The 144,179-nt window shown below is 47.9% G+C and overlaps 1 protein-coding gene across 1 annotated transcript; it reads right to left on the bottom strand.

Annotated features, from left to right (window-relative positions):
* Positions 1-31,143: 31,143 nt before the first annotated feature.
* Positions 31,144-86,091, bottom strand: SHE (Src homology 2 domain containing E). Its single transcript, XM_088467685.1, has 6 exons — positions 85,187-86,091; positions 83,409-83,535; positions 47,173-47,472; positions 38,058-38,208; positions 32,406-32,525; positions 31,144-32,159 (listed from the first exon to the last, which is right to left on the bottom strand). Exons 1-6 carry the CDS (start codon positions 85,607-85,609, stop codon positions 31,976-31,978), a joined length of 1,305 nt encoding a protein of 434 aa, XP_088323811.1. The 5' UTR covers positions 85,610-86,091; the 3' UTR covers positions 31,144-31,975.
* Between the last annotated feature and the right edge of the window lie 58,088 nt (positions 86,092-144,179).

Here is a 144,179-nt window from a genome sequence, read left to right on the forward strand (position 1 = left end):
CCAGCCATACATTGCCTTGCACACATGCGCTCTTATCTTGTAGATAGCAGCGCCAATAATGACAGGGGCGCATAGAGTCCCAGTCATTTAACACCAGACCCCTCAATAATACATGAGGGAAAAGCAGTATAAGCGCACATAACGTGCGCTGATACCACTTCTTCCCCATATCGCCCCTTCATACATCTCCCCCTGTACACTGCATGGCATGCTAAGCAATGTGCTTTTATTAAAGATGTAACTGAAGGTGCACATATTTCTTCTATGGGTGTATAAACCAATCCGCCAGGGACGAAGCCAGAATTTCATGGGCCCTATAGCAGCATTTTGAAGAGGCCTCCACCCTAATACGTCTAGTGAGACACCTCTCTCAGCTGCCGTTGTTGATGTTATGATCCATAGTTCACGATATGCCACACTGTAGTGCTGCCAGTACAATTATGCCACAGAGTGCCCCTATTCACATTATGCCATACAGTGTCCCTAGAACATGATACATTTTAGTGCCCCCAGTTCATATTATGCCACACTGTAGTGCCCCCAGTTCATATTATGCCACACTGTAGTGCCCCCAGTTCATATTATGCCACACTGTAGTGCTCACAAAATCAGTATGAATGACCACCGGCTGTAAGGTTCAAATCCCGACGTCGGAAGACCGGCAGCAGTGGAAATCCCGACAAGGGATTTCAGTAAGTATTACTAACCCTACGCCCCCCCCCCCTAACCCTCTCTTAGGGGTGCCTAACCCTAACCCCCACCTAAGTGCCTAAACCTAACCCACCCTTCCCCGCAGCCTAAACCTAAGTCTCCTGGGGGGGTGCCTAACCCCACCCCCCGTGGCTGTCATCCGGCTTACCTTCGATTGGTATGCCGGGCGTCGGGCTCCCGGCGTAGGTATAATGAGAGGCGGATTTCGACGCCTGTCATTAGTACCCTACCGGGATTTGACAGTCGGCATTTCGACCGTCGGCTTCCTGACTGCATCCCGTGCTCACACTTTATATTGTGTAACATTACAGTGCCTTCAGTTCATTAAAATGCCCAGGTTAGATTATGCCACATTACTGTGCACCCTTACCATTATAACATCCACTACACCAGAGGTTCCCAAACTCTGTCCTCAAGGCACCCTAACAGTCCAGGTTTTATCCATGCTTGACCACAGGTGACTTACGTAGTACCTCAATCAATTTGTTTTGACCACCTGTGCTCAACCATGGATTTCTGTAAAACCTGAACTGTTGGGAGTGCCTTGAGGACCGCATTTGGGAACCTCTGCACTACACACAAAACGGAATGGCACCCTATTCAAACCCCCGAACAGGCCTCACCCAATTGGTACCCTACCGGGATTTGACAGTCGGCATTTCGACCGTCGGCTTCCTGACTGCATCCCGTGCTCACACTTTATATTGTATAACATTACAGTGCCTTCAGTTCATTAAAATGCCCAGGTTAGATTATGCCACATTACTGTGCACCCTTACCATTATAACATCCACTACACCAGAGGTTCCCAAACTCTGTCCTCAAGGCACCCTAACAGTCCAGGTTTTATCCATGCTTGACCACAGGTGACTTACGTAGTACCTCAATCAATTTGTTTTGACCACCTGTGCTCAACCATGGATATCTGTAAAACCTGAACTGTTGGGAGTGCCTTGAGGACCGCATTTGGGAACCTCTGCACTACACACAAAACGGAATGGCACCCTATTCAAACCCCCGAACAGGCCTCACCCAATTGCTTAGCAGGCACTTCTGGGAACTTGATAGACAACTATATGCCCTGGTCAGGGGGGCCCTCTAAAACAATGGCACCGCCTGCACCTACTATAGCTACACCCATGCTCCCCCCATTCCATCAGTAGAACATCAGGCTGGCGGGGGTGAGAGAGGGTTCTGTGTATTCAGAAAACACCACTGTTAGAATGTGGCATAAAGAGAACTGGAATACTGCTATAGGGAATAAAATGTACTACCACTGCGGGTCTGTCTTAAAGCACTGGGGGCTCCTTGAAAATGTTGCCATGGGCCCGGAAAGTTCTTAAGTTATGTCCCTGGTGATTAGTTCCTTACACCATACTGCTGTATATGCTGCTAATACGGGATAGAGATTGGCTAGAACTGTGTTCCCCTCCCCTTGAGAATGTAAGCTCTCGCGAGCAGGGCCCTCTACCCTCTTGTGCTTCTCCTTACTTTATGTTCATCTACTTCTTACTCACCACTAGGACACCCAACACTTGGTGCCTATGCTTTGTTGCTTAATTGGGTGTTAGGGCCACCTATGTATCAATGTATATTATCCATGTCCTTGTCTTTAATTGTATTGAATTTTACTGGGGATACAATCAGGAAGCTGGCTGCCGGAATCCCGACAGCAGGCTTCCCGACTGCTTTTTCCCGGCGTGGGATAAATGACCGGCGTCTATATCTAGACGCCTGTCATTTTCCCGACGCCGGGAGACCGGCGCCCGGCATAACGATCGAAGGGATGCTGGGCGCCACGAGCGGACAGCCTCGGGGGGGGGAGGGTTAGGTTTAGGGCACCCGGGGGGGACTTAGGGTTAGGTACCCCCCTGGGAGGGTTAGGCTAGGGGGAGGGAGGGTTAGGCACCCCCGGGGGTGGGACTTGGGTTAGGCACCCCCCTGGGGGACTTAGGTTTAGGCTGCGGGGAAGGGGAGGGTTAGGCACTTAAGAGGGGGGGTTAGGATTAGGCACTTGGGGGGGGGGTTAGGGTTAGGCACCCTAAGAAGGGTTAGGGGGTTAGGTTAGAGAATACTTACCTTAGGGACGATCGGGATTTCCAGCGCTGTCGGGCTTCCGCTGCCGGGCTCTGCTCTTTTGTCGGGCTGCCGCTGCTGGGAATTAAACTCCCGGCCATGCGGAAGCCGGGATTTCATACCGATTCCATTTTACTGTAAGTCACTTTTTGGTTATGTACCTTGTAAGGCGCTGCGGAACACAATAATAATAATTTTGTAGCAGTGGCAATGTCAACAAAGTTCTCCAGAATCTCACAATAGTGCCACTGAATAAGGTCAGTTCTGCTTCTTGGAGCCAGAAGCAGAAGTTACAGAAGGGGAACAAACATGTAAATGTATATTTATGGACAGGACAAAACGCTCCTACAGATGTGCTGACAATGCATAGGGTGTGGCGTGTACCAGAGTAATGGACCCAAGTACCCCCCTCGCCCACAGACGCTCTTCTGATGTTTGTTCACACAATGTAATGTTATCTGCAGAACACTACTTCCGTTTCTGCACAGGTTGCAATGTAATAGAATAAATGTTACACTGGGCTGCGAACGCCTAGATTTTCCTGCCAGTATAACCTGTGTAATAAAACTGATTCTCCGCCTATGGGTGAGGGGTGGCTATGGGGTGCGTCCCGCTGCGGTGCGGGTGTAGTCGGGCACTTTCATTCTGTCACACGCTCTCACCTTCAGGCCAACGATTCCCTCCAGTGGAAGGTCCTGGGCAGCAGGTGGAACATGGACGGTGTGGATTGTAGTCCTGCAAAAAGGAAACACGCTAAACCTGGATGACCTCTACTGGGACCAGTGGATTGCCATCATTGGCACTTTTGGCCTCAGACTAGTTACACCTCAGTGCCAAACACCGGGGAGGGCTGGGCCGGCGCCACCATCAGACCCAAATGAACCCACAGCAGCGTGTACACAAGAACCCCCCTGATGAGTCAGCAGTGAGTGACGTAGGCACTCGCACCCCTTCCCGGCACCTGATTGGCTGGGCTATGTGTGAGCCAGGTAGTGTGGGAAAAGGCTAGGCATTCACCCTGGTTCACACCGCAAGCAGAATGACCGCCTAGAACCATTAGTGGGGGCAGTCGATCAGGACACGGGAACCTCCCTGCTTTCTGGTTATCCACACTGGCAGTTTTGGTATTACTCATTGTCAGCATATGTGACCTTGTGTGTGTGTGTGCCTCCATTCTGCACTGGGAAGCCATTCATAGGAAGACTCTATTATTATTATCCTTTATTTATATGGCGCCACAAGGGTTCTGCAGCGCCTTACATAGTACATAAACAAATAAGCACACAGAAAATACTTGTACAAACAATACAGGACAAATACGATTTCTAAACATTGCAGCATAACACTTAAATAAGCAGCATGGTGTCAGTAACCAAGGGTTAGGTGCTGTTGTAAATTAAAATAGAAGTAAGGGAAGAAGCACGTGAGATAAGAGGGCCCTGCTCGTGAGAGCTTACATTCTAAGGGGAGGGGGCAGACAAACAGGGGTGACACAGATGGGCTGGATTGTGAGGAAGGAACATGGAGTAGTGGGTTAGGATAAGCGCTGGAAACCTTTCAGGAAGAAAGGCGTCTTGAGAGTCCATTTGAAGATTAGGAGCCAAGAAGCAGAGTTATCAGGGAATTGTGACCCAAGTCCAGGGGGACGAAAAAAGGCAGCAACTCGAGGAAGATGGAAGAAGCGACCGATATGTGCATTGAATGGAAATAATGAAGTGTAGAGTTTAGAAGGTAAGAGTAGGTGGGAGTGACCAAATGATAGAAGTACCCCAACACTGTGGCAACCTCCAGGCCAGGGAGCGTGAAAGAATGTGAGGCCCCCAAAGGAGATAGGTGGTGTCAGATGGGTAAATCCAGGATTTGGTGATGGCTTGGAGATTCAAGGAGTTGGAGATGAAACCGTCATGGACAGGGACCAGTAGATTATAGACAGAACTGGCTTTCCAGAGGAGACAGGAGAGAGGGACAGGGTTGGGAGGAGAGAGAAGGAGATGGTTAGGGTTGCTGTAGTGTGGGGTTGAGATTGATTTAGTGCAGGGGGATAAGGAGAGTGTGGGTATGTGGTGGGCTTCTGAATGAGGAAGGGTGACAGCAGGTGGTGGGCAAGGTGGAGGTTTAGTGTGGCGTGGGTTAAGAAGAGGTGTAACTTGAAGAAAAGGGAGGGTGCAGTGCTTAGGAGTTATGGGAGACACGGTGGAGAGTACTAGATGGGATGAAGGGAGACAGGAGAGGAAGGAGGGAGAGGAGAAGGTGGAGGAGACTATGGAGGGAGGACAGATAAGGGAACTGGTGGTAGGGCAAAGTATTATGTAGCTTCTGAGTGATGGGGGGAGCAGACGAAAAAGAAAGACATACAGGGGTATTCAATATGGAGCGAAAACTCAGTTTTTGCGATAATTTCGCACTGATGACGTCATTTTCGCTGGTTTGGGTTTTACACCGTATTCAATTTCAAAGACTTTTCGCAGTTTCGAAAAGTCCTTGAAAAAAAAACGGGGATGACTTTTCACCACTGAATAGGTGGCGAAAAAAAGTGCAGAATTGGGGTTTAGGGGGGCGTGGCTATGCGGAGCATGTAAGAGCACGCAGCTTGGTGCGCTCTCCTGCCACACTTATCCGGACTGCATATCCTGCTTGCTCCCCCGGGATTTTGCTAAGATACCTGCCTGGCTGAAGCTGCAGTGGATGTGGTGCGCTGCCTGTCTGCTGCTCTGGTGGCTATTATACCCGGCAATCTGTGTCCGAGTGCGGAGGGGCCTGGTCACGTGTCCCGCTGGCGCCATCTTCCCCGCGAGCGCAGTGTCCCGGCGGCTGTCTGACTCCCTCAGTGGCACTTCACATCGGAGGCTGCCGGCGGAGCAGCAGTGTATATAGAAGGTATCCCTGCAGTGGCTGCTAGTGTGTGTGGCTCCCCCGTGCCCTTCTTAATGGACTTGGTGCTCTTATCAATGGGCCTGATTCAGACCCACTCGCGAGCGGCTGTCCGCTCGCAAGTGGGTCGATGTTCTGCACTGAGCATGCGCACAACGGAGAGAGCTCCGTCGTGCGCATATGCCAGACGCGACGAGCGAAGGACTTTCCTTCGCTCGTTGTGTCTGATCAAAGGGGGCGTGCTGTCGATGTTGATTGACAGCACGCCCCCTTTGGTGGGCGTGCCGGGGGCGTGCCTCCCTGACGGGGGCGTTCCTAAGGGAACGCCTATCGTCAGAAGCCGGCCCACTGACATCACTAGTGATATCAGTGGGAGTGATTTTGGCTCTGATAGAGCCAAAATCACTTCGGGCCTTGCGGTTGAAAAACTCAACCGCAGGCTCCGGCTCGCAGTTTCGATGGTCGAGATGGTCAAGACCATCGCGGCCATCAAACTGCACGCTCGTATAGGCTGTGGGCGGTGACCCACAGCTATACGAGCGTCCAGGAGGACGCTCCATAGTTATGGAGGACGGCCCTCATTCAGAGCGTGCGGCTCTGAATCAGGGCCAATGTGCAGAGCTGATCACACCCTCACAGCACTACACAGGCTGAGTTAATTCACTCTTCACCATATCCCCTGTCATTTGCTGCTATTATTACAACTTTCCTATGTGTCACATACTATAAAGGAGTGGCCATCTATACATTCTCATACACAGCACTATTGTCTGTATTATACAGTAATATACACCCAGACTCTCTCCTGGGAATATATTCTTATGATGGGGAAGAATTCCGCGGCTGCGGCGAAGCTGGAAAAATTCTCCAGGGTACCCCCTGCTCAATCCACTTCTACTGCACGGGGTGATAACTCCCCACCTACATCTCCAGCAGAGTCGACAGCGTCGGCTGAGCCATCAGACGCTGCGCTGCAACGCGTTCTCGAGGCAGTGACGGCCTGTGAGACTAGGCTGTCAGAAAAAATTGGAAAAGTGCAGTCGGATCTCTCAATTATTCACCATGACCTGCAGTGCGTGCGTGAGAGGGTTGGCGAGGTGGAAACTCGCACTTCTACCCTGGAAGATAAGATATCACCTTTAAGTGTCCGAGTTAATTCTATGGATTCACAGCTCCTTTCTATACAGAGGAAAATGTCTGACATGGAGGGACGCCTAAGGCGTAATAATATTCGCTTCGTGGGGCTACCAGAGAAGGAGGAGGGTCCCAATCAGGAAAAATTATTGGAAAAATGGCTGTCAGATACGTTTGGTTCTACTTCCTTCTCATCATATTTCACAGTGGAGAGAGCCCACAGGGTGCCCTTTAGACCCATGCCACCTGGGCGCCGCCACACACTCGAATTGCAAAGTTCCTGCACTACCGTGACCGCAACTCTGTTCTCAGACTGGCCCGCACTAATGGTCCCTTACAATGGAACGGCACTCGTGTCTCAGTGTTCCCGGATTTCGCCATGGAAATACAAAAGGACAGGGCCCAATTTATCCCAATTAAAAGAAGTCTTCGTGACCTTAACATTTCCTACGCCATGATATACCCATCTAAACTTCGTGGAGTGGCTGATGGTGAAACCAAATTCTTCACGACGCCGAGGGAGGCGGCGCTGTGGCTGGACCGGCGCAGACCCGCCAGAGAAGCGTTGGCTAATGAATGATTTTATGTTAATTTGTGTTACATTAATCATTTGTCATTGCACGCCCATTGTCCATTTATGTTATGATATACACGGTTCGTGGATTGATGCTCCATTTTATATGCATAGACGCAATATGTATATGGACGGGTCTTCTGGTAATCGCAGCATATACTTGCGTTCCTAATTCCGTCATCCTGTGTTATATATTGTCCGGGTGGGTTAGCCATTTTGACCGTCTTTTTTGTGCCATAATTTACAATCTTTTGATGGTGGAGTAATATGTATTGCTCGGCTAGATAGATATCGAACAATTCTATACTGCAATTTTCAAGATGTGTGTTTTTCCCCGGGGGACGACTCCGTGCAAGGAGGCCTCCATGTGCTTTGTTCTATTGCCATTATATATTTTCCTTCTGGTTTCTTACTTTGTGTTATTATTTAGGTGATATTTCTTTAATTGTATTGCCTAGTTTAGTTTAATAGTGTGGGTTAGGGAGTTCTGGTACAAGGTATGCCTAAGTTGGGTCTGGTGTACAGGGTGGGGGGCGTTTTAGGGGTTAGGTCCATATTAGTTGGTATGGGAGTTTCTACTAGGTCCTTGTGTGTAATGGTTTTCTTCTGCTATGTGTGGTACCACCTCAACCTTCTCCGTATGTTGCCAAAGCTGATTGAATATTTTAAAGAACATGTCAAATGACGGATTCACAAAAGGTTAATATTCTCGCTTGGAACGTGAGGGGTTTAAATGACAAAGTCTAGAGATCATTGGTGTTTCGACAGGTGAAACAGTATGCTTCAGATATAATTTGTTTGTTGGAAACTCACTTAGTTGGGGGGAAATTGTTGTCTTTGAAAAAACCGTGGATAGGCTGGACATATCATTCTACACACACTTCTGCATCCAGGGGCGTGTCCATATTAGTGCGTAAAACTGTCCAGTTCTCCATGGAACAGGTGCAGTGTGATGCCTGGGGCAGATATGTGTTCCTAAAATGTAAAATTAACTCTATGTCTGTACTGTTGTTGGCAATATACATCCCTCCACCATACTCGCATGAAGTTCTAAAAAAGGTGGCTGAATTTATGGCCATATTCCCGGACACACCTGCTCTGTGCCTGGGTGATTTTAATAATATACTAGACCCATTGTTAGACAGGCATAGCAGGTCTGCTCCAGATATATACGGGGGAGGGGTGCTGGGTTTTCAAGTATGGTCCGGCGAATGGGCTTGGTAGATGCCTGGAGAACGAGATATCCTAAAGTGAGACAGTACTCGTGCTTCTCGTATACGCATTCATCGTTCTCCAGGATAGATATGGCTTTGGTTACAACAGGTTTATTGCCAAGGGTACATAAGATTCTATATGAAACTAGGGGTATATCTGATCATTCCCCATTGACAATTAGTTTGGATATGGAGGGTCTTCGGGGTCAGCAATTCTGGATATTTAATCAGTTCTGGCTGTCACGTATGGGAACTGGAGCAGAGTTGGAGGCCGCTTGGAAAGAATTTTTTCTATTAAATAGCGGTGCTGTATCAGTTGATGTCCTTTGGGATACATTCAAGTCATTTCTAAGGGGTTCTTTAATTCAGAGAGTTGCTAATTTAAAGTCTTCTTATAAAAAACCAGAATTGGATCTGGAAGCTTCCTGCAAATCATTAGAATTAGCCCAAAAACTTTGGAAGGATTGCTTAATGGACAAGGCCCAATATAAGATTTTATTTAACTCTCATGTACAATATGCAACGGGAGATAGACCTGGCTCGTATTTGGCTAGCCTGGCTCGATTAGAACAGAAGTCATCTAATGCTGTGGTTGAATTAGTTGGTTCAGATAACGTTACTTATGTGCGCACCCCAGAAATAGCGGAGGAATTTGTAAGGTTCTATCAACAACTATACAAATCTAGGTTAGTATATACTCAATCAGAAGTGCATGAATTCCTGTCTGATATTCCATTGCCAACACTTTCTCCAGAGGCGAGGGATTTTTTGGACTCTCCCCTGACACTGGAGGAAATTGAGGTGGCATTAAACTCATTTCCCAGTGGTAAGGCCCCAGGTTTAGATGGGCTCCCCCTCGAGGTGTACAAAAAACACAATAAAATACTTGTACCCCATTTATTTGAGACCTTTAATCAAATGTATATAAACAATACATTACCTAAATCAATGTCCGAGGCATTAATAATTGTCTTACCCAAACCAGACAAGGATCCTACCAGGCCCAATTCCTATAGACCTATATCACTCCTTCCAACAGATGTAAAAATCTTAGCGAAAGTATTGGCCTCTAGGATTAATCAAGTTATAACCCAGCTGATTCATCCTGATCAGACGGGCTTTATGCCTGGTAAGTCTACGGCAGTCAATCTACGCCGTTTATTTACACATTTACAATTAAAAAGGGCAGATGCACAAACCTCTGTTATTGTCTCATTGGATGCAGCCAAGGCGTTCGATTCGGTCGAGTGGTTGTTTTTGTGGGAAACTATGGAACGCTTTGGTATTGGCCCAGGCTATATTAAGTGGGTAAAACTTTTATATATGGACCCTGTAGCAAGGGTGTCGGTAAACGGCTTCACTTCTACAGCATTTCCACTTTATAGGGGAACAAGACAGGCTTGCCCTCTGTCACCCATTTTCTTTGCTATGGCTATGGAGCCTTTGGCTTGCATGATTAGAGGTCATTCAAACATTTACGGGTTTCAGCTGGGCACTAGGGTAGATAAAATTGCATTGTACGCGGACGACATACTACTCTTTATTTCGCGGTATGAGATCTCTATGCCCAAAGTCCTTGAAATTATAGACTTATTTGGGAAATACTCAGGATTACTAATTAATTGGGATAAATCTTGTATCCTTCCTTTCAGGGGAACCTGCCCCAAAGACCCTATTATAGATCTTCCCCTGAAGTGGGTGGACTCGTTTAAATACTTGGGAATTTGGATTTCTAATACACCGCATAAATATTTATCTTTGAACGTACAACCGTAGATTGAATACCTCAAGTCCCGCGTCCCGATATGGGGTAAATTGCCATTAACTCGGATTGGCTCGCGACAGGCGCCTATTTAACAGCGCTGGTTTTTTTCTCTCTGTAGGGAGGCTGTATCGGATACCTGGGGACTTGCTGTACTGCAGCTAATCCCTCACAGGTTGTCAGGGATTGTCCACAGCACAGAGCGTCCCCGGGGACCCGGCCTCTTTTTAAAAGTGAGTCCCTGGTCTGCAATCCCGGGTAAAATATGAGCTATAGTGCGTTTTTGCGGACACTGAGTATGCTCCGGTTCTTCCCCCTATACCCCGCCCACAGCCTGAGGGCACTTCAGTTTATTATCAAGTCCAAGGCAGGAGAAGGACAGAAGAGATGGAAGACTGGTACACTGAGGAATCACACTCTCACACAGAGAAGGATACAAGTGACAGGCGAAGAAACCCATAGAAGCCAGGTGCGTCAGGGCGGGTGCCGTGTGGACCCTATGGACTTCGAAGAAATGGTAAAACTTACCTTGGTTAACTCTAACTTTTCTTTTCTTCTTCAGGGACCATAGGACTTCACAGGGAGACATTGGGGATGTCCCAAAGCAGTTGTTCAAGGACAGGAATGCTCCTGAGCTGATAGGAGAACCCTACGCATGAAGGAAGCATCCCGAGAGGCAAATGTATCAAAGGCATAGAACCTAAGAAAGGTGTGGACAGAAGACCAGCTGGACACATTGCATAGCTGTTCAGCTGAGGCGCCATGCCGGGCTGCCCACGAGGGACCCACAAAACGAGTAGAATGAGCAGATACTGAAGCCGGCACAAGAAGGCCAGTAGTTTAAGCCTGTGAGATAGTCATGCGAATCCATCTGCCCAGTTATCCGTTTGTTAGCTGCCCATCCCTTCTAGTGGAATCCATATAGGACAAAGAGGGAGTCTGATTTCCTGATGGAAGTAGTGTGGAGCACGGACCACATCCAATGAGGCCTCACCTGCCAAGAGGTCTAGTAAATGAAATGCCGGAACCACAATTCCCTCATTCAGGTGGAAGCGAGAAACCACCTTGGGAAGGAAATGTGCGTGTACGAAGAACAGCCCTGTCCTGATTAAATATTAAAAAGGGGGAGCGACATAAAAGCGGTCCTAAATCCCGATACCCTATGGGTAGATGCTAAACCCAGAACAAACAGAGTCTTCGCAGTGAGGTACTTGACATCCACTGATTCCAGGGGTTTGAATGGAGGTCCCAGAAGTGCTTGGAGCACCACTGCCAAATCCCATGGAGCCACAGGAGCGACAAAGGGAGGTTGTACAGGTACACCTAGAACACCTTACATGAAGGTGTGAACATCTGGTATAGTAGCAACTCTGCACTGAAACCAGATAAAGCAGAGACCTGCACTTTCAGAGATGCTAGGCGGATGCTAGATACAATGCAGCCTGAAGAAAAACAATTTGAGAAACCTTAAAGACTTGCGGGTCATAGTTTCTTGGAGCACACCATTGGAAACATGTATGCCATATTCTGTGGTAAATCCTGGCTGAGGCCGGTTTACGTGCTCTGAGCATGGTCTGGACCACAGAGCTGGAGAAATCTTTAGCCATTAGCAGGGATGTCTCACGAGCCAAGCCGTTAAAGACAGACAAGCTAGGTCCAGATGTAGACATGGACCCTGAGACAACAGGTCTACTCGTAGAGGAAGTTAAAGAGGAACGTCTATGGAAAGCCTGCATAAGGCAGAGCCTCTAGAGCCCGTTTTGATTCTGAATCTGCTTTCCAGGAACGTAGCCAAAAAATCCGGCGGGCCAGTACCGAAGTGGCAGATAACCTGGAGGCCAGGAGAGCTGTATCTATAACTGCTTCACCTAAGTAGGAGGCTGCATCTCTAATATGAGATATGTAGGACAGCTGTTCCCATGAAGTATCAGGGGTAACAGTGTCTTCTAGGGCCTATGTTCAACTCTCAATGGCTTTTGCCACCTAGGCCGTAGCCCTAGCAGAACGAGTAATAGCTCCTGTAAGAGAATATATAGATTTATGACCAGCTTCATACTTCATCCTTCAACCAAGGAGGTTGCAGTATGAATGGGTAAGGTGAACTTTTTAACCAGACGTGTTACATGAGAATCTACTGCTGGGAGAACTTCCCATTTAGTACAATCAGTAGCTGGAAGAGGGCAAAAGGAACTGAACAGTTTTGGAATTTGAAACTTTTTTTCGGGTATATTCCAAGCGTCACTCATGTGATCAGATAGTTGTTCAGAGTGAAGAAACTCTGGTAAAGCTATAGGAGCAGGTTCATCCTCTTCTAATTATAGAATAGTTCCAACAGCTCTCACAAGAGCAGGTATATTAGAGAGTGGCTCCTCTTATCCTGAGACAGAGTCAGAGTGAGAGAGAGCTACGTCTTCTGCCTCCATAGATGGTATCTCAGAATCAGATGACGGTATGGATTGGGAAGATATAGTACGTTTACTAGGTAAAGGTTTTTCTTTTTGCAGCATTTGCTGAAAAACTGTCGAAGTATTAGCCAAACTCTGTACTGAGGTAGAGAGTACGTCTACCATGGGGGAGGCAAAGGATTTCAGGGAGTACCTGCTGTGGCCATCCCATAGGGGGAGCTACCACGGGGACTGCTACTTGTTCCGCAATTGTTGCCAGCATTTGTGTAAAGGCAGCCCAGGGTGGGTCCTGGGGGAGAGATGCCGGGGCTGATGGGCCTGGGGCTGTGTAACAGCTAATACAGAGACCACCCTGAATGAGGTTCTCTGTGGCTAAGCCAACAGAGCAGGACCTACAAGCTATCAGAGTACGAGGAGCTGCATCAGGCTGCTTGTTATTCTTTCCTCTGCCGGCCATAGCCACAAGAATACCAACATACACAGTATGATACAGTGCAGTGCGCACCCTGGATAATATGGTACAGTGCAGCGTGCAACCATATTATAAAGTATGTGACAGACTCACAAATATCTGGGAAATGTGAGGTACAATGAACCCCCTACACCTTAGTATGTCAGGGTATAGTAGAATAAAGGGAAAGGTATAAGCTGACAGTATAGAAAGTAGAGATCAGCGCTAGCACAAGTCACATACAAACGCAGAAAAGCACTATATATCTGCAATGGGCACTGCAACCAACTACACAGACCGCAGTGGCTGGTAGGATATAGCGCTGTATGACCTGGTCAGTGGGAGAGGTATACAGGGAGACCGGACCCAGCGTTCCCGGAGATCTGCTGGCAGAAAATGCCAACTGCGCGTCTCTGGGGGTGAGGAAGGAGCAGCCCAGAGAACACAAAGACCGCAGTGGAATGGCGCACTGGACTAGGGAGGAGCGCCTAAATGCCATGTGCCAGTATGTTATATGCCCCGGTGGTCTAGTGGAGTCATGGGCGCACCAGTGTCCTGATCAGCGCCTCCGGTCTGTCTCCCGAGACCGGAGGTAAAACTGCGCAACAATGCGGGTCCCCGCGAACGGGGTTCCGCCTTACCTGTCCCTTGAATTCCGGGCTGCAGTCTGGGGTCTGAGGAGCCTGCTACCTAGTCCCCTTCGGAGCCCCGCTGGGAGTACCGAGCACAGGCTTGGAGTCACAGCGCCTAGGAGGGTGATGGGGCGGCAGCACAGACGTCCAGAGGACAGTCTGGTGATTCTTGTTAGTTATAGTAAAAAAAAAATAGAAATAAATTAAATCGTAAAATAAAAGCATGAGCTGCTTAATGCAGCCCTCTGTTATAATGGTGGTCCAGCTCCTGCCGGACACCAACGAAACTAAAGTGCCCTCAGGCGGTGGGTGGGGTACAGGGGGAAGGACCGGAGCATCCTGGGATTGAAAAGCTTTGCGGTTGGTGTCCGGTCCTCCAGGTCTCAACTGCACCCCAATGTCTTCCTGTGGAGCCGTAAAATTAGATTTTTTTGGGGGGGGGGGAAGGTACATTGGGGAAGGGGGCTAGACACCCCTGATTACAACAAGGAAGTACCGAAAAATGTCCCTACGTGCAGGTTGCAAGACTTTATAGGACACAAGATTATTACATTTCAAGTTCACAGGCAGCCATTGGGGTACATAGGGGAGGACCTGGAGTATTGCAGGTAAATTTAGAGTACTACGAGTCTAGAATCAGATTGGCTCTCTGGGGTATCGGTGGGATCGGCTGCCAGTCAGTTTGTACCAAGACAATGTTTAGTGGCTCACTGCACCCGCACCTATGATCGGCATCGATGAGTGACTGTAACGTCGGCACTGCCGATCTTACATGCAGAAGCTGAGAGCCGATTGCCTCTGAATGTTGTCCTGGCATACACAAACTGGCTGCGGGTCCCACCAATACCTCGGTGAGTCAGTTAGATTCTGCCCAGCTCCCTGCACCACACTCTGTATGCCATGGTAAGATCACAGTCGGTTCTATGCTAACATATTCTGACATAATTTACTTCCTATTTCAAATATCCTCTGCACCCTATGCTGCCTTGTTAAAGGGGTTCTAAAGGACTCAGATAGATTTACCAATCGAACAGCTGGGACATAGCCAATCAGGAGCCAGAATAAATTTTTAGGCCCCAGTTTGATACTAAATACAGCCGACCCCCCACCCGACCACACACACTACTCATCTCCTTGTACACTTAACTTTTATAACATATAAATAATACTATAAGTCTTATCTCCTGCCGGCTGCCTGGTTGTCAAAGCTGCAGTCTACCTAGATGTCTGATGCAGTACTCTATCCATGCTCCACTGCTGTCCAGGGGCGAGAGCTGCATTTCTAGCGGGGGGGAGGATACACATGTTAGATAAAGAAAAATAAACGCGTTGCAATAAACAAGCAACATATATATTTTTTTGATAAATTGTTTGAGTCCTTTTAAAACAGATAAAATGAAAGCATGACATTATCCAGCAGATTTTCTATCCCATACCCCTCTGTCCGCTCCCGTCCCATACCCCTGTGCCCGCACCCGTCCCATAACCCTCTGCCCGCTCCCGTCCCATAACCCTCTGCCCGCTCCCGTCCCATAACCCTCTCCATGCATGGTTTTCCCTCACATGCTCATTTACCAATGCGTGTCTTTCTCCCAACCAACTATTCACTCACATGACGCACTGCGCACCAGCTTTACCGTCACACGTCCATTAGTCCACCAAATTTTACATCACCAGCTCTTCAGTTCCGCTAGGTTTTCCTTTACATGCCCTTCTGCACACCAGCTTTTCCCTCACATAGCTAACCCTCCCTCTCCCTACAATAAGCAAGTCTCTCATGGTGCTAACACTTATCTGACAAACACTCTTGTCCCACTTCGCTCTGGTGGCTGCGTCAAATATATGGTCAAACAACAGTGTATCACTGCTGTGTACCACTATATACCACTGTATTATACACACACAGGGCTATACCATTATACACATCTCACTGACACCAGTACCACTATATACCACTGTATTATACACACACACACACACAGCTATACCATTATACACATCTCACTGACACCTGTACCACTATATACCACTGTAATATACACACACACACACACACACACACACACACACACACACACACACACACACACACACACACACACACACAGGGCTATACCATTATACACAGCTCACTGACACCTATACCTATATATACCACTGTATTATACACACACAGGGCTATACCATTATACACATCTCACTGACACCTGTACCACTATATACCACTGTATTATACACACACAGGACTATACCATTATACACATCTCACTGACACCTGTACCACTATATACCACTGTATTATACACACACAGGGCAATACCATTATACACATCTAACTGACACCTATACCTATATATACCACTGTATTATACACACACAGGGCTATACCATTATACACATCTCACTGACACCTGTACCACTATATACCACTATATTATACACACACAGGGCAATACCATTATACACATCTCACTGACACCTGTACCACTATATACCACTGTATTATACACACACAGGGCTATACCATTATACACATCTCACTGACACATGTACCACTATATATACCACTGTATTATACACACACAGGGCTATACCATTATACACAGCTCACTGACACCTGTACCACTATATACCACTGTATTATACACACACAGGGCTATACCATTATACACATCTCACTGACACCTGTACCACTATATAACACTGTACTATACACACACAGGGCTATACCATTATACACATCTCACTGACACCTGTACCACTATATATACCACTGTATTATACACACACAGGGCTATACCATTATACACAGCTCACTGACACCTATACCTATATATACCACTGTATTATACACACACAGGGCTATACCATTATACACATCTCACTGACACCTGTACCACTATATACCACTGTATTATACAAACACAGGACTATACCATTATACACATCTCACTGACACCTGTACCACTATATACCAGTGTATTATACACACACAGGGCAATACCATTATACACAGCTCACTGACACCTGTACCACTATATACCACTGTATTATACACACACAGGGCTATACCATTATACACAGCTCACTGACACCTATACCTATATATACCACTGTATTATACACACACAGGGCTATACCATTATACACATCTCACTGACACCTGTACCACTATATACCACTGTATTATACACACACAGGACTATACCATTATACACAGCTCACTGACACCTGTACCACTATATATACCACTGTATTATACACACACAGGGCTATACCATTATACACATCTCACTGACACCTGTACCACTATATATACCACTGTATTATACACACACAGGGCTATACCATTATACACAGTTCCCTGACACCTGTACCACTGTATTAGACACACACAGGACTATACCATTATACACATCTCACTGACACCTGTACCACTATATACCACTGTATTATACACACACAGGGCTATACCATTATACACAGCTCACTGACACCTATACCTATATATACCACTGTATTATACACACACAGGACTATACCATTATACACATCTCACTGACACCTGTACCACTATATACCACTATATTATACACACACAGGGCTATACCATTATACACAGCTCACTGACACCTGTACCACTATATATACCACTGTATTATACACACACAGGGCTATACCATTATACACATCTCACTGACACCTGTACCACTATATACCACTGTATTATACACACACAGGGCAATACCATTATACACAGCTCACTGACACCTGTACCACTATATAACACTGTACTATACACACACAGGGCTATACCATTATACACATCTCACTGACACCTGTACCACTATATACCACTGTATTATACACACACAGGGCTATACCATTATACACAGCTCACTGACACCTGTACCACTATATACCACTGTATTATACACACACAGGACTATACCATTATACACATCTCACTGACACCTGTACCACTATATACCACTGTATTATACACACACACAGGGCTATACCATTATACACATCTCACTGACACCTGTACCACTATATACCACTATATTATACACACACAGGGCTATACCATTATACACATCTCACTGACACCTGTACCACTATATATACCACTGTATTATACACACACAGGGCTATACCATTATACACAGCTCACTGACACCTGTACCACTATATACCACTGTATTATACACACACAGGGCTATACCATTATACACAGCTCACTGACACCTGTACCACTATATACCACTGTATTATACACACACAGGGCTATACCATTATACACATCTCACTGACACCTGTACCACTATATATACCACTGTATTATACACACACAGGGCTATACCATTATACACAGCTCACTGACACCTGTACCACTATATACCACTGTATTATACACACACAGGGCTATACCATTATACACAGCTCACTGACACCTGTACCACTATATACCACTGTATTATACACACACAGGGCTATACCATTATACACATCTCACTGACACCTGTACCACTATATATACCACTGTATTATACACACACAGGGCAATACCATTATACACAGCTCACTGACACCTATACCTATATATACCACTGTATTATACACACACAGGACTATACCATTATACACATCTCACTGACACCTGTACCACTATATACCACTATATTATACACACACAGGGCTATACCATTATACACATCTCACTGACACCTGTACCACTATATATACCACTGTATTATACACACACAGGGCTATACCATTATACACATCTCACTGACACCTGTACCACTATATATACCACTGTATTATACACACACAGGGCTATACCATTATACACATCTCACTGACACCTGTACCACTATATATACCACTGTATTATACACACACACACAGGGCTATACCATTATACACATCTCACTGACACCTGTACCACTATATACCACTGTATTATAAACACACACACAGGGCTATACCATTATACACATCTCACTGACACCTGTACCACTATATACCACTGTATTATACACACACACACAGGGCTATACCATTATACACATCTCACTGACACCTGTACCACTATATACCACTGTATTATACACACACAGGACTATACCATTATACACACACAGGGCTATACCATTATACACATCTCACTGACACCTGTACCACTATATTATACACACACAGGGCTATACCATTATACACATCTCACTGACACCTATACCTATATATACCACTGTATTATACACACACAGGGCTATACCATTATACACATCTCACTGACACCTGTACCACTATATACCACTGTATTATACACACACAGGACTATACCATTATACACAGCTCACTGACACCTGTACCACTATATATACCACTGTATTATACACACACAGGGCTATACCATTATACACATCTCACTGACACCTGTACCACTATATATACCACTGTATTATACACACACAGGGCTATACCATTATACACAGTTCCCTGACACCTGTACCTATATATACCACTGTATTATACACACACAGGGCTATACCATTATACACATCTCACTGACACCTGTACCACTATATACCACTGTATTATACACACACAGGACTATACCATTATACACATCTCACTGACACCTGTACCACTATATACCACTGTATTATACACACACAGGGCTATACCATTATACACAGTTCCCTGACACCTGTACCTATATATACCACTGTATTATACACACACAGGACTATACCATTATACACATCTCACTGACACCTGTACCACTATATACCACTGTATTATACACACACAGGGCTATACCATTATACACATCTCACTGACACCTGTACCACTATATATACCACTGTATTATACACACACAGGGCTATACCATTATACACATCTCACTGACACCTGTACCACTATATATACCACTGTATTATACACACACAGGGCTATACCATTATACACATCTCACTGACACCTGTACCACTATATACCACTGTATTATACACACACAGGGCTATACCATTATACACATCTCACTGACACCTGTACCACTATATACCACTGTATTATACACACACAGGGCTATACCATTATACACATCTCACTGACACCTATACCTATATATACCACTGTATTATACACACACAGGGCTATACCATTATACACAGTTCACTGACACCTGTACCACTATATATACCACTATATTATACACACACAGGGCTATACCATTATACACATCTCACTGACACCTGTACCACTATATACCACTGTATTATACACACACAGGGCTATACCATTATACACATCTCACTGACACCTGTACCACTATATATACCACTGTATTATACACACACAGGGCTATACCATTATACACATCTCACTGACACCTGTACCACTATATACCACTGTATTATACACACACAGGGCTATACCATTATACACAGCTCACTGACACCTGTACCTATATATACCACTGTATTATACACACACAGGGCTATACCATTATACACATCTCACTGACACCTGTACCACTATATACCACTGTATTATACACACACAGGACTATACCATTATACACATCTCACTGACACCTGTACCACTATATAACACTGTATTATACACACACAGGGCTATACCATTATACACAGCTCACTGACACCTGTACCACTATATATACCACTGTATTATACACACACAGGGCTATACCATTATACACAGCTCACTGACACCTATACCTATATATACCACTGTATTATACACACACAGGGCAATACCATTATACACAGCTCACTGACACCTGTACCACTATATATACCACTGTATTATACACACACAGGGCTATACCATTATACACATCTCACTGACACCTGTACCACTATATAACACTGTATTATACACACACAGGGCTATACCATTATACACAGCTCACTGACACCTGTACCACTATATACCACTGTATTATACACACACAGGGCTATACCATTATACACAGCTCACTGACACCTGTACCACTATATACCACTGTATTATACACACACAGGACTATACCATTATACACATCTCACTGACACCTATACCTATATATACCACTGTATTATACACACACAGGGCTATACCATTATACACAGCTCACTGACACCTGTACCACTATATACCACTGTATTATACACACACAGGGCAATACCATTATACACATCTCACTGACACCTGTACCACTATATACCACTGTATTATACACACACAGGGCTATACCATTATACACATCTCACTGACACCTGTACCTATATATACCACTGTATTATACACACACAGGGCTATACCATTATACACATCTCACTGACACCTGTACCACTATATACCACTGTATTATACACACACAGGGCTATACCATTATACACATCTCACTGACACCTGTACCACTATATACCACTATATTATACACACACAGGGCTATACCATTATACACATCTCACTGACACCTGTACCACTATATATACCACTGTATTATACACACACAGGGCTATACCATTATACACATCTCACTGACACCTGTACCACTATATATACCACTGTATTATACACACACAGGGCTATACCATTATACACATCTCACTGACACCTGTACCACTATATATACCACTGTATTATACACACACAGGACTATACCATTATACACACACAGGGCTATACCATTATACACATCTCACTGACACCTGTACCACTATATACCACTGTATTATACACACACAGGGCAATACCATTATACACATCTCACTGACACCTGTACCACTATATACCACTGTATTATACACACACAGGGCTATACCATTATACACATCTCACTGACACCTGTACCACTATATACCACTGTATTATACACACACAGGACTATACCATTATACACACACAGGGCAATACCATTATACACATCTCACTGACACCTGTACCACTATATATCACTGTATTATACACACACAGGGCTATACCATTATACACATCTCACTGACACCTGTACCACTATATACCACTGTATTATACACACACAGGGCAATACAATTATACACATCTCACTGACACCTGTACCACTATATACCACTGTATTATACACACACATGGCTATACCATTATACACATCTCACTGACACCTGTACCACTATATACCACTGTATTATACACACACAGGACTATACCATTATACACAGTTCACTGACACCTATACCTATATATACCACTGTATTATACACACACAGGGCTATACCATTATACACATCTCACTGACACCTGTACCACTATATACCACTGTATTATACACACACAGGGCAATACCATTATACACATCTCACTGACACCTGTACCACTATATACCACTGTATTATACACACACAGGGCTATACCATTATACACATCTCACTGACACCTGTACCACTATATACCACTGTATTATACACACACAGGGCTATACCATTATACACATCTCACTGACACCTGTACCACTATATACCACTGTATTATACACACACAGAGCTATACCATTATACACAGCTCACTGACACCTGTACCACTATATATACCACTGTATTATACACACACAGGACTATACCATTATACACATCTCACTGACACCTGTACCACTATATACCACTGTATTATACACACACAGGGCTATACCATTATACACATCTCACTGACACCTGTACCACTATATATACCACTGTATTATACACACACAGGGCTATACCATTATACACAGCTCACTGACACCTATACCTATATATACCACTGTATTATACACACACAGGGCTAAACTATTATACACATCTCACTGACACCTGTACCACTATATACCACTGTATTATACACACACAGGGCTATACCATTATACACATCTCACTGACACCTGTACCACTATATACCACTGTATTATACACACACAGGGCTATACCATTATACACAGCTCACTGACACCTGTACCACTATATACCACTGTATTATACACACACAGGACTATACCATTATACACAGCTCACTGACACCTGTACCACTATATACCACTGTATTATACACACACAGGACTATACCATTATACACAGCTCACTGACACCTGTACCACTATATAACACTGTATTATACACACACAGGGCTATACCATTATACACAGCTCACTGACACCTGTACCACTATATATACCACTGTATTATACACACACAGGGCTATACCATTATACACAGCTCACTGACACCTATACCTATATATACCACTGTATTATACACACACAGGGCAATACCATTATACACAGCTCACTGACACCTGTACCACTATATAACACTGTATTATACACACACAGGACTATACCATTATACACATCTCAGTGACACCTGTACCACTATATATACCACTGTATTATACACACACAGGGCTATACCATTATACACAGCTCACTGACACCTATACCTATATATACCACTGTATTATACACACACAGGACTATACCATTATACACATCTCACTGACACCTGTACCACTATATATACCACTGTATTATACACACACAGGGCTATACCATTATACACAGCTCACTGACACCTATACCTATATATACCACTGTATTATACACACACAGGGCTATACCATTATACACATCTCACTGACACCTGTACCACTATATACCACTGTATTATACACACACAGGGCTATACCATTATACACATCTCACTGACACCTGTACCACTATATACCACTGTATTATACACACACAGGGCTATACCATTATACACAGCTCACTGACACCTGTACTACTATATACCACTGTATTATACACACACAGGGCTATACCATTATACACATCTCACTGACACCTGTACCACTATATAACACTGTATTATACACACACAGGGCTATACCATTATACACAGCTCACTGACACCTGTACCACTATATACCACTGTATTATACACACACAGGGCTATACCATTATACACAGCTCACTGACACCTGTACCACTATATACCACTGTATTATACACACACAGGACTATACCATTATACACATCTCACTGACACCTATACCTATATATACCACTGTATTATACACACACAGGGCTATACCATTATACACAGCTCACTGACACCTGTACCACTATATACCACTGTATTATACACACACAGGGCAATACCATTATACACATCTCACTGACACCTGTACCACTATATACCACTGTATTATACACACACAGGGCTATACCATTATACACATCTCACTGACACCTGTACCTATATATACCACTGTATTATACACACACAGGGCTATACCATTATACACATCTCACTGACACCTGTACCACTATATACCACTGTATTATACACACACAGGACTATACCATTATACACAGTTCACTGACACCTATACCTATATATACCACTGTATTATACACACACAGGACTATACCATTATACACAGTTCACTGACACCTATACCTATATATACCACTGTATTATACACACACAGGGCTATACCATTATACACATCTCACTGACACCTGTACCACTATATATACCACTGTATTATACACACACAGGGCTATACCATTATACACATCTCACTGACACCTGTACCACTATAGACCACTGTATTATACACACACAGGACTATACCATTATACACACACAGGGCTATACCATTATACACATCTCACTGACACCTGTACCACTATATACCACTGTATTATACACACACAGGGCTATACCATTATACACAGCTCACTGACACCTGTACCACTATATACCACTGTATTATACACACACAGGACTATACCATTATACACAGCTCACTGACACCTGTACCACTATATACCACTGTATTATACACACACAGGACTATACCATTATACACAGCTCACTGACACCTGTACCACTATATACCACTGTATTATACACACACAGGGCTATACCATTATACACAGCTCACTGACACCTATACCTATATATACCACTGTATTATACACACACAGGACTATACCATTATACACATCTCACTGACACCTGTACCACTATATATACCACTGTATTATACACACACAGGGCTATACCATTATACACAGCTCAATGACACCTATACCTATATATACCACTGTATTATACACACACAGGGCTATACCATTATACACATCTCACTGACACCTGTACCACTATATACCACTGTATTATACACACACAGGGCTATACCATTATACACATCTCACTGACACATGTACCTATATATACCACTGTATTATACACACACAGGGCTATACCATTATACACATCTCACTGACACCTGTACCACTATATACCACTGTATTATACACACACAGGACTATACCATTATACACATCTCACTGACACCTGTACCACTATATACCACTGTATTATACACACACAGGGCTATACCATTATACACATCTCACTGACACCTATACCTATATATACCACTGTATTATACACACACAGGGCTATACCATTATACACATCTCACTGACACCTGTACCACTATATATACCACTATATTATACACACACAGGGCTATACCATTATACACATCTCACTGACACCTGTACCACTATATATACCACTGTATTATACACACACAGGACTATACCATTATACACATCTCACTGACACCTGTACCGCTATATACCACTGTATTATACACACACACACAGGGCTATACCATTATACACATCTCACTGACACCTGTACCACTATATACCACTGTATTATACACACACAGGGCAATACCATTATACACATCTCACTGACACCTGTACCACTATATATACCACTGTATTATACACACACAGGGCTATACCATTATACACATCTCACTGACACCTGTACCTATATATACCACTGTATTATACACACACAGGGCAATACCATTATACACATCTCACTGACACCTGTACCACTATATATACCACTGTATTATACACACACAGGGCTATACCATTATACACAGCTCACTGACACCTGTACCACTATATACCACTGTATTATACACACACAGGGCTATACCATTATACACAGCTCACTGACACCTGTACCACTATATACCACTGTATTATACACACACAGGGCGATACCATTATACACATCTCACTGACACCTGTACCACTATATATACCACTGTATTATACACACACAGGGCTATACCATTATACACATCTCACTGACACCTATACCTATATATACCACTGTATTATACACACACAGGGCTAAACCATTATACACATCTCACTGACACCTGTACCACTATATACCACTATATTATACACACACAGGGCTATACCATTATACACATCTCACTGACACCTGTACCTATATATACCCCTATTTTATACACACAGGGCTATACCATTATACACATCTCACTGACACCTGTAGCTATATATACCACTGTATTATACACACACAGGGCTATAGCATTATACACATCTCACTGACACCTGTACCTATATATACCACTGTATTATACACACACAGGGCTATACCATTATACACATCTCACTGACACCTGTACCTATATATACCACTGTATTATACACACACAGGGCTATACCATTATACACAGCTCACTGACACCTGTACCTATATATACCACTGTATTATACACACACAGGGCTATACCATTATACACATCTCACTGACACCTGTACCACTATATACCACTATATTATACACACACAGGGCTATACCATTATACACAGCTCACTGACACCTGTACCACTATATACCACTGTATTATACACACACAGGACTATACCATTATACACACACAGGACTATACCATTATACACATCTCACTGACACCTGTACCACTATATACCACTGTATTATACACACACAGGGCTATACCATTATACACAGCTCACTGACACCTGTACCACTATATACCACTGTATTATACACACACAGGGCTATACCATTATACACATCTCACTGACACCTGTACCTATATATACCACTGTATTATACACACACAGGGCTATACCATTATACACATCTAACTGACACCTATACCTATATATACCACTGTATTATACACACACAGGGCTATACCATTATACACATCTCACTGACACCTGTACCACTATATACCACTGTATTATACACACACAGGGCTATACCATTATAGACATCTCACTGACACCTATACCACTATATACCACTATATTATACACACACAGGGCTATACCATTGTACACATCTAACTGACACCTATACCTATATATACCACTGTATTATACACACACAGGGCTATACCATTATACACATCTCACTGACACCTGTACCACTATATACCACTGTATTATACACACACAGGGCTATACCATTATACACATCTCACTGACACCTGTACCACTATATACCACTGTATTATACACACACAGGGCAATACCATTATACACATCTCACTGACACCTGTACCACTATATACCACTGTATTATACACACACAGGGCTATACCATTATACACATCTCACTGACACCTATACCTATATATACCACTATATTATACACACACAGGGCTATACCATTATACACATCTCACTGACACCTGTACCACTATATATACCACTGTATTATACACACACAGGGCTATACCATTATACACATCTCACTGACACCTGTACCACTATATATACCACTGTATTATACACACACAGGGCTATACCATTATACACAGCTCACTGACACCTGTACCACTATATACCACTGTATTATACACACACAGGGCTATACCATTATACACATCTCACTGACACCTGTACCACTATATACCACTGTATTATACACACACAGGGCTATACCATTATACACATCTCACTGACACCTATACCTATATATACCACTGTATTATACACACACAGGGCTAAACTATTATACACATCTCACTGACACCTGTACCACTATATACCAGTGTATTATACACACACAGGGCTATACCATTATACACATCTCACTGACACCTGTACCACTATATACCACTGTATTATACACACACAGGGCTATACCATTATACACATCTCACTGACACCTGTACCACTATATACCACTGTATTATACACACACAGGGCTATACCATTATACACATCTCACTGACACCTGTACCAATATAGACCACTGTATTATACACACACAGGGCTATACCATTATACACATCTCACTGACACCTATACCTATATATACCACTGTATTATACACACACAGGACTATACCATTATACACATCTCACTGACACCTGTACCACTATATACCACTGTATTATACACACACAGGGCTATACCATTATACACAGCTCACTGACACCTATATCTATATATACCACTGTATTATACACACACAGGGCTAAACCATTATACACATCTCACTGACACCTGTACCACTATATACCACTGTATTATACACACAATTATACACACACAGGGCTATACCATTATACACATCTCACTGACACCTGTACCACTATATACCACTGTATTATACACACACAGGGCTATACCATTATACATATCTCACTGACACCTGTACCACTATATATACCACTGTATTATACACACACAGGACTATACCATTATACACAGCTCACTGACACCTGTACCACTATATACCACTGTATTATACACACACACACACACACACACACACACACACACACACACACACACACACACACACACACACACACACACACACACACACACACACACACACACACACACAGGGCTATACCATTATACACATCTCACTGACACCTGTACCACTATATACCACTGTATTATACACACACAGGGCTATACCATTATACACACACAGGGCTATACCATTATACACATCTCACTGACACCTGTACCACTATATACCACTGTATTATACACACACAGGGCTATACCATTATACACAGTTCACTGACACCTGTACCACTATATACCACTGTATTATACACACACAGGGCTATACCATTATACACATCTCACTGACACCTGTACCACTATATACCACTGTATTATACACACACAGGACTATACCATTATACACATCTCACCGACACCTGTACCACTATATATACCACTGTATTATACACACACAGGGCTATACCATTATACACATCTCACTGACACCTATACCTATATATACCACTGTATTATACACACACAGGGCTAAACTATTATACACATCTCACTGACACCTGTACCACTATATACCACTGTATTATACACACACAGGGCTATACCATTATACACAGCTCACTGACACATGTACCTATATATACCACTGTATTATACACACACAGGGCTATACCATTATACACATCTCACTGACACCTGTACCACTATATACCACTATATTATACACACACAGGGCTATACCATTATGCACATCTCACTGACACCTGTACCACTATATACCACTGTATTATACACACACAGGGCTAAACCATTATACACAGCTCACTGACACCTGTACCACTATATATACCACTGTATTATACACACACAGGGCTATACCATTATACACATCTCACTGACACCTGTACCACTATATACCACTATATTATACACACACAGGGCTATACCATTATACACATCTCACTGACACCTGTACCACTATATACCACTATATTATACACACACAGGGCTATACCATTATACACATCTCACTGACACCTGTACCACTATATACCACTACATTATACACACACAGGGCAATACCATTATACACATCTCACTGACACCTGTACCACTATATACCACTGTATTATACACACACAGGGCTATACCATTATACACAGTTCACTGACACCTATACCTATATATACCACTGTATTATACACACACAGGGCTATACCATTATACACAGCTCACTGACACCTATACCTATATATACCACTGTATTATACACACACAGGACTATACCATTATACACATCTCACTGACACCTGTACCACTATATACCACTGTATTATACACACACAGGGCTATACCATTATACACAGCTCACTGACACCTATACCTATATATACCACTGTATTATACACACACAGGACTATACCATTATACACATCTCACTGACACCTGTACCACTATATACCACTGTATTATACACACACAGGGCTATACCATTATACACATCTCACTGACACCTGTACCACTATATATACCACTGTATTATACACACACAGGGCTATACCATTATACACAGCTCACTGACACCTGTACCACTATATACCACTGTATTATACACACACAGGGCTATACCATTATACACATCTCACTGACACCTGTACCACTATATACCACTGTATTATACACACACAGGGCTATACCATTATACACATCTCACTGACACCTGTACCACTATATACCACTGTATTATACACACACAGGACTATACCATTATACACATCTCACTGACACCTGTACCACTATATACCACTGTATTATACACACACAGGGCTATACCATTATACACATCTCACTGACACCTGTACCACTATATACCACTGTATTATACACACACAGGGCTATACCATTATACACATCTCACTGACACCTATACCTATATATACCACTGTATTATACACACACAGGGCTATACCATTATACACATCTCACTGACACCTGTACCACTATATATACCACTGTATTATACACACACAGGGCTATACCATTATACACAGCTCACTGACACCTGTACCACTATATACCACTGTATTATACACACACAGGGCTATACCATTATACACATCTCACTGACACCTGTACCACTATATACCACTGTATTATACACACACAGGACTATACCATTATACACAGTTCACTGACACCTGTACCACTATATACCACTGTATTATACACACACAGGGCTAAACTATTATACACATCTCACTGACACCTATACCACTATATATACCACTGTATTATACACACACAGGGCTATACCATTATACACAGCTCACTGACACCTGTACCACTATATATACCACTGTATTATACACACACAGGGCTATACCATTATACACATCTCACTGACACCTGTACCACTATATACCACTGTATTATACACACACAGGGCAATACCATTATACACATCTCACTGACACCTGTACCACTATATACCACTGTATTATACACACACAGGGCTATACACAGCTTTGAGAAGCCTCTGACCGCACTAGATGAGAAGATCTGAGATTCTTTACGAGACAGAGAAAGAGGATTTGAAAATCATTTATTACACCAGTAATTGCAGGAAAAGTTCCAGAATTAACTAAATCAGTGGTTCTCAAATTTGGCCCGTAAGGTCCCTTACTAGCCCAGGGTTTAAAGATGTCCATCCTTAAAGCACAGGTGACTTAATTAGTACCTCAGTCAGTGTGAGTATACCATCTATACACACGCATGGATATATATAAAATCTGGACTGTTAGGGTAGGTTGATGAGAACCACTGAATTAAAATAAGTGGAATAACAAGAGTATCCAATGTACACACAAAACTGGTAAATTTACAAACATTTATTAACTAGTATACATTTATAATACAAGCACATATATTCTCTAAAGAGCTTTGCATGGCGAGCGGAGGTCCTTCGCCACCTGCTGTTGACTGGAATGAACTGCAGCCTTCTGTCACTGTGGGTAAATTCAATTCACAAGATGTGCATCCAGCACGTTATCCATTAACATTAGGAAGCCCAGCATGGTAGTTAATGTCACGCAGACATGTCTTTAATACTTTACGAGGCACATTCCCAGCCCATCACCTGCAGATGCCTTATAAATCTGCTCACACAATACATCTCCATCCTCTGTAACTTTCATTTATCTGTTTTCAGGTCAAGTCTCTTTTACATAAATTTTTTTATAGAGAGGGGCGGCATTGTGCCCTAATATTCTAGTGGCGCCATAGATTCTCCGGCGATGTTGTCTTTATTTTGGACGGGTCAGTCATTAGTACAAAGATCCAGAAGTAGCCGTTAGCCAGCCGATTATTCCAGGTACAGGGAGAAGCTGTAAGAGTTCGGTCAGGAGAACAGTCGCCACAGCTGCGTAGATGCAGGGGTGCTGAGAACGACAGGGTCGGGAGTCCTCAGTGGATCCGGGCCACGGGGTATAATAAGCTCATGTGCTCTGCCCCCTTGAAGGGCAGCTTTTGGCTGGAGTAATAATGGACCACCGCCGGGATGCTGCAGAAGACGCCACCCGTCTGATTCAATGTGAACTTGTTGTCTTTAGTTTGGGCCACGATAATATGGACGCAGCCCTGGCTGGTCCTAGAGGGAGGCAGAAGAAGGTTTAACGGTGGGTCATCCAAGAGCAGGTTAGTAGTGACCGGTAAAGTGGGTCAACATTAATCAAAAGTAACTCTACACAAATCAGCCCTCCCCATGTCTTAAAGATCTTGTATATCCCACAGAACAGCCTTCAACAAAATTCTGCCTATGGAGCAGCAGGAAGGAGATATAACAGATAGAGTGTTACCCCACCCAAACAAAGGGTCTGTTCCTCATCTTACTCACTTTAGGGCAATGGAGTATTTGCTGTTCCCAGATTCACTGTTCCGGAGGAGGTAGCTGGCCTCCCGACAGGACAGCAGCCTGCTCTCTGCCTCAGCGCGGGTCACGGCTCCGTGGTACCAACTGTGGCCAGAAGAGGGGAGCAAGAGGGACACAATGAACTGCAAAACTAGAGGAAGTTAGACAACACGCCCCAGACTGCACGGAACTGATCATTGGCAGCAAAGTGATCAATACAAACAGAGGTACTGATTCAGATTCACAGGTCACAATCACGAAAATAAGCTAATAACTCACCCACCGCCAAGTGCTAAGAGACGCCCACTGACAGCACCTCACATCCGCCGCTCACACACAAAACCGAAGACATGGAATGCTTATCAGGCGGCCATCAGCCTTCTGAGTAAGTCTAAGCTGCCGCAGACACATCAGGTCTCCAGATACACAGAGGGCTCTCCTGCTGCCACACACACAGCCGGTCACCAGACACACAGAGGGCTCTCCTGCTGCCACACACACAGCCGGTCACCAGACACACAGAGGGCTCTCCTGCTGCCACAGACACAGCGGTCACCAGACACACAGAGGGCTCTCCTGCTGCCACACACACAGCGGTCACCAGACACACAGAGGGCTCTCCTGCTGCCACATACACAGCGGTCACCAGACACACAGGGAGCTCTCCTGCTGCCACACACACAGCGGTCACCAGACACACAGAGGGCTCTCCTGCTGCCACACACACAGCCGGTCACCAGACACACAGAGGGCTCTCCTGCTGCCACAGACACAGCGGTCACCAGACACACAGAGGGCTCTCCTGCTGCCACAGACACAGCGGTCACCAGACACACAGAGGCCTCTCCTGCTGCCACACACACAGCCGGTCACCAGACACACAGAGGCTCTCCTGTTGCCGCACACACAGCGGTCACCAGACACACAGAGGGCTCTCCTGCTGCCACACACACAGCCGGTCACCAGATACACAGAGGGCTCTCCTGCTGCCACATACACAGCAGTCTCCAGACACACAGAGGGCTCTCCTGCTGCCACAGACACAGCGGTCACCAGACACCCAGAGGGCTCTCCTGCTGCCGCACACACAGCGGTCACCAAACACACAGACATAGAGGGCTCTCCTGCTGCCACACACACAGCACACACAGGGCTCTCCTGCTGCCACAAACACAGCGGTCTCCAGACACACAGAGGGCTCTCCTGCTGCCACAGACACAGCGGTCACCAAACACACAGACACAGAGGGCTCTCCTGCTGCCACACACACAGCGGTCACCAGACACACAGAGGGCTCTCCTGCTGCCACACACACAGCGGTCACCAGACACACAGAGGACTCTCCTGCTGCCACACACACAGCGGTCACCAGACACACAGAGGGCTCTCCTGCTGCCACACACACAGCCGGTCACCAGACACACAGAGGCTCTCCTGCTGCCACACACACAGCAGTCTCCAGACACACAGAGGGCTCTCCTGCTGCCACACACACAGCCGGTCACCAGACACACAGAGGCCTCTCCTGCTGCCACACACACAGCAGTCTCCAGACACACAGAGGGCTCTCCTGCTGCCACACACACAGCCGGTCACCAGACACACAGAGGGCTCTCCTGCTGCCACACACACAGCGGTCACCAGACACACAGAGGGCTCTCCTGCTGTCATACACACAGCGGTCACCAGACACACAGAGGCTCTCCTGCTGCCACACACACAGCCGGTCACCAGACACACAGAGGGCTCTCCTGCTGCCGCACACACAGCCAGTCACCAGACACACAGAGGGCTCTCCTGCTGCCGCACACACAGCCGGTCACCAGACACACAGAGGGCTCTCCTGCTGCCACACACACAGCCGGTCACCAGACACACAGAGGGCTCTCCTGCTGCCGCACACACAGCCGGTCACTAGACACACAGAGGGCTCTCCTGCTGCCACACACACAGCGGTCACCAGACACACAGAGGCTCTCCTGTTGCCGCACACACAGCAGTCACCAGACACCCAGAGGGCTCTCCTGCTGCCACACACACAGCGGTCACCAGACACCCAGAGGGCTCTCCTGCTGCCGCACACACAGCGGTCACCAAACACACAGAGGGCTCTCCTGCTGCCACACACACAGCCGGTCACCAGACACACAGAGGGCTCTCCTGCTGCCACACACACAGCCGGTCACCAGACACACAGAGGGCTCTCCTGCTGTCACACACACAGCGGTCACCAGACACACAGAGGCTCTCCTGCTGCCACACACACAGCCGGTCACCAGACACACAGAGGGCTCTCCTGCTGCCGCACACACAGCCGGTCACCAGACACACAGAGGGCTCTCCTGCTGCCACACACACAGCGGTCACCAGACACACAGAGGCTCTCCTGTTGCCGCACACACAGCAGTCACCAAACACACAGAGGGCTCTCCTGCTGCCACACACAGCGGTCACCAGACACACAGAGGGCTCTCCTGCTGCCACAGACACAGCGGTCACCAGACACACAGAGGGCTCTCCTGCTGCCACAGACACAGCGGTCACCAGACACACAGAGGGCTCTCCTGCTGCCGCATACACAGCAGTCACCAGACACACAGAGGACTCTCCTGCTACTACACACACAGCAGTCACCAGACACACAGAGGACTCTCCTGCTGCTACACACACAGCAGTCACCAGACACACAGAGGGCTCTCCTGCTGCCACACACACAGCGGTCACCAGACACACAGTGGGCTCTCCCGCTGCCACACACACAGTGGTCACCAGACACACAGAGGGCTCTCCTGCTGCCACAGACACAGCGGTCACCAGACACACAGAGGGCTCTCCTGCTGCCACACACACAGCGGTCACCAGACACACAGAGGGCTCTCCTGCTGCCACACACACAGCGGTCACCAGACACACAGAGGGCTCTCCTGCTGCCGCTCACACAGCGGTCACCAGACACACAGAGGGCTCTCCTGCTGCTACACACACAGCAGTCACCAGACACACAGAGGGCTCTCCTGCTGCCACAGACACAGCGGTCACCAGACACACAGAGGGCTCTCCTGCTGCCACACACAGCGGTCACCAGACACACAGAGGGCTCTCCTGCTACCACAGACACAGCGGTCTCCAGACACACAGAGGGCTCTCCTGCTGCCACACACACAGCCGGTGACCAGACACACAGAGGGCTCTCCTGCTGCCACATACACAGCGGTCTCCAGACACACAGAGGGATCTCCTGCTGCCACAGACACAGCGGTCACCAGACACACAGAGGGCTCTCCTGCTGCCACATACACAGCGGTCACCAGACACACAGAGGGCTCTCCTGCTGCCACACACACAGCGGTCACCAGACACACAGAGGGCTCTCCTGCTGCCACACACACAGCGGTCACCAGACAGACAGAGGGCTCTCCTGCTGCCGCATACACAGCAGTCACCAGACACACAGAGAGCTCTCCTGCTGCCACATACACAGCGGTCTCCTGACACACAGAGGGCTCTCCTGCTGCCACAGACACAGCGGTCACCAGACACACAGAGGGCTCTCCTGCTGCCGTATACACAGCAGTCACCAGACACACAGAGGGCTCTCCTGCTGCCGCATACACAGCAGTCACCAGACACACAGAGGACTCTCCTGCTGCCACAGACACACACACACACACACACACACACAGCGGTCTTCAGACACACAGAGGACTCTCCTGCTGCCACACACACACACACACACACACACACACACACACACACACACACACACACACACACACAGCGGTCTTCAGACACACAGAGGACTCTCCTGCTGCCAGCAAGGACGCGGTGACTAATTTATGCACGCCCTGACTGTTTAAACAGTCTGACACCCCTGCGTTTCTCTAACTGCCCATTACCTCCTCCGCATGCTGTCTACAATGTCACTCACTTTGCAAATGAATCCTGCGTGAGCGTAGTCTCAAATCAATTGCTGTGCGAGCGCAGTACATCTTACACGCATGCTCAGTGTACAAGTTTAGAGATACAACCGCACCAGTTTAATTTTAATGTAGGATATACCGTCCAATATTAATTCACATATATATCATCCTTATGGTAGAGGTGCTACCCACTATAAACAAACATCCAAAAATGAGCAAAAAGTATGGTGCACAAATCATATAAGTGTATATAATTAAAATATAACTTTTATTAATTAGATGTAATATGAATTTATTCAAAAAGAATAGTGAAATATTTATTTATATTTTTTAATAAAACCTGTGTTGAAGATAGTGTGTTCTTTAAATAAGGGATTTAGCGGTTTAGTGTGCCAATATACATATAGATTCACAATTTTCCAATTTAATTCTGTCTGAATGTTTCATATTATATTTGGTAACTATTTCAGACCACTGTTCAACAATTAAACAATGTTGCAATATTCTGTGCTAACATTGTATTTTATTTTGTTGAACTATCCAACCTCTTAACCTGCTGTCTCCTGACTAAGATACAATAATATGATAATTAGACACAAATAAGATATATTTTGAAGTATATTTGTTCTTTTAGTATAGGAAATAAAGTGCATATAATTTCAGCAGGTTAAGAGGTTGGATAGTTCAACAAAATAAAATACAATGTTAGCACAGAATATTGCAACATTGTTTAATTGTTGAACAGTGGTCTGAAATAGTTACCAAATATAATATGATAGATTCAGACAGAATTAAATAGGAAAATTGTGAATCTACATATATATTGGCACACTAAACCACTAAGGAGCTCATTCAGACTCGCTCGCTGGGAAAAAGTGGCCGGATAGTTAAATGAAGCGCTCGCTCTGCGTCGCATAATGACGCCCACTATGTTTTAGCAAGCTACAGCAAAGTGCGCTCGCAAATGTATGAAGACGCCCCCTTGCTACTCGCAACCAACGTCATCTCCGGGAAATAAAGGATTAATCGAGACCATCATTAGCCATCGGGCTGCTCGCAGCCCTTGGGGTAGCCTTAGCCTTCCGCAACCACAGCGATCAGCGCTGGCTTAAATACATGACGTGAACAAAGACGCTACTTTGCTAATTATGCACGCCCTTTAAATGCCGTTTTGGCAGCCAGACATGCCTGCCTTCGCACATCCACTCCCCCGTATACAAGCACCTTCCCCTGTTACCACCCACAAACGGAGCTATCACTCAGAGCAGCGACCTGATAATGGCTTATGAGCTACCAAAATCAGATAGCAACGAATGGCTTGCGCACTGCGAATTATGCGCATGCACGGATGGGAGAAAATCGCTCAGAGCGAGCGGGTCTGAATCAGGTCCTAAATCCCTTATTTAAAGAACACACAATCTTCGACACAGGTTTTATAAAAAAATTAAGATTCCACCATTCTTTTTGAAGAAATTCCTTTTATATGTAATTAAAATTATATTTTAATTATATACATTTATATGATTTGTGCACCTTTACATTATACTGTTTTGCTCATGTCCGCATGCTCAATAGTAAACAATCGCTCAATCTGCGTAAATATCGTCATTGCATCCACAGCTGAATCAGGCCCAGAATATGGAAATAAGGAAATAAATGAGAATACACTGAAGTCACACCCCAGAGCTTGCAATCATAACCGTCAATGTAATCGCACCTCTGCTTCTCCAGGGGGACGGCTGGGTCCACTCTGTCACTGTGCTCGGGCTGCGGCTGCTTCAAAACCTTCGCCGTCCAACTTTTCTGTCGCTGGTGCAGTCGGACGACTTCATCTTTCACCGGGGAACGTTCGCTGCTTTCAAACTGGACTGTGGCACCGAAGGGGGCAATTGGAGAAGGGGTGTGAGAGACAGACTGAGATACAGAGCACTACCCTGCTTATACATGTCTCCAGGTATTATACATAGACTCAGATACAGAGCACTGTCCTGCTTATACATGTCTCCAGGTATTATACATAGACTCAGATACAGAGCACTACCCTGCTTATACATGTCTCCAGATATTATACATAGACTCAGATACAGAGCACTGTCCTGCTTATACATGTCTCCAGGTATTATACATAGACACAGACTCAGATACAGAACACTGTCCTGCTTATACATGTCTCCAGGTATTATACATAGACACAGACTGAGATACAGAACACTGCCCTGCTTATACATGTCTCCAGGTATTATACATAGACTCAGATACAGAGCACTACCCTGCTTATACATGTCTCCAGGTATTATACATAGACTCAGATACAGAGCACTGTCCTGCTTATACATGTCTCCAGGTATTATACATAGACACAGACTCAGATACAGAGCACTGCCCTGCTTATACATGTCTCCAGGTATTAAACATAGACTCAGATACAGAGCACTACCCTGCCTATACATGTCTCCAGGTATTATACATAGACTCAGATACAGAGCACTGTCCTGCTTATACATGTCTCCAGGTATTATACATAGACACAGACTCAGATACAGAGCACTGCCCTGCTTATACATGTCTCCAGATATTATACATAGACACAGACTCAGATACAGAGCACTGTCCTGCTTATACATGTCTCCAGGTATTATACATAGACACAGACTCAGATACAGAGCACTACCCTGCTTATACATGTCTCCAGGTATTATACATAGACACAGATACAGAGCACTGCCCTGCTTATACATGTCTCCAGGTATTATACATAGACACAGACTCAGATACAGAGCACTACCCTGCTTATACATGTCTCCAGGTATTATACATAGACTCAGATACAGAGCACTACCCTGCTTATACATGTCCCCAGGTATTATACATAGACACAGACTCAGATACAGAGCACTACCCTGCTTATACATGTCTCCAGGTATTATACATAGACACAGACTCAGATACAGAGCACTGCCCTGCTTATACATGTCTCCAGATATTATACATAGACACAGACTCAGATACAGAGCACTACCCTGCTTATATATGTCTCCAGGTATTATACATAGACTCAGATACAGAGCACTACCCTGCTTATACATGTCCCCAGGTATTATACATAGACACAGACTCAGATACAGAGCACTACCCTGCTTATACATGTCTCCAGGTATTATACATAGACACAGACTCAGATACAGAGCACTGCCCTGCTTATACATGTCTCCAGATATTATACATAGACACAGACTCAGATACAGAGCACTACCCTGCTTATATATGTCTCCAGGTATTATACATAGACACAGACTCAGATACAGAGCACTGCCCTGCTTATACATGTCTCCAGGTATTATACATAGACACAGATACAGAGCACTGCCCTGCTTATACATGTCTCCAGGTATTATACATAGACACAGACTCAGATACAGAGCACTACCCTGCTTATACATGTCTCCAGGTATTATACATAGACTCAGATACAGAGCACTACCCTGCTTATACATGTCCCCAGGTATTATACATAGACACAGACTCAGATACAGAGCACTACCCTGCTTATACATGTCTCCAGGTATTATACATAGACTCAGATACAGAGCACTACCCTGCTTATACATGTCTCCAGGTATTATACATAGACTCAGATACAGAGCACTGTCCTGCTTATACATGTCTCCAGGTATTATACATAGACACAGACTCAGATACAGAGCACTGCCCTGCTTATACATGTCTCCAGGTATTCTACATAGACTCAGATACAGAGCACTACCCTGCTTATACATGTCTCCAGGTATTATACATAGACTCAGATACAGAGCACTGTCCTGCTTATACATGTCTCCAGGTATTATACATAGACACAGACTCAGATACAGAGCACTGCCCTGCTTATACATGTCTCCAGGTATTATACATAGACACAGACTCAGATACAGAGCACTGTCCTGCTTATACATGTCTCCAGGTATTATACATAGACACAGACTCAGATACAGAGCACTACCCTGCTTATATATGTCTCAAGGTATTATACATAGACACAGACTCAGATACAGAGCACTGCCCTGCTTATACATGTCTCCAGGTATTATACATATACACAGATACAGAGCACTGCCCTGCTTATACATGTCTCCAGGTATTATACATAGACACAGACTCAGATACAGAGCACTACCCTGCTTATACATGTCTCCAGGTATTATACATAGACTCAGATACAGAGCACTACCCTGCTTATACATGTCCCCAGGTATTATACATAGATACAGACTCAGATACAGAGCACTACCCTGCTTATACATGTCTCCAGGTATTATACATAGACTCAGATACAGAGCACTGTCCTGCTTATACATGTCTCCAGGTATTATACATAGACACAGACTCAGATACAGAGCACTGCCCTGCTTATACATGTCTCCAGGTATTCTACATAGACTCAGATACAGAGCACTACCCTGCTTATACATGTCTCCAGGTATTATACATAGACTCAGATACAGAGCACTGTCCTGCTTATACATGTCTCCAGGTATTATACATAGACACAGACTCAGATACAGAGCACTGCCCTGCTTATACATGTCTCCAGGTATTATACATAGACACAGACTCAGATACAGAGCACTGTCCTGCTTATACATGTCTCCAGGTATTATACATAGACACAGACTCAGATACAGAGCACTACCCTGCTTATATATGTCTCAAGGTATTATACATAGACACAGACTCAGATACAGAGCACTGCCCTGCTTATACATGTCTCCAGGTATTATACATAGACACAGACTCAGATACAGAGCACTACCCTGCTTATACATGTCTCCAGGTATTATACATAGACACAGACTCAGATACAGGGCACTGTCCTGCTTATACATGTCCCCAGGTATTATACATAGACACAGACTCAGATACAGGGCACTGTCCTGCTTATACATGTCCCCAGGTATTATACATAGACACAGACTCAGATACAGGGCACTGTCCTGTTTATACATGTCCCCAGGTATTATACATAGACACGTCAGTATAGGACATTCCAGCTGTCCAATCACTTTTCACATCTTAATATAGGAAGGGTGGGGCTTCTCTATCTAGGATAATTTTTGGACAGCACACACCTTAGGGCAGGGCTTGACAAATTTTAAAATCCAGGTTGAAAGTGTAGGAGCCAGACCACCATCCCCCCAAAAAAATTACAGGAGTGAGTGAGGAGCATAGCTCTGTGTGTTATACACACTATACTAGTCCACAAAATGGTCACAGTTGAATTGATACAGTAACATGGAGGCCCCCTCACTGCTCTGCACAGCTCCCCTGCTCCACCCCCCACCCTCCAGTAATAACGGACCACATTTCATATAAAATAATGGTGCCAGAAAGTACAACAAAACCTCTCTCATGGTCACACCACTATCCCTCTGAAGCCGCTCTGCAATCCCTGGCCACAGACAGACCCTACTACCGGAGAGCTCTATGCAGCCGGAGATAGGAGACAGTAGACAGCCGTGGACGTACAGGAGGATCAGCGTAGACTGAGACAGACAGCATGGGTCAGAGCAGGCCAGGATGGAGAGGAGTCATCAGTGCAGGCCGGGACGGACACAGGCACAGCAGGCGACACTCAGCACATGCACTTCTGTGCATGATATGAACACCGCAATACTATAGGCACAAACCTCCGCCAGAGCTGAGGATCTGCTTCCTCCCTCACTGCAAAATCTGGTAGCCATGGCGACCTGGCCCCAGGATTTGTCAAGCCCTGCCTTAGGGCACGGATTTCCAAACTGTGCACTAAGGCACTGCAGGTGGCCAAGTCCAAAGTCAAGTTCCTTGGTTGGGTTGCGCGTTACCTGTTGGGCAGTGCGCAGCCATTTATTAAGGCTTTTGTACCAATCTCCCCACCCCACTCCCTACTCCACTTTCCATTCCCATCCATTCTTCTCTATGCGGTTAATGAGCAACACCACTGATGACTAATTGCCTAGAGTCTAGATATCCTCTCCAGTGTCCATTCATCACTGCTGAACCCATTCATTGTAAGTAGTGACTCCTCTGCCCCCTGCCCATCCAGGACTTCAGTTGCTCTCCCCCCAGTCACGCTCCATCATACTGACAGCGATGCCCTACTGCGGGAAAGTGTACCATCTTCTACAACAGCATGTAATATATACATGGGTATGACAAGCAGTTGAAACAATATGAGAGATGCACCTCGGAGCTAGAAGGGGGCAAGATAATTTTTAATGTGTGTTAGGGATTAAATACGAGTGGGTATTAGCCATAGTCTAGCCCTAGGCCATAATGGTGATCTTTTTGGAGCCAGTAAGCTCAGGAGGTACCAGGAAAAAATAATTGTTTTAAAGGTCCATGAAGGAGCCCACCACCGCGGTCCTTATATCAGGATGAGTGGCATCACCGGTCGGCACCAGATAAAGAGCATGGCAGCTCCTGCTCCCGCTCGCTGTGTCTGTCCCTGTTACTCCTTTGTGTTAGTCGTTCTGTCTCCAATTTTCTATGTCTACCTGTTTCTTTCTGGGTGTACGCCTGTGTGTCTCCCATTGCCTACCCATCCCATCTCTTCCCCCTTCATTTTTCTCCCATGTGTTCCCGCCGTGTGCTTGCACTTTTTCCCCTCGTGATAGGCCACACCACTGCTGTGAGCTGCCAATTGGATGTGATGTGGACAAAGAGAAGCGTAATAGTGTCCCCCCGGCAAATAACTAAGCTTAAAGACGGTAGGTAAGCACTAAGTCTAATAGTAATCATTTGTTCAGAGTATTTCATTAGGAAACGTTTGTGGGGAGTCAGCTGAGTGCAAAGTTCAGTTTGCGCACTGAGCAGGTAATTAGGGTAGGAAAATCATGGTGCGCGGACAAGAACGAGCAAGGTCTTCCTGCTATGGAACTGTCCTTGGGCTAGTGTGAAAAATCTGCCTAAGGGCACCATGAACCAGCAAAGTATAGGAGCCAGACCGTTAGGGACAGGTATGACATCACTGAAGCAACATATGCTCTGTACAGAGCACTGTCCTGCTTATACATGTCTCCAGGTATTATACATAGACACAGACTCAGATACAGAGCACTACCCTGCTTATATATGTCTCAAGGTATTATACATAGACACAGACTCAGATACAGAGCACTGCCCTGCTTATACATGTCTCCAGGTATTATACATAAACACAGATACAGAGCACTGCCCTGCTTATACATGTCTCCAGGTATTATACATAGACACAGACTCAGATACAGAGCACTACCCTGCTTATATATGTCTCAAGGTATTATACATAGACACAGACTCAGATACAGAGCACTGCCCTGCTTATACATGTCTCCAGGTATTATACATAGACACAGACTCAGATACAGAGCACTACCCTGCTTATACATGTCTCCAGGTATTATACATAGACACAGACTCAGATACAGGGCACTGTCCTGCTTATACATGTCCCCAGGTATTATACATAGACACAGACTCAGATACAGGGCACTGTCCTGTTTATACATGTCCCCAGGTATTATACATAGACACGTCAGTATAGGACATTCCAGCTGTCCAATCACTTTTCACATCTTAATATAGGAAGGGTGGGGCTTCTCTATCTAGGATAATTTTTGGACAGCACACACCTTAGGGCAGGGCTTGACAAATTTTAAAATCCAGGTTGAAAGTGTAGGAGCCAGACCACCATCCCCCCAAAAAAATTACAGGAGTGAGTGAGGAGCACAGCTCTGTGTGTTATACACACTATACTAGTCCACAAAATGGTCACAGTTGAATTGATACAGTAACATGGAGGCCCCCTCACTGCTCTGCACAGCTCCCCTGCTCCACCCCCCACCCTCCAGTAATAACGGACCACATTTCATATAAAATAATGGTGCCAGAAAGTACAACAAAACCTCTCTCATGGTCACACCACTATCCCTCTGAAGCCGCTCTGCAATCCCTGGCCACAGACAGACCCTACTACCGGAGAGCTCTATGCAGCCGGAGATAGGAGACAGTAGACAGCCGTGGACGTACAGGAGGATCAGCGTAGACTGAGACAGACAGCATGGGTCAGAGCAGGCCAGGATGGAGAGGAGTCATCAGTGCAGGCCGGGACGGACACAGGCACAGCAGGCGACACTCAGCACATGCACTTCTGTGCATGATATGAACACCGCAATACTATAGGCACAAACCTCCGCCAGAGCTGAGGATCTGCTTCCTCCCTCACTGCAAAATCTGGTAGCCATGGCGACCTGGCCCCAGGATTTGTCAAGCCCTGCCTTAGGGCACGGATTTCCAAACTGTGCACTAAGGCACTGCAGGTGGCCAAGTCCAAAGTCAAGTTCCTTGGTTGGGTTGCGCGTTACCTGTTGGGCAGTGCGCAGCCATTTATTAAGGCTTTTGTACCAATCTCCCCACCCCACTCCCTACTCCACTTTCCATTCCCATCCATTCTTCTCTATGCGGTTAATGAGCAACACCACTGATGACTAATTGCCTAGAGTCTAGATATCCTCTCCAGTGTCCATTCATCACTGCTGAACCCATTCATTGTAAGTAGTGACTCCTCTGCCCCCTGCCCATCCAGGACTTCAGTTGCTCTCCCCCCAGTCACGCTCCATCATACTGACAGCGATGCCCTACTGCGGGAAAGTGTACCATCTTCTACAACAGCATGTAATATATACATGGGTATGACAAGCAGTTGAAACAATATGAGAGATGCACCTCGGAGCTAGAAGGGGGCAAGATAATTTTTAATGTGTGTTAGGGATTAAATACGAGTGGGTATTAGCCATAGTCTAGCCCTAGGCCATAATGGTGATCTTTTTGGAGCCAGTAAGCTCAGGAGGTACCAGGAAAAAATAATTGTTTTAAAGGTCCATGAAGGAGCCCACCACCGCGGTCCTTATATCAGGATGAGTGGCATCACCGGTCGGCACCAGATAAAGAGCATGGCAGCTCCTGCTCCCGCTCGCTGTGTCTGTCCCTGTTACTCCTTTGTGTTAGTCGTTCTGTCTCCAATTTTCTATGTCTACCTGTTTCTTTCTGGGTGTACGCCTGTGTGTCTCCCATTGCCTACCCATCCCATCTCTTCCCCCTTCATTTTTCTCCCATGTGTTCCCGCCGTGTGCTTGCACTTTTTCCCCTCGTGATAGGCCACACCACTGCTGTGAGCTGCCAATTGGATGTGATGTGGACAAAGAGAAGCGTAATAGTGTCCCCCCGGCAAATAACTAAGCTTAAAGACGGTAGGTAAGCACTAAGTCTAATAGTAATCATTTGTTCAGAGTATTTCATTAGGAAACGTTTGTGGGGAGTCAGCTGAGTGCAAAGTTCAGTTTGCGCACTGAGCAGGTAATTAGGGTAGGAAAATCATGGTGCGCGGACAAGAACGAGCAAGGTCTTCCTGCTATGGAACTGTCCTTGGGCTAGTGTGAAAAACCTGCCTAAGGGCACCATGAACCAGCAAAGTATAGGAGCCAGACCGTTAGGGACAGGTATGACATCACTGAAGCAACATATGCTCTGTATAGATTTGTGCGCTCACCAACAGGAACAGTCATAACTGTCATACCAAGCTTTGCAGTTTCACCCTTTTGCCTACTTTCTAATATCAGTGGGATGACTGGTCTAGAATCTACCGAAATACACTACAAGTATTACAAGTGATCCGCTCCCAAAAGCAGAACCTGCATGTATGAAAGTGGAAGAGAGGATACAGCTGCGCGATTCAGCGGGTAACACACAATATGAAAATGGCTTCACAATAACGGTCAGTTCACAATGAGATGCATTTCCATTAATGAGAGTCTGGAACTGGCAAGGCCCATTACGAGACCAGTTCCACTACTTTCCTCTGTTAGCTTAGGCCCTGATTCAGACCCACTCGCGAGCAGCTGTCGCAAGTGGGTCGATGGTCTGTACTGCGCACGACGGAGGGAGCTCCGTCGTGCGCATGCGCATGACGCGACGAGCGAAGGACTTTCCTTCGCTCGTAGTATCTGATCAAAGGGGGCGTGCTGTCGATTGACAGCACGCCCCCTTTGGTGGGCGTGCCAGGGGCGTGCCTGCCAGACGGAGGCGTTCCCAAGGGAACGCCTACCGTCAGAAGCCGGCCCCACTGACATCACTAGTGATGTCAGTGGGAGTGATTTTGGCTCTGACAGAGCCAAAATCACTCTTGGCCTTGCGGTTGAGAAACTCAACCGCAGGCTTCTGCACGCAGTGGCAATGGTCAAGACCATCGCGACCATCATCCTGCACGCTCGTATATGCTGTGGGTGGTGACTCACAGCTATACGAGCGTCCAGGAGGACGCTCCATATTTATGGAGGTGGGCCCTGATTCAGAGCGAGCGCTCTGGTCAGAGCGTCCGGCTCTGAATCAGGGCCTTAGACTGTTCCAAGGTTCTTGATACTAGAAGTTACCTCTAAATCTAACTTTTGTTTCTTAGTCTCCTTGATAACCTCTCCCAGCATGACAGTGCCGCAGTGTGCCAAGTACTAACCCCACAAGCTGGCAACTATAAGCAGCTCACATCAGGAGGGCGCCTCGCTTTCTCTTCTGTCCTAGACCTGCCACTAGGTTCCTGCATTTTTGGGGCGCAGCATAATAGTATGTCGGGGATCCCCAGCTCTCATGGCCCCATTTGTGACTATCACTGCGCACTCAAATGATCAATTCCTACAGAGTGCTGTATTTTATGTCAGCAAGGAAAGATGTCGGCGGCCCCCAAACTGGTAATGTAGACAGACAGAATAGAGGGTGTGGGTCCAGGAGCCCCCGTCTAAGGAAAAAGAAGTGAAATGTCCGTCTCTCACCTGAGAGGGCTCTAACAATATGCTCCTTCTTCCACTCCCACGGCTGCTCGTACTCCTCCGCCGGCCTCTCGTCATTCTCCGGTCGTGTGCCATCGGCAGGCCGCTGCTTCTTCTCCTGCCCCTCTCCTTCTAGGTCCGTCTTGGGCGGCTCATAGGGCGTGTCGTACAGCTGGGGCGACTTTCCTAGTGGTTCCTGGCAGCCCGGTCTCTTGGCGTCTATCTTCACCTCGCATGGCGAGCCCAGTTCCAGCAGGAGAAGCTCAGTGATCAGCTGGTCTTTGGAGCCCCTGCGCCGGATCTCTGAAATGCACCAACAACGAGGGAGTAGTATTACAATAAGACGACTCATTTATGCATTTGTCGTAATACTGTACAACTAATATACTAATACAGCAGGAGGGGCCTGATACAGAGGGGTACAGTATTGTACAGCTGCAGGGAACAGTCTGTGTAATACTGTACAACTAATATACTAATACAGCAGGAGGGGCCTGATACAGAGGGGTACGGTATTGTACAGCTGCAGGGAAGTGTCTGTGTAATACTGTACAACTAATATACTAATACAGCAGGAGAGGCCTGATACAGAGGGGTACAGTATTGTACAGCTGCAGGGAAGAGTCTGTGTAATACTGTATAACTAATACACTAATACAGCAGGAGAGGGCTGATACAGAGAGGTACGGTATTGTACAGCTGCAGGGAAGAGTCTGTGTAATACTGTATAACTAATATACTAATACAGCAGGAGGGGCCTGATACAGAGGGGTACGGTATTGTACAGCTGCAGGGAAGAGTCTGTGTAATACTGTACAACTAATATACTAATACAGCAGGAGAGGCCTGATACAGAGGGGTACGGTATTGTACAGCTGCAGGGAAGCGTCTGTGTAATACTGTACAACTAATATACTAATACAGCAGGAGAGGCCTGATACAGAGGGGTACAGTATTGTACAGCTGCAGGGAAGAGTCTGTGTAATACTGTACAACTAATATACTAATACAGCAGGAGGGGCCTGATACAGAGGGGTACGGTATTGTACAGCTGCAGGGAAGAGTCTGTGTAATACTGTACAACTAATATACTAATACAGCAGGAGGGGTCTGATACAGAGGGGTACGGTATTGTACAGCTGCAGGGAAGAGTGTGTAATACTGTATAACTAATATACTAATACAGCAGGAGGGGCCTGATACAGAGGGGTACGGTATTGTACAGCTGCAGGGAAGAGTCTGTGTAATACTGTATAACTAATATACTAATACAGCAGGAGGGGCCTGATACAGAGGGGTACAGTATTGTACAGCTGCAGGGAAGAGTCTGTGTAATACTGTACAACTAATATACTAATACAGCAGGAGGGGCCTGATACAGAGGGGTACAGTATTGTACAGCTGCAGGGAAGAGTCTGTGTAATACTGTACAACTAATATACTAATACAGCAGGAGAGGCCTGATACAGAGGGGTACGGTATTGTACAGCTGCAGGGAAGAGTCTGTGTAATACTGTACAACTAATATACTAATACAGCAGGAGGGGCCTGATACAGAGAGGTACGGTATTGTACAGCTGCAGGGAAGAGTCTGTGTAATACTGTACAACTAATATACTAATATACTAATACAGCAGGAGGGGCCTGATACAGAGGGGTACGGTATTGTACAGCTGCAGGGAAGAGTCTGTGTAATACTGTACAACTAATATACTAATACAGCAGGAGAGGCCTGATACAGAGAGGTACAGTATTGTACAGCTGCAGGGAAGTGTCTGTGTAATACTGTACAACTAATATACTAATACAGCAGGAGGGGCCTGATACAGAGGGGTACGGTATTGTACAGCTGCAGGGAAGAGTCTGTGTAATACTGTACAACTAATATACTAATACAGCAGGAGAGGCCTGATACAGAGAGGTACAGTATTGTACAGCTGCAGGGAAGAGTCTGTGTAATACTGTACAACTAATATACTAATACAGCAGGAGAGGCCTGATACAGAGAGGTACAGTATTGTACAGCTGCAGGGAAGAGTCTGTGTAATACTGTACAACTAATATACTAATACAGCAGGAGAGGCCTGATACAGAGGGGTACGGTATTGTACAGCTGCAGGGAAGAGTCTGTGTAATACTGTATAACTAATATACTAATACAGCAGGAGGGGCCTGATACAGAGGGGTACAGTATTGTACAGCTGCAGGGAAGAGACTGTGTAATACTGTACAACTAATATACTAATACAGCAGGAGAGGCCTGATACAGAGGGGTACAGTATTGTACAGCTGCAGGGAAGAGTCTGTGTAATACTGTATAACTAATATACTAATACAGCAGGAGGGGCCTGATACAGAGGGGTACAGTATTGTACAGCTGCAGGGAAGAGACTGTGTAATACTGTACAACTAATATACTAATACAGCAGGAGAGGCCTGATACAGAGGGGTACGGTATTGTACAGCTGCAGGGAAGAGACTGTGTAATACTGTACAACTAATATACTAATACAGCAGGAGGGGCCTGATACAGAGGGGTACGGTATTGTACAGCTGCAGGGAAGAGTCTGTGTAATACTGTACAACTAATATACTAATACAGCAGGAGGGGCCTGATACAGAGGGGTACGGTATTGTACAGCTGCAGGGAAGTGTCTGTGTAATACTGTACAACTAATATACTAATACAGCAGGAGAGGCCTGATACAGAGGGGTACGGTATTGTACAGCTGCAGGGAAGAGTCTGTGTAATACTGTACAACTAATATACTAATACAGCAGGAGGGGCCTGATACAGAGGGGTACGGTATTGTACAGCTGCAGGGAAGAGTCTGTGTAATACTGTACAACTAATATACTAATACAGCAGGAGAGGGCTGATACAGAGGGGTACAGTATTGTACAGCTGCAGGGAAGAGTCTGTGTAATACTGTACAACTAATATACTAATACACTAATACAGCAGGAGAGGCCTGATACAGAGGGGTACGGTATTGTACAGCTGCAGGGAAGCGTCTGTGTAATACTGTACAACTAATATACTAATACAGCAGGAGGGGCCTGATACAGAGGGGTACGGTATTGTACAGCTGCAGGGAAGAGTCTGTGTAATACTGTACAACTAATATACTAATACAGCAGGAGGGGCCTGATACAGAGGGGTACGGTATTGTACAGCTGCAGGGAAGAGTCTGTGTAATACTGTACAACTAATATACTAATACAGCAGGAGGGGCCTGATACAGAGGGGTACAGTATTGTACAGCTGCAGGGAAGAGTCTGTGTAATACTGTATAACTAATATACTAATACAGCAGGAGAGGCCTGATACAGAGGGGTACGGTATTGTACAGCTGCAGGGAAGAGTCTGTGTAATACTGTATAACTAATATACTAATACAGCAGGAGAGGCCTGATACAGAGAGGTACGGTATTGTACAGCTGCAGGGAAGCGTCTGTGTAATACTGTATAACTAATATACTAATACAGCAGGAGGGGCCTGATACAGAGGGGTACGGTATTGTACAGCTGCAGGGAAGAGCCTGTGTAATACTGTACAACTAATATACTAATACAGCAGGAGAGGCCTGATACAGAGAGGTACAGTATTGTACAGCTGCAGGGAAGAGTCTGTGTAATACTGTACAACTAATACACTAATACAGCAGGAGAGGCCTGATACAGAGGGGTACAGTATTGTACAGCTGCAGGGAAGAGTCTGTGTAATACTGTACAACTAATATACTAATACAGCAGGAGGGGCCTGATACAGAGAGGTACGGTATTGTACAGCTGCAGGGAAGAGTCTGTGTAATACTGTACAACTAATATACTAATACAGCAGGAGGGGCCTGATACAGAGGGGTACGGTATTGTACAGCTGCAGGGAAGAGTCTGTGTAATACTGTACAACTAATATACTAATACAGCAGGAGAGGCCTGATACAGAGAGGTACGGTATTGTACAGGTGCAGGGAAGAGTCTGTGTAATACTGTATAACTAATATACTAATACAGCAGGAGGGGCCTGATACAGAGGGGTACAGTATTGTACAGGTGCAGGGAAGAGTCTGTGTAATACTGTACAACTAATATACTAATACAGCAGGAGGGGCCTGATACAGAGGGGTACGGTATTGTACAGCTGCAGGGAAGAGTCTGTGTAATACTGTATAACTAATATACTAATACAGCAGGAGGGGCCTGATACAGAGGGGTACAGTATTGTACAGCTGCAGGGAAGAGTCTGTGTAATACTGTATAACTAATATACTAATACAGCAGGAGGGGCCTGATACAGAGGGGTACGGTATTGTACAGCTGCAGGGAACAGTCTGTGTAATACTGTACAACTAATATACTAATACAGCAGGAGAGGCCTGATACAGAGAGGTACGGTATTGTACAGGTGCAGGGAAGAGTCTGTGTAATACTGTATAACTAATATACTAATACAGCAGGAGAGGGCTGATACAGAGGGGTACAGTATTGTACAGCTGCAGGGAAGAGTCTGTGTAATACTGTACAACTAATATACTAATACAGCAGGAGAGGCCTGATACAGAGGGGTACGGTATTGTACAGCTGCAGGGAAGAGTCTGTGTAATACTGTACAACTAATATACTAATACAGCAGGAGAGGCCTGATACAGAGGGGTACAGTATTGTACAGCTGCAGGGAAGAGTCTGTGTAATACTGTACAACTAATATACTAATACAGCAGGAGAGGCCTGATACAGAGGGGTACAGTATTGTACAGCTGCAGGGAAGAGTCTGTGTAATACTGTACAACTAATATACTAATACAGCAGGAGAGGCCTGATACAGAGAGGTACGGTATTGTACAGCTGCAGGGAAGAGTCTGTGTAATACTGTACAACTAATATACTAATACAGCAGGAGAGGGCTGATACAGAGGGGTACAGTATTGTACAGCTGCAGGGAAGAGTCTGTGTAATACTGTATAACTAATATACTAATACAGCAGGAGGGGCCTGATACAGAGGGGTACAGTATTGTACAGCTGCAGGGAAGAGTCTGTGTAATACTGTACAACTAATATACTAATACAGCAGGAGAGGCCTGATACAGAGGGGTACGGTATTGTACAGCTGCAGGGAAGAGTCTGTGTAATACTGTATAACTAATATACTAATACAGCAGGAGGGGCCTGATACAGAGGGGTACGGTATTGTACAGCTGCAGGGAAGAGTCTGTGTAATACTGTACAACTAATATACTAATACAGCAGGAGGGGCCTGATACAGAGGGGTACGGTATTGTACAGCTGCAGGGAAGAGTCTGTGTAATACTGTACAACTAATATACGAATACAGCAGGAGAGGCCTGATACAGAGGGGTACAGTATTGTACAGCTGCAGGGAAGAGTCTGTGTAATACTGTACAACTAATATACTAATACAGCAGGAGGGGCCTGATACAGAGGGGTACAGTATTGTACAGCTGCAGGGAAGCGTCTGTGTAATACTGTACAACTATTATACTAATACAGCAGGAGGGGCCTGATACAGAGGGGTACAGTATTGTACAGCTGCAGGGAAGAGTCTGTGTAATACTGTACAACTAATATACTAATACAGCAGGAGAGGCCTGATACAGAGGGGTACGGTATTGTACAGCTGCAGGGAAGAGTCTGTGTAATACTGTATAACTAATATACTAATACAGCAGGAGGGGCCTGATACAGAGAGGTACGGTATTGTACAGCTGCAGGGAAGAGTCTGTGTAATACTGTACAACTAATATACTAATACAGCAGGAGGGGCCTGATACAGAGGGGTACAGTATTGTACAGCTGCAGGGAAGTGTCTGTGTAATACTGTACAACTAATATACTAATACAGCAGGAGGGGCCTGATACAGAGGGGTACGGTATTGTACAGCTGCAGGGAAGAGTCTGTGTAATACTGTACAACTAATATACTAATACAGCAGGAGGGGCCTGATACAGAGGGGTACAGTATTGTACAGCTGCAGGGAAGTGTGTGTGTAATACTGTACAACTAATATACTAATACAGCAGGAGGGGCCTGATACAGAGGGGTACAGTATTGTACAGCTGCAGGGAAGAGTGTGTGTAATACTGTATAACTAATATACTAATACAGCAGGAGAGGCCTGATACAGAGGGGTACGGTATTGTACAGCTGCAGGGAAGTGTGTGTGTAATACTGTACAACTAATATACTAATACAGCAGGAGGGGCCTGATACAGAGGGGTACGGTATTGTACAGCTGCAGGGAAGAGTCTGTGTAATACTGTACAACTAATATACTAATACAGCAGGAGAGGCCTGATACAGAGGGGTACAGTATTGTACAGCTGCAGGGAAGTGTCTGTGTAATACTGTACAACTAATATACGAATACAGCAGGAGAGGCCTGATACAGAGAGGTACGGTATTGTACAGCTGCAGGGAAGAGTCTGTGTAATACTGTACAACTAATATACTAATACAGCAGGAGGGGCCTGATACAGAGGGGTACAGTATTGTACAGCTGCAGGGAAGTGTCTGTGTAATACTGTACAACTAATATACTAATACAGCAGGAGAGGCCTGATACAGAGGGGTACGGTATTGTACAGCTGCAGGGAAGAGTCTGTGTAATACTGTACAACTAATATACTAATACAGCAGGAGAGGCCTGATACAGAGAGGTACAGTATTGTACAGCTGCAGGGAAGTGTCTGTGTAATACTGTACAACTAATATACTAATACAGCAGGAGGGGCCTGATAGAGAGGTACAGCATTGTACAGCTGCAGGGAAGTGTCTGTGTAATACTGTACAACTAATACACTAATACAGCAGGAGGGGCCTGATACAGAGGGGTACAGTATTGTACAGCTGCAGGGAAGTGTCTGTGTAATACTGTATAACTAATATACTAATACAGCAGGAGAGGCCTGATACAGAGGGGTACGGTATTGTACAGCTGCAGGGAAGAGTCTGTGTAATACTGTACAACTAATATACTAATACAGCAGGAGAGGCCTGATACAGAGGGGTACAGTATTGTACAGCTGCAGGGAAGAGTCTGTGTAATACTGTACAACTAATATACTAATACAGCAGGAGAGGCCTGATACAGAGAGGTACAGTATTGTACAGCTGCAGGGAAGTGTCTGTGTAATACTGTACAACTAATATACTAATACAGCAGGAGGGGCCTGATACAGAGGGGTACAGTATTGTACAGCTGCAGGGAAGAGTCTGTGTAATACTGTACAACTAATATACTAATACAGCAGGAGAGGCCTGATACAGAGGGGTACAGTATTGTACAGCTGCAGGGAAGTGTCTGTGTAATACTGTATAACTAATATACTAATACAGCAGGAGAGGCCTGATACAGAGGGGTACAGTATTGTACAGCTGCAGGGAAGAGTCTGTGTAATACTGTATAACTAATATACTAATACAGCAGGAGGGGCCTGATACAGAGAGGTACAGTATTGTACAGCTGCAGGGAAGAGTCTGTGTAATACTGTATAACTAATATACTAATACAGCAGGAGAGGCCTGATACAGAGGGGTACGGTATTGTACAGCTGCAGGGAAGAGTCTGTGTAATACTGTACAACTAATATACTAATACAGCAGGAGAGGCCTGATACAGAGGGGTACAGTATTGTACAGCTGCAGGGAAGAGACTGTGTAATACTGTACAACTAATATACTAATACAGCAGGAGAGGCCTGATACAGAGGGGTACAGTATTGTACAGCTGCAGGGAAGTGTCTGTGTAATACTGTACAACTAATATACTAATACAGCAGGAGGGGCCTGATACAGAGGGGTACAGTATTGTACAGCTGCAGGGAAGAGTCTGTGTAATACTGTATAACTAATATACTAATACAGCAGGAGAGGCCTGATACAGAGGGGTACGGTATTGTACAGCTGCAGGGAAGAGTGTGTAATACTGTATAACTAATATACTAATACAGCAGGAGGGGCCTGATACAGAGAGGTACAGTATTGTACAGCTGCAGGGAAGAGTCTGTGTAATACTGTACAACTAATATACTAATACAGCAGGAGGGGTCTGATACAGAGGGGTACGGTATTGTACAGCTGCAGGGAAGAGTGTGTAATACTGTATAACTAATATACTAATACAGCAGGAGGGGCCTGATACAGAGAGGTACAGTATTGTACAGCTGCAGGGAAGTGTCTGTGTAATACTGTATAACTAATATACTAATACAGCAGGAGAGGCCTGATACAGAGGGGTACAGTATTGTACAGCTGCAGGGAAGCGTCTGTGTAATACTGTACAACTAATATACTAATACAGCAGGAGGGGCCTGATACAGAGGGGTACGGTATTGTACAGCTGCAGGGAAGAGTCTGTGTAATACTGTACAACTAATATACTAATACAGCAGGAGAGGCCTGATACAGAGGGGTACGGTATTGTACAGCTGCAGGGAAGCGTCTGTGTAATACTGTATAACTAATATACTAATACAGCAGGAGGGGCCTGATACAGAGGGGTACGGTATTGTACAGCTGCAGGGAAGAGTCTGTGTAATACTGTATAACTAATATACTAATACAGCAGGAGAGGCCTGATACAGAGAGGTACGGTATTGTACAGCTGCAGGGAAGCGTCTGTGTAATACTGTATAACTAATATACTAATACAGCAGGAGGGGCCTGATACAGAGGGGTACAGTATTGTACAGCTGCAGGGAAGCGTCTGTGTAATACTGTATAACTAATATACTAATACAGCAGGAGGGGCCTGATACAGAGGGGTACAGTATTGTACAGCTGCAGGGAAGAGTCTGTGTAATACTGTACAACTAATATACTAATACAGCAGGAGAGGGCTGATACAGAGAGGTACAGTATTGTACAGCTGCAGGGAAGAGTGTGTGTAATACTGTACAACTAATATACTAATACAGCAGGAGAGGCCTGATACAGAGGGGTACGGTATTGTACAGCTGCAGGGAAGCGTCTGTGTAATACTGTACAACTAATATACTAATACAGCAGGAGAGGGCTGATACAGAGAGGTACAGTATTGTACAGCTGCAGGGAAGAGTGTGTGTAATACTGTACAACTAATATACTAATACAGCAGGAGAGGCCTGATACAGAGAGGTACAGTATTGTACAGCTGCAGGGAAGAGTGTGTGTAATACTGTACAACTAATATACTAATACAGCAGGAGAGGCCTGATACAGAGGGGTACAGTATTGTACAGCTGCAGGGAAGAGTCTGTGTAATACTGTACAACTAATATACTAATACAGCAGGAGAGGCCTGATACAGAGGGGTACGGTATTGTACAGCTGCAGGGAAGCGTCTGTGTAATACTGTACAACTAATATACTAATACAGCAGGAGAGGCCTGATACAGAGGGGTACAGTATTGTACAGCTGCAGGGAAGCGTCTGTGTAATACTGTACAACTAATATACTAATACACTAATACAGCAGGAGAGGCCTGATACAGAGGGGTACAGTATTGTACAGCTGCAGGGAAGAGTCTGTGTAATACTGTACAACTAATATACTAATACAGCAGGAGAGGCCTGATACAGAGAGGTACGGTATTGTACAGCTGCAGGGAAGAGACTGTGTAATACTGTACAACTAATATACTAATACAGCAGGAGGGGCCTGATACAGAGAGGTACGGTATTGTACAGCTGCAGGGAAGAGTCTGTGTAATACTGTACAACTAATATACTAATACAGCAGGAGAGGCCTGATACAGAGGGGTACAGTATTGTACAGCTGCAGGGAAGAGTCTGTGTAATACTGTACAACTAATATACTAATACAGCAGGAGGGGCCTGATACAGAGAGGTACAGTATTGTACAGCTGCAGGGAAGAGTCTGTGTAATACTGTACAACTAATATACTAATACAGCAGGAGGGGCCTGATACAGAGGGGTACGGTATTGTACAGCTGCAGGGAAGAGTCTGTGTAATACTGTATAACTAATATACTAATACAGCAGGAGAGGCCTGATACAGAGGGGTACGGTATTGTACAGCTGCAGGGAAGAGTCTGTGTAATACTGTACAACTAATATACTAATACAGCAGGAGAGGCCTGATACAGAGGGGTACAGTATTGTACAGCTGCAGGGAAGAGTCTGTGTAATACTGTACAACTAATATACTAATACAGCAGGAGGGGCCTGATACAGAGGGGTACAGTATTGTACAGCTGCAGGGAAGAGTCTGTGTAATACTGTATAACTAATATACTAATACAGCAGGAGGGGCCTGATACAGAGGGGTACAGTATTGTACAGCTGCAGGGAAGCGTCTGTGTAATACTGTATAACTAATATACTAATACAGCAGGAGGGGCCTGATACAGAGGGGTACAGTATTGTACAGCTGCAGGGAAGAGACTGTGTAATACTGTATAACTAATATACTAATACAGCAGGAGAGGCCTGATACAGAGGGGTACAGTATTGTACAGCTGCAGGGAAGAGTCTGTGTAATACTGTACAACTAATACACTAATACAGCAGGAGAGGCCTGATACAGAGGGGTACAGTATTGTACAGCTGCAGGGAAGAGACTGTGTAATACTGTACAACTAATACACTAATACAGCAGGAGAGGCCTGATACAGAGGGGTACGGTATTGTACAGCTGCAGGGAAGAGTCTGTGTAATACTGTACAACTAATACACTAATACAGCAGGAGAGGCCTGATACAGAGGGGTACAGTATTGTACAGCTGCAGGGAAGAGTCTGTGTAATACTGTACAACTAATATACTAATACAGCAGGAGGGGCCTGATACAGAGAGGTACAGTATTGTACAGCTGCAGGGAAGAGTGTGTAATACTGTACAACTAATATACTAATACAGCAGGAGAGGCCTGATACAGAGAGGTACGGTATTGTACAGCTGCAGGGAAGAGTGTGTGTAATACTGTACAACTAATATACTAATACAGCAGGAGAGGCCTGATACAGAGGGGTACGGTATTGTACAGCTGCAGGGAAGAGTCTGTGTAATACTGTATAACTAATATACTAATACAGCAGGAGGGGCCTGATACAGAGGGGTACGGTATTGTACAGCTGCAGGGAAGAGACTGTGTAATACTGTACAACTAATATACTAATACAGCAGGAGGGGCCTGATACAGAGGGGTACAGTATTGTACAGCTGCAGGGAAGAGTCTGTGTAATACTGTACAACTAATATACTAATACAGCAGGAGGGGCCTGATACAGAGGGGTACGGTATTGTACAGCTGCAGGGAAGAGTCTGTGTAATACTGTACAACTAATATACTAATACAGCAGGAGAGGCCTGATACAGAGGGGTACGGTATTGTACAGCTGCAGGGAAGAGTCTGTGTAATACGGTACAACTAATATACTAATACAGCAGGAGAGGCCTGATACAGAGGGGTACGGTATTGTACAGCTGCAGGGAAGAGTCTGTGTAATACTGTATAACTAAAATACTAATACAGCAGGAGGGGCCTGATACAGAGGGGTACGGTATTGTACAGCTGCAGGGAAGTGTCTGTGTAATACTGTATAACTAATATACTAATACAGCAGGAGAGGCCTGATACAGAGAGGTACGGTATTGTACAGCTGCAGGGAAGACTCTGTGTAATACTGTACAACTAATATACTAATACAGCAGGAGGGGCCTGATACAGAGGGGTACAGTATTGTACAGCTGCAGGGAAGAGTCTGTGTAATACTGTACAACTAATATACTAATACAGCAGGAGAGGCCTGATACAGAGAGGTACGGTATTGTATAGCTGCAGGGAAGAGTCTGTGTAATACTGTACAACTAATATACTAATACAGCAGGAGAGGCCTGATACAGAGAGGTACAGTATTGTACAGCTGCAGGGAAGAGACTGTGTAATACTGTATAACTAATATACTAATACAGCAGGAGAGGCCTGATACAGAGGGGTACAGTATTGTATAGCTGCAGGGAAGAGTCTGTGTAATACTGTACAACTAATATACTAATACAGCAGGAGAGGCCTGATACAGAGAGGTACAGTATTGTACAGCTGCAGGGAAGTGTCTGTGTAATACTGTACAACTAATATACTAATACAGCAGGAGAGGCCTGATACAGAGGGGTACGGTATTGTACAGCTGCAGGGAAGAGTCTGTGTAATACTGTATAACTAATATACTAATACAGCAGGAGGGGCCTGATACAGAGAGGTACGGTATTGTACAGCTGCAGGGAAGTGTCTGTGTAATACTGTACAACTAATATACTAATACAGCAGGAGAGGCCTGATACAGAGGGGTACGGTATTGTACAGCTGCAGGGAAGAGTCTGTGTAATACTGTATAACTAATATACTAATACAGCAGGAGAGGCCTGATACAGAGAGGTACAGTATTGTACAGCTGCAGGGAAGTGTCTGTGTAATACTGTACAACTAATATACTAATACAGCAGGAGGGGCCTGATACAGAGAGGTACAGTATTGTACAGCTGCAGGGAAGTGTCTGTGTAATACTGTACAACTAATATACTAATACAGCAGGAGAGGCCTGATACAGAGGGGTACGGTATTGTACAGCTGCAGGGAAGCGTCTGTGTAATACTGTATAACTAATATACTAATACAGCAGGAGGGGCCTGATACAGAGGGGTACAGTATTGTACAGCTGCAGGGAAGTGTCTGTGTAATACTGTATAACTAATATACTAATACAGCAGGAGAGGCCTGATACAGAGGGGTACGGTATTGTACAGCTGCAGGGAAGTGTCTGTGTAATACTGTACAACTAATATACTAATACAGCAGGAGAGGCCTGATACAGAGGGGTACAGTATTGTACAGCTGCAGGGAAGAGTGTGTAATACTGTATAACTAATATACTAATACAGCAGGAGAGGCCTGATACAGAGAGGTACGGTATTGTACAGCTGCAGGGAAGAGTCTGTGTAATACTGTACAACTAATATACTAATACAGCAGGAGGGGCCTGATACAGAGGGGTACGGTATTGTACAGCTGCAGGGAAGTGTCTGTGTAATACTGTATAACTAATATACTAATACAGCAGGAGAGGCCTGATACAGAGGGGTACAGTATTGTACAGCTGCAGGGAAGTGTCTGTGTAATACTGTATAACTAATATACTAATACAGCAGGAGAGGCCTGATACAGAGGGGTACGGTATTGTACAGCTGCAGGGAAGTGTCTGTGTAATACTGTACAACTAATATACTAATACAGCAGGAGAGGCCTGATACAGAGGGGTACAGTATTGTACAGCTGCAGGGAAGAGTCTGTGTAATACTGTATAACTAATATACTAATACAGCAGGAGAGGCCTGATACAGAGAGGTACAGTATTGTACAGCTGCAGGGAAGAGTCTGTGTAATACTGTACAACTAATATACTAATACAGCAGGAGAGGCCTGATACAGAGGGGTACAGTATTGTACAGCTGCAGGGAAGACTCTGTGTAATACTGTATAACTAATATACTAATATACTAATACAGCAGGAGAGGCCTGATACAGAGGGGTACAGTATTGTACAGCTGCAGGGAAGCGTCTGTGTAATACTGTACAACTAATATACTAATACAGCAGGAGGGGCCTGATACAGAGGGGTACAGTATTGTACAGCTGCAGGGAAGTGTCTGTGTAATACTGTATAACTAATATACTAATACAGCAGGAGGGGCCTGATACAGAGGGGTACAGTATTGTACAGCTGCAGGGAAGCGTCTGTGTAATACTGTACAACTAATATACTAATACACTAATACAGCAGGAGGGGCCTGATACAGAGGGGTACAGTATTGTACAGCTGCAGGGAAGTGTCTGTGTAATACTGTATAACTAATATACTAATACAGCAGGAGGGGCCTGATACAGAGAGGTACAGTATTGTACAGCTGCAGGGAAGCGTCTGTGTAATACTGTACAACTAATATACTAATACACTAATACAGCAGGAGGTGCCTGATACAGAGGGGTACAGTATTGTACAGCTGCAGGGAAGTGTCTGTGTAATACTGTATAACTAATATACTAATACAGCAGGAGGGGCCTGATACAGAGGGGTACAGTATTGTACAGCTGCAGGGAAGCGTCTGTGTAATACTGTATAACTAATATACTAATACAGCAGGAGGGGCCTGATACAGAGGGGTACAGTATTGTACAGCTGCAGGGAAGAGACTGTGTAATACTGTATAACTAATATACTAATACAGCAGGAGGGGCCTGATACAGAGGGGTACAGTATTGTACAGCTGCAGGGAAGAGACTGTGTAATACTGTATAACTAATATACTAATACAGCAGGAGGGGCCTGATACAGAGGGGTACAGTATTGTACAGCTGCAGGGAAGAGTCTGTGTAATACTGTACAACTAATATACTAATACAGCAGGAGGGGCCTGATACAGAGGGGTACAGTATTGTACAGCTGCAGGGAAGTGTCTGTGTAATACTGTATAACTAATATACTAATACAGCAGGAGGGGCCTGATACAGAGGGGTACAGTATTGTACAGCTGCAGGGAAGTGTCTGTGTAATACTGTACAACTAATATACTAATACAGCAGGAGGGGCCTGATACAGAGGGGTACAGTATTGTACAGCTGCAGGGAAGTGTCTGTGTAATACTGTATAACTAATATACTAATACAGCAGGAGGGGCCTGATACAGAGGGGTACAGTATTGTACAGCTGCAGGGAAGCGTCTGTGTAATACTGTATAACTAATATACTAATACAGCAGGAGGGGCCTGATACAGAGGGGTACAGTATTGTACAGCTGCAGGGAAGAGACTGTGTAATACTGTATAACTAATATACTAATACAGCAGGAGAGGCCTGATACAGAGGGGTACAGTATTGTACAGCTGCAGGGAAGAGTCTGTGTAATACTGTACAACTAATACACTAATACAGCAGGAGAGGCCTGATACAGAGGGGTACAGTATTGTACAGCTGCAGGGAAGAGTCTGTGTAATACTGTACAACTAATACACTAATACAGCAGGAGAGGCCTGATACAGAGGGGTACAGTATTGTACAGCTGCAGGGAAGAGTCTGTGTAATACTGTACAACTAATATACTAATACAGCAGGAGGGGCCTGATACAGAGAGGTACAGTATTGTACAGCTGCAGGGAAGAGACTGTGTAATACTGTATAACTAATATACTAATACAGCAGGAGAGGCCTGATACAGAGGGGTACAGTATTGTACAGCTGCAGGGAAGAGTCTGTGTAATACTGTACAACTAATATACTAATACAGCAGGAGAGGCCTGATACAGAGGGGTACAGTATTGTACAGCTGCAGGGAAGAGTCTGTGTAATACTGTACAACTAATATACTAATACAGCAGGAGAGGCCTGATACAGAGGGGTACAGTATTGTACAGCTGCAGGGAAGTGTCTGTGTAATACTGTATAACTAATATACTAATACAGCAGGAGGGGCCTGATACAGAGGGGTACGGTATTGTACAGCTGCAGGGAAGAGTGTGTAATACTGTACAACTAATATACTAATACAGCAGGAGGGGCCTGATACAGAGGGGTACGGTATTGTACAGCTGCAGGGAAGTGTCTGTGTAATACTGTATAACTAATATACTAATACAGCAGGAGGGGCCTGATACAGAGGGGTACAGTATTGTACAGGTGCAGGGAAGAGTCTGTGTAATACTGTATAACTAATATACTAATACAGCAGGAGAGGCCTGATACAGAGAGGTACGGTATTGTACAGCTGCAGGGAAGAGTCTGTGTAATACTGTACAACTAATATACTAATACAGCAGGAGAGGCCTGATACAGAGGGGTACGGTATTGTACAGCTGCAGGGAAGAGTGTGTGTAATACTGTACAACTAATATACTAATACAGCAGGAGAGGCCTGATACAGAGAGGTACGGTATTGTACAGCTGCAGGGAAGAGTGTGTGTAATACTGTACAACTAATATACTAATACAGCAGGAGAGGCCTGATACAGAGAGGTACGGTATTGTACAGCTGCAGGGAAGAGTCTGTGTAATACTGTATAACTAATATACTAATACAGCAGGAGAGGCCTGATACAGAGGGGTACAGTATTGTACAGCTGCAGGGAAGAGTCTGTGTAATACTGTATAACTAATATACTAATACAGCAGGAGGGGCCTGATACAGAGGGGTACGGTATTGTACAGCTGCAGGGAAGAGTGTGTGTAATACTGTACAACTAATATACTAATACAGCAGGAGAGGCCTGATACAGAGGGGTACAGTATTGTACAGCTGCAGGGAAGAGTGTGTAATACTGTACAACTAATATACTAATACAGCAGGAGGGGCCTGATACAGAGAGGTACGGTATTGTACAGCTGCAGGGAAGAGTCTGTGTAATACTGTATAACTAATATACTAATACAGCAGGAGGGGCCTGATACAGAGGGGTACGGTATTGTACAGCTGCAGGGAAGAGTCTGTGTAATACTGTACAACTAATATACTAATACAGCAGGAGGGGCCTGATACAGAGGGGTACGGTATTGTACAGCTGCAGGGAAGCGTCTGTGTAATACTGTATAACTAATATACTAATACAGCAGGAGAGGCCTGATACAGAGAGGTACGGTATTGTACAGCTGCAGGGAAGAGTCTGTGTAATACTGTACAACTAATATACTAATACAGCAGGAGAGGCCTGATACAGAGGGGTACAGTATTGTACAGCTGCAGGGAAGAGTCTGTGTAATACTGTACAACTAATATACTAATACAGCAGGAGGGGCCTGATACAGAGGGGTACGGTATTGTACAGCTGCAGGGAAGAGTCTGTGTAATACTGTACAACTAATATACTAATACAGCAGGAGAGGCCTGATACAGAGGGGTACGGTATTGTACAGCTGCAGGGAAGAGTCTGTGTAATACTGTATAACTAATATACTAATACAGCAGGAGGGGCCTGATACAGAGGGGTACGGTATTGTACAGCTGCAGGGAAGAGTCTGTGTAATACTGTATAACTAATATACTAATACAGCAGGAGAGGCCTGATACAGAGAGGTACGGTATTGTACAGCTGCAGGGAAGAGTCTGTGTAATACTGTATAACTAATATACTAATACAGCAGGAGAGGCCTGATACAGAGGGGTACGGTATTGTACAGCTGCAGGGAAGAGTGTGTAATACTGTACAACTAATACACTAATACAGCAGGAGAGGCCTGATACAGAGGGGTACAGTATTGTACAGCTGCAGGGAAGTGTCTGTGTAATACTGTACAACTAATATACTAATACAGCAGGAGGGGCCTGATACAGAGGGGTACAGTATTGTACAGCTGCAGGGAAGTGTCTGTGTAATACTGTATAACTAATATACTAATACAGCAGGAGAGGCCTGATACAGAGGGGTACAGTATTGTACAGCTGCAGGGAAGAGTGTGTGTAATACTGTACAACTAATATACTAATACAGCAGGAGGGGCCTGATACAGAGGGGTACAGTATTGTACAGCTGCAGGGAAGTGTCTGTGTAATACTGTACAACTAATATACTAATACAGCAGGAGAGGCCTGATACAGAGGGGTACGGTATTGTACAGCTGCAGGGAAGTGTCTGTGTAATACTGTACAACTAATATACTAATACAGCATGAAGGGCCTGATACAGAGGGGTACAGTATTGTACAGCTGCAGGGAAGTGTCTGTGTAATACTGTATAACTAATATACTAATACAGCAGGAGGGGCCTGATACAGAGAGGTACAGTATTGTACAGCTGCAGGGAAGTGTCTGTGTAATACTGTATAACTAATATACTAATACAGCAGGAGAGGCCTGATACAGAGGGGTACAGTATTGTACAGCTGCAGGGAAGAGTCTGTGTAATACTGTATAACTAATATACTAATACAGCAGGAGGGGCCTGATACAGAGAGGTACAGTATTGTACAGCTGCAGGGAAGAGTCTGTGTAATACTGTACAACTAATATACTAATACAGCAGGAGAGGCCTGATACAGAGGGGTACGGTATTGTACAGCTGCAGGGAAGAGACTGTGTAATACTGTACAACTAATATACTAATACAGCAGGAGAGGCCTGATACAGAGGGGTACAGTATTGTACAGCTGCAGGGAAGAGTCTGTGTAATACTGTACAACTAATATACTAATACAGCAGGAGGGGCCTGATACAGAGGGGTACAGTATTGTACAGCTGCAGGGAAGTGTCTGTGTAATACTGTACAACTAATATACTAATACAGCAGGAGAGGCCTGATACAGAGGGGTACAGTATTGTACAGCTGCAGGGAAGTGTCTGTGTAATACTGTACAACTAATATACTAATACAGCAGGAGAGGCCTGATACAGAGGGGTACGGTATTGTACAGCTGCAGGGAAGAGTGTGTGTAATACTGTATAACTAATATACTAATACAGCAGGAGGGGCCTGATACAGAGGGGTACGGTATTGTACAGCTGCAGGGAAGACTCTGTGTAATACTGTATAACTAATATACTAATATACTAATACAGCAGGAGAGGCCTGATACAGAGAGGTACAGTATTGTACAGCTGCAGGGAAGAGTGTGTAATACTGTACAACTAATATACTAATACAGCAGGAGGGGCCTGATACAGAGGGGTACGGTATTGTACAGCTGCAGGGAAGAGTCTGTGTAATACTGTACAACTAATATACTAATACAGCAGGAGAGGCCTGATACAGAGAGGTACGGTATTGTACAGCTGCAGGGAAGAGTGTGTGTAATACTGTATAACTAATATACTAATACAGCAGGAGGGGCCTGATACAGAGGGGTACAGTATTGTACAGCTGCAGGGAAGAGTGTGTAATACTGTACAACTAATATACTAATACAGCAGGAGGGGCCTGATACAGAGGGGTACAGTATTGTACAGCTGCAGGGAAGTGTCTGTGTAATACTGTACAACTAATATACTAATACAGCAGGAGGGGCCTGATACAGAGAGGTACAGTATTGTACAGCTGCAGGGAAGAGTCTGTGTAATACTGTACAACTAATATACTAATACAGCAGGAGAGGCCTGATACAGAGGGGTACGGTATTGTACAGCTGCAGGGAAGAGTCTGTGTAATACTGTACAACTAATATACTAATACAGCAGGAGAGGCCTGATACAGAGGGGTACAGTATTGTACAGCTGCAGGGAAGAGTCTGTGTAATACTGTACAACTAATATACTAATACAGCAGGAGAGGCCTGATACAGAGGGGTACGGTATTGTACAGCTGCAGGGAAGTGTCTGTGTAATACTGTATAACTAATATACTAATACAGCAGGAGGGGCCTGATACAGAGGGGTACAGTATTGTACAGCTGCAGGGAAGAGTCTGTGTAATACTGTATAACTAATATACTAATACAGCAGGAGAGGCCTGATACAGAGGGGTACGGTATTGTACAGCTGCAGGGAAGAGTCTGTGTAATACTGTACAACTAATATACTAATACAGGAGGAGAGGCCTGATACAGAGGGGTACGGTATTGTACAGCTGCAGGGAAGAGTCTGTGTAATACTGTACAACTAATATACTAATACAGCAGGAGGGGCCTGATACAGAGAGGTACGGTATTGTACAGCTGCAGGGAAGTGTCTGTGTAATACTGTATAACTAATATACTAATACAGCAGGAGGGGCCTGATACAGAGGGGTACAGTATTGTACAGCTGCAGGGAAGAGTCTGTGTAATACTGTATAACTAATATACTAATACAGCAGGAGGGGCCTGATACAGAGGGGTACGGTATTGTACAGCTGCAGGGAAGAGTCTGTGTAATACTGTACAACTAATATACTAATACAGCAGGAGAGGCCTGATACAGAGGGGTACGGTATTGTACAGCTGCAGGGAAGCGTCTGTGTAATACTGTACAACTAATATACTAATACAGCAGGAGGGGCCTGATACAGAGAGGTACAGTATTGTACAGCTGCAGGGAAGTGTCTGTGTAATACTGTATAACTAATATACTAATACAGCAGGAGGGGCCTGATACAGAGGGGTACAGTATTGTACAGCTGCAGGGAAGAGTCTGTGTAATACTGTATAACTAATATACTAATACAGCAGGAGGGGCCTGATACAGAGGGGTACAGTATTGTACAGCTGCAGGGAAGTGTCTGTGTAATACTGTATAACTAATATACTAATACAGCAGGAGGGGCCTGATACAGAGGGGTACAGTATTGTACAGCTGCAGGGAAGAGTCTGTGTAATACTGTATAACTAATATACTAATACAGCAGGAGGGGCCTGATACAGAGGGGTACAGTATTGTACAGCTGCAGGGAAGAGTCTGTGTAATACTGTACAACTAATATACTAATACAGCAGGAGAGGCCTGATACAGAGGGGTACAGTATTGTACAGCTGCAGGGAAGAGACTGTGTAATACTGTACAACTAATATACTAATACAGCAGGAGGGGCCTGATACAGAGGGGTACAGTATTGTACAGCTGCAGGGAAGAGTCTGTGTAATACTGTATAACTAATATACTAATACAGCAGGAGGGGCCTGATACAGAGGGGTACAGTATTGTACAGCTGCAGGGAAGAGTCTGTGTAATACTGTACAACTAATATACTAATACAGCAGGAGAGGCCTGATACAGAGGGGTACGGTATTGTACAGCTGCAGGGAAGAGTCTGTGTAATACTGTATAACTAATATACTAATACAGCAGGAGGGGCCTGATACAGAGGGGTACGGTATTGTACAGCTGCAGGGAAGAGTCTGTGTAATACTGTATAACTAATATACTAATACAGCAGGAGAGGCCTGATACAGAGGGGTACGGTATTGTACAGCTGCAGGGAAGAGTCTGTGTAATACTGTATAACTAATATACTAATACAGCAGGAGGGGCCTGATACAGAGGGGTACAGTATTGTACAGCTGCAGGGAAGCGTCTGTGTAATACTGTACAACTAATATACTAATACACTAATACAGCAGGAGGGGCCTGATACAGAGGGGTACGGTATTGTACAGCTGCAGGGAAGAGTCTGTGTAATACTGTATAACTAATATACTAATACAGCAGGAGGGGCCTGATACAGAGGGGTACGGTATTGTACAGCTGCAGGGAAGAGTCTGTGTAATACTGTACAACTAATATACTAATACAGCAGGAGAGGCCTGATACAGAGAGGTACGGTATTGTACAGCTGCAGGGAAGAGTGTGTGTAATACTGTATAACTAATATACTAATACAGCAGGAGAGGCCTGATACAGAGAGGTACGGTATTGTACAGCTGCAGGGAAGAGTGTGTAATACTGTACAACTAATATACTAATACAGCAGGAGGGGCCTGATACAGAGAGGTACGGTATTGTACAGCTGCAGGGAAGAGTGTGTGTAATACTGTATAACTAATATACTAATACAGCAGGAGGGGCCTGATACAGAGGGGTACAGTATTGTACAGCTGCAGGGAAGAGTCTGTGTAATACTGTATAACTAATACACTAATACAGCAGGAGAGGCCTGATACAGAGGGGTACGGTATTGTACAGCTGCAGGGAAGCGTCTGTGTAATACTGTACAACTAATATACTAATACAGCAGGAGAGGCCTGATACAGAGAGGTACGGTATTGTACAGCTGCAGGGAAGAGTCTGTGTAATACTGTACAACTAATATACTAATACAGCAGGAGAGGCCTGATACAGAGGGGTACAGTATTGTACAGCTGCAGGGAAGAGTGTGTGTAATACTGTACAACTAATATACTAATACAGCAGGAGGGGCCTGATACAGAGGGGTACGGTATTGTACAGCTGCAGGGAAGAGTGTGTAATACTGTATAACTAATATACTAATACAGCAGGAGAGGCCTGATACAGAGGGGTACGGTATTGTACAGCTGCAGGGAAGTGTCTGTGTAATACTGTATAACTAATACACTAATACAGCAGGAGAGGCCTGATACAGAGGGGTACGGTATTGTACAGCTGCAGGGAAGAGTCTGTGTAATACTGTACAACTAATATACTAATACAGCAGGAGGGGCCTGATACAGAGGGGTACAGTATTGTACAGCTGCAGGGAAGAGTCTGTGTAATACTGTACAACTAATATACTAATACAGCAGGAGAGGCCTGATACAGAGGGGTACAGTATTGTACAGCTGCAGGGAAGTGTCTGTGTAATACTGTATAACTAATATACTAATACAGCAGGAGAGGGCTGATACAGAGAGGTACGGTATTGTACAGCTGCAGGGAAGAGTCTGTGTAATACTGTATAACTAATATACTAATACAGCAGGAGGGGCCTGATACAGAGGGGTACAGTATTGTACAGCTGCAGGGAAGCGTCTGTGTAATACTGTATAACTAATATACTAATACAGCAGGAGGGGCCTGATACAGAGGGGTACAGTATTGTACAGCTGCAGGGAAGAGACTGTGTAATACTGTATAACTAATATACTAATACAGCAGGAGAGGCCTGATACAGAGGGGTACAGTATTGTACAGCTGCAGGGAAGAGTCTGTGTAATACTGTACAACTAATACACTAATACAGCAGGAGAGGCCTGATACAGAGGGGTACAGTATTGTACAGCTGCAGGGAAGAGTCTGTGTAATACTGTACAACTAATACACTAATACAGCAGGAGAGGCCTGATACAGAGGGGTACAGTATTGTACAGCTGCAGGGAAGAGTCTGTGTAATACTGTACAACTAATATACTAATACAGCAGGAGGGGCCTGATACAGAGAGGTACAGTATTGTACAGCTGCAGGGAAGAGACTGTGTAATACTGTATAACTAATATACTAATACAGCAGGAGAGGCCTGATACAGAGGGGTACAGTATTGTACAGCTGCAGGGAAGAGTCTGTGTAATACTGTACAACTAATATACTAATACAGCAGGAGAGGCCTGATACAGAGGGGTACAGTATTGTACAGCTGCAGGGAAGAGTCTGTGTAATACTGTACAACTAATATACTAATACAGCAGGAGAGGCCTGATACAGAGGGGTACAGTATTGTACAGCTGCAGGGAAGTGTCTGTGTAATACTGTATAACTAATATACTAATACAGCAGGAGGGGCCTGATACAGAGGGGTACGGTATTGTACAGCTGCAGGGAAGAGTGTGTAATACTGTACAACTAATATACTAATACAGCAGGAGGGGCCTGATACAGAGGGGTACGGTATTGTACAGCTGCAGGGAAGTGTCTGTGTAATACTGTATAACTAATATACTAATACAGCAGGAGGGGCCTGATACAGAGGGGTACAGTATTGTACAGGTGCAGGGAAGAGTCTGTGTAATACTGTATAACTAATATACTAATACAGCAGGAGAGGCCTGATACAGAGGGGTACGGTATTGTACAGCTGCAGGGAAGAGTCTGTGTAATACTGTACAACTAATATACTAATACAGCAGGAGGGGCCTGATACAGAGGGGTACGGTATTGTACAGCTGCAGGGAAGAGTCTGTGTAATACTGTACAACTAATATACTAATACAGCAGGAGAGGCCTGATACAGAGGGGTACGGTATTGTACAGCTGCAGGGAAGAGTGTGTGTAATACTGTACAACTAATATACTAATACAGCAGGAGAGGCCTGATACAGAGAGGTACGGTATTGTACAGCTGCAGGGAAGAGTGTGTGTAATACTGTACAACTAATATACTAATACAGCAGGAGAGGCCTGATACAGAGAGGTACGGTATTGTACAGCTGCAGGGAAGAGTCTGTGTAATACTGTATAACTAATATACTAATACAGCAGGAGAGGCCTGATACAGAGGGGTACAGTATTGTACAGCTGCAGGGAAGAGTCTGTGTAATACTGTATAACTAATATACTAATACAGCAGGAGGGGCCTGATACAGAGGGGTACGGTATTGTACAGCTGCAGGGAAGAGTGTGTGTAATACTGTACAACTAATATACTAATACAGCAGGAGAGGCCTGATACAGAGGGGTACAGTATTGTACAGCTGCAGGGAAGAGTGTGTAATACTGTACAACTAATATACTAATACAGCAGGAGGGGCCTGATACAGAGAGGTACGGTATTGTACAGCTGCAGGGAAGAGTCTGTGTAATACTGTATAACTAATATACTAATACAGCAGGAGGGGCCTGATACAGAGGGGTACGGTATTGTACAGCTGCAGGGAAGAGTCTGTGTAATACTGTACAACTAATATACTAATACAGCAGGAGGGGCCTGATACAGAGGGGTACGGTATTGTACAGCTGCAGGGAAGCGTCTGTGTAATACTGTATAACTAATATACTAATACAGCAGGAGAGGCCTGATACAGAGAGGTACGGTATTGTACAGCTGCAGGGAAGAGTCTGTGTAATACTGTACAACTAATATACTAATACAGCAGGAGAGGCCTGATACAGAGGGGTACAGTATTGTACAGCTGCAGGGAAGAGTCTGTGTAATACTGTACAACTAATATACTAATACAGCAGGAGGGGCCTGATACAGAGGGGTACGGTATTGTACAGCTGCAGGGAAGAGTCTGTGTAATACTGTACAACTAATATACTAATACAGCAGGAGAGGCCTGATACAGAGGGGTACGGTATTGTACAGCTGCAGGGAAGAGTCTGTGTAATACTGTATAACTAATATACTAATACAGCAGGAGGGGCCTGATACAGAGGGGTACGGTATTGTACAGCTGCAGGGAAGAGTCTGTGTAATACTGTATAACTAATATACTAATACAGCAGGAGAGGCCTGATACAGAGAGGTACGGTATTGTACAGCTGCAGGGAAGAGTCTGTGTAATACTGTATAACTAATATACTAATACAGCAGGAGGGGCCTGATACAGAGGGGTACAGTATTGTACAGCTGCAGGGAAGTGTCTGTGTAATACTGTATAACTAATATACTAATACAGCAGGAGAGGCCTGATACAGAGGGGTACAGTATTGTACAGCTGCAGGGAAGAGTGTGTGTAATACTGTACAACTAATATACTAATACAGCAGGAGGGGCCTGATACAGAGGGGTACAGTATTGTACAGCTGCAGGGAAGTGTCTGTGTAATACTGTACAACTAATATACTAATACAGCAGGAGAGGCCTGATACAGAGGGGTACGGTATTGTACAGCTGCAGGGAAGTGTCTGTGTAATACTGTACAACTAATATACTAATACAGCAGGAGGGGCCTGATACAGAGGGGTACAGTATTGTACAGCTGCAGGGAAGTGTCTGTGTAATACTGTATAACTAATATACTAATACAGCAGGAGGGGCCTGATACAGAGAGGTACAGTATTGTACAGCTGCAGGGAAGAGTCTGTGTAATACTGTATAACTAATATACTAATACAGCAGGAGGGGCCTGATACAGAGAGGTACAGTATTGTACAGCTGCAGGGAAGAGTCTGTGTAATACTGTACAACTAATATACTAATACAGCAGGAGAGGCCTGATACAGAGGGGTACGGTATTGTACAGCTGCAGGGAAGAGACTGTGTAATACTGTACAACTAATATACTAATACAGCAGGAGAGGCCTGATACAGAGGGGTACAGTATTGTACAGCTGCAGGGAAGAGTCTGTGTAATACTGTACAACTAATATACTAATACAGCAGGAGAGGCCTGATACAGAGGGGTACAGTATTGTACAGCTGCAGGGAAGTGTCTGTGTAATACTGTACAACTAATATACTAATACAGCAGGAGAGGCCTGATACAGAGGGGTACAGTATTGTACAGCTGCAGGGAAGTGTCTGTGTAATACTGTACAACTAATATACTAATACAGCAGGAGAGGCCTGATACAGAGGGGTACGGTATTGTACAGCTGCAGGGAAGAGTGTGTGTAATACTGTATAACTAATATACTAATACAGCAGGAGGGGCCTGATACAGAGGGGTACGGTATTGTACAGCTGCAGGGAAGACTCTGTGTAATACTGTATAACTAATATACTAATATACTAATACAGCAGGAGAGGCCTGATACAGAGAGGTACAGTATTGTACAGCTGCAGGGAAGAGTGTGTAATACTGTACAACTAATATACTAATACAGCAGGAGGGGCCTGATACAGAGGGGTACGGTATTGTACAGCTGCAGGGAAGAGTCTGTGTAATACTGTACAACTAATATACTAATACAGCAGGAGAGGCCTGATACAGAGAGGTACGGTATTGTACAGCTGCAGGGAAGAGTGTGTGTAATACTGTATAACTAATATACTAATACAGCAGGAGGGGCCTGATACAGAGGGGTACAGTATTGTACAGCTGCAGGGAAGAGTGTGTAATACTGTACAACTAATATACTAATACAGCAGGAGGGGCCTGATACAGAGGGGTACAGTATTGTACAGCTGCAGGGAAGTGTCTGTGTAATACTGTACAACTAATATACTAATACAGCAGGAGGGGCCTGATACAGAGAGGTACAGTATTGTACAGCTGCAGGGAAGAGTCTGTGTAATACTGTACAACTAATATACTAATACAGCAGGAGAGGCCTGATACAGAGGGGTACGGTATTGTACAGCTGCAGGGAAGAGTCTGTGTAATACTGTACAACTAATATACTAATACAGCAGGAGAGGCCTGATACAGAGGGGTACAGTATTGTACAGCTGCAGGGAAGAGTCTGTGTAATACTGTACAACTAATATACTAATACAGCAGGAGAGGCCTGATACAGAGGGGTACGGTATTGTACAGCTGCAGGGAAGTGTCTGTGTAATACTGTATAACTAATATACTAATACAGCAGGAGGGGCCTGATACAGAGGGGTACAGTATTGTACAGCTGCAGGGAAGAGTCTGTGTAATACTGTATAACTAATATACTAATACAGCAGGAGAGGCCTGATACAGAGGGGTACGGTATTGTACAGCTGCAGGGAAGAGTCTGTGTAATACTGTACAACTAATATACTAATACAGGAGGAGAGGCCTGATACAGAGGGGTACGGTATTGTACAGCTGCAGGGAAGAGTCTGTGTAATACTGTACAACTAATATACTAATACAGCAGGAGGGGCCTGATACAGAGAGGTACGGTATTGTACAGCTGCAGGGAAGTGTCTGTGTAATACTGTATAACTAATATACTAATACAGCAGGAGGGGCCTGATACAGAGGGGTACAGTATTGTACAGCTGCAGGGAAGAGTCTGTGTAATACTGTATAACTAATATACTAATACAGCAGGAGGGGCCTGATACAGAGGGGTACGGTATTGTACAGCTGCAGGGAAGAGTCTGTGTAATACTGTACAACTAATATACTAATACAGCAGGAGAGGCCTGATACAGAGAGGTACAGTATTGTACAGCTGCAGGGAAGTGTCTGTGTAATACTGTATAACTAATATACTAATACAGCAGGAGGGGCCTGATACAGAGGGGTACAGTATTGTACAGCTGCAGGGAAGAGTCTGTGTAATACTGTATAACTAATATACTAATACAGCAGGAGGGGCCTGATACAGAGGGGTACAGTATTGTACAGCTGCAGGGAAGTGTCTGTGTAATACTGTATAACTAATATACTAATACAGTAGGAGGGGCCTGATACAGAGGGGTACAGTATTGTACAGCTGCAGGGAAGAGTCTGTGTAATACTGTATAACTAATATACTAATACAGCAGGAGGGGCCTGATACAGAGGGGTACAGTATTGTACAGCTGCAGGGAAGAGTCTGTGTAATACTGTACAACTAATATACTAATACAGCAGGAGAGGCCTGATACAGAGGGGTACAGTATTGTACAGCTGCAGGGAAGAGACTGTGTAATACTGTACAACTAATATACTAATACAGCAGGAGGGGCCTGATACAGAGGGGTACAGTATTGTACAGCTGCAGGGAAGAGTCTGTGTAATACTGTATAACTAATATACTAATACAGCAGGAGGGGCCTGATACAGAGGGGTACAGTATTGTACAGCTGCAGGGAAGAGTCTGTGTAATACTGTACAACTAATATACTAATACAGCAGGAGAGGCCTGATACAGAGGGGTACGGTATTGTACAGCTGCAGGGAAGAGTCTGTGTAATACTGTATAACTAATATACTAATACAGCAGGAGGGGCCTGATACAGAGGGGTACGGTATTGTACAGCTGCAGGGAAGAGTCTGTGTAATACTGTATAACTAATATACTAATACAGCAGGAGAGGCCTGATACAGAGGGGTACGGTATTGTACAGCTGCAGGGAAGAGTCTGTGTAATACTGTATAACTAATATACTAATACAGCAGGAGGGGCCTGATACAGAGGGGTACAGTATTGTACAGCTGCAGGGAAGCGTCTGTGTAATACTGTACAACTAATATACTAATACACTAATACAGCAGGAGGGGCCTGATACAGAGGGGTACGGTATTGTACAGCTGCAGGGAAGAGTCTGTGTAATACTGTATAACTAATATACTAATACAGCAGGAGGGGCCTGATACAGAGGGGTACGGTATTGTACAGCTGCAGGGAAGAGTCTGTGTAATACTGTACAACTAATATACTAATACAGCAGGAGAGGCCTGATACAGAGAGGTACGGTATTGTACAGCTGCAGGGAAGAGTGTGTGTAATACTGTATAACTAATATACTAATACAGCAGGAGAGGCCTGATACAGAGAGGTACGGTATTGTACAGCTGCAGGGAAGAGTGTGTAATACTGTACAACTAATATACTAATACAGCAGGAGGGGCCTGATACAGAGAGGTACGGTATTGTACAGCTGCAGGGAAGAGTGTGTGTAATACTGTATAACTAATATACTAATACAGCAGGAGGGGCCTGATACAGAGGGGTACAGTATTGTACAGCTGCAGGGAAGAGTCTGTGTAATACTGTATAACTAATACACTAATACAGCAGGAGAGGCCTGATACAGAGGGGTACGGTATTGTACAGCTGCAGGGAAGCGTCTGTGTAATACTGTACAACTAATATACTAATACAGCAGGAGAGGCCTGATACAGAGAGGTACGGTATTGTACAGCTGCAGGGAAGAGTCTGTGTAATACTGTACAACTAATATACTAATACAGCAGGAGAGGCCTGATACAGAGGGGTACAGTATTGTACAGCTGCAGGGAAGAGTGTGTGTAATACTGTACAACTAATATACTAATACAGCAGGAGGGGCCTGATACAGAGGGGTACGGTATTGTACAGCTGCAGGGAAGAGTGTGTAATACTGTATAACTAATATACTAATACAGCAGGAGAGGCCTGATACAGAGGGGTACGGTATTGTACAGCTGCAGGGAAGTGTCTGTGTAATACTGTATAACTAATACACTAATACAGCAGGAGAGGCCTGATACAGAGGGGTACGGTATTGTACAGCTGCAGGGAAGAGTCTGTGTAATACTGTACAACTAATATACTAATACAGCAGGAGGGGCCTGATACAGAGGGGTACAGTATTGTACAGCTGCAGGGAAGAGTCTGTGTAATACTGTACAACTAATATACTAATACAGCAGGAGAGGCCTGATACAGAGGGGTACAGTATTGTACAGCTGCAGGGAAGTGTCTGTGTAATACTGTATAACTAATATACTAATACAGCAGGAGAGGGCTGATACAGAGAGGTACGGTATTGTACAGCTGCAGGGAAGAGTCTGTGTAATACTGTATAACTAATATACTAATACAGCAGGAGGGGCCTGATACAGAGGGGTACGGTATTGTACAGCTGCAGGGAAGAGTCTGTGTAATACTGTACAACTAATATACTAATACAGCAGGAGGGGTCTGATACAGAGGGGTACAGTATTGTACAGCTGCAGGGAAGAGTCTGTGTAATACTGTATAACTAATATACTAATACAGCAGGAGGGGCCTGATACAGAGGGGTACGGTATTGTACAGCTGCAGGGAAGAGTCTGTGTAATACTGTACAACTAATATACTAATACAGCAGGAGGGGCCTGATACAGAGGGGTACAGTATTGTACAGCTGCAGGGAAGTGTCTGTGTAATACTGTATAACTAATATACTAATACAGCAGGAGGGGCCTGATACAGAGAGGTACAGTATTGTACAGCTGCAGGGAAGAGACTGTGTAATACTGTATAACTAATATACTAATACAGCAGGAGGGGCCTGATACAGAGAGGTACAGTATTGTACAGCTGCAGGGAAGTGTCTGTGTAATACTGTATAACTAATATACTAATACAGCAGGAAGGGCCTGATACAGAGAGGTACAGTATTGTACAGCTGCAGGGAAGTGTCTGTGTAATACTGTATAACTAATATACTAATACAGCAGGAGGGGCCTGATACAGAGGGGTACAGTATTGTACAGCTGCAGGGAAGAGTCTGTGTAATACTGTATAACTAATATACTAATACAGCAGGAGGGGCCTGATACAGAGGGGTACGGTATTGTACAGCTGCAGGGAAGAGTCTGTGTAATACTGTACAACTAATATACTAATACAGCAGGAGGGGCCTGATACAGAGGGGTACAGTATTGTACAGCTGCAGGGAAGTGTCTGTGTAATACTGTATAACTAATATACTAATACAGCAGGAGGGGCCTGATACAGAGGGGTACAGTATTGTACAGCTGCAGGGAAGAGTCTGTGTAATACTGTACAACTAATATACTAATACAGCAGGAGAGGCCTGATACAGAGAGGTACAGTATTGTACAGCTGCAGGGAAGTGTCTGTGTAATACTGTATAACTAATATACTAATACAGCAGGAGGGGCCTGATACAGAGGGGTACAGTATTGTACAGCTGCAGGGAAGTGTCTGTGTAATACTGTACAACTAATATACTAATACAGCAGGAGGGGCCTGATACAGAGGGGTACAGTATTGTACAGCTGCAGGGAAGAGTCTGTGTAATACTGTACAACTAATATACTAATACAGCAGGAGAGGCCTGATTTAAATAGGCATCTCCTGACAGCATCGCAGATCTGAGCCCTGCATCCTAAGACGTGGCATCGGATCTTTTGAGAGACCATCGGCCATCTGCGTAACCCTGAGGTTACTTAGATTGCCCCTCACAGCTCCATAGCCGAGGCCAGCAAATCCTGAATCAGGCCTATTGAGAGTTGCTCCATTTGAACAGATAGTAATCCTGTAATTATACAGCTTTTATAGATTCACATGTAATGCTGGGCATACACTATACAATTCTCTGTAAGATATCTGTCCAATCTGGCTGGTTGGAAGTAAAACCTGGTAATGTATGGGAGCAAATGACAATCTACCATTTGCTCACAAACACTGGAAAACAGACAAAAATGGTCGTTAAGACAAATTGGTTCAAAGATAAAACACACAAATTTAACCAATGTGAACAATCGTTATTTGTCCGTTTTCCAGTGTTTAAGACCATATGATCGACTGGCATTTGCTCCCATACATTACCAGGTTTTCATTCCAACCAGCCAGACTGGGCAGATAATTGTACAGTGTTTGCCCAGCATAACTTATGCTTCTCCAGCTGTTTCGAAATACAGGATGCCCAAGTCTGGGGAAAGGGGGGGGGGGGTGTCTTTTAGTCATGTTATATGTAGCAGCCTGTCATACCCATTTGCAGCCTGTAGATGGTGCTACCCAACCGTAATAAACTGTAAAATCTTTCAGGTTTTATTGTATTTTAAAATGATCACAGATTAAGGCAGAGGTTCCCAAACTTTTTTGAATCACGGCGCCGTAGAGTATCAGCCATGTTTTCACGGGACCCCTAAGCCAAATGTTTGTTATTGAGAAATTCAGAAAAAAATGCAGTAAAATTGTAAAGTGAAGTAAATTGCGCTGACCTGCCATCCTTAGTGAACCTGTTATGTAGTGGTGGGGGACAGGTTTGCACTTCTGTATGATCACGTATTTACATTATATTGACCATAATTAATTTGAATTGGTGCTGGACCACCAACCTGAGGCACCCCTGCAAGTGTCCCGAGGCACCCCAGGGTGCCACGCTGCACAGTTTGGGAACCACTGGATTAAGGAAAAAACTGAAGTTTTTCTAAAATATTTATTTCTTTCCTCCTTTAATAGTCCTTTAAATGAGCATTGTACTAAGTGCCGAGATCAATCAGAAGTGATATTAGGAGTATTTGCAGGATATATTAGGTAATACATATCCAGGTTCCGCGTTATTCTGGAGCTGCCCGTGCTGGGATTTTTCAAGCTGGTGGCATAATAAGCAATGGGATGGAGCATGATTACTATGAGGGAGGACAGGCTGATATGTCCATTAAGCAAAACCGATGGTATCCTATTTCCCCCTTCATCATTGCAGGGTTAGGGGAGTCTACTGGGGAATGAGTACAGCAGGGACGTATCTATAATGGATGCAGGGTGTGTGGTGCAGGGGTAGCCCACACAGCACCCATACTGTTTAATACTTACCCTTCCGAAATCCCACGTCAGCTGGAGAGGCGCTACACAAAATGCCTGGAAAATGGCTCTGCGCATACGGAGAAGATTGCAGGCAGACTAGTGCCCTGAGGCTACTGAGGCTGTCAGCGCGTGGCGGCCGCCGGGCAGAGAGGAGGGGGCACTGGACAGGGAGTGAACACGGGCCCCCGTCTCTTAAAACTCCCCTGGTGTATGGGATGCCTATGTCCAAACTCCTAACGCCGACAACCCGACAGGGGCCCGTATTAAAATAGCGGCGAAAAATCGGAATCCGCAAAAATGGATCGCGGATGAAGTCATTTCGCCAGGCGGAAACTATTCACCGTATTCAATTGCAAAGACTTTTCGCGTACGTGGAAAGTCAATGCGATGTAATAGGCGAAAAAGATTTGATGAATTGCAAGCGTAAAAAAGTGAAGAGTTGCGGTTTTGGGGTGCACAGGTGCGGAAACCGCTGTGCACCCTTTGGACAGCCCCCAAAGGATTTTGGATTGCAGGTGCTTGCTGAAGGTACGTTTTTGACGCCACTTAAAACTTCAAACCATGCTTGCACCCACTTTCATGTACCCCAAATGTGACAGGAATACTTATATTCTCCCCAAAATACTGCTTAATGCTATTCTTCACCATTTGTGCAAAGACGCTATATAGAGGCAATTGAAAGCACTTAAGTACCCCAAATAGCTTCAGGGGGGCTAATCTATACTGATCCCCAATGTCAGTGCATCTTTTGGGGGGTGTTAAGTGCTGTCAGAGATGGGGAAATCAGCCTGTCGCCTGTTTGAGTTTCGCCGGGACGCGTTTTCACATCCTTTGGAATTGAATACGATGAATAGTGGGGGCGCACATGAAAACTTTCGTGTCCAAAACACGCGATGTAGGCGAAAAGTACGGCAAGCGGAAAAGTATTACGGGTGCGAATCTAATTGAATATGGCCCAGGGTAGTGATACAGACACCTGTCGGTCGGTATCCTAACCTTCCCCCTTTCTCTATACTAACCCTCCCTTCCCGATGCCTGACCCTAACCTCCCCCTCAGTGCCTAAACCTAACCTCCCCCTCCCCGCTCTCTAAACCTAACCCTCCCCCCAGTGTCTACTTGCCTTCGGGATACCGGTGTCGGGAATCCCATCTGCGGAGATATAGGATGTATCCCTCTGCAGATAACCACCTGGCAGCTCTCACTAACAGTAGGAAAAAAGACTGTTCACAATCATCTATGGCCATTTTCCACTTATAGTTTATAGGGCGATGATTCCCTAGGTATACAGTATATATTCTAATGTATACTATAACACACACAGGCTATAGATCTGTAATAGCACATAAAGGACTAGAATACACATTTTATTAATACATACCCTATTGTTGCAGTTACGCCACACAGCCTCTCTTGGCACACCAGGTGCCATGCGACTCTGCTAGCGTCTTTTCGACCAAAAAATGCGTCGTATTTGCAAAGCGATGTGACCGAGATGCACCAGGAGACTGCGCTGATTTCTTTGATATGCGACACTTGTATATCTGTGTGCGACTCATTCTGAACCTGTATACAAAGCGCTACGATGCATCGGCCATGGATTTTTTCCACGCCAAGCTCTGTTGTTCCTCACTCCACAACCTGGGGGAGGGTGCACAATGTGATGCTACTTACCTCCTGTGACAGGGGCCGGCTGGAAAGAATTTTTAGGAAGAAAGAAAGGGTGGATCAGTGTGGAATTTATTTTGGTTAGAGCTGCGAGAAACAGCTGTCACTCCGCAGAATAGGACATGGAGTGTTTATTTCCACAGCAACTTTTTGTACCAAAAACAAGCGAGTCAGAATTGGAAAGACACGCCCTGGTATTAGGAAGGTGATGGAGCTATTCCTGAGCACAGTGTGACCAGATAAGACAGGGATACAAGCCCATTCTTCCCGGCTGACTCCACCCATTCTGGCCCACACCCCCTGCGCCACTGCTGGAGCCTGGACAGCTGGCTATCCCATTCTCATGGCGCCATGGCAACAGGGCCCATCCTGTTAGCCGCCATGGCTTCCTGTAGGCGCATTTAGCTGTCCACAATAGGAAGCCAGCCCGAGAGGCAGGAAGCAGACAGGGGAAGTCACACCCAAGTCCACAAAGGGGGCATATAATTTGGAAAATACCTTTTTAGTTAAAACAGAACTGGGCCCTGGATACGCATGGAGAGTCACATACAGATCCGTGTTAGTATACAGCGAAGGCAGCCCTATTTATCCAGCCTCATAAATACACCCCAGGAGCCCCATTACTGCAGCATTACTCATAATATAACATTTACATCTGTCATACGGAAACTGCAGGGACATCAGTAAGAGCAGGAGGACCTCAGCACCTATGCACAGGACTAATTAGCTGCTACCTGCTACTAGATTCATAAACGTCCACCCATGTACTCCACAACATAACAATCATTTCATGCCCATAGGGGCATCAGGGTCTGGGAAAGCATGCTGACACTTCTGGTTCCACAGCATTATGGCTCGGATGATCTCCTCTGCTACATGGACCGTTCCCAATTAATCTGCCAGGTTCTGCTCTGCTTAGGATTCCTGTACATACAGGGCCTGATTCAGAGCCGGATGCTCTGACAGAGTGCTCGCTCTGAATCAGGGCCGGCCTTCTGTTTTTTTAGAGCGGCCTCCTGGCCGCTCGCATAGCTGCGGGTGTCCACCCGCAGCTATAGCGAGCGGCCAGGAAGATTGTAGCGATGATCAAGACCATCGGGCTTGTAACGTGACCCTTGTGGTAGGGTCTCGTTGCCGCAAGCTCTAGAGTGCTTTCGGCTCTAACAGAGCCGAAAGCACTCCCACTGATATCACTTGTGATGTCAGTGGGGCCGGCCCCAGACGGTAGGCGCTCCCATGGGAACGCCTCTGTCTGGGCAGCCACGCCCCCGGCCCACCCACCAAAGGGGGCGTGCTGTCACTCAACATCGACAGCACGCCCCCTTTGGTACGAGACCCGGAGTGATGGCTTGCCCGTCGCTATCCGGGTCTCGCGCATGCGCACAATGGAGCCGGCTCCGTCGGGCGCATGCGCACTGGGCCACCATCGACCCGCTTGTGAGCGCATAGCGCTCGCGAGCGGGTCTGAATCAGGCCCATAGTACAAAGCAGTGTTCCCCCACAAAAAAAGCAGGCACCAGCAGTAAATTCTGGCCTGGTGTAAAAGGAGTTTGCCCTTGGAATATATACACATATTGCTCTATATGCAGCACTGTTAAATGTTTAAAGTCTGGTATGGCTCATGGGGGGGGTATTGGATATCCACTTCCAGGGACACGGTGGAGGGAGGGGGAGCAGGAAACTGGCGTTTCCTCCTGGAGGGAGAGATAAGGACTGGAGTTTGGGAAAGGAGCACATAGTCACAGCTCCAACTACAGGGTCATGGACTTCAGCTACCCGACCCTCCCCCACTGCCGCCATGAAGGAAGCAGCCCAGGGGGACAGGGGTATCTCCATAATAGTGATCACAATGTACTATCCAAGACCTTTGGCTATGAAAGAGTTCATGTATACCACAGGACACTTCCTAATTTCTCTCTATATTTTCCAGGGGGAGGAGGCGATGGAAAGTCATACACAACGTGTGTGTGTGTGTGTGTGTGTGTGTGTAGTATCACAGACAGAGAAGAGGGGACTGTGCGGTAGTAACAGGTGACCGTGTGGTAGTAACAGGGACTCTCCTTTCGGTGGTGGAATACGTCCTGGCCAAACTAAAGGCCGATAATTCCACTCACCAGTTATCATCTGCTGTGCATCGTAGGGCTCCATGTACCCGTCGTTCTCCCCGACCCTCTCCATGTCGCGCTGTCCTTTGGTGCGCGTGGCATCGTAAGGGTCAGCGTAATCCTCCAGGATGATGATCTGTGTTGGAAGAGGAGGTTAAGGATGGTAAATACGTGAGGCCGTGTGGCTTTAATCGCCCCTAAATGCAATGCGTGGGCTAACCCTTGGTGGCCACATCCTTAAGTGCACTGGTCCCCTGCCCAGTGCGTGCTCCTAATATTTATAAGTAGCCCCATCGGGTCACGTGATGTCACTTTAGGCCAGTGAGCGGCAGGACCAATCAGACGCCTCAGTATCCATGATTGCGGCTACTCACTGGTCGTTCTGCACGTAGATCCATCTATGACGATGAAACAGCGCCACCAAGGGCTAAAATATTGTGAAAACTGCAGAATAAATATTTTTTATGGCTTTTACTCAGCAAGTAGAGATCTACAAGTAATAAATTCTCTTAGAATAAGGCACGTTCCTGGCTGATGTCCTGTTAATCAGTAACATAGAATAACTCTTGTATGCCAGGTTGCAGCACCCCAACCACAATGCAATCAGCAATACAATGGCCTCATTAATTCTGGGTTATATTAAAGAAAGTGTGTGCATTAAGGTGCATACACACGGTCAGATGAACGATTGAACGACTCAACGATTGGACGATTGAACAATTTACAAATGATTGAACGATTTCAGCCTGTATTAAAATGAATGGAAATCGTACAAAACTGGACTGCAAACACATCAGATGTCAGATAGCGTTCGTTGACAAATGGGAACGCGCATCGTTCATTGTTGCACACATTGTCACATTTTTCTTTCAGATATGGACGATTGAACTATTTTTAAAATCGTTATCGTTCAGATCTGAAGAAAAATCTGACCGTGTGTATACTTCTTTAAGGTGCATACACACGGTCAGATTTGTCAGATGAACGATTTGAACTACGAATGATTTTTGACTGCATGAAAATTAATGTAATCGTCCAAGTCTGACTGTAAACACATCAGATACCGTTATCTGACCATCGGGAACGCGCATCGTTCATACATGTCACATATGTCAGATTTTCCTTCAGATATGAATGATTGAACAATTTTTTTAATCGTTATTATTATTACCAATTATTTATATAGCGCACACATATTCCGCAGCGCTTTACAGAGAATATTTGGCCATTTACATCAGTCCCTGCCCCAGTGGAGCTTACACTCTATATTCCCTAACACACGCTCACACACATACACACTAGGGTTAATTTTAGCTGGGAGCCAATTAACCTACCAGTATATTTTTGGAGTGTGGGAGGAAACCGGAGTACCCGGAAGAAACCCACGCAAGCACAGGGAGAATATACAAACTCCGCACAGTTAGGGACGTGGTGGGAATTGAACCCACGACCTCAGTGCTGTGAGGCAGTAACGCTAACCATGACACCGTCTGTGCTGCCCATCGTTCAGATCTGAAGAAAAATCTGACCGTGTGTATGCACCATTAGTGTAGGGACCACGCACTGGTAACAATAGTGATAGCAGTTAAAGAGACATCACTCTTACAAAAATTTTTTAAAAATTAGATGTAGAGAGTGTAAAACTAATATATGACCCCTAGGTGGAGCTGTTCCTATGGCAGCTCATCCCAGCTGCTATTCCTTTAAATAGAGATTAATAAAGTGCAAATAACCCCCATTTATAGGTAGGATAAATGCCCAATTAAGATGTGACATTATGTACTCACTGTTTCCTCCTTGACCCCCTTCTCCTTCTCTTGTCCCGGTTCATCGGTCTCCTGGAAGTTCCTTCCGTTCTTCTCCTGCAGGCTGGGGTCCACCTTGATGAGGCGGTTAATGTATGTGCTGTGTCCCTTAGGAGCCCGGTGAACACCAATTTCATCCCTGGAATTTTTTCGGCTCTTGCCGGGTAAAAGACTCTGCAGGCCCTCTCTGGACAGCCGGCTATCCTTCACAGCTTTGCCCTGACCCTCGGACGAGGAGTTCTTGCGATTCTTCACGGAGGAACCTTGGGGCGCCACCGAATCCGTGCAAGAGTTTTTGCGGGAGGCTCCGACTTTGGGCAGCGTTTTGGCCCCCGGGAACCCAGGCTTAGCTCTGTCTGAAACATTCTTCAGTGTCAAAGGAAGCTCCTTAAACCACTTTGCCATGATTAGAGCCAAGGGCCGCAGGGGCCCCAAACTGTCCTGCACTATCCAGGGGTTCCCAGTATCCAGTGACTGGTACTTGCTTCTCTGGCCCCCACCGCTGCCAGGGTCTCAGGATTAATTTCTGAGGTGGGGTCAGGGGCTTTTCTAGATTGTGGCGGTCCCAGCCTAGCCTTTGAAGTGGGACGCAGGACCAGATTTCTCCTCACAGAGAGTATTTTGATTATGTCCTAGGTCCGTCTAGGAAGAATGAACTGCGGTAGGGTTTCAGGGATGGGGTCTTGGCCGGTTATTCACCAAGGGGGGTGTAATGATGCCTGGACACAAGGTGGTCTACAGAAGATCTGCTGGGGTCCTCTATAGGACCTGTGGATGTTTCCCAGGTAAGAGGGGGCTCCTCACACTCCGGAGGGAGCCTCAGCAGTCACACAGCACAGAGCAGGGGGCAGAGAGGTCTCAGGCTGTCAGCAACACATACATCTAACAATAGGCGGATCAGCAGCCTGAAAAACAGATATGTGATTAGAGCTCCCAGTCACGTCAGGCAGAGCTTCCAGCCATTCCCGGGGGAGAGGATGTACATTTCCTTCATGGCTCAATGGGAGGCGGTCTCTTCTGCCTCTCTCTCTCTGTGCCTCTCTCTCTCTGGTCAGACTGCTGTTCACAGCAAATCTCTCACTCACACTCTGAGGGGGCAGACTGGCTCCAAATATAGGGGGTCCCGGAGCCTCTCTCACTCTCCCCATCACTCTGCAAAGTCTCTGACACTCTCTCAAAACGGTTTGAGAATAAGGTAGTATCTGACACTCTCCCCATTACCCGAGGCAGTCTCTGTCACTCTCCCCATTACCCTCTGTAAAAGGTGGGGGCAGTCTCTGTCACTCTCCCCATTACCCTCTGTAAAAGGTGGGGACAGTCTCTATCACTCTCCCCATTACCCTCTGTAAAAGGTGGGGCAGTCTCTGCCACTCTCCCCATTACCCTCTGTAAAAGGTGGGGGCAGTCTCTGCCACTCTCCCCATTACCCTCTGTAAAAGGTGGGGGCAGTCTCTGCCACTCTCCCCATTACCCTCTGTAAAAGGTGGGGGCAGTCTCTGCCACTCTCCCCATTACCATCTGTAAAAGGTGGGGACAGTCTCTGTCACTCTCCCCATTACCCTCTGTAAAAGGTGGGGACAGTCTCTGCCACTCTCCCCATTACCCTCTGTAATAGGTGGGGACAGTCTCTGTCACTCTCCCCATTACCCTCTGTAAAAGGTGGGGACAGTCTCTGCCACTCTCCCCATTACCCTCTGTAAAAGGTGGGGACAGTCTCTGTCACTCTCCCCATTACCCTCTGTAAAAGGTGGGGACAGTCTCTGCCACTCTCCTCATTACCCTCTGTAAAAGGTGGGGGCAGTCTCTGTCACTCTCATTACCCTCTGTAAAAGGTGGGGACAGTCTCTGCCACTCTCTTCATTACCATCTGTAAAAGGTGGGGACAGTCTCTGCCACTCTCCCCATTACCCTCTGTAAAAGGTGGGGGCAGTCTCTGTCACTCTCCCCATTACCCTCTGTAAAAGGTGGGGACAGTCTCTGTCACTCTCCCCATTATCCTCTGTAAAAGGTGGGGACAGTCTCTGTCACTCTCCCCATTACCCTCTGTAAAAGGTGGGGCAGTCTCTGTCACTCTCCCCATTACCCTCTGTAAAAGGTGGGGACAGTCTCTGTCACTCTCCCCATTACCCTCTGTAAAAGGTGGGGACAGTCTCTGTCACTCTCCCCATTACCCTCTGTAAAAAGTGGGACAGTCTCTGTCACTCTCCCCATTACCCTCTGTACAAGGTGGGGACAGTCTCTGTCACTCTCCCCATTACACTCTGCAAAAGGTGGGGACAGTCTCTGTCACTCCCCATTACCATGTGTAAAAGGTGGGGACAGTCTCTGTCACTCTCCTCATTACCCTCTGTAAAAGGTGGGGACAGTCTCTGTCACTCTCCTCATTACCATCTGTAAAAGGTGGGGACAGTCTCTGTCACTCTCCCCATTACCCTCTGTAAAGGGTGGGGACAGTCTCTGCCACTCTCCCCATTACCCTCTGTAAAAGGTGGGGGCAGTCTCTGTCACTCTCCCCATTACCCTCTGTAAAAGGTGGGGACAGTCTCTGCCACTCTCCCCATTACCATCTGTAAAAGGTGGGGACAGTCTCTGTCACTCTCCCCATTACCCTCTGTAAAAGGTGGGGACAGTCTCTGCCACTCTCCCCATTACCCTCTGTAATAGGTGGGGACAGTCTGTCACTCTCCTCATTATGCTCTGTAAAAGGTGGGGACAGTCTCTGTCACTCTCCCCATTACCTTCTGTAAAAGGTGGGGACAGTCTCTGCCACTCTCCTCATTACCCTCTGTAAAAGGTGGGGGCAGTCTCTGTCACTCTCATTACCCTCTGTAAAAGGTGGGGACAGTCTCTGCCACTCTCTTCACCCTCTGTAAAAGGTGGGGACAGTCTCTGCCACTCTCTTCATTACCCTCTGTAAAAGGTGGGGACAGTCTCTGCCACTCTCCCCATTACACTCTGTAAAAGGTGGGGGCAGTCTCTGTCACTCTCCCCATTACCCTCTGTAAAAGGTGGGGACAGTCTCTGTCACTCTCCCCATTACACTCTGTAAAAGGTGGGGACAGTCTCTGTCACTCCCCATTACCCTCTGTAAAAGGTGGGGACAGTCTCTGTCACTCTCCCCATTACCCTCTGTAAAAGGTGGGGACAGTCTTTGCCACTCTCCCCATTACCCTCTGTAAAAGGTGGGGGCAGTCTCTGTCACTCCCCATTACCCTCTGTAATAGGTGGGGACAGTCTCTGTCACTCTCCCCATTACCCTCTGTAAAAGGTGGGGACAGTCTCTGCCACTCTCCTCATTACCCTCTGTAAAAGGTGGGGACAGTCTCTGCCACTCTCTTCCTTACCATCTGTAAAAGGTGGGGACAGTCTCTGCCACTCTCCCCATTACCCTCTGTAAAAGGTGGGGGCAGTCTCTGTCACTCTCCCCATTACCCTCTGTAAAAGGTGGGGACAGTCTCAGCCACTCTCCTCATTACCCTCTGTAAAAGGTGGGGGCAGTCTCTGTCACTCTCATTACCCTCTGTAAAAGGTGGGGACAGTCTCTGCCACTCTCTTCATTACCATCTGTAAAAGGTGGGGACAGTCTCTGCCACTCTCCCCATTACCCTCTGTAAAAGGTGGGGGCAGTCTCTGTCACTCTCCCCATTACCCTCTGTAAAAGGTGGGGACAGTCTCTGTCACTCTCCCCATTATCCTCTGTAAAAGGTGGGGACAGTCTCTGTCACTCTCCCCATTACCCTCTGTAAAAGGTGGGGGCAGTCTCTGTCACTCTCCCCATTACCCTCTGTAAAAAGTGGGGCAGTCTCTGTCACTCCTCATTACCCTCTGTAAAAGGTGGGGACAGTCTCTGTCACTCTCCCCATTACCCTCTGTACAAGGTGGGGACAGTCTCTGTCACTCTCCCCATTACACTCTGCAAAAGGTGGGGACAGTCTCTGTCACTCCCCATTACCCTCTGTAAAAGGTGGGGACAGTCTCTGTCACTCATTACCCTCTGTAAAAGGTGGGGACAGTCTGTCACTCTCCTCATTACCATCTGTAAAAGGTGGGGACAGTCTCTGTCACTCTCCCCATTACCCTCTGTAAAGGGTGGGGACAGTCTCTGCCACTCTCCCCATTACCCTCTGTAAAGGGTGGGGACAGTCTCTGTCACTCTCCCCATTACCCTCTGTAAAAGGTGGGGACAGTCTCTGTCACTCCCCATTACCCTCTGTAAAAGGTGGGGGCAGTCTCTGTCACTCTCCCCATTACCCTCTGTAAAAGGTGGGGGCAGTCTCTGTCACTCTCCCCATTACCCTCTGTAAAAGGTGGGGCAGTCTCTGTCACTCCTCATTACCCTCTGTAAAAGGTGGGGACAGTCTCTGTCACTCCCCATTACCCTCTGTAAAAGGTGGGGGCAGTCTCTGTCACTCTCCCCATTACCCTCTGTAAAAGGTGGGGGCAGTCTCTGTCACTCTCCCCATTACCCTCTGTAAAAGGTGGGGACAGTCTCTGTCACTCTCCCCATTACCCTCTGTAAAAGGTGGGGACAGTCTCTGTCACTCTCCCCATTACCCTCTGTAAAAGGTGGGGACAGTCTCTGTCACTCTCCCCATTACCCTCTGTAAAAGGTGGGGGCAGTCTCTGCCACTCTCCCCATTACCATGTGTAAAAGGTGGGGGCAGTCTCTGTCACTCTCCCCATTACCCTCTGTAAAAGGTGGGGACAGTCTTTGCCACTCTCCCCATTACCCTCTGTAAAAGGTGGGGACAGTCTTTGCCACTCTCCCCATTACCCTCTGTAAAAGGTGGGGGCAGTCTCTGTCACTCCCCATTACCCTCTGTAATAGGTGGGGACAGTCTCTGTCACTCTCCCCATTACCCTCTGTAAAAGGTGGGGACAGTCTCTGCCACTCTCCCCATTACCATCTGTAAAAGGTGGGGACAGTCTCTGTCACTCTCCCCATTACCCTCTGTAAAAGGTGGGGACAGTCTCTGCCACTCTCCCCATTACCCTCTGTAATAGGTGGGGACAGTCTCTGTCACTCTCCTCATTACGCTCTGTAAAAGGTGGGGACAGTCTCTGTCACTCTCCCCATTACCTTCTGTAAAAGGTGGGGACAGTCTCTGCCACTCTCCTCATTACCCTCTGTAAAAGGTGGGGGCAGTCTCTGTCACTCTCATTACCCTCTGTAAAAGGTGGGGACAGTCTCTGCCACTCTCTTCACCCTCTGTAAAAGGTGGGGACAGTCTCTGCCACTCTCTTCATTACCCTCTGTAAAAGGTGGGGACAGTCTCTGCCACTCTCCCCATTACACTCTGTAAAAGGTGGGGGCAGTCTCTGTCACTCTCCCCATTACCCTCTGTAAAAGGTGGGGACAGTCTCTGTCACTCTCCCCATTACACTCTGTAAAAGGTGGGGACAGTCTCTGTCACTCCCCATTACCCTCTGTAAAAGGTGGGGACAGTCTCTGTCACTCTCCCCATTACCCTCTGTAAAAGGTGGGGACAGTCTTTGCCACTCTCCCCATTACCCTCTGTAAAAGGTGGGGGCAGTCTCTGTCACTCCCCATTACCCTCTGTAATAGGTGGGGACAGTCTCTGTCACTCTCCCCATTACCCTCTGTAAAAGGTGGGGACAGTCTCTGCCACTCTCCTCATTACCCTCTGTAAAAGGTGGGGACAGTCTCTGCCACTCTCTTCATTACCATCTGTAAAAGGTGGGGACAGTCTCTGCCACTCTCCCCATTACCCTCTGTAAAAGGTGGGGGCAGTCTCTGTCACTCTCCCCATTACCCTCTGTAAAAGGTGGGGACAGTCTCAGCCACTCTCCTCATTACCCTCTGTAAAAGGTGGGGGCAGTCTCTGTCACACTCATTACCCTCTGTAAAAGGTGGGGACAGTCTCTGCCACTCTCTTCATTACCATCTGTAAAAGGTGGGGACAGTCACTGCCACTCTCCCCATTACCCTCTGTAAAAGGTGGGGGCAGTCTCTGTCACTCTCCCCATTACCCTCTGTAAAAGGTGGGGACAGTCTCTGTCACTCTCCCCATTATCCTCTGTAAAAGGTGGGGACAGTCTCTGTCACTCTCCCCATTACCCTCTGTAAAAGGTGGGGCAGTCTCTGTCACTCCTCATTACCCTCTGTAAAAGGTGGGGACAGTCTCTGTCACTCTCCCCATTACCCTCTGTAAAAGGTGGGGACAGTCTCTGTCACTCTCCCCAATACCCTCTGTAAAAGGTGGGGGCAGTCTCTGTCACTCTCCCCATTACCCTCTGTAAAAAGTGGGGCAGTCTCTGTCACTCCTCATTACCCTCTGTACAAGGTGGGGACAGTCTCTGTCACTCTCCCCATTACCCTCTGTACAAGGTGGGGACAGTCTCTGTCACTCTCCCCATTACACTCTGCAAAAGGTGGGGACAGTCTCTGTCACTCCCCATTACCCTCTGTAAAAGGTGGGGACAGTCTCTGTCACTCTCCTCATTACCCTCTGTAAAAGGTGGGGAAAGTCTGTCACTCTCCTCATTACCATCTGTAAAAGGTGGGGACAGTCTCTGTCACTCTCCCCATTACCCTCTGTAAAGGGTGGGGACAGTCTCTGCCACTCTCCCCATTATCCTCTGTAAAAGGTGGGGACAGTCTCTGCCACTCTCATTACCCTCTGTAAAAGGTGGGGGCAGTCTCTGTCACTCTCATTACCCTCTGTAAAAGGTGGGGACAGTCTCTGCCACTCTCTTCACCCTCTGTAAAAGGTGGGGACAGTCTCTGCCACTCTCTTCATTACCCTCTGTAAAAGATGGGGACAGTCTCTGCCACTCTCCCCATTACACTCAGTAAAAGGTGGGGGCAGTCTCTGTCACTCTCCCCATTACCCTCTGTAAAAGGTGGGGACAGTCTCTGTCACTCCCCATTACCCTCTGTAAAAGGTGGGGGCAGTCTCTGTCACTCTCATTACCCTCTGTAAAAGGTGGGGACAGTCTCTGCCACTCTCTTCATTACCATCTGTAAAAGGTGGGGACAGTCTCTGCCACTCTCCCCATTACCCTCTGTAAAAGGTGGGGGCAGTCTCTGTCACTCTCCCCATTACCCTCTGTAAAAGGTGGGGACAGTCTCTGTCACTCTCCCCATTATCCTCTGTAAAAGGTGGGGATAGTCTCTGTCACTCTCCCCATTACCGTCTGTAAAAGGTGGGGCAGTCTCTGTCACTCCTCATTACCCTCTGTAAAAGGTGGGGACAGTCTCTGTCACTCTCCCCATTACCCTCTGTAAAAGGTGGGGACAGTCTCTGTCACTCTCCCCATTACCCTCTGTAAAAAGTGGGGCAGTCTCTGTCACACCTCATTACCCTCTGTAAAAGGTGGGGACAGTCTCTGTCACTCTCCCCATTACCCTCTGTACAAGGTGGGGACAGTCTCTGCCACTCTCTTCATTACCATCTGTAAAAGGTGGGGACAGTCTCTGCCACTCTCCCCATTACCCTCTGTAAAAGGTGGGGGCAGTCTCTGTCACTCTCCCCATTACCCTCTGTAAAAGGTGGGGACAGTCTCTGTCACTCTCCCCATTATCCTCTGTAAAAGGTGGGGATAGTCTCTGTCACTCTCCCCATTACCGTCTGTAAAAGGTGGGGCAGTCTCTGTCACTCCTCATTACCCTCTGTAAAAGGTGGGGACAGTCTCTGTCACTCTCCCCATTACCCTCTGTAAAAGGTGGGGACAGTCTCTGTCACTCTCCCCATTACCCTCTGTAAAAAGTGGGGCAGTCTCTGTCACACCTCATTACCCTCTGTAAAAGGTGGGGACAGTCTCTGTCACTCTCCCCATTACCCTCTGTACAAGGTGGGGACAGTCTCTGCCACTCTCTTCATTACCATCTGTAAAAGGTGGGGACAGTCTCTGCCACTCACCCCATTACCCTCTGTAAAAGGTGGGGGCAGTCTCTGTCACTCTCCCCATAACCCTCTGTAAAAGGTGGGGACAGTCTCTGCCACTCTCCTCATTACCCTCTGTAAAAGGTGGGGGCAGTCTCTGTCACTCTCATTACCCTCTGTAAAAGGTGGGGACAGTCTCTGCCACTCTCTTCATTACCATCTGTAAAAGGTGGGGACAGTCTCTGCCACTCTCCCCATTACCCTCTGTAAAAGGTGGGGGCAGTCTCTGTCACTCTCCCCATTACCCTCTGTAAAAGGTGGGGACAGTCTCTGTCACTCTCCCCATTATCCTCTGTAAAAGGTGGGGACAGTCTCTGTCACTCTCCCCATTACCGTCTGTAAAAGGTGGGGCAGTCTCTGTCACTCCTCATTACCCTCTGTAAAAGGTGGGGACAGTCTCTGTCACTCTCCCCATTACCCTCTGTAAAAGGTGGGGGCAGTCTCTGTCACTCTCCCCATTACCCTCTGTAAAAAGTGGGGCAGTCTCTGTCACTCCTCATTACCCTCTGTAAAAGGTGGGGACAGTCTCTGTCACTCTCCCCATTACCCTCTGTACAAGGTGGGGACAGTCTCTGTCACTCTCCCCATTACACTCTGCAAAAGGTGGGGACAGTCTCTGTCACTCCCCATTACCCTCTGTAAAAGGTGGGGACAGTCTCTGTCACTCTCATTACCCTCTGTAAAAGGTGGGGACAGTCTGTCACTCTCCTCATTACCATCTGTAAAAGGTGGGGACAGTCTCTGTCACTCTCCCCATTACCCTCTGTAAAGGGTGGGGACAGTCTCTGCCACTCTCCCCATTACCCTCTGTAAAAGGTGGGGGCAGTCTCTGTCACTCTCCCCATTACCCTCTGTAAAAGGTGGGGACAGTCTCTGTCACTCTCCCCATTACCCTCTGTAAAAGGTGGGGGCAGTCTCTGTCACTCTCCCCATTACCCTCTGTAAAAGGTGGGGACAGTCTCTGTCACTCCCCATTACCCTCTGTAAAAGGTGGGGGCAGTCTCTGTCACTCTCCCCATTACCCTCTGTAAAAGGTGGGGGCAGTCTCTGTCACTCTCCCCATTACCCTCTGTAAAAGGTGGGGCAGTCTCTGTCACTCCTCATTACCCTCTGTAAAAGGTGGGGACAGTCTCTGTCACTCCCCATTACCCTCTGTAAAAGGTGGGGGCAGTCTCTGTCACTCTCCCCATTACCCTCTGTAAAAGGTGGGGACAGTCTCTGTCACTCTCCCCATTACCCTCTGTAAAAGGTGGGGACAGTCTCTGTCACTCTCCCCATTACCCTCTGTAAAAGGTGGGGGCAGTCTCTGCCACTCTCCCCATTACCATGTGTAAAAGGTGGGGGCAGTCTCTGTCACTCTCCCCATTACCCTCTGTAAAAGGTGGGGACAGTCTTTGCCACTCTCCCCATTACCCTCTGTAAAAGGTGGGGACAGTCTTTGCCACTCTCCCCATTACCCTCTGTAAAAGGTGGGGGCAGTCTCTGTCACTCCCCATTACCCTCTGTAATAGGTGGGGACAGTCTCTGTCACTCTCCCCATTACCATCTGTAAAAGGTGGGGACAGTCTCTGCCACTCTCATTACCCTCTGTAAAAGAAGGGGACAGTCTCTGCCACTCTCTTCATTACCATCTGTAAAAGGTGGGGACAGTCTCTGCCACTCTCCCCATTACCCTCTGTAAAAGGTGGGGGCAGTCTCTGTCACTCTCCCCATAACCCTCTGTAAAAGGTGGGGACAGTCTCTGCCACTCTCCTCATTATCCTCTGTAAAAGGTGGGGGCAGTCTCTGTCACTCTCATTACCCTCTGTAAAAGGTGGGGACAGTCTCTGCCACTCTCTTCATTACCATCTGTAAAAGGTGGGGACAGTCTCTGCCACTCTCCCCATTACCCTCTGTAAAAGGTGGGGGCAGTCTCTGTCACTCTCCCCATTACCCTCTGTAAAAGGTGGGGACAGTCTGTGTCACTCTCCCCATTATCCTCTGTAAAAGGTGGGGACAGTCTCTGTCACTCTACCCATTACCCTCTGTAAAAGGTGGGGCAGTCTCTGTCACTCCTCATTACCCTCTGTAAAAGGTGGGGACAGTCTCTGTCACTCTCCTCATTACCCTCTGTAAAAGGTGGGGACAGTCTCTGTCACTCTCCCCATTACCCTCTGTAAAAGGTGGGGACAGTCTCTGTCACTCTCCCCATTACCATGTGTAAAAGGTGGGGGCAGTCTCTGTCACTCTCCCCATTACCCTCTGTAAAAGGTGGGGACAGTCTTTGCCACTCTCCCCATTACCCTCTGTAAAAGGTGGGGGCAGTCTCTGTCACTCCCCATTACCCTCTGTAATAGGTGGGGACAGTCTCTGTCACTCTCCCCATTACCCTCTGTAAAAGGTGGGGACAGTCTCTGCCACTCTCCTCATTACCCTCTGTAAAAGGTGGGGACAGTCTCTGCCACTCTCTTCATTACCATCTGTAAAAGGTGGGGACAGTCTCTGCCACTCTCCCCATTACCCTCTGTAAAAGGTGGGGGCAGTCTCTGTCACTCTCCCCATTACCCTCTGTAAAAGGTGGGGACAGTCTCAGCCACTCTCCTCATTACCCTCTGTAAAAGGTGGGGGCAGTCTCTGTCACTCTCATTACCCTCTGGAAAAGGTGGGGACAGTCTCTGCCACTCTCTTCATTACCATCTGTAAAAGGTGGGGACAGTCTCTGCCACTCTCCCCATTACCCTCTGTAAAAGGTGGGGGCAGTCTCTGTCACTCTCCCCATTACCCTCTGTAAAAGGTGGGGACAGTCTCTGTCACTCTCCCCATTATCCTCTGTAAAAGGTGGGGACAGTCTCTGTCACTCTCCCCATTACCCTCTGTAAAAGGTGGGGCAGTCTCTGTCACTCCTCATTACCCTCTGTAAAAGGTGGGGACAGTCTCTGTCACTCTCCCCATTACCCTCTGTAAAAGGTGGGGACAGTCTCTGTCACTCTCCCCAATACCCTCTGTAAAAGGTGGGGGCAGTCTCTGTCACTCTCCCCATTACCCTCTGTAAAAAGTGGGGCAGTCTCTGTCACTCCTCATTACCCTCTGTACAAGGTGGGGACAGTCTCTGTCACTCTCCCCATTACCCTCTGTACAAGGTGGGGACAGTCTCTGTCACTCTCCCCATTACACTCTGCAAAAGGTGGGGACAGTCTCTGTCACTCCCCATTACCCTCTGTAAAAGGTGGGGACAGTCTCTGTCACTCTCCTCATTACCCTCTGTAAAAGGTGGGGAAAGTCTGTCACTCTCCTCATTACCATCTGTAAAAGGTGGGGACAGTCTCTGTCACTCTCCCCATTACCCTCTGTAAAGGGTGGGGACAGTCTCTGCCACTCTCCCCATTACCCTCTGTAAAAGGTGGGGACAGTCTCTGCCACTCTCATTACCCTCTGTAAAAGGTGGGGGCAGTCTCTGTCACTCTCATTACCCTCTGTAAAAGGTGGGGACAGTCTCTGCAACTCTCTTCACCCTCTGTAAAAGGTGGGGACAGTCTCTGCCACTCTCTTCATTACCCTCTGTAAAAGGTGGGGACAGTCTCTGCCACTCTCCCCATTACACTCAGTAAAAGGTGGGGGCAGTCTCTGTCACTCTCCCCATTACCCTCTGTAAAAGGTGGGGACAGTCTCTGTCACTCCCCATTACCCTCTGTAAAAGGTGGGGACAGTCTCTGTCACTCTCCTGATTACCCTCTGTAAAAGGTGGGGACAGTCTCTGTCACTCTCCCCTTTACCCTCTGTAAAAGGTGGGGACAGTCTCTGTCACTCTCCTCATTACCCTCTGTAAAAGGTGGGGACAGTCTCTGTCACTCTCCCCATTACCCTCTGTAAAAGGTGGGGACAGTCTCTGCCACTCTCCCCATTACCATGTGTAAAAGGTGGGGGCAGTCTCTGTCACTCTCCCCATTACCCTCTGTAAAAGGTGGGGACAGTCTTTGCCACTCTCCCCATTACCCTCTGTAAAAGGTGGGCACAGTCTTTGCCACTCTCCCCATTACCCTCTGTAAAAGGTGGGGGCAGTCTCTGTCACTCCCCATTACCCTCTGTAATAGGTGGGGACAGTCTCTGTCACTCTCCCCATTACCATCTGTAAAAGGTGGGGACAGTCTCTGCCACTCTCCTCATTACCCTCTGTAAAAGGTGGGGACAGTCTCTGCCACTCTCTTCATTACCATCTGTAAAAGGTGGGGACAGTCTCTGCCACTCTCCCCATTACCCTCTGTAAAAGGTGGGGGCAGTCTCTGTCACTCTCCCCATAACCCTCTGTAAAAGGTGGGGACAGTCTCTGCCACTCTCATTACCCTCTGTAAAAGGTGGGGGCAGTCTCTGTCACTCTCATTACCCTCTGTAAAAGGTGGGGACAGTCTCTGCCACTCTCTTCATTACCATCTGTAAAAGGTGGGGACAGTCTCTGCCACTCTCCCCATTACCCTCTGTAAAAGGGGGGGGCAGTCTCTGTCACTCTCCCCATTACCCTCTGTAAAAGGTGGGGACAGTCTCTGTCACTCTCCCCATTATCCTCTGTAAAAGGTGGGGACAGTCTCTGTCACTCTCCCCATTACCCTCTGTAAAAGGTGGGGCAGTCTCTGTCACTCCTCATTACCCTCTGTAAAAGGTGGGGACAGTCTCTGTCACTCTCCCCATTACCCTCTGTAAAAGGTGGGGACAGTCTCTGTCACTCTCCCCATTACCCTCTGTAAAAGGTGGGGGCAGTCTCTGTCACTCTCCCCATTACCCTCTGTAAAAAGTGGGGCAGTCTCTGTCACTCCTCATTACCCTCTGTAAAAGGTGGGGACAGTCTCTGTCACTCTCCCCATTACCCTCTGTACAAGGTGGGGACAGTCTCTGTCACTCTCCCCATTACACTCTGCAAAAGGTGGGGACAGTCTCTGTCACTCCCCATTACCCTCTGTAAAAGGTGGGGACAGTCTCTGTCACTCTCATTACCCTCTGTAAAAGGTGGGGACAGTCTGTCACTCTCCTCATTACCATCTGTAAAAGGTGGGGACAGTCTCTGTCACTCTCCCCATTACCCTCTGTAAAGGGTGGGGACAGTCTCTGCCACTCTCCCCATTACCCTCTGTAAAAGGTGGGGGCAGTCTCTGTCACTCTCCCCATTACCCTCTGTAAAAGGTGGGGACAGTCTCTGTCACTCTCCCCATTACCCTCTGTAAAAGGTGGGGGCAGTCTCTGTCACTCTCCCCATTACCCTCTGTAAAAGGTGGGGACAGTCTCTGTCACTCCCCATTACCCTCTGTAAAAGGTGGGGGCAGTCTCTGTCACTCTCCCCATTACCCTCTGTAAAAGGTGGGGGCAGTCTCTGTCACTCTCCCCATTACCCTCTGTAAAAGGTGGGGCAGTCTCTGTCACTCCTCATTACCCTCTGTAAAAGGTGGGGACAGTCTCTGTCACTCCCCATTACCCTCTGTAAAAGGTGGGGGCAGTCTCTGTCACTCTCTCCATTACCCTCTGTAAAAGGTGGGGGCAGTCTCTGTCACTCTCCCCATTACCCTCTGTAAAAGGTGGGGACAGTCTCTGTCACTCTCCCCATTACCCTCTGTAAAAGGTGGGGACAGTCTCTGTCACTCTCCCCATTACCCTCTGTAAAAGGTGGGGACAGTCTCTGCCACTCTCCCCATTACCATGTGTAAAAGGTGGGGGCAGTCTCTGTCACTCTCCCCATTACCCTCTGTAAAAGGTGGGGACAGTCTTTGCCACTCTCCCCATTACCCTCTGTAAAAGGTGGGGACAGTCTTTGCCACTCTCCCCATTACCCTCTGTAAAAGGTGGGGGCAGTCTCTGTCACTCCCCATTACCCTCTGTAATAGGTGGGGACAGTCTCTGTCACTCTCCCCATTACCATCTGTAAAAGGTGGGGGCAGTCTCTGTCACTCTCTTCATTACCATCTGTAAAAGGTGGGGACAGTCTCTGCCACTCTCCCCATTACCCTCTGTAAAAGCTGGGGGCAGTCTCTGTCACTCTCCCCATAACCCTCTGTAAAAGGTGGGGACAGTCTCTGCCACTCTCCTCATTACCCTCTGTAAAAGGTGGGGGCAGTCTCTGTCACTCTCATTACCCTCTGTAAAAGGTGGGGACAGTCTCTGCCACTCTCTTCATTACCATCTGTAAAAGGTGGGGACAGTCTCTGCCACTCTCCCCATTACCCTCTGTAAAAGGTGGGGGCAGTCTCTGTCACTCTCCCCATTGCCCTCTGTAAAAGGTGGGGACAGTCTGTGTCACTCTCCCCATTATCCTCTGTAAAAGGTGGGGACAGTCTCTGTCACTCTACCCATTACCCTCTGTAAAAGGTGGGGCAGTCTCTGTCACTCCTCATTACCCTCTGTAAAAGGTGGGGACAGTCTCTGTCACTCTCCCCATTACCCTCTGTAAAAGGTGGGGACAGTCTGTCACTCTCCCCATTACCCTCTGTAAAAGGTGGGGGCAGTCTCTGTCACTCTCCCCATTACCCTCTGTAAAAAGTGGGGCAGTCTCTGTCACTCCTCATTACCCTCTGTAAAAGGTGGGGACAGTCTCTGTCACTCTCCCCATTACCCTCTGTACAAGGTGGGGACAGTCTCTGTCACTCTCCCCATTACACTCTGCAAAAGGTGGGGACAGTCTCTGTCACTCCCCATTACCCTCTGTAAAAGGTGGGGACAGTCTCTGTCACTCTCATTACCCTCTGTAAAAGGTGGGGACAGTCTGTCACTCTCCTCATTACCATCTGTAAAAGGTGGGGACAGTCTCTGTCACTCTCCCCATTACCCTCTGTAAAGGGTGGGGACAGTCTCTGCCACTCTCCCCATTACCCTCTGTAAAAGGTGGGGGCAGTCTCTGTCACTCTCCCCATTACCCTCTGTAAAAGGTGGGGACAGTCTCTGTCACTCTCCCCATTACCCTCTGTAAAAGGTGGGGGCAGTCTCTGTCACTCTCCCCATTACCCTCTGTAAAAGGTGGGGACAGTCTCTGTCACTCCCCATTACCCTCTGTAAAAGGTGGGGGCAGTCTCTGTCACTCTCCCCATTACCCTCTGTAAAGGGTGGGGACAGTCTCTGCCACTCTCCCCATTACCCTCTGTAAAAGGTGGGGGCAGTCTCTGTCACTCTCCCCATTACCCTCTGTAAAAGGTGGGGACAGTCTCTGTCACTCTCCCCATGACCCTCTGTAAAAGGTGGGGGCAGTCTCTGTCACTCTCCTCATTACCCTCTGTAAAAGGTGAGGACAGTCTCTGTCACTCCCCATTACCCTCTGTAAAAGGTGGGGACAGTCTCTGTCACTCCCCATTACCCTTTGTAAAAGGTGGGGACAGTCTCTGTCACTCCCCATTACCCTCTGTAAAAGGTGGGGACAGTCTCTGTCACTCTCCCCATACCCTCTGTAAAAGGTGGGGACAGTCTCTGCCACTCTCCCCATTACCCTCTGTAAAAGGTGGGGACAGTCTCTGTCACACCCCATTACCCTCTGTAAAAGGTGGGGACAGTCTCTGTCACTCTACCCATTACCCTCTGTAAAAGGTGGGGCAGTCTCTGTCACTCCTCATTACCCTCTGTAAAAGGTGGGGACAGTCTCTGTCACTCTCCTCATTACCTTCTGTAAAAGGTGGGGACAGTCTCTGTCACTCTCCCCATTACCCTCTGTAAAAGGTGGGGACAGTCTCTGTCACTCTCCCCATTACCATGTGTAAAAGGTGGGGGCAGTCTCTGTCACTCTCCCCATTACCCTCTGTAAAAGGTGGGGACAGTCGTTGCCACTCTCCCCATTACCCTCTGTAAAAGGTGGGGGCAGTCTCTGTCACTCCCCATTACCCTCTGTAATAGGTGGGGACAGTCTCTGTCACTCTCCCCATTACCCTCTGTAAAAGGTTGGGACAGTCTCTGCCACTCTCCTCATTACCCTCTGTAAAAGGTGGGGACAGTCTCTGCCACTCTCTTCATTACCATCTGTAAAAGGTGGGGACAGTCTCTGCCACTCTCCCCATTACCCTCTGTAAAAGGTGGGGGCAGTCTCTGTCACTCTCCCCATTACCCTCTGTAAAAGGTGGGGACAGTCTCAGCCACTCTCCTCATTACCCTCTGTAAAAGGTGGGGGCAGTCTCTGTCACTCTCATTACCCTCTGTAAAAGGTGGGGACAGTCTCTGCCACTCTCTTCATTACCATCTGTAAAAGGTGGGGACAGTCTCTGCCACTCTCCCCATTACCCTCTGTAAAAGGTGGGGGCAGTCTCTGTCACTCTCCCCATTACCCTCTGTAAAAGGTGGGGACAGTCTCTGTCACTCTCCCCATTATCCTCTGTAAAAGGTGGGGACAGTCTCTGTCACTCTCCCCATTACCCTCTGTAAAAGGTGGGGCAGTCTGTCACTCCTCATTACCCTCTGTAAAAGGTGGGGACAGTCTCTGTCACTCTCCCCATTACCCTCTGTAAAAGGTGGGGACAGTCTCTGTCACTCTCCCCAATACCCTCTGTAAAAGGTGGGGGCAGTCTCTGTCACTCTCCCCATTACCCTCTGTAAAAAGTGGGGCAGTCTCTGTCACTCCTCATTACCCTCTGTACAAGGTGGGGACAGTCTCTGTCACTCTCCCCATTACCCTCTGTACAAGGTGGGGACAGTCTCTGTCACTCCCCATTACCCTCTGTAAAAGGTGGGGACAGTCTCTGTCACTCTCCTCATTACCCTCTGTAAAAGGTGGGGAAAGTCTGTCACTCTCCTCATTACCATCTGTAAAAGGTGGGGACAGTCTCTGTCACTCTCCCCATTACCCTCTGTAAAGGGTGGGGACAGTCTCTGCCACTCTCCCCATTACCCTCTGTAAAAGGTGGGGACAGTCTCTGCCACTCTCATTACCATCTGTAAAAGGTGGGGGCAGTCTCTGTCACTCTCATTACCCTCTGTAAAAGGTGGGGACAGTCTCTGCCACTCTCTTCACCCTCTGTAAAAGGTGGGGACAGTCTCTGCCACTCTCTTCATTACCCTCTGTAAAAGGTGGGGACAGTCTCTGCCACTCTCCCCATTACACTCAGTAAAAGGTGGGGGCAGTCTCTGTCACTCTCCCCATTACCCTCTGTAAAAGGTGGGGACAGTCTCTGTCACTCCCCATTACCCTCTGTAAAAGGTGGGGACAGTCTCTCTCACTCTCCTGATTACCCTCTGTAAAAGGTGGGGACAGTCTCTGTCACTCTCCCCTTTACCCTCTGTAAAAGGTGGGGACAGTCTCTGTCACTCTCCTCATTACCCTCTGTAAAAGGTGGGGACAGTCTCTGTCACTCTCCCCATTACCCTCTGTAAAAGGTGGGGACAGTCTCTGCCACTCTCCCCATTACCATGTGTAAAAGGTGGGGGCAGTCTCTGTCACTCTCCCCATTACCCTCTGTAAAAGGTGGGGACAGTCTTTGCCACTCTCCCCATTACCCTCTGTAAAAGGTGGGGACAGTCTTTGCCACTCTCCCCATTACCCTCTGTAAAAGGTGGGGGCAGTCTCTGTCACTCCCCATTACCCTCTGTAATAGGTGGGGACAGTCTCTGTCACTCTCCCCATTACCATCTGTAAAAGGTGGGGACAGTCTCTGCCACTCTCCTCATTACCCTCTGTAAAAGGTGGGGACAGTCTCTGCCACTCTCTTCATTACCATCTGTAAAAGGTGGGGACAGTCTCTGCCACTCTCCCCATTACCCTCTGTAAAAGGTGGGGGCAGTCTCTGTCACTCTCCCCATAACCCTCTGTAAAAGGTGGGGACAGTCTCTGCCACTCTCATTACCCTCTGTAAAAGGTGGGGGCAGTCTCTGTCACTCTCATTACCCTCTGTAAAAGGTGGGGACAGTCTCTGCCACTCTCCCCATTACCCTCTGTAAAAGGTGGGGGCAGTCTCTGTCACTCTCCCCATTACCCTCTGTAAAAGGTGGGGACAGTCTCTGTCACTCTCCCCATTATCCTCTGTAAAAGGTGGGGACAGTCTCTGTCACTCTCCCCATTACCCTCTGTAAAAGGTGGGGCAGTCTCTGTCACTCCTCATTACCCTCTGTAAAAGGTGGGGACAGTCTCTGTCACTCTCCCCATTACCCTCTGTAAAAGGTGGGGACAGTCTCTGTCACTCTCCCCATTACCCTCTGTAAAAGGTGGGGGCAGTCTCTGTCACTCTCCCCATTACCCTCTGTAAAAAGTGGGGCAGTCTCTGTCACTCCTCATTACCCTCTGTAAAAGGTGGGGACAGTCTCTGTCACTCTCCCCATTACACTCTGCAAAAGGTGGGGACAGTCTCTGTCACTCCCCATTACCCTCTGTAAAAGGTGGGGACAGTCTCTGTCACTCTCATTACCCTCTGTAAAAGGTGGGGACAGTCTCTGTCACTCTCCCCATTATCCTCTGTAAAAGGTGGGGGCAGTCTCTGTCACTCTCCCCATTACCCTCTGTAAAAGGTGGGGACAGTCTCTGTCACTCCCCATTACCCTCTGTAAAAGGTGGGGGCAGTCTCTGTCACTCTCCCCATTACCCTCTGTAAAAGGTGGGGGCAGTCTCTGTCACTCTCCCCATTACCCTCTGTAAAAGGTGGGGCAGTCTCTGTCACTCCTCATTACCCTCTGTAAAAGGTGGGGACAGTCTCTGTCACTCCCCATTACCCTCTGTAAAAGGTGGGGGCAGTCTCTGTCACTCTCCCCATTACCCTCTGTAAAAGGTGGGGGCAGTCTCTGTCACTCTCCCCATTACCCTCTGTAAAAGGTGGGGACAGTCTCTGTCACTCTCCCCATTACCCTCTGTAAAAGGTGGGGACAGTCTCTGTCACTCTCCCCATTACCCTCTGTAAAAGGTGGGGACAGTCTCTGCCACTCTCCCCATTACCATGTGTAAAAGGTGGGGGCAGTCTCTGTCACTCTCCCCATTACCCTCTGTAAAAGGTGGGGACAGTCTTTGCCACTCTCCCCATTACCCTCTGTAAAAGGTGGGGACAGTCTTTGCCACTCTCCCCATTACCCTCTGTAAAAGGTGGGGGCAGTCTCTGTCACTCCCCATTACCCTCTGTAATAGGTGGGGACAGTCTCTGTCACTCTCCCCATTACCCTCTGTAAAAGGTGGGGACAGTCTCTGCCACTCTCCTCATTACCCTCTGTAAAAGGTGGGGACAGTCTCTGCCACTCTCTTCATTACCATCTGTAAAAGGTGGGGACAGTCTCTGCCACTCTCCCCATTACCCTCTGTAAAAGGTGGGGGCAGTCTCTGTCACTCTCCCCATTACCCTCTGTAAAAGGTGGGGACAGTCTCTGTCACTCTCCCCATTATCCTCTGTAAAAGGTGGGGACAGTCTCTGTCACTCTCCCCATTACCCTCTGTAAAAGGTGGGGCAGTCTCTGTCACTCCTCATTACCCTCTGTAAAAGGTGGGGACAGTCTCTGTCACTCTCCCCATTACCCTCTGTAAAAGGTGGGGACAGTCTCTGTCACTCTCCCCATTACCCTCTGTAAAAGGTGGGGGCAGTCTCTGTCACTCTCCCCATTACCCTCTGTAAAAAGTGGGGCAGTCTCTGTCACTCCTCATTACCCTCTGTAAAAGGTGGGGACAGTCTCTGTCACTCTCCCCATTACCCTCTGTACAAGGTGGGGACAGTCTCTGTCACTCTCCCCATTACACTCTGCAAAAGGTGGGGACAGTCTCTGTCACTCCCCATTACCCTCTGTAAAAGGTGGGGACAGTCTCTGTCACTCTTATTACCCTCTGTAAAAGATGGGGACAGTCTGTCACTCTCCTCATTACCATATGTAAAAGGTGGGGACAGTCTCTGTCACTCTCCCCATTACCCTCTGTAAAGGGTGGGGACAGTCTCTGCCACTCTCCCCATTACCCTCTGTAAAAGGTGGGGGCAGTCTCTGTCACTCTCCCCATTACCCTCTGTAAAAGGTGGGGACAGTCTCTGTCACTCTCCCCATTACCCTCTGTAAAAGGTGGTGGCAGTCTCTGTCACTCTCCCCATTACCCTCTGTAAAAGGTGGGGACAGTCTCTGTCACTCCCCATTACCCTCTGTAAAAGGTGGGGGCAGTCTCTGTCACTCTCCCCATTACCCTCTGTAAAAGGTGGGGGCAGTCTCTGTCACTCTCCCCATTACCCTCTGTAAAAGGTGGGGACAGTCTCTGTCACTCCCCATTACCCTCTGTAAAAGGTGGGGGCAGTCTCTGTCACTCTCCCCATTACCCTCTGTAAAAGGTGGGGGCAGTCTCTGTCACTCTCCCCATTACCCTCTGTAAAAGGTGGGGACAGTCTCTGTCACTCTCCCCATTACCCTCTGTAAAAGGTGGGGACAGTCTCTGTCACTCTCCCCATTACCCTCTGTAAAAGGTGGGGACAGTCTCTGCCACTCTCCCCATTACCATGTGTAAAAGGTGCGGGCAGTCTCTGTCACTCTCCCCATTACCCTCTGTAAAAGGTGGGGACAGTCTTTGCCACTCTCCCCATTACCCTCTGTAAAAGGTGGGGACAGTCTTTGCCACTCTCCCCATTACCCTCTGTAAAAGGTGGGGGCAGTCTCTGTCACTCCCCATTACCCTCTGTAATAGGTGGGGACAGTCTCTGTCACTCTCCCCATTACCATCTGTAAAAGGTGGGGGCAGTCTCTGTCACTCTCTTCATTACCATCTGTAAAAGGTGGGGACAGTCTCTGCCACTCTCCCCATTACCCTCTGTAAAAGGTGGGGGCAGTCTCTGTCACTCTCCCCATAACCCTCTGTAAAAGGTGGGGACAGTCTCTGCCACTCTCCTCATTACCCTCTGTAAAAGGTGGGGGCAGTCTCTGTCACTCTCATTACCCTCTGTAAAAGGTGGGGACAGTCTCTGCCACTCTCTTCATTACCATCTGTAAAAGGTGGGGACAGTCTCTGCCACTCTCCCCATTACCCTCTGTAAAAGGTGGGGGCAGTCTCTGTCACTCTCCCCATTACCCTCTGTAAAAGGTGGGGACAGTCTGTGTCACTCTCCCCATTATCCTCTGTAAAAGGTGGGGACAGTCTCTGTCACTCTACCCATTACCCTCTGTAAAAGGTGGGGCAGTCTCTGTCACTCCTCATTACCCTCTGTAAAAGGTGGGGACAGTCTCTGTCACTCTCCCCATTACCCTCTGTAAAAGGTGGGGACAGTCTGTCACTCTCCCCATTACCCTCTGTAAAAGGTGGGGGCAGTCTCTGTCACTCTCCCCATTACCCTCTGTAAAAAGTGGGGCAGTCTCTGTCACTCCTCATTACCCTCTGTAAAAGGTGGGGACAGTCTCTGTCACTCTCCCCATTACCCTCTGTACAAGGTGGGGACAGTCTCTGTCACTCTCCCCATTACACTCTGCAAAAGGTGGGGACAGTCTCTGTCACTCCCCATTACCCTCTGTAAAAGGTGGGGACAGTCTCTGTCACTCTCATTACCCTCTGTAAAAGGTGGGGACAGTCTGTCACTCTCCTCATTACCATCTGTAAAAGGTGGGGACAGTCTCTGTCACTCTCCCCATTACCCTCTGTAAAGGGTGGGGACAGTCTCTGCCACTCTCCCCATTACCCTCTGTAAAAGGTGGGGGCAGTCTCTGTCACTCTCCCCATTACCCTCTGTAAAAGGTGGGGACAGTCTCTGTCACTCTCCCCATTACCCTCTGTAAAAGGTGGGGGCAGTCTCTGTCACTCTCCCCATTACCCTCTGTAAAAGGTGGGGACAGTCTCTGTCACTCCCCATTACCCTCTGTAAAAGGTGGGGGCAGTCTCTGTCACTCTCCCCATTACCCTCTGTAAAGGGTGGGGACAGTCTCTGCCACTCTCCCCATTACCCTCTGTAAAAGGTGGGGGCAGTCTCTGTCACTCTCCCCATTACCCTCTGTAAAAGGTGGGGACAGTCTCTGTCACTCTCCTCATTACCCTCTGTAAAAGGTGGGGACAGTCTCTGTCACTCCCCATTACCCTTTGTAAAAGGTGGGGACAGTCTCTGTCACTCCCCATTACCCTTTGTAAAAGGTGGGGACAGTCTCTGTCACTCCCCATTACCCTCTGTAAAAGGTGGGGACAGTCTCTGTCACTCTCCCCATACCCTCTGTAAAAGGTGGGGACAGTCTCTGCCACTCTCCCCATTACCCTCTGTAAAAGGTGGGAACAGTCTCTGTCACACCCCATTACCCTCTGTAAAAGGTGGGGACAGTCTCTGTCACTCTCCCCATTACCCTCTGTAAAAGGTGGGGACAGTCTCTGTCACTCCCCATTACCCTCTGTAAAAGGTGGGGACAGTCTCTGTCACTCCCCATTACCCTTTGTAAAAGGTGGGGACAGTCTCTGTCACTCCCCATTACCCTCTGTAAAAGGTGGGGACAGTCTCTGTCACTCTCCCCATACCCTCTGTAAAAGGTGGGGACAGTCTCTGCCACTCTCCCCATTACCCTCTGTAAAAGGTGGGGACAGTCTCTGTCACTCCCCATTACCCTCTGTAAAAGGTGGGGGCAGTCTCTGTCACTCTCCCCATTACCCTCTGTAAAAGGTGGGGGCAGTCTCTGTCACTCTCCCCATTACCCTCTGTAAAAGGTGGGGCAGTCTCTGTCACTCCTCATTACCCTCTGTAAAAGGTGGGGACAGTCTCTGTCACTCCCCATTACCCTCTGTAAAAGGTGGGGGCAGTCTCTGTCACTCTACCCATTACCCTCTGTAAAAGGTGGGGGCAGTCTCTGTCACTCTCCCCATTACCCTCTGTAAAAGGTGGGGCAGTCTCTGTCACTCCTCATTACCCTCTGTAAAAGGTGGGGACAGTCTCTGTCACTCTCCCCATTACCCTCTGTAAAAGGTGGGGACAGTCTCTGTCACTCTCCCCATTACCCTCTGTAAAAGGTGGGGACAGTCTCTGTCACTCTCCCCATTACCCTCTGTAAAAGGTGGGGGCAGTCTCTGTCACTCTCCCCATTACCCTCTGTAAAAAGTGGGGCAGTCTCTGTCACTCCTCATTACCCTCTGTAAAAGGTGGGGACAGTCTCTGTCACTCTCCCCATTACCCTCTGTAAAAGGTGGGGACAGTCTCTGTCACTCCCCATTACCCTCTGTAAAAGGTGGGGACAGTCTCTGTCACTCTCCTGATTACCCTCTGTAAAAGGTGGGGACAGTCTCTGTCACTCTCCTCATTACCATCTGTAAAAGGTGGGGACAGTCTCTGTCACTCTCCCCATTATCCTCTGTAATAGGTGGGGACAGACTGTCACTCTCCTCATTACACTCTGTAAAAGGTGGGGACAGTCTCTGTCACTCCCCATTACCCTCTGTAAAAGGTGGGGACAGTCTCTGTCACTCCCCATTACCCTTTGTAAAAGGTGGGGACAGTCTCTGTCACTCCCCATTACCCTCTGTAAAAGGTGGGGACAGTCTCTGTCACTCCCCCCATTACACTCTGCAAAAGGTGGGGACAGTCTCTGTCACTCCCCATTACCCTCTGTAAAAGGTGGGGACAGTCTCTGTCACTCTCCTCATTACCCTCTGTAAAAGGTGGGGAAAGTCTGTCACTCTCCTCATTACCATCTGTAAAAGGTGGGGACAGTCTCTGTCACTCTCCCCATTACCCTCTGTAAAGGGTGGGGACAGTCTCTGCCACTCTCCCCATTATCCTCTGTAAAAGGTGGGGACAGTCTCTGCCACTCTCATTACCCTCTGTAAAAGGTGGGGGCAGTCTCTGTCACTCTCATTACCCTCTGTAAAAGGTGGGGACAGTCTCTGCCACTCTCTTCACCCTCTGTAAAAGGTGGGGACAGTCTCTGCCACTCTCTTCATTACCCTCTGTAAAAGATGGGGACAGTCTCTGCCACTCTCCCCATTACACTCAGTAAAAGGTGGGGGCAGTCTCTGTCACTCTCCCCATTACCCTCTGTAAAAGGTGGGGACAGTCTCTGTCACTCCCCATTACCCTCTGTAAAAGGTGGGGACAGTCTCTGTCACTCTCCTGATTACCCTCTGTAAAAGGTGGGGACAGTCTCTGTCACTCTCCCCTTTACCCTCTGTAAAAGGTGGGGACAGTCTCTGTCACTCTCCTCATTACCCTCTGTAAAAGGTGGGGACAGTCTCTGTCACTCTCCCCATTACCCTCTGTAAAAGGTGGGGACAGTCTCTGCCACTCTCCCCATTACCATGTGTAAAAGGTGGGGGCAGTCTCTGTCACTCTCCCCATTACCCTCTGTAAAAGGTGGGGACAGTCTTTGCCACTCTCCCCATTACCCTCTGTAAAAGGTGGGGACAGTCTCTGTCACTCCCCATTACCCTCTGTAAAAGGTGGGGGCAGTCTCTGTCACTCTCCCCATTATCCTCTGTAAAAGGTGGGGACAGTCTCTGTCACTCTCCCCATTACCCTCTGTAAAAGGTGGGGCAGTCTCTGTCACTCCTCATTACCCTCTGTAAAAGGTGGGGACAGTCTCTGTCACTCTCCCCATTACCCTCTGTAAAAGGTGGGGACAGTCTCTGTCACTCTCCCCATTACCCTCTGTAAAAGGTGGGGGCAGTCTCTGTCACTCTCCCCATTACCCTCTGTAAAAAGTGGGGCAGTCTCTGTCACTCCTCATTACCCTCTGTAAAAGGTGGGGACAGTCTCTGTCACTCTCCCCATTACCCTCTGTAAAAGGTGGGGACAGTCTCTGCCACTCTCCCCATTATCCTCTGTAAAAGGTGGGGACAGTCTCTGTCACTCTCCCCATTACCCTCTGTAAAAGGTGGGGCAGTCTCTGTCACTCCTCATTACCCTCTGTAAAAGGTGGGGACAGTCTCTGTCACTCTCATTACCCTCTGTAAAAGGTGGGGACAGTCTGTCACTCTCCTCATTACCATCTGTAAAAGGTGGGGACAGTCTCTGTCACTCTCCCCATTACCCTCTGTAAAGGGTGGGGACAGTCTCTGCCACTCTCCCCATTACCCTCTGTAAAAGGTGGGGGCAGTCTCTGTCACTCTCCCCATTACCCTCTGTAAAAGGTGGGGACAGTCTCTGTCACTCTCCCCATTACCCTCTGTAAAAGGTGGGGGCAGTCTCTGTCACTCTCCCCATTACCCTCTGTAAAAGGTGGGGACAGTCTCTGTCACTCCCCATTACCCTCTGTAAAAGGTGGGGGCAGTCTCTGTCACTCTCCCCATTACCCTCTGTAAAGGGTGGGGACAGTCTCTGCCACTCTCCCCATTACCCTCTGTAAAAGGTGGGGGCAGTCTCTGTCACTCTCCCCATTACCCTCTGTAAAAGGTGGGGACAGTCTCTGTCACTCTCCCCATTACCCTCTGTAAAAGGTGGGGGCAGTCTCTGTCACTCTCCCCATTACCCTCTGTAAAAGGTGGGGCAGTCTCTGTCACTCCTCATTACCCTCTGTAAAAGGTGGGGACAGTCTCTGTCACTCCCCATTACCCTCTGTAAAAGGTGGGGGCAGTCTCTGTCACTCTCCCCATTACCCTCTGTAAAAGGTGGGGGCAGTCTCTGTCACTCTCCCCATTACCCTCTGTAAAAGGTGGGGCAGTCTCTGTCACTCCTCATTACCCTCTGTAAAAGGTGGGGACAGTCTCTGTCACTCTCCCCATTACCCTCTGTAAAAGGTGGGGACAGTCTCTGTCACTCTCCCCATTACCCTCTGTAAAAGGTGGGGACAGTCTCTGTCACTCTCCCCATTACCCTCTGTAAAAGGTGGGGGCAGTCTCTGTCACTCTCCCCATTACCCTCTGTAAAAAGTGGGGCAGTCTCTGTCACTCCTCATTACCCTCTGTAAAAGGTGGGGACAGTCTCTGTCACTCTCCCCATTACCCTCTGTAAAAGGTGGGGACAGTCTCTGTCACTCCCCATTACCCTCTGTAAAAGGTGGGGACAGTCTCTGTCACTCTCCTGATTACCCTCTGTAAAAGGTGGGGACAGTCTCTGTCACTCTCCTCATTACCATCTGTAAAAGGTGGGGACAGTCTCTGTCACTCTCCCCATTATCCTCTGTAATAGGTGGGGACAGACTGTCACTCTCCTCATTACCCTCTGTAAAAGGTGGGGACAGTCTCTGTCACTCCCCATTACCCTCTGTAAAAGGTGGGGACAGTCTCTGTCACTCCCCATTACCCTTTGTAAAAGGTGGGGACAGTCTCTGTCACTCCCCATTACCCTCTGTAAAAGGTGGGGACAGTCTCTGTCACTCCCCCCATTACACTCTGCAAAAGGTGGGGACAGTCTCTGTCACTCCCCATTACCCTCTGTAAAAGGTGGGGACAGTCTCTGTCACTCTCCTCATTACCCTCTGTAAAAGGTGGGGAAAGTCTGTCACTCTCCTCATTACCATCTGTAAAAGGTGGGGACAGTCTCTGTCACTCTCCCCATTACCCTCTGTAAAGGGTGGGGACAGTCTCTGCCACTCTCCCCATTATCCTCTGTAAAAGGTGGGGACAGTCTCTGCCACTCTCATTACCCTCTGTAAAAGGTGGGGGCAGTCTCTGTCACTCTCATTACCCTCTGTAAAAGGTGGGGACAGTCTCTGCCACTCTCTTCACCCTCTGTAAAAGGTGGGGACAGTCTCTGCCACTCTCTTCATTACCCTCTGTAAAAGATGGGGACAGTCTCTGCCACTCTCCCCATTACACTCAGTAAAAGGTGGGGGCAGTCTCTGTCACTCTCCCCATTACCCTCTGTAAAAGGTGGGGACAGTCTCTGTCACTCCCCATTACCCTCTGTAAAAGGTGGGGACAGTCTCTGTCACTCTCCTGATTACCCTCTGTAAAAGGTGGGGACAGTCTCTGTCACTCTCCCCTTTACCCTCTGTAAAAGGTGGGGACAGTCTCTGTCACTCTCCTCATTACCCTCTGTAAAAGGTGGGGACAGTCTCTGTCACTCTCCCCATTACCCTCTGTAAAAGGTGGGGACAGTCTCTGCCACTCTCCCCATTACCATGTGTAAAAGGTGGGGGCAGTCTCTGTCACTCTCCCCATTACCCTCTGTAAAAGGTGGGGACAGTCTTTGCCACTCTCCCCATTACCCTCTGTAAAAGGTGGGGACAGTCTTTGCCACTCTCCCCATTACCCTCTGTAAAAGGTGGGGGCAGTCTCTGTCACTCCCCATTACCCTCTGTAATAGGTGGGGACAGTCTCTGTCACTCTCCCCATTACCATCTGTAAAAGGTGGGGACAGTCTCTGCCACTCTCCTCATTACCCTCTGTAAAAGGTGGGGACAGTCTCTGCCACTCTCTTCATTACCATCTGTAAAAGGTGGGGACAGTCTCTGCCACTCACCCCATTACCCTCTGTAAAAGGTGGGGGCAGTCTCTGTCACTCTCCCCATAACCCTCTGTAAAAGGTGGGGACAGTCTCTGCCACTCTCCTCATTACCCTCTGTAAAAGGTGGGGGCAGTCTCTGTCACTCTCATTACCCTCTGTAAAAGGTGGGGACAGTCTCTGCCACTCTCTTCATTACCATCTGTAAAAGGTGGGGACAGTCTCTGCCACTCTCCCCATTACCCTCTGTAAAAGGTGGGGGCAGTCTCTGTCACTCTCCCCATTACCCTCTGTAAAAGGTGGGGACAGTCTCTGTCACTCTCCCCATTATCCTCTGTAAAAGGTGGGGACAGTCTCTGTCACTCTCCCCATTACCCTCTGTAAAAGGTGGGGCAGTCTCTGTCACTCCTCATTACCCTCTGTAAAAGGTGGGGACAGTCTCTGTCACTCTCCCCATTACCCTCTGTAAAAGGTGGGGACAGTCTCTGTCACTCTCCCCATTACCCTCTGTAAAAGGTGGGGGCAGTCTCTGTCACTCTCCCCATTACCCTCTGTAAAAAGTGGGGCAGTCTCTGTCACTCCTCATTACCCTCTGTAAAAGGTGGGGACAGTCTCTGTCACTCTCCCCATTACCCTCTGTACAAGGTGGGGACAGTCTCTGTCACTCTCCCCATTACACTCTGCAAAAGGTGGGGACAGTCTCTGTCACTCCCCATTACCCTCTGTAAAAGGTGGGGACAGTCTCTGTCACTCCCCATTACCCTCTGTAAAAGGTGGGGACAGTCTGTCACTCTCCTCATTACCATCTGTAAAAGGTGGGGACAGTCTCTGTCACTCTCCCCATTACCCTCTGTAAAGGGTGGGGACAGTCTCTGCCACTCTCCCCATTACCCTCTGTAAAAGGTGGGGGCAGTCTCTGTCACTCTCCCCATTACCCTCTGTAAAAGGTGGGGACAGTCTCTGTCACTCTCCCCATTACCCTCTGTAAAAGGTGGGGGCAGTCTCTGTCACTCTCCCCATTACCCTCTGTAAAAGGTGGGGACAGTCTCTGTCAGTCCCCATTACTCTCTGTAAAAGGTGGGGGCAGTCTCTGTCACTCTCCCCATTACCCTCTGTAAAAGGTGGGGGCAGTCTCTGTCACTCTCCCCATTACCCTCTGTAAAAGGTGGGGCAGTCTCTGTCACTCCTCATTACCCTCTGTAAAAGGTGGGGACAGTCTCTGTCACTCCCCATTACCCTCTGTAAAAGGTGGGGGCAGTCTCTGTCACTCTCCCCATTACCCTCTGTAAAAGGTGGGGGCAGTCTCTGTCACTCTCCCCATTACCCTCTGTAAAAGGTGGGGACAGTCTCTGTCACTCTCCCCATTACCCTCTGTAAAAGGTGGGGACAGTCTCTGTCACTCTCCCCATTACCCTCTGTAAAAGGTGGGGACAGTCTCTGTCACTCTCCCCATTACCCTCTGTAAAAGGTGGGGACAGTCTCTGTCACTCTCCCCATTACCCTCTGTAAAAGGTGGGGGCAGTCTCTGCCACTCTCCCCATTACCATGTGTAAAAGGTGGGGGCAGTCTCTGTCACTCTCCCCATTACCCTCTGTAAAAGGTGGGGACAGTCTCTGTCACTCTCATTACCCTCTGTAAAAGGTGGGGGCAGTCTCTGTCACTCTCATTACCCTCTGTAAAAGGTGGGGACAGTCTCTGTCACTCCCCATTACCCTCTGTAAAAGGTGGGGGCAGTCTCTGTCACTCTCCCCATTACCCTCTGTAAAAGGTGGGGACAGTCTCTGTCACTCTCCCCATTATCCTCTGTAAAAGGTGGGGACAGTCTCTGTCACTCTACCCATTACCCTCTGTAAAAGGTGGGGCAGTCTCTGTCACTCCTCATTACCCTATGTAAAAGGTGGGGACAGTCTCTGTCACTCTCCCCATTACCCTCTGTACAAGGTGGGGACAGTCTCTGTCACTCTCCCCATTACACTCTGCAAAAGGTGGGGACAGTCTCTGTCACTCCCCATTACCCTCTGTAAAAGGTGGGGACAGTCTCTGTCACTCTCATTACCCTCTGTAAAAGGTGGGGACAGTCTGTCACTCTCCTCATTACCATCTGTAAAAGGTGGGGACAGTCTCTGTCACTCTCCCCATTACCCTCTGTAAAAGGTGGGGGCAGTCTCTGTCACTCTCCCCATTACCCTCTGTAAAAGGTGGGGACAGTCTCTGTCACTCTGCCCATTACCCTCTGTAAAAGGTGGGGGCAGTCTCTGTCACTCTCCCCATTACCCTCTGTAAAAGGTGGGGACAGTCTCTGTCACTCCCCATTACCCTCTGTAAAAGGTGGGGGCAGTCTGTCACTCTCCCCATTACCCTCTGTAAAAGGTGGGGGCAGTCTCTGTCACTCTCCCCATTACCCTCTGTAAAAGGTGGGGCAGTCTCTGTCACTCCTCATTACCCTCTGTAAAAGGTGGGGACAGTCTCTGTCACTCCCCATTACCCTCTGTAAAAGGTGGGGGCAGTCTCTGTCACTCTCCCCATTACCCTCTGTAAAAGGTGGGGGCAGTCTCTGTCACTCTCCCCATTACCCTCTGTAAAAGGTGGGGACAGTCTCTGTCACTCTCCCCATTACCCTCTGTAAAAGGTGGGGACAGTCTCTGTCACTCTCATTACCCTCTGTAAAAGGTGGGGACAGTCTCTGCCACTCTCTTCATTACCATCTGTAAAAGGTGGGGACAGTCTCTGCCACTCTCCCCATTACCCTCTGTAAAAGGTGGGGGCAGTCTCTGTCACTCTCCCCATTGCCCTCTGTAAAAGGTGGGGACAGTCTGTGTCACTCTCCCCATTATCCTCTGTAAAAGGTGGGGACAGTCTCTGTCACTCTACCCATTACCCTCTGTAAAAGGTGGGGCAGTCTCTGTCACTCCTCATTACCCTCTGTAAAAGGTGGGGACAGTCTCTGTCACTCTCCCCATTACCCTCTGTAAAAGGTGGGGACAGTCTGTCACTCTCCCCATTACCCTCTGTAAAAGGTGGGGGCAGTCTCTGTCACTCTCCCCATTACACTCTGTAAAAAGTGGGGCAGTCTCTGTCACTCCTCATTACCCTATGTAAAAGGTGGGGACAGTCTCTGTCACTCTCCCCATTACCCTCTGTACAAGGTGGGGACAGTCTCTGTCACTCTCCCCATTACACTCTGCAAAAGGTGGGGACAGTCTCTGTCACTCCCCATTACCCTCTGTAAAAGGTGGGGACAGTCTCTGTCACTCTCATTACCCTCTGTAAAAGGTGGGGACAGTCTGTCACTCTCCTCATTACCATCTGTAAAAGGTGGGGACAGTCTCTGTCACTCTCCCCATTACCCTCTGTAAAGGGTGGGGACAGTCTCTGCCACTCTCCCCATTACCCTCTGTAAAAGGTGGGGGCAGTCTCTGTCACTCTCCCCATTACCCTCTGTAAAAGGTGGGGACAGTCTCTGTCACTCTCCCCATTACCCTCTGTAAAAGGTGGGGGCAGTCTCTGTCACTCTCCCCATTACCCTCTGTAAAAGGTGGGGACAGTCTCTGTCACTCCCCATTACCCTCTGTAAAAGGTGGGGGCAGTCTCTGTCACTCTCCCCATTACCCTCTGTAAAGGGTGGGGACAGTCTCTGCCACTCTCCCCATTACCCTCTGTAAAAGGTGGGGGCAGTCTCTGTCACTCTCCCCATTACCCTCTGTAAAAGGTGGGGACAGTCTCTGTCACTCTCCCCATTACCCTCTGTAAAAGGTGGGGGCAGTCTCTGTCACTCTCCCCATTACCCTCTGTAAAAGGTGGGGCAGTCTCTGTCACTCCTCATTACCCTCTGTAAAAGGTGGGGACAGTCTCTGTCACTCCCCATTACCCTCTGTAAAAGGTGGGGGCAGTCTCTGTCACTCTCCCCATTACCCTCTGTAAAAGGTGGGGGCAGTCTCTGTCACTCTCCCCATTACCCTCTGTAAAAGGTGGGGCAGTCTCTGTCACTCCTCATTACCCTCTGTAAAAGGTGGGGACAGTCTCTGTCACTTTCCCCATTACCCTCTGTAAAAGGTGGGGACAGTCTCTGTCACTCTCCCCATTACCCTCTGTAAAAGGTGGGGACAGTCTCTGTCACTCTCCCCATTACCCTCTGTAAAAGGTGGGGGCAGTCTCTGTCACTCTCCCCATTACCCTCTGTAAAAAGTGGGGCAGTCTCTGTCACTCCTCATTACCCTCTGTAAAAGGTGGGGACAGTCTCTGTCACTCTCCCCATTACCCTCTGTAAAAGGTGGGGACAGTCTCTGTCACTCCCCATTACCCTCTGTAAAAGGTGGGGACAGTCTCTGTCACTGTCCTGATTACCCTCTGTAAAAGGTGGGGACAGTCTCTGTCACTCTCCTCATTACCATCTGTAAAAGGTGGGGACAGTCTCTGTCACTCTCCCCATTATCCTCTGTAATAGGTGGGGACAGACTGTCACTCTCCTCATTACCCTCTGTAAAAGGTGGGGACAGTCTCTGTCACTCCCCATTACCCTCTGTAAAAGGTGGGGACAGTCTCTGTCACTCCCCATTACCCTTTGTAAAAGGTGGGGACAGTCTCTGTCACTCCCCATTACCCTCTGTAAAAGGTGGGGACAGTCTCTGTCACTCCCCCCATTACACTCTGCAAAAGGTGGGGACAGTCTCTGTCACTCCCCATTACCCTCTGTAAAAGGTGGGGACAGTCTCTGTCACTCTCCTCATTACCCTCTGTAAAAGGTGGGGAAAGTCTGTCACTCTCCTCATTACCATCTGTAAAAGGTGGGGACAGTCTCTGTCACTCTCCCCATTACCCTCTGTAAAGGGTGGGGACAGTCTCTGCCACTCTCCCCATTATCCTCTGTAAAAGGTGGGGACAGTCTCTGCCACTCTCATTACCCTCTGTAAAAGGTGGGGGCAGTCTCTGTCACTCTCATTACCCTCTGTAAAAGGTGGGGACAGTCTCTGCCACTCTCTTCACCCTCTGTAAAAGGTGGGGACAGTCTCTGCCACTCTCTTCATTACCCTCTGTAAAAGATGGGGACAGTCTCTGCCACTCTCCCCATTACACTCAGTAAAAGGTGGGGGCAGTCTCTGTCACTCTCCCCATTACCCTCTGTAAAAGGTGGGGACAGTCTCTGTCACTCCCCATTACCCTCTGTAAAAGGTGGGGACAGTCTCTGTCACTCTCCTGATTACCCTCTGTAAAAGGTGGGGACAGTCTCTGTCACTCTCCCCTTTACCCTCTGTAAAAGGTGGGGACAGTCTCTGTCACTCTCCTCATTACCCTCTGTAAAAGGTGGGGACAGTCTCTGTCACTCTCCCCATTACCCTCTGTAAAAGGTGGGGACAGTCTCTGCCACTCTCCCCATTACCATGTGTAAAAGGTGGGGGCAGTCTCTGTCACTCTCCCCATTACCCTCTGTAAAAGGTGGGGACAGTCTTTGCCACTCTCCCCATTACCCTCTGTAAAAGGTGGGGACAGTCTTTGCCACTCTCCCCATTACCCTCTGTAAAAGGTGGGGGCAGTCTCTGTCACTCCCCATTACCCTCTGTAATAGGTGGGGACAGTCTCTGTCACTCTCCCCATTACCATCTGTAAAAGGTGGGGACAGTCTCTGCCACTCTCCTCATTACCCTCTGTAAAAGGTGGGGACAGTCTCTGCCACTCTCTTCATTACCATCTGTAAAAGGTGGGGACAGTCTCTGCCACTCACCCCATTACCCTCTGTAAAAGGTGGGGGCAGTCTCTGTCACTCTCCCCATAACCCTCTGTAAAAGGTGGGGACAGTCTCTGCCACTCTCCTCATTACCCTCTGTAAAAGGTGGGGGCAGTCTCTGTCACTCTCATTACCCTCTGTAAAAGGTGGGGACAGTCTCTGCCACTCTCTTCATTACCATCTGTAAAAGGTGGGGACAGTCTCTGCCACTCTCCCCATTACCCTCTGTAAAAGGTGGGGGCAGTCTCTGTCACTCTCCCCATTACCCTCTGTAAAAGGTGGGGACAGTCTCTGTCACTCTCCCCATTATCCTCTGTAAAAGGTGGGGACAGTCTCTGTCACTCTCCCCATTACCCTCTGTAAAAGGTGGGGCAGTCTCTGTCACTCCTCATTACCCTCTGTAAAAGGTGGGGACAGTCTCTGTCACTCTCCCCATTACCCTCTGTAAAAGGTGGGGACAGTCTCTGTCACTCTCCCCATTACCCTCTGTAAAAGGTGGGGGCAGTCTCTGTCACTCTCCCCATTACCCTCTGTAAAAAGTGGGGCAGTCTCTGTCACTCCTCATTACCCTCTGTAAAAGGTGGGGACAGTCTCTGTCACTCTCCCCATTACCCTCTGTACAAGGTGGGGACAGTCTCTGTCACTCTCCCCATTACACTCTGCAAAAGGTGGGGACAGTCTCTGTCACTCCCCATTACCCTCTGTAAAAGGTGGGGACAGTCTCTGTCACTCCCCATTACCCTCTGTAAAAGGTGGGGAAAGTCTGTCACTCTCCTCATTACCATCTGTAAAAGGTGGGGACAGTCTCTGTCACTCTCCCCATTACCCTCTGTAAAGGGTGGGGACAGTCTCTGCCACTCTCCCCATTACCCTCTGTAAAAGGTGGGGGCAGTCTCTGTCACTCTCCCCATTACCCTCTGTAAAAGGTGGGGACAGTCTCTGTCACTCTCCCCATTACCCTCTGTAAAAGGTGGGGGCAGTCTCTGTCACTCTCCCCATTACCCTCTGTAAAAGGTGGGGACAGTCTCTGTCACTCCCCATTACTCTCTGTAAAAGGTGGGGGCAGTCTCTGTCACTCTCCCCATTACCCTCTGTAAAAGGTGGGGGCAGTCTCTGTCACTCTCCCCATTACCCTCTGTAAAAGGTGGGGCAGTCTCTGTCACTCCTCATTACCCTCTGTAAAAGGTGGGGACAGTCTCTGTCACTCCCCATTACCCTCTGTAAAAGGTGGGGGCAGTCTCTGTCACTCTCCCCATTACCCTCTGTAAAAGGTGGGGGCAGTCTCTGTCACTCTCCCCATTACCCTCTGTAAAAGGTGGGGACAGTCTCTGTCACTCTCCCCATTACCCTCTGTAAAAGGTGGGGACAGTCTCTGTCACTCTCCCCATTACCCTCTGTAAAAGGTGGGGACAGTCTCTGTCACTCTCCCCATTACCCTCTGTAAAAGGTGGGGGCAGTCTCTGCCACTCTCCCCATTACCATGTGTAAAAGGTGGGGGCAGTCTCTGTCACTCTCCCCATTACCCTCTGTAAAAGGTGGGGACAGTCTCTGTCACTCTCATTACCCTCTGTAAAAGGTGGGGGCAGTCTCTGTCACTCTCATTACCCTCTGTAAAAGGTGGGGACAGTCTCTGTCACTCCCCATTACCCTCTGTAAAAGGTGGGGGCAGTCTCTGTCACTCTCCCCATTACCCTCTGTAAAAGGTGGGGACAGTCTCTGTCACTCTCCCCATTATCCTCTGTAAAAGGTGGGGACAGTCTCTGTCACTCTACCCATTACCCTCTGTAAAAGGTGGGGCAGTCTCTGTCACTCCTCATTACCCTCTGTAAAAGGTGGGGACAGTCTCTGTCACTCTCCTCATTACCCTCTGTAAAAGGTGGGGACAGTCTCTGTCACTCTCCCCATTACCCTCTGTAAAAGGTGGGGACAGTCTCTGTCACTCTCCCCATTACCATGTGTAAAAGGTGGGGGCAGTCTCTGTCACTCTCCCCATTACCCTCTGTAAAAGGTGGGGACAGTCTCTGTCACTCCCCATTACCCTCTGTAAAAGGTGGGGACAGTCTCTGTCACTCTCATTACCCTCTGTAAAAGGTGGGGACAGTCTGTCACTCTCCTCATTACCATCTGTAAAAGGTGGGGACAGTCTCTGTCACTCTCCCCATTACCCTCTGTAAAGGGTGGGGACAGTCTCTGCCACTCTCCCCATTACCCTCTGTAAAAGGTGGGGGCAGTCTCTGTCACTCTCCCCATTACCCTCTGTAAAAGGTGGGGACAGTCTCTGTCACTCTCCCCATTACCCTCTGTAAAAGGTGGGGGCAGTCTCTGTCACTCTCCCCATTACCCTCTGTAAAAGGTGGGGACAGTCTCTGTCACTCCCCATTACCCTCTGTAAAAGGTGGGGGCAGTCTCTGTCACTCTCCCCATTACCCTCTGTAAAGGGTGGGGACAGTCTCTGCCACTCTCCCCATTACCCTCTGTAAAAGGTGGGGGCAGTCTCTGTCACTCTCCCCATTACCCTCTGTAAAAGGTGGGGACAGTCTCTGTCACTCTCCCCATTACCCTCTGTAAAAGGTGGGGGCAGTCTCTGTCACTCTCCCCATTACCCTCTGTAAAAGGTGGGGCAGTCTCTGTCACTCCTCATTACCCTCTGTAAAAGGTGGGGACAGTCTCTGTCACTCCCCATTACCCTCTGTAAAAGGTGGGGGCAGTCTCTGTCACTCTCCCCATTACCCTCTGTAAAAGGTGGGGGCAGTCTCTGTCACTCTCCCCATTACCCTCTGTAAAAGGTGGGGCAGTCTCTGTCACTCCTCATTACCCTCTGTAAAAGGTGGGGACAGTCTCTGTCACTCTCCCCATTACCCTCTGTAAAAGGTGGGGACAGTCTCTGTCACTCTCCCCATTACCCTCTGTAAAAGGTGGGGACAGTCTCTGTCACTCTCCCCATTACCCTCTGTAAAAGGTGGGGGCAGTCTCTGTCACTCTCCCCATTACCCTCTGTAAAAAGTGGGGCAGTCTCTGTCACTCCTCATTACCCTCTGTAAAAGGTGGGGACAGTCTCTGTCACTCTCCCCATTACCCTCTGTAAAAGGTGGGGACAGTCTCTGTCACTCCCCATTACCCTCTGTAAAAGGTGGGGACAGTCTCTGTCACTCTCCTGATTACCCTCTGTAAAAGGTGGGGACAGTCTCTGTCACTCTCCTCATTACCATCTGTAAAAGGTGGGGACAGTCTCTGTCACTCTCCCCATTATCCTCTGTAATAGGTGGGGACAGACTGTCACTCTCCTCATTACCCTCTGTAAAAGGTGGGGACAGTCTCTGTCACTCCCCATTACCCTCTGTAAAAGGTGGGGACAGTCTCTGTCACTCCCCATTACCCTTTGTAAAAGGTGGGGACAGTCTCTGTCACTCCCCATTACCCTCTGTAAAAGGTGGGGACAGTCTCTGTCACTCCCCCCATTACACTCTGCAAAAGGTGGGGACAGTCTCTGTCACTCCCCATTACCCTCTGTAAAAGGTGGGGACAGTCTCTGTCACTCTCCTCATTACCCTCTGTAAAAGGTGGGGAAAGTCTGTCACTCTCCTCATTACCATCTGTAAAAGGTGGGGACAGTCTCTGTCACTCTCCCCATTACCCTCTGTAAAGGGTGGGGACAGTCTCTGCCACTCTCCCCATTATCCTCTGTAAAAGGTGGGGACAGTCTCTGCCACTCTCATTACCCTCTGTAAAAGGTGGGGGCAGTCTCTGTCACTCTCATTACCCTCTGTAAAAGGTGGGGACAGTCTCTGCCACTCTCTTCACCCTCTGTAAAAGGTGGGGACAGTCTCTGCCACTCTCTTCATTACCCTCTGTAAAAGATGGGGACAGTCTCTGCCACTCTCCCCATTACACTCTGTAAAAGGTGGGGGCAGTCTCTGTCACTCTCCCCATTACCCTCTGTAAAAGGTGGGGACAGTCTCTGTCACTCCCCATTACCCTCTGTAAAAGGTGGGGACAGTCTCTGTCACTCTCCTGATTACCCTCTGTAAAAGGTGGGGACAGTCTCTGTCACTCTCCCCTTTACCCTCTGTAAAAGGTGGGGACAGTCTCTGTCACTCTCCTCATTACCCTCTGTAAAAGGTGGGGACAGTCTCTGTCACTCTCCCCATTACCCTCTGTAAAAGGTGGGGACAGTCTCTGCCACTCTCCCCATTACCATGTGTAAAAGGTGGGGGCAGTCTCTGTCACTCTCCCCATTACCCTCTGTAAAAGGTGGGGACAGTCTTTGCCACTCTCCCCATTACCCTCTGTAAAAGGTGGGGACAGTCTTTGCCACTCTCCCCATTACCCTCTGTAAAAGGTGGGGGCAGTCTCTGTCACTCCCCATTACCCTCTGTAATAGGTGGGGACAGTCTCTGTCACTCTCCCCATTACCATCTGTAAAAGGTGGGGACAGTCTCTGCCACTCTCCTCATTACCCTCTGTAAAAGGTGGGGACAGTCTCTGCCACTCTCTTCATTACCATCTGTAAAAGGTGGGGACAGTCTCTGCCACTCACCCCATTACCCTCTGTAAAAGGTGGGGGCAGTCTCTGTCACTCTCCCCATAACCCTCTGTAAAAGGTGGGGACAGTCTCTGCCACTCTCCTCATTACCCTCTGTAAAAGGTGGGGGCAGTCTCTGTCACTCTCATTACCCTCTGTAAAAGGTGGGGACAGTCTCTGCCACTCTCTTCATTACCATCTGTAAAAGGTGGGGACAGTCTCTGCCACTCTCCCCATTACCCTCTGTAAAAGGTGGGGGCAGTCTCTGTCACTCTCCCCATTACCCTCTGTAAAAGGTGGGGACAGTCTCTGTCACTCTCCCCATTATCCTCTGTAAAAGGTGGGGACAGTCTCTGTCACTCTCCCCATTACCCTCTGTAAAAGGTGGGGCAGTCTCTGTCACTCCTCATTACCCTCTGTAAAAGGTGGGGACAGTCTCTGTCACTCTCCCCATTACCCTCTGTAAAAGGTGGGGACAGTCTCTGTCACTCTCCCCATTACCCTCTGTAAAAGGTGGGGGCAGTCTCTGTCACTCTCCCCATTACCCTCTGTAAAAAGTGGGGCAGTCTCTGTCACTCCTCATTACCCTCTGTAAAAGGTGGGGACAGTCTCTGTCACTCTCCCCATTACCCTCTGTACAAGGTGGGGACAGTCTCTGTCACTCTCCCCATTACACTCTGCAAAAGGTGGGGACAGTCTCTGTCACTCCCCATTACCCTCTGTAAAAGGTGGGGACAGTCTCTGTCACTCCCCATTACCCTCTGTAAAAGGTGGGGACAGTCTGTCACTCTCCTCATTACCATCTGTAAAAGGTGGGGACAGTCTCTGTCACTCTCCCCATTACCCTCTGTAAAGGGTGGGGACAGTCTCTGCCACTCTCCCCATTACCCTCTGTAAAAGGTGGGGGCAGTCTCTGTCACTCTCCCCATTACCCTCTGTAAAAGGTGGGGACAGTCTCTGTCACTCTCCCCATTACCCTCTGTAAAAGGTGGGGGCAGTCTCTGTCACTCTCCCCATTACCCTCTGTAAAAGGTGGGGACAGTCTCTGTCACTCCCCATTACTCTCTGTAAAAGGTGGGGGCAGTCTCTGTCACTCTCCCCATTACCCTCTGTAAAAGGTGGGGGCAGTCTCTGTCACTCTCCCCATTACCCTCTGTAAAAGGTGGGGCAGTCTCTGTCACTCCTCATTACCCTCTGTAAAAGGTGGGGACAGTCTCTGTCACTCCCCATTACCCTCTGTAAAAGGTGGGGGCAGTCTCTGTCACTCTCCCCATTACCCTCTGTAAAAGGTGGGGGCAGTCTCTGTCACTCTCCTCATTACCCTCTGTAAAAGATGGGGACAGTCTCTGCCACTCTCCCCATTACACTCAGTAAAAGGTGGGGGCAGTCTCTGTCACTCTCCCCATTACCCTCTGTAAAAGGTGGGGGCAGTCTCTGTCACTCTCCCCATTACCCTCTGTAAAAGGTGGGGCAGTCTCTGTCACTCTCCCCATTACCCTCTGTAAAAGGTGGGGGCAGTCTCTGTCACTCTCCCCATTACCCTCTGTACAAGGTGGGGACAGTCTCTGTCACTCTCCCCATTACACTCTGCAAAAGGTGGGGACAGTCTCTGTCACTCCCCATTACCCTCTGTAAAAGGTGGGGACAGTCTCTGTCACTCTCATTACCCTCTGTAAAAGGTGGGGACAGTCTGTCACTCTCCTCATTACCATCTGTAAAAGGTGGGGACAGTCTCTGTCACTCTCCCCATTACCCTCTGTAAAAGGTGGGGGCAGTCTCTGTCACTCTCCCCATTACCCTCTGTAAAAGGTGGGGACAGTCTCTGTCACTCTGCCCATTACCCTCTGTAAAAGGTGGGGGCAGTCTCTGTCACTCTCCCCATTACCCTCTGTAAAAGGTGGGGACAGTCTCTGTCACTCCCCATTACCCTCTGTAAAAGGTGGGGGCAGTCTGTCACTCTCCCCATTACCCTCTGTAAAAGGTGGGGGCAGTCTCTGTCACTCTCCCCATTACCCTCTGTAAAAGGTGGGGCAGTCTCTGTCACTCCTCATTACCCTCTGTAAAAGGTGGGGACAGTCTCTGTCACTCCCCATTACCCTCTGTAAAAGGTGGGGGCAGTCTCTGTCACTCTCCCCATTACCCTCTGTAAAAGGTGGGGGCAGTCTCTGTCACTCTCCCCATTACCCTCTGTAAAAGGTGGGGACAGTCTCTGTCACTCTCCCCATTACCCTCTGTAAAAGGTGGGGACAGTCTCTGTCACTCTCATTACCCTCTGTAAAAGGTGGGGACAGTCTCTGCCACTCTCTTCATTACCATCTGTAAAAGGTGGGGACAGTCTCTGCCACTCTCCCCATTACCCTCTGTAAAAGGTGGGGGCAGTCTCTGTCACTCTCCCCATTGCCCTCTGTAAAAGGTGGGGACAGTCTGTGTCACTCTCCCCATTATCCTCTGTAAAAGGTGGGGACAGTCTCTGTCACTCTACCCATTACCCTCTGTAAAAGGTGGGGCAGTCTCTGTCACTCCTCATTACCCTCTGTAAAAGGTGGGGACAGTCTCTGTCACTCTCCCCATTACCCTCTGTAAAAGGTGGGGACAGTCTGTCACTCTCCCCATTACCCTCTGTAAAAGGTGGGGGCAGTCTCTGTCACTCTCCCCATTACACTCTGTAAAAAGTGGGGCAGTCTCTGTCACTCCTCATTACCCTATGTAAAAGGTGGGGACAGTCTCTGTCACTCTCCCCATTACCCTCTGTACAAGGTGGGGACAGTCTCTGTCACTCTCCCCATTACACTCTGCAAAAGGTGGGGACAGTCTCTGTCACTCCCCATTACCCTCTGTAAAAGGTGGGGACAGTCTCTGTCACTCTCATTACCCTCTGTAAAAGGTGGGGACAGTCTGTCACTCTCCTCATTACCATCTGTAAAAGGTGGGGACAGTCTCTGTCACTCTCCCCATTACCCTCTGTAAAGGGTGGGGACAGTCTCTGCCACTCTCCCCATTACCCTCTGTAAAAGGTGGGGGCAGTCTCTGTCACTCTCCCCATTACCCTCTGTAAAAGGTGGGGACAGTCTCTGTCACTCTCCCCATTACCCTCTGTAAAAGGTGGGGGCAGTCTCTGTCACTCTCCCCATTACCCTCTGTAAAAGGTGGGGACAGTCTCTGTCACTCCCCATTACCCTCTGTAAAAGGTGGGGGCAGTCTCTGTCACTCTCCCCATTACCCTCTGTAAAGGGTGGGGACAGTCTCTGCCACTCTCCCCATTACCCTCTGTAAAAGGTGGGGGCAGTCTCTGTCACTCTCCCCATTACCCTCTGTAAAAGGTGGGGACAGTCTCTGTCACTCTCCCCATTACCCTCTGTAAAAGGTGGGGGCAGTCTCTGTCACTCTCCCCATTACCCTCTGTAAAAGGTGGGGCAGTCTCTGTCACTCCTCATTACCCTCTGTAAAAGGTGGGGACAGTCTCTGTCACTCCCCATTACCCTCTGTAAAAGGTGGGGGCAGTCTCTGTCACTCTCCCCATTACCCTCTGTAAAAGGTGGGGGCAGTCTCTGTCACTCTCCCCATTACCCTCTGTAAAAGGTGGGGCAGTCTCTGTCACTCCTCATTACCCTCTGTAAAAGGTGGGGACAGTCTCTGTCACTCTCCCCATTACCCTCTGTAAAAGGTGGGGACAGTCTCTGTCACTCTCCCCATTACCCTCTGTAAAAGGTGGGGACAGTCTCTGTCACTCTCCCCATTACCCTCTGTAAAAGGTGGGGGCAGTCTCTGTCACTCTCCCCATTACCCTCTGTAAAAAGTGGGGCAGTCTCTGTCACTCCTCATTACCCTCTGTAAAAGGTGGGGACAGTCTCTGTCACTCTCCCCATTACCCTCTGTAAAAGGTGGGGACAGTCTCTGTCACTCCCCATTACCCTCTGTAAAAGGTGGGGACAGTCTCTGTCACTGTCCTGATTACCCTCTGTAAAAGGTGGGGACAGTCTCTGTCACTCTCCTCATTACCATCTGTAAAAGGTGGGGACAGTCTCTGTCACTCTCCCCATTATCCTCTGTAATAGGTGGGGACAGACTGTCACTCTCCTCATTACCCTCTGTAAAAGGTGGGGACAGTCTCTGTCACTCCCCATTACCCTCTGTAAAAGGTGGGGACAGTCTCTGTCACTCCCCATTACCCTTTGTAAAAGGTGGGGACAGTCTCTGTCACTCCCCATTACCCTCTGTAAAAGGTGGGGACAGTCTCTGTCACTCCCCCCATTACACTCTGCAAAAGGTGGGGACAGTCTCTGTCACTCCCCATTACCCTCTGTAAAAGGTGGGGACAGTCTCTGTCACTCTCCTCATTACCCTCTGTAAAAGGTGGGGAAAGTCTGTCACTCTCCTCATTACCATCTGTAAAAGGTGGGGACAGTCTCTGTCACTCTCCCCATTACCCTCTGTAAAGGGTGGGGACAGTCTCTGCCACTCTCCCCATTATCCTCTGTAAAAGGTGGGGACAGTCTCTGCCACTCTCATTACCCTCTGTAAAAGGTGGGGGCAGTCTCTGTCACTCTCATTACCCTCTGTAAAAGGTGGGGACAGTCTCTGCCACTCTCTTCACCCTCTGTAAAAGGTGGGGACAGTCTCTGCCACTCTCTTCATTACCCTCTGTAAAAGATGGGGACAGTCTCTGCCACTCTCCCCATTACACTCAGTAAAAGGTGGGGGCAGTCTCTGTCACTCTCCCCATTACCCTCTGTAAAAGGTGGGGACAGTCTCTGTCACTCCCCATTACCCTCTGTAAAAGGTGGGGACAGTCTCTGTCACTCTCCTGATTACCCTCTGTAAAAGGTGGGGACAGTCTCTGTCACTCTCCCCTTTACCCTCTGTAAAAGGTGGGGACAGTCTCTGTCACTCTCCTCATTACCCTCTGTAAAAGGTGGGGACAGTCTCTGTCACTCTCCCCATTACCCTCTGTAAAAGGTGGGGACAGTCTCTGCCACTCTCCCCATTACCATGTGTAAAAGGTGGGGGCAGTCTCTGTCACTCTCCCCATTACCCTCTGTAAAAGGTGGGGACAGTCTTTGCCACTCTCCCCATTACCCTCTGTAAAAGGTGGGGACAGTCTTTGCCACTCTCCCCATTACCCTCTGTAAAAGGTGGGGGCAGTCTCTGTCACTCCCCATTACCCTCTGTAATAGGTGGGGACAGTCTCTGTCACTCTCCCCATTACCATCTGTAAAAGGTGGGGACAGTCTCTGCCACTCTCCTCATTACCCTCTGTAAAAGGTGGGGACAGTCTCTGCCACTCTCTTCATTACCATCTGTAAAAGGTGGGGACAGTCTCTGCCACTCACCCCATTACCCTCTGTAAAAGGTGGGGGCAGTCTCTGTCACTCTCCCCATAACCCTCTGTAAAAGGTGGGGACAGTCTCTGCCACTCTCCTCATTACCCTCTGTAAAAGGTGGGGGCAGTCTCTGTCACTCTCATTACCCTCTGTAAAAGGTGGGGACAGTCTCTGCCACTCTCTTCATTACCATCTGTAAAAGGTGGGGACAGTCTCTGCCACTCTCCCCATTACCCTCTGTAAAAGGTGGGGGCAGTCTCTGTCACTCTCCCCATTACCCTCTGTAAAAGGTGGGGACAGTCTCTGTCACTCTCCCCATTATCCTCTGTAAAAGGTGGGGACAGTTTCTGTCACTCTCCCCATTACCCTCTGTAAAAGGTGGGGCAGTCTCTGTCACTCCTCATTACCCTCTGTAAAAGGTGGGGACAGTCTCTGTCACTCTCCCCATTACCCTCTGTAAAAGGTGGGGACAGTCTCTGTCACTCTCCCCATTACCCTCTGTAAAAGGTGGGGGCAGTCTCTGTCACTCTCCCCATTACCCTCTGTAAAAAGTGGGGCAGTCTCTGTCACTCCTCATTACCCTCTGTAAAAGGTGGGGACAGTCTCTGTCACTCTCCCCATTACCCTCTGTACAAGGTGGGGACAGTCTCTGTCACTCTCCCCATTACACTCTGCAAAAGGTGGGGACAGTCTCTGTCACTCCCCATTACCCTCTGTAAAAGGTGGGGACAGTCTCTGTCACTCCCCATTACCCTCTGTAAAAGGTGGGGAAAGTCTGTCACTCTCCTCATTACCATCTGTAAAAGGTGGGGACAGTCTCTGTCACTCTCCCCATTACCCTCTGTAAAGGGTGGGGACAGTCTCTGCCACTCTCCCCATTACCCTCTGTAAAAGGTGGGGGCAGTCTCTGTCACTCTCCCCATTACCCTCTGTAAAAGGTGGGGACAGTCTCTGTCACTCTCCCCATTACCCTCTGTAAAAGGTGGGGGCAGTCTCTGTCACTCTCCCCATTACCCTCTGTAAAAGGTGGGGACAGTCTCTGTCACTCCCCATTACTCTCTGTAAAAGGTGGGGGCAGTCTCTGTCACTCTCCCCATTACCCTCTGTAAAAGGTGGGGGCAGTCTCTGTCACTCTCCCCATTACCCTCTGTAAAAGGTGGGGCAGTCTCTGTCACTCCTCATTACCCTCTGTAAAAGGTGGGGACAGTCTCTGTCACTCCCCATTACCCTCTGTAAAAGGTGGGGGCAGTCTCTGTCACTCTCCCCATTACCCTCTGTAAAAGGTGGGGGCAGTCTCTGTCACTCTCCCCATTACCCTCTGTAAAAGGTGGGGACAGTCTCTGTCACTCTCCCCATTACCCTCTGTAAAAGGTGGGGACAGTCTCTGTCACTCTCCCCATTACCCTCTGTAAAAGGTGGGGACAGTCTCTGTCACTCTCCCCATTACCCTCTGTAAAAGGTGGGGGCAGTCTCTGCCACTCTCCCCATTACCATGTGTAAAAGGTGGGGGCAGTCTCTGTCACTCTCCCCATTACCCTCTGTAAAAGGTGGGGACAGTCTCTGTCACTCTCATTACCCTCTGTAAAAGGTGGGGGCAGTCTCTGTCACTCTCATTACCCTCTGTAAAAGGTGGGGACAGTCTCTGTCACTCCCCATTACCCTCTGTAAAAGGTGGGGGCAGTCTCTGTCACTCTCCCCATTACCCTCTGTAAAAGGTGGGGACAGTCTCTGTCACTCTCCCCATTATCCTCTGTAAAAGGTGGGGACAGTCTCTGTCACTCTACCCATTACCCTCTGTAAAAGGTGGGGCAGTCTCTGTCACTCCTCATTACCCTCTGTAAAAGGTGGGGACAGTCTCTGTCACTCTCCTCATTACCCTCTGTAAAAGGTGGGGACAGTCTCTGTCACTCTCCCCATTACCCTCTGTAAAAGGTGGGGACAGTCTCTGTCACTCTCCCCATTACCATGTGTAAAAGGTGGGGGCAGTCTCTGTCACTCTCCCCATTACCCTCTGTAAAAGGTGGGGACAGTCTTTGCCACTCTCCCCATTACCCTCTGTAAAAGGTGGGGGCAGTCTCTGTCACTCCCCATTACCCTCTGTAATAGGTGGGGACAGTCTCTGTCACTCTCCCCATTACCCTCTGTAAAAGGTGGGGACAGTCTCTGCCACTCTCCTCATTACCCTCTGTAAAAGGTGGGGACAGTCTCTGCCACTCTCTTCATTACCATCTGTAAAAGGTGGGGACAGTCTCTGCCACTCTCCCCATTACCCTCTGTAAAAGGTGGGGGCAGTCTCTGTCACTCTCCCCATTACCCTCTGTAAAAGGTGGGGACAGTCTGTCACTCTCCCCATTACCCTCTGTAAAAGGTGGGGACAGTCTCTGTCACTCTCCCCAATACCCTCTGTAAAAGGTGGGGGCAGTCTCTGTCACTCTCCCCATTACCCTCTGTAAAAAGTGGGGCAGTCTCTGTCACTCCTCATTACCCTCTGTACAAGGTGGGGACAGTCTCTGTCACTCTCCCCATTACCCTCTGTACAAGGTGGGGACAGTCTCTGTCACTCTCCCCATTACACTCTGCAAAAGGTGGGGACAGTCTCTGTCACTCCCCATTACCCTCTGTAAAAGGTGGGGACAGTCTCTGTCACTCTCCTCATTACCCTCTGTAAAAGGTGGGGAAAGTCTGTCACTCTCCTCATTACCATCTGTAAAAGGTGGGGACAGTCTCTGTCACTCTCCCCATTACCCTCTGTAAAGGGTGGGGACAGTCTCTGCCACTCTCCCCATTACCCTCTGTAAAAGGTGGGGACAGTCTCTGCCACTCTCATTACCCTCTGTAAAAGGTGGGGGCAGTCTCTGTCACTCTCATTACCCTCTGTAAAAGGTGGGGACAGTCTCTGCCACTCTCTTCACCCTCTGTAAAAGGTGGGGACAGTCTCTGCCACTCTTCATTACCCTCTGTAAAAGGTGGGGACAGTCTCTGCCACTCTCCCCATTACACTCAGTAAAAGGTGGGGGCAGTCTCTGTCACTCTCCCCATTACCCTCTGTAAAAGGTGGGGACAGTCTCTGTCACTCCCCATTACCCTCTGTAAAAGGTGGGGACAGTCTCTGTCACTCTCCTGATTACCCTCTGTAAAAGGTGGGGACAGTCTCTGTCACTCTCCCCTTTACCCTCTGTAAAAGGTGGGGACAGTCTCTGTCACTCTCCTCATTACCCTCTGTAAAAGGTGGGGACAGTCTCTGTCACTCTCCCCATTACCCTCTGTAAAAGGTGGGGACAGTCTCTGCCACTCTCCCCATTACCATGTGTAAAAGGTGGGGGCAGTCTCTGTCACTCTCCCCATTACCCTCTGTAAAAGGTGGGGACAGTCTTTGCCACTCTCCCCATTACCCTCTGTAAAAGGTGGGGACAGTCTTTGCCACTCTCCCCATTACCCTCTGTAAAAGGTGGGGGCAGTCTCTGTCACTCCCCATTACCCTCTGTAATAGGTGGGGACAGTCTCTGTCACTCTCCCCATTACCATCTGTAAAAGGTGGGGACAGTCTCTGCCACTCTCATTACCCTCTGTAAAAGGTGGGGACAGTCTCTGCCACTCTCTTCATTACCATCTGTAAAAGGTGGGGACAGTCTCTGCCACTCTCCCCATTACCCTCTGTAAAAGGTGGGGGCAGTCTCTGTCACTCTCCCCATAACCCTCTGTAAAAGGTGGGGACAGTCTCTGCCACTCTCATTACCCTCTGTAAAAGGTGGGGGCAGTCTCTGTCACTCTCATTACCCTCTGTAAAAGGTGGGGACAGTCTCTGCCACTCTCTTCATTACCATCTGTAAAAGGTGGGGACAGTCTCTGCCACTCTCCCCATTACCCTCTGTAAAAGGTGGGGGCAGTCTCTGTCACTCTCCCCATTACCCTCTGTAAAAGGTGGGGACAGTCTCTGTCACTCTCCCCATTATCCTCTGTAAAAGGTGGGGACAGTCTCTGTCACTCTCCCCATTACCCTCTGTAAAAGGTGGGGCAGTCTCTGTCACTCCTCATTACCCTCTGTAAAAGGTGGGGACAGTCTCTGTCACTCTCCCCATTACCCTCTGTAAAAGGTGGGGACAGTCTCTGTCACTCTCCCCATTACCCTCTGTAAAAGGTGGGGGCAGTCTCTGTCACTCTCCCCATTACCCTCTGTAAAAAGTGGGGCAGTCTCTGTCACTCCTCATTACCCTCTGTAAAAGGTGGGGACAGTCTCTGTCACTCTCCCCATTACCCTCTGTAAAAGGTGGGGACAGTCTCTGTCACTCTGCCCATTACCCTCTGTAAAAGGTGGGGGCAGTCTCTGTCACTCTCCCCATTACCCTCTGTAAAAGGTGGGGACAGTCTCTGTCACTCCCCATTACCCTCTGTAAAAGGTGGGGGCAGTCTGTCACTCTCCCCATTACCCTCTGTAAAAGGTGGGGGCAGTCTCTGTCACTCTCCCCATTACCCTCTGTAAAAGGTGGGGCAGTCTCTGTCACTCCTCATTACCCTCTGTAAAAGGTGGGGACAGTCTCTGTCACTCCCCATTACCCTCTGTAAAAGGTGGGGGCAGTCTCTGTCACTCTCCCCATTACCCTCTGTAAAAGGTGGGGGCAGTCTCTGTCACTCTCCCCATTACCCTCTGTAAAAGGTGGGGACAGTCTCTGTCACTCTCCCCATTACCCTCTGTAAAAGGTGGGGACAGTCTCTGTCACTCTCATTACCCTCTGTAAAAGGTGGGGACAGTCTCTGCCACTCTCTTCATTACCCTCTGTAAAAGGTGGGGCAGTCTCTGTCACTCCTCATTACCCTCTGTAAAAGGTGGGGACAGTCTCTGTCACTCTCCCCATTACCCTATGTAAAAGGTGGGGACAGTCTCTGTCACTCTCCCCATTACCCTCTGTACAAGGTGGGGACAGTCTCTGTCACTCTCCCCATTACACTCTGCAAAAGGTGGGGACAGTCTCTGTCACTCCCCATTACCCTCTGTAAAAAGTGGGGCAGTCTCTGTCACTCTCCCCATTACCCTATGTAAAAGGTGGGGACAGTCTCTGTCACTCTCCCCATTACCCTCTGTACAAGGTGGGGACAGTCTCTGTCACTCTCCCCATTACACTCTGCAAAAGGTGGGGACAGTCTCTGTCACTCCCCATTACCCTCTGTAAAAGGTGGGGACAGTCTCTGTCACTCTCATTACCCTCTGTAAAAGGTGGGGACAGTCTGTCACTCTCCTCATTACCATCTGTAAAAGGTGGGGACAGTCTCTGTCACTCTCCCCATTACCCTCTGTAAAGGGTGGGGACAGTCTCTGCCACTCTCCCCATTACCCTCTGTAAAAGGTGGGGGCAGTCTCTGTCACTCTCCCCATTACCCTCTGTAAAAGGTGGGGACAGTCTCTGTCACTCTCCCCATTACCCTCTGTAAAAGGTGGGGGCAGTCTCTGTCACTCTCCCCATTACCCTCTGTAAAAGGTGGGGACAGTCTCTGTCACTCCCCATTACCCTCTGTAAAAGGTGGGGGCAGTCTCTGTCACTCTCCCCATTACCCTCTGTAAAGGGTGGGGACAGTCTCTGCCACTCTCCCCATTACCCTCTGTAAAAGGTGGGGGCAGTCTCTGTCACTCTCCCCATTACCCTCTGTAAAAGGTGGGGACAGTCTCTGTCACTCTCCCCATTACCCTCTGTAAAAGGTGGGGGCAGTCTCGGTCACTCTCCTCATTACCCTCTGTAAAAGGTGAGGACAGTCTCTGTCACTCCCCATTACCCTCTGTAAAAGGTGGGGACAGTCTCTGTCACTCCCCATTACCCTTTGTAAAAGGTGGGGACAGTCTCTGTCACTCCCCATTACCCTCTGTAAAAGGTGGGGACAGTCTCTGTCACTCTCCCCATACCCTCTGTAAAAGGTGGGGACAGTCTCTGCCACTCTCCCCATTACCCTCTGTAAAAGGTGGGGACAGTCTCTGTCACACCCCATTACCCTCTGTAAAAGGTGGGGACAGTCTCTGTCACTCTACCCATTACCCTCTGTAAAAGGTGGGGCAGTCTCTGTCACTCCTCATTACCCTCTGTAAAAGGTGGGGACAGTCTCTGTCACTCTCCCCATTACCCTCTGTAAAAGGTGGGGACAGTCTCTGTCACTCTCCCCATTACCATGTGTAAAAGGTGGGGGCAGTCTCTGTCACTCTCCCCATTACCCTCTGTAAAAGGTGGGGACAGTCTTTGCCACTCTCCCCATTACCCTCTGTAAAAGGTGGGGGCAGTCTCTGTCACTCCCCATTACCCTCTGTAATAGGTGGGGACAGTCTCTGTCACTCTCCCCATTACCCTCTGTAAAAGGTGGGGACAGTCTCTGCCACTCTCCTCATTACCCTCTGTAAAAGGTGGGGACAGTCTCTGCCACTCTCTTCATTACCATCTGTAAAAGGTGGGGACAGTCTCTGCCACTCTCCCCATTACCCTCTGTAAAAGGTGGGGGCAGTCTCTGTCACTCTCCCCATTACCCTCTGTAAAAGGTGGGGACAGTCTCAGCCACTCTCCTCATTACCCTCTGTAAAAGGTGGGGGCAGTCTCTGTCACTCTCATTACCCTCTGTAAAAGGTGGGGACAGTCTCTGCCACTCTCTTCATTACCCTCTGTAAAAGGTGGGGACAGTCTCTGCCACTCTCCCCATTACCCTCTGTAAAAGGTGGGGGCAGTCTCTGTCACTCTCCCCATTACCCTCTGTAAAAGGTGGGGACAGTCTCTGTCACTCTCCCCATTATCCTCTGTAAAAGGTGGGGACAGTCTCTGTCACTCTCCCCATTACCCTCTGTAAAAGGTGGGGCAGTCTCTGTCACTCCTCATTACCCTCTGTAAAAGGTGGGGACAGTCTCTGTCACTCTCCCCATTACCCTCTGTAAAAGGTGGGGACAGTCTCTGTCACTCTCCCCAATACCTTCTGTAAAAGGTGGGGGCAGTCTCTGTCACTCTCCCCATTACCCTCTGTAAAAAGTGGGGCAGTCTCTGTCACTCCTCATTACCCTCTGTACAAGGTGGGGACAGTCTCTGTCACTCTCCCCATTACCCTCTGTACAAGGTGGGGACAGTCTCTGTCACTCTCCCCATTACACTCTGCAAAAGGTGGGGACAGTCTCTGTCACTCCCCATTACCCTCTGTAAAAGGTGGGGACAGTCTCTGTCACTCTCCTCATTACCCTCTGTAAAAGGTGGGGAAAGTCTGTCACTCTCCTCATTACCATCTGTAAAAGGTGGGGACAGTCTCTGTCACTCTCCCCATTACCCTCTGTAAAGGGTGGGGACAGTCTCTGCCACTCTCCCCATTACCCTCTGTAAAAGGTGGGGACAGTCTCTGCCACTCTCATTACCCTCTGTAAAAGGTGGGGGCAGTCTCTGTCACTCTCATTACCCTCTGTAAAAGGTGGGGACAGTCTCTGCCACTCTCTTCACCCTCTGTAAAAGGTGGGGACAGTCTCTGCCACTCTCTTCATTACCCTCTGTAAAAGGTGGGGACAGTCTCTGCCACTCTCCCCATTACACTCAGTAAAAGGTGGGGGCAGTCTCTGTCACTCTCCCCATTACCCTCTGTAAAAGGTGGGGACAGTCTCTGTCACTCCCCATTACCCTCTGTAAAAGGTGGGGACAGTCTCTGTCACTCTCCTGATTACCCTCTGTAAAAGGTGGGGACAGTCTCTGTCACTCTCCCCTTTACCCTCTGTAAAAGGTGGGGACAGTCTCTGTCACTCTCCTCATTACCCTCTGTAAAAGGTGGGGACAGTCTCTGTCACTCTCCCCATTACCCTCTGTAAAAGGTGGGGACAGTCTCTGCCACTCTCCCCATTACCATGTGTAAAAGGTGGGGGCAGTCTCTGTCACTCTCCCCATTACCCTCTGTAAAAGGTGGGGACAGTCTTTGCCACTCTCCCCATTACCCTCTGTAAAAGGTGGGGACAGTCTTTGCCACTCTCCCCATTACCCTCTGTAAAAGGTGTGGGCAGTCTCTGTCACTCCCCATTACCCTCTGTAATAGGTGGGGACAGTCTCTGTCACTCTCCCCATTACCATCTGTAAAAGGTGGGGACAGTCTCTGCCACTCTCCTCATTACCCTCTGTAAAAGGTGGGGACAGTCTCTGCCACTCTCTTCATTACCATCTGTAAAAGGTGGGGACAGTCTCTGCCACTCTCCCCATTACCCTCTGTAAAAGGTGGGGGCAGTCTCTGTCACTCTCCCCATAACCCTCTGTAAAAGGTGGGGACAGTCTCTGCCACTCTCATTACCCTCTGTAAAAGGTGGGGGCAGTCTCTGTCACTCTCATTACCCTCTGTAAAAGGTGGGGACAGTCTCTGCCACTCTCCCCATTACCCTCTGTAAAAGGTGGGGGCAGTCTCTGTCACTCTCCCCATTACCCTCTGTAAAAGGTGGGGACAGTCTCTGTCACTCTCCCCATTATCCTCTGTAAAAGGTGGGGACAGTCTCTGTCACTCTCCCCATTACCCTATGTAAAAGGTGGGGCAGTCTCTGTCACTCCTCATTACCCTCTGTAAAAGGTGGGGACAGTCTCTGTCACTCTCCCCATTACCCTCTGTAAAAGGTGGGGACAGTCTCTGTCACTCTCCCCATTACCCTCTGTAAAAGGTGGGGGCAGTCTCTGTCACTCTCCCCATTACCCTCTGTAAAAAGTGGGGCAGTCTCTGTCACTCCTCATTACCCTCTGTAAAAGGTGGGGACATTCTCTGTCACTCTCCCCATTACCCTCTGTACAAGGTGGGGACAGTCTCTGTCACTCTCCCCATTACACTCTGCAAAAGGTGGGGACAGTCTCTGTCACTCCCCATTACCCTCTGTAAAAGGTGGGGACAGTCTCTGTCACTCTCATTACCCTCTGTAAAAGGTGGGGACAGTCTCTGTCACTCTCCCCATTATCCTCTGTAAAAGGTGGGGGCAGTCTCTGTCACTCTCCCCATTACCCTCTGTAAAAGGTGGGGACAGTCTCTGTCACTCCCCATTACCCTCTGTAAAAGGTGGGGGCAGTCTCTGTCACTCTCCCCATTACCCTCTGTAAAAGGTGGGGGCAGTCTCTGTCACTCTCCCCATTACCCTCTGTAAAAGGTGGGGCAGTCTCTGTCACTCCTCATTACCCTCTGTAAAAGGTGGGGACAGTCTCTGTCACTCCCCATTACCCTCTGTAAAAGGTGGGGGCAGTCTCTGTCACTCTCCCCATTAACCTCTGTAAAAGGTGGGGGCAGTCTCTGTCACTCTCCCCATTACCCTCTGTAAAAGGTGGGGACAGTCTCTGTCACTCTCCCCATTACCCTCTGTAAAAGGTGGGGACAGTCTCTGTCACTCTCCCCATTACCCTCTGTAAAAGGTGGGGACAGTCTCTGCCACTCTCCCCATTACCATGTGTAAAAGGTGGGGGCAGTCTCTGTCACTCCCCATTACCCTCTGTAAAAGGTGGGGGCAGTCTCTGTCACTCTCCCCATTACCCTCTGTAAAGGGTGGGGACAGTCTCTGCCACTCTCCCCATTACCCTCTGTAAAAGGTGGGGGCAGTCTCTGTCACTCTCCCCATTACCCTCTGTAAAAGGTGGGGACAGTCTCTGTCACTCTCCCCATTACCCTCTGTAAAAGGTGGGGGCAGTCTCGGTCACTCTCCTCATTACCCTCTGTAAAAGGTGAGGACAGTCTCTGTCACTCCCCATTACCCTCTGTAAAAGGTGGGGACAGTCTCTGTCACTCCCCATTACCCTTTGTAAAAGGTGGGGACAGTCTCTGTCACTCCCCATTACCCTCTGTAAAAGGTGGGGACAGTCTCTGTCACTCTCCCCATACCCTCTGTAAAAGGTGGGGACAGTCTCTGCCACTCTCCCCATTACCCTCTGTAAAAGGTGGGGACAGTCTCTGTCACACCCCATTACCCTCTGTAAAAGGTGGGGACAGTCTCTGTCACTCTACCCATTACCCTCTGTAAAAGGTGGGGCAGTCTCTGTCACTCCTCATTACCCTCTGTAAAAGGTGGGGACAGTCTCTGTCACTCTCCCCATTACCCTCTGTAAAAGGTGGGGACAGTCTCTGTCACTCTCCCCATTACCATGTGTAAAAGGTGGGGGCAGTCTCTGTCACTCTCCCCATTACCCTCTGTAAAAGGTGGGGACAGTCTTTGCCACTCTCCCCATTACCCTCTGTAAAAGGTGGGGGCAGTCTCTGTCACTCCCCATTACCCTCTGTAATAGGTGGGGACAGTCTCTGTCACTCTCCCCATTACCCTCTGTAAAAGGTGGGGACAGTCTCTGCCACTCTCCTCATTACCCTCTGTAAAAGGTGGGGACAGTCTCTGCCACTCTCTTCATTACCATCTGTAAAAGGTGGGGACAGTCTCTGCCACTCTCCCCATTACCCTCTGTAAAAGGTGGGGGCAGTCTCTGTCACTCTCCCCATTACCCTCTGTAAAAGGTGGGGACAGTCTCAGCCACTCTCCTCATTACCCTCTGTAAAAGGTGGGGGCAGTCTCTGTCACTCTCATTACCCTCTGTAAAAGGTGGGGACAGTCTCTGCCACTCTCTTCATTACCCTCTGTAAAAGGTGGGGACAGTCTCTGCCACTCTCCCCATTACCCTCTGTAAAAGGTGGGGGCAGTCTCTGTCACTCTCCCCATTACCCTCTGTAAAAGGTGGGGACAGTCTCTGTCACTCTCCCCATTATCCTCTGTAAAAGGTGGGGACAGTCTCTGTCACTCTCCCCATTACCCTCTGTAAAATGTGGGGCAGTCTCTGTCACTCCTCATTACCCTCTGTAAAAGGTGGGGACAGTCTCTGTCACTCTCCCCATTACCCTCTGTAAAAGGTGGGGACAGTCTCTGTCACTCTCCCCAATACCTTCTGTAAAAGGTGGGGGCAGTCTCTGTCACTCTCCCCATTACCCTCTGTAAAAAGTGGGGCAGTCTCTGTCACTCCTCATTACCCTCTGTACAAGGTGGGGACAGTCTCTGTCACTCTCCCCATTACCCTCTGTACAAGGTGGGGACAGTCTCTGTCACTCTCCCCATTACACTCTGCAAAAGGTGGGGACAGTCTCTGTCACTCCCCATTACCCTCTGTAAAAGGTGGGGACAGTCTCTGTCACTCTCCTCATTACCCTCTGTAAAAGGTGGGGAAAGTCTGTCACTCTCCTCATTACCATCTGTAAAAGGTGGGGACAGTCTCTGTCACTCTCCCCATTACCCTCTGTAAAGGGTGGGGACAGTCTCTGCCACTCTCCCCATTACCCTCTGTAAAAGGTGGGGACAGTCTCTGCCACTCTCATTACCCTCTGTAAAAGGTGGGGGCAGTCTCTGTCACTCTCATTACCCTCTGTAAAAGGTGGGGACAGTCTCTGCCACTCTCTTCACCCTCTGTAAAAGGTGGGGACAGTCTCTGCCACTCTCTTCATTACCCTCTGTAAAAGGTGGGGACAGTCTCTGCCACTCTCCCCATTACACTCAGTAAAAGGTGGGGGCAGTCTCTGTCACTCTCCCCATTACCCTCTGTAAAAGGTGGGGACAGTCTCTGTCACTCCCCATTACCCTCTGTAAAAGGTGGGGACAGTCTCTGTCACTCTCCTGATTACCCTCTGTAAAAGGTGGGGACAGTCTCTGTCACTCTCCCCTTTACCCTCTGTAAAAGGTGGGGACAGTCTCTGTCACTCTCCTCATTACCCTCTGTAAAAGGTGGGGACAGTCTCTGTCACTCTCCCCATTACCCTCTGTAAAAGGTGGGGACAGTCTCTGCCACTCTCCCCATTACCATGTGTAAAAGGTGGGGGCAGTCTCTGTCACTCTCCCCATTACCCTCTGTAAAAGGTGGGGACAGTCTTTGCCACTCTCCCCATTACCCTCTGTAAAAGGTGGGGACAGTCTTTGCCACTCTCCCCATTACCCTCTGTAAAAGGTGTGGGCAGTCTCTGTCACTCCCCATTACCCTCTGTAATAGGTGGGGACAGTCTCTGTCACTCTCCCCATTACCATCTGTAAAAGGTGGGGACAGTCTCTGCCACTCTCCTCATTACCCTCTGTAAAAGGTGGGGACAGTCTCTGCCACTCTCTTCATTACCATCTGTAAAAGGTGGGGACAGTCTCTGCCACTCTCCCCATTACCCTCTGTAAAAGGTGGGGGCAGTCTCTGTCACTCTCCCCATAACCCTCTGTAAAAGGTGGGGACAGTCTCTGCCACTCTCATTACCCTCTGTAAAAGGTGGGGGCAGTCTCTGTCACTCTCATTACCCTCTGTAAAAGGTGGGGACAGTCTCTGCCACTCTCCCCATTACCCTCTGTAAAAGGTGGGGGCAGTCTCTGTCACTCTCCCCATTACCCTCTGTAAAAGGTGGGGACAGTCTCTGTCACTCTCCCCATTATCCTCTGTAAAAGGTGGGGACAGTCTCTGTCACTCTCCCCATTACCCTATGTAAAAGGTGGGGCAGTCTCTGTCACTCCTCATTACCCTCTGTAAAAGGTGGGGACAGTCTCTGTCACTCTCCCCATTACCCTCTGTAAAAGGTGGGGACAGTCTCTGTCACTCTCCCCATTACCCTCTGTAAAAGGTGGGGGCAGTCTCTGTCACTCTCCCCATTACCCTCTGTAAAAAGTGGGGCAGTCTCTGTCACTCCTCATTACCCTCTGTAAAAGGTGGGGACATTCTCTGTCACTCTCCCCATTACCCTCTGTACAAGGTGGGGACAGTCTCTGTCACTCTCCCCATTACACTCTGCAAAAGGTGGGGACAGTCTCTGTCACTCCCCATTACCCTCTGTAAAAGGTGGGGACAGTCTCTGTCACTCTCATTACCCTCTGTAAAAGGTGGGGACAGTCTCTGTCACTCTCCCCATTATCCTCTGTAAAAGGTGGGGGCAGTCTCTGTCACTCTCCCCATTACCCTCTGTAAAAGGTGGGGACAGTCTCTGTCACTCCCCATTACCCTCTGTAAAAGGTGGGGGCAGTCTCTGTCACTCTCCCCATTACCCTCTGTAAAAGGTGGGGGCAGTCTCTGTCACTCTCCCCATTACCCTCTGTAAAAGGTGGGGCAGTCTCTGTCACTCCTCATTACCCTCTGTAAAAGGTGGGGACAGTCTCTGTCACTCCCCATTACCCTCTGTAAAAGGTGGGGGCAGTCTCTGTCACTCTCCCCATTAACCTCTGTAAAAGGTGGGGGCAGTCTCTGTCACTCTCCCCATTACCCTCTGTAAAAGGTGGGGACAGTCTCTGTCACTCTCCCCATTACCCTCTGTAAAAGGTGGGGACAGTCTCTGTCACTCTCCCCATTACCCTCTGTAAAAGGTGGGGACAGTCTCTGCCACTCTCCCCATTACCATGTGTAAAAGGTGGGGGCAGTCTCTGTCACTCTCCCCATTACCCTCTGTAAAAGGTGGGGACAGTCTTTGCCACTCTCCCCATTACCCTCTGTAAAAGGTGGGGACAGTCTTTGCCACTCTCCCCATTACCCTCTGTAAAAGGTGGGGGCAGTCTCTGTCACTCCCCATTACCCTCTGTAATAGGTGGGGACAGTCTCTGTCACTCTCCCCATTACCCTCTGTAAAAGGTGGGGACAGTCTCTGCCACTCTCCTCATTACCCTCTGTAAAAGGTGGGGACAGTCTCTGCCACTCTCTTCATTACCCTCTGTAAAAGGTGGGGACAGTCTCTGCCACTCTCCCCATTACCCTCTGTAAAAGGTGGGGGCAGTCTCTGTCACTCTCCCCATTACCCTCTGTAAAAGGTGGGGACAGTCTCTGTCACTCTCCCCATTATCCTCTGTAAAAGGTGGGGACAGTCTCTGTCACTCTCCCCATTACCCTCTGTAAAAGGTGGGGCAGTCTCTGTCACTCCTCATTACCCTCTGTAAAAGGTGGGGACAGTCTCTGTCACTCTCCCCATTACCCTCTGTAAAAGGTGGGGGCAGTCTCTGTCACTCTCCCCATTACCCTCTGTAAAAAGTGGGGCAGTCTCTGTCACTCCTCATTACCCTCTGTAAAAGGTGGGGACAGTCTCTGTCACTCTCCCCATTACCCTCTGTACAAGGTGGGGACAGTCTCTGTCACTCTCCCCATTACACTCTGCAAAAGGTGGGGACAGTCTCTGTCACTCCCCATTACCCTCTGTAAAAGGTGGGGACAGTCTCTGTCACTCTTATTACCCTCTGTAAAAGATGGGGACAGTCTGTCACTCTCCTCATTACCATATGTAAAAGGTGGGGACAGTCTCTGTCACTCTCCCCATTACCCTCTGTAAAGGGTGGGGACAGTCTCTGCCACTCTCCCCATTACCCTCTGTAAAAGGTGGGGGCAGTCTCTGTCACTCTCCCCATTACCCTCTGTAAAAGGTGGGGACAGTCTCTGTCACTCTCCCCATTACCCTCTGTAAAAGGTGGGGGCAGTCTCTGTCACTCTCCCCATTACCCTCTGTAAAAGGTGGGGACAGTCTCTGTCACTCCCCATTACCCTCTGTAAAAGGTGGGGGCAGTCTCTGTCACTCTCCCCATTACCCTCTGTAAAAGGTGGGGGCAGTCTCTGTCACTCTCCCCATTACCCTCTGTAAAAGGTGGGGCAGTCTCTGTCACTCCTCATTACCCTCTGTAAAAGGTGGGGACAGTCTCTGTCACTCCCCATTACCCTCTGTAAAAGGTGGGGGCAGTCTCTGTCACTCTCCCCATTACCCTCTGTAAAAGGTGGGGGCAGTCTCTGTCACTCTCCCCATTACCCTCTGTAAAAGGTGGGGACAGTCTCTGTCACTCTCCCCATTACCCTCTGTAAAAGGTGGGGACAGTCTCTGTCACTCTCCCCATTACCCTCTGTAAAAGGTGGGGACAGTCTCTGCCACTCTCCCCATTACCATGTGTAAAAGGTGGGGGCAGTCTCTGTCACTCTCCCCATTACCCTCTGTAAAAGGTGGGGACAGTCTTTGCCACTCTCCCCATTACCCTCTGTAAAAGGTGGGGACAGTCTTTGCCACTCTCCCCATTACCCTCTGTAAAAGGTGGGGGCAGTCTCTGTCACTCCCCATTACCCTCTGTAATAGGTGGGGACAGTCTCTGTCACTCTCCCCATTACCATCTGTAAAAGGTGGGGGCAGTCTCTGTCACTCTCTTCATTACCATCTGTAAAAGGTGGGGACAGTCTCTGCCACTCTCCCCATTACCCTCTGTAAAAGGTGGGGGCAGTCTCTGTCACTCTCCCCATAACCCTCTGTAAAAGGTGGGGACAGTCTCTGCCACTCTCCTCATTACCCTCTGTAAAAGGTGGGGGCAGTCTCTGTCACTCTCATTACCCTCTGTAAAAGGTGGGGACAGTCTCTGCCACTCTCTTCATTACCATCTGTAAAAGGTGGGGACAGTCTCTGCCACTCTCCCCATTACCCTCTGTAAAAGGTGGGGGCAGTCTCTGTCACTCTCCCCATTACCCTCTGTAAAAGGTGGGGACAGTCTGTGTCACTCTCCCCATTATCCTCTGTAAAAGGTGGGGACAGTCTCTGTCACTCTACCCATTACCCTCTGTAAAAGGTGGGGCAGTCTCTGTCACTCCTCATTACCCTCTGTAAAAGGTGGGGACAGTCTCTGTCACTCTCCCCATTACCCTCTGTAAAAGGTGGGGACAGTCTGTCACTCTCCCCATTACCCTCTGTAAAAGGTGGGGGCAGTCTCTGTCACTCTCCCCATTACCCTCTGTAAAAAGTGGGGCAGTCTCTGTCACTCCTCATTACCCTCTGTAAAAGGTGGGGACAGTCTCTGTCACTCTCCCCATTACCCTCTGTACAAGGTGGGGACAGTCTCTGTCACTCTCCCCATTACACTCTGCAAAAGGTGGGGACAGTCTCTGTCACTCCCCATTACCCTCTGTAAAAGGTGGGGACAGTCTCTGTCACTCTCATTACCCTCTGTAAAAGGTGGGGACAGTCTGTCACTCTCCTCATTACCCTCTGTAAAAGGTGGGGACAGTCTCTGTCACTCTCCCCATTACCCTCTGTAAAGGGTGGGGACAGTCTCTGCCACTCTCCCCATTACCCTCTGTAAAAGGTGGGGGCAGTCTCTGTCACTCTCCCCATTACCCTCTGTAAAAGGTGGGGGCAGTCTCTGTCACTCTCCCCATTACCCTCTGTAAAAGGTGGGGACAGTCTCTGTCACTCTCCCCATTACCCTCTGTAAAAGGTGGGGGCAGTCTCTGTCACTCTCCTCATTACCCTCTGTAAAAGGTGGGGACAGTCTCTGTCACTCCCCATTACCCTCTGTAAAAGGTGGGGACAGTCTCTGTCACTCCCCATTACCCTTTGTA

Source organism: Taudactylus pleione, unplaced genomic scaffold (genome assembly GCF_031769625.1).
Source record: "Taudactylus pleione unplaced genomic scaffold, aTauple2 ptg000073l, whole genome shotgun sequence".
NCBI lineage: Eukaryota > Metazoa > Chordata > Amphibia > Anura > Myobatrachidae > Taudactylus > Taudactylus pleione.

Coding starts and splice junctions, on each gene's coding strand:
- SHE (XM_088467685.1), bottom strand. CDS start 85,609: ATGGCAAAGTGGTTTAAGGAGCTTCCTTTGACACTGAAGAATGTTTCA. Junction 83,536..85,186: donor AGGGGGTCAAGGAGGAAACA/GTGAGTACATAA, acceptor CTTCCAACACAG/ATCATCATCCTGGAGGATTA. Junction 38,209..47,172: donor TATTGTTAGAGCCCTCTCAG/GTGAGAGACGGA, acceptor TCGGTGCCACAG/TCCAGTTTGAAAGCAGCGAA.